The sequence below is a fragment of the Pistacia vera genome, unplaced genomic scaffold (genome assembly GCF_008641045.1).
Source record: "Pistacia vera cultivar Batoury unplaced genomic scaffold, PisVer_v2 Contig479, whole genome shotgun sequence".
Classification (NCBI taxonomy): Eukaryota; Viridiplantae; Streptophyta; class Magnoliopsida; order Sapindales; family Anacardiaceae; genus Pistacia; species Pistacia vera.
The window spans coordinates 311,923-454,397 of NW_022196311.1; the positions used below are offsets into that span (position 1 = coordinate 311,923).

At 33.1% G+C, this 142,475-nt stretch overlaps 5 protein-coding genes and 6 pseudogenes across 7 annotated transcripts; 6 read left to right on the plus strand and 5 right to left on the minus strand.

Moving 5' to 3' along the window:
• Window positions 1-6,201: 6,201 nt before the first annotated feature.
• Window positions 6,202-6,870, plus strand: LOC116146592 (protein ASYMMETRIC LEAVES 2). Its single transcript, XM_031432004.1, has 2 exons — window positions 6,202-6,553; window positions 6,587-6,870. Exons 1-2 carry the CDS (start codon window positions 6,202-6,204, stop codon window positions 6,868-6,870), a joined length of 636 nt encoding a protein of 211 aa, XP_031287864.1.
• A 14,777-nt stretch (window positions 6,871-21,647) lies between these two features.
• LOC116146567 lies at window positions 21,648-26,824 on the minus strand (annotated as a pseudogene).
• Window positions 26,825-40,199: 13,375 nt separating this feature from the next.
• Window positions 40,200-47,134, minus strand: LOC116146543 (conserved oligomeric Golgi complex subunit 1-like). 2 transcript variants are annotated; one of them, XM_031431956.1, is made up of 7 exons: window positions 44,795-47,134; window positions 44,128-44,322; window positions 42,535-42,815; window positions 42,184-42,363; window positions 41,835-42,012; window positions 40,763-40,942; window positions 40,200-40,657 (listed from the first exon to the last, which is right to left on the minus strand). In XM_031431956.1, exons 1-6 carry the CDS (start codon window positions 46,970-46,972, stop codon window positions 40,769-40,771), a joined length of 3,186 nt encoding a protein of 1,061 aa, XP_031287816.1. In that variant the 5' UTR covers window positions 46,973-47,134; the 3' UTR covers window positions 40,200-40,657; window positions 40,763-40,768. The 2 variants fall into 2 exon arrangements, with proteins under 2 accessions (XP_031287816.1, XP_031287815.1); XM_031431955.1 differs by having other exon boundaries at window positions 40,200-40,942.
• Window positions 47,135-59,643: 12,509 nt separating this feature from the next.
• LOC116146529 (endoglucanase 12) lies at window positions 59,644-63,086 on the plus strand. Its single transcript, XM_031431942.1, has 4 exons — window positions 59,644-60,161; window positions 61,189-62,094; window positions 62,331-62,503; window positions 62,622-63,086. The coding sequence occupies exons 1-4, from the start codon at window positions 59,771-59,773 to the stop codon at window positions 63,021-63,023; spliced, it is 1,872 nt and encodes a 623-aa protein (XP_031287802.1). The 5' UTR covers window positions 59,644-59,770; the 3' UTR covers window positions 63,024-63,086.
• A 76-nt stretch (window positions 63,087-63,162) lies between these two features.
• Window positions 63,163-68,593, minus strand: LOC116146532 (beta-hexosaminidase 3). The gene is made up of 14 exons (XM_031431943.1): window positions 68,083-68,593; window positions 67,699-67,773; window positions 66,771-66,806; window positions 66,559-66,670; window positions 66,234-66,304; window positions 65,810-65,940; window positions 65,661-65,726; window positions 65,000-65,100; window positions 64,775-64,834; window positions 64,651-64,684; window positions 64,417-64,515; window positions 64,277-64,336; window positions 63,857-64,107; window positions 63,163-63,758 (listed from the first exon to the last, which is right to left on the minus strand). The coding sequence occupies exons 1-14, from the start codon at window positions 68,413-68,415 to the stop codon at window positions 63,592-63,594; spliced, it is 1,596 nt and encodes a 531-aa protein (XP_031287803.1). The 5' UTR covers window positions 68,416-68,593; the 3' UTR covers window positions 63,163-63,591.
• Window positions 68,594-69,950: 1,357 nt separating this feature from the next.
• Window positions 69,951-80,362, plus strand: LOC116146575 (annotated as a pseudogene).
• A 526-nt stretch (window positions 80,363-80,888) lies between these two features.
• On the minus strand, window positions 80,889-85,540 carry LOC116146576 (annotated as a pseudogene).
• A 7,318-nt stretch (window positions 85,541-92,858) lies between these two features.
• On the plus strand, window positions 92,859-96,032 carry LOC116146530 (annotated as a pseudogene).
• Window positions 96,033-96,592: 560 nt separating this feature from the next.
• Window positions 96,593-101,625, minus strand: LOC116146577 (annotated as a pseudogene).
• A 17,590-nt stretch (window positions 101,626-119,215) lies between these two features.
• LOC116146528 (type II inositol polyphosphate 5-phosphatase 15) lies at window positions 119,216-128,285 on the plus strand. Of its 2 annotated transcripts, XM_031431941.1 has the most exons (11): window positions 119,216-120,098; window positions 121,638-121,890; window positions 122,388-123,198; window positions 123,991-124,115; window positions 124,632-124,716; window positions 125,401-125,566; window positions 125,669-125,709; window positions 125,814-126,081; window positions 126,496-126,619; window positions 126,895-127,255; window positions 127,444-128,285. In XM_031431941.1, exons 1-11 carry the CDS (start codon window positions 119,342-119,344, stop codon window positions 127,798-127,800), a joined length of 3,348 nt encoding a protein of 1,115 aa, XP_031287801.1. In that variant the 5' UTR covers window positions 119,216-119,341; the 3' UTR covers window positions 127,801-128,285. The 2 variants fall into 2 exon arrangements, with proteins under 2 accessions (XP_031287801.1, XP_031287800.1); XM_031431940.1 differs by having other exon boundaries at window positions 125,401-125,709.
• A 3,446-nt stretch (window positions 128,286-131,731) lies between these two features.
• LOC116146578 lies at window positions 131,732-136,231 on the plus strand (annotated as a pseudogene).
• The last annotated feature ends 6,244 nt before the right edge of the window (window positions 136,232-142,475 follow it).

Genomic DNA, 142,475 nt, shown 5'->3' on the forward strand with positions numbered 1-142,475 from the left:
TTCTTTCAACTTTATATTAAACAAATCAAAATAAATCATAATCTACAAGTCTTGGGACTCAATTTTTTTTTCCATGTTTAAATTAATTAAAATTTATTTGTCTTTTCATTTATTATGATATTGTTTGTTTATAAGATTACCAATTATATAATGATATTTTTGGTTGTACAGGATATTAAACGAGATCGAATTAATCCTCGTCTTATGGGCACGATCCCTTCAAAAAACTCCACCAGAGAATGAATTTGAATTATCTTCAAAGAAGAGAGTGCGAGACACAAAGCTCTTTAACCCCCAATTGGGAATTTGAAATTAATATGAAATTTTATCTCCTTTTCTGCAATAATGTTGCAAAGTTTTATATCATTAAACTAGCATTAATGCATTGAATAAAATGATGATATTCTAGGTAATTCGCTAAACTATATATGGTGGTAGAGTTGTATATGGATCCTACCAAGTTATCCATTCATTTCCATCTCATGTGCATATTATATCCTATATTTTTTAACATACAAAACCAAAAGCGATATAATTTTACATGGAAACAAAAACGAGTCACAATATTCCCAATATATCACAATGATTAAGATCGAAGCTCGTGGATGGGAATGTTCAATATATTGGTCTAATATATATTAAACCTGACCTATTAGCTTAAGTTTTTAAATAAGATGAAAATTTAAAATGGTATCAGAATCAAAAGTTTTAAGTTCGAATCTCCACACACAAATTGGATAAATAAATAAATAAAATCCAAACTGATGTAATTAAGGGTGTCTGTTGGTCTAATATATGTTTACAACTTCATCGAACTCTGAGCAAATAGAATTTGTATGTAAGAATTGGTAAGCGTAGGAAGAATGACTTGTAAATTAATTAATTGTGTAGAACCTGGCAGATGGAGCGACGGAAAGCAATAGCATTGGAGATTTAATTCTTTTCGTGATATAAACAAGATGTAATATAACATGATAGAATATATATGTTCTCAGTGGTGGGACAGATAAATCCGATTAATTAATTTATCGTTTGAATAAGCTAATTTATGTCTAACGATCGAATAAATCCTTTTAAAGGTGATTCACAAATATGCTAATTTATGTTTGACAATCGAATAAATCTTTTTAAAGGTGGTTCACGGATAAGCTAATTTATGTTTAACCACCGAATAAATCTTTTTAAAAGTTGTTGTGTGTGATTTTTCATAAAGCTCGCGGATCTCAAAAGCTCATAGAGCTGTAATTCGATCCAGCATAAGCTTGACCTAAAATTAGTACGATCCAGAGTAAATTTACGCAACGACCAATCCTAACGACTGTTCGACGGATCAAGGATAAACTTCAATCTCGAATATTTCGAAAGGGATAAGATCAACACCGTTAACAGTGCGATCTCAACGCTCAATCGCAAAGATGACGAGATTGCATGAGGAAATAGAATTCTCTATGTATGAATTCGGTAAGCGTTTGTTGAAGAAAGGTCTTGTAATCTATGGAGCCGTCATTAGGGCACTATGATCCCCCAAGAATTAAGAGGATAATAACAAAGAAAATGATATATCCACAGCTTAGTCTCACAAACTTAACTTCTCATAACCTCGATGTGGTAGTTTGTAACTGATCAGTTCATGATGGGTTCCACCTAGATCCCACCTGATAAATTATAATTGATCAATTGCGAGCTGTCACGTTAGGGTTTGGGTTGTGAGAGAACGTTTGTGAGAAGAGGTTGTGGATGTAACATTACTCTAATAACAAATAATTTACTTGGCATTATGCATCCGATTTAATAATTGTAGCTGCTCAGAATGACAATATTATTGGAATAAACAAGAATGGGAAATTAATATGATTATCGTATTTAATTACTATCAATGTCATGCATTCATTGCAAAGATAGACGAGAGAGAAAAATTTCTGAGATTGATGTCATAAATTCATTGATGGGCTAGGTATATGGTACTCAGAGGATGGGTTTGGTCCAGGTTCATAAAATATTACTTTGGTAATTCTATCTTTTTAATTTGAGAATTACTATGTTTGGTTTTAAAGTAAAAAAATATTTCGTAATCTTCAAATATCAATAATAATTACTATAAATAAATTTGGGGTAATTTAATTACCACCTAAAAGGGTGTTATATTTTTATTACCAGGATAGTCCTAATTTTGTTCCCATTTTACTCTTAATTATTAAAAATTTCTCATGGAAATGCTTTTGGAAGCATGATGTCTAGGAGTTCATTAGACATGGCTCTCAAGCATATGGTATGCAATTCTTCTACCTTTTGTCTATATAATTTTTTTACTTATTTTGCTTTTGTTATTGCACGCGCACATATATATATATATAATTACTGAATTAAAAAGTATATAGAGAAATTTTATTTTAGATCGATCAAATCTTAATATCCTCTTGAACGTATAATTTGTGCATAGTCAAGAACAAGGACGCAAAAATTATGTCTCTGTGTATTTAGTATTGTTTATTGAAGATGAATTTCTCTATTATTAATTATTAATAATTTTATGGGATTTAAATAGGTTAAGTCTAGTAACAATTCATTTAAGCCCAAATAATGTTGATTGGGTTTAAGCCCAATTAACCCATTGGGCCAAATTTCAATTAACCTGACCACATGGTGGGTCAGTTTCGGGTCGGACCGGGTTGAGCATTTGTTTGTTGTTTATTTTATCTTTGTTACTACATGAAACCTCTCACACGTCTTTCAATTTTATATTAAACAAATCAAAATAAATTATAATCTACAAGTTTTTGTAGTCAATTTTTTTTTTTCCATGTTTAAATTAATTGAAATTTATTTGTGTTCTCGTTTATTATGATATTATTCGTCTATAAAATTTTCTGTTACTGAATGATATTATTGGTTGTAAAGGATATTAAACGAGATCGAATTAATCCTCATCTTATGGGCACAATCCCTTCAAAGAACTCCACCAAAGAATAAGAAATTCTCATGTGCATATTATATCATAGATTTTTAATATATGATTTAGAAGTGAGCAATTAATTGCTACTTTTGATTTTATATTTTGTAAAGTTAACGAGTAATTGTTAACCTTTAATTAATCTACACATTAAAAACCTCAAAACATAGATATAAAAATATTTATCATATGGTATATAGTACAGTATTATTATCATAGGATAAAGGTATTCTTTCAAGGTTATGAATTTATTAGATTACAACATATATGTTTAAGCTAATTGACACTAATATCAAGGACCTTTTAAGGTGATTTTGAAATCATAGTCCAACACTAAACTAATATGAATTAATTAACATTATATTTACCTTATATCGAAATTGCAGGAATAGTCGTATGTATAATAATTCAACATTAATACACATATAAAGTTAAAATATAATTCAATATAGATATTTGAAAATTCTCAAATATGAACTTCCTTTGTGAATCAAAGATTAAAGGTGGGTATTTGATCATTAATTAGCTTTTAATTTTACGATTTAAGAACTCTCACCATTGATCCCTACATTAAAAACTACAAAACGTTTATATAGAAGAATTCATTATAAGAAAATGAATAATATTCATCATATCGTCTTATAACTAATATAGCATAACACATAGTCGCCGTTATAAGTTGAAAAATTTCTATCAATTGAAATCTAGAGTTGAGACTCGACTCTATGACATTAGAAATTACCCTTTTTTTGTATTATATACAATGAGAGCATTTGATTAATCTAAATAGAAATTGGTGGGAAAATATATAAATATGAAAATATGAACATGAGTGGGGTAGGGAGACAGATGAAAAACCTGAAAGCCTAATAAAACTCCCAAAAGGGAAGGAGAGAGAAAGGAATGGGGTACAAAGTAAATAGTAAAGCACGGAGAAAAAGGAGGAAAGGTCTTGTCACAACAACAACACAAGAACATCCTCTAAATCCCCTTCATCAGGTTTCTGCAATAATACCAACAAACAAACAAACCCCCACACCTACTACTACTACTTGTTATCAGAAATTTCACATTACAAAATTTTAAATTTCAGATATATCCCCAGAGACAAAACTGTAAGAAACCCGAAACTTTTGGCTTAAATGATTTGTCCCATAGATAGGTTGATCATCTTTGTCAACACAACAGTGTTAGCAAATTAGGTATCTAAGTTACACTTCATTTCTCATTGCTGTTGCTGTTAATGAACTAGGTATTTAAGTTATACAACAACTTTTTGTTTTTCTTCTTTTTTTTAATGACCGGAGGTGTCCAGGTTAGTTTATACATATCTCAACTAATCCTTTTGGACCTTGAAACTATCGACCGAGTAAAAGCTTCAATAGCTACTCTTATTAGCAATCGAAAAGAGACTCAAATTTAAGATTTATTGAGTAATGCATTCAAGAATCATTATTGTATTATTATACAACATTTCTTAACGCTATGAGCAAAGTGGGTATAAAATTACACAATATCTGCCAACATTGTTGCTTATAACCAGTCTTCAAAAGTTTAGTTATAATGTAAACTGTTAGCAAACTGGGTACTTAAAGTTACACATCATTTCTCATCACTGTTGAATTGATAAAATAAACTACTGATCAACAATGTCAAAAATTTAAGTTACAGTATAATTAAACTGCAAGTAAAGGGTGTCAAAATTGAAGTTACGGTATCTTGACCCGACCAACCAGTGATATTATTATTATTATTACAGAGCGATGATGAAATGATCAGAATTAAAACCCTCCATAAACTAATCAATATATCTATCACTCTATCACTCAATATTCACTCATTCCATTTTGCAGCAGCCAGCAGCTTCACCTCATCACTCTCTCTCTATCTCTCTCACTCTCTGTGTTTTTGTTTTTGCTTTTGCTTTCTCTCCGCCTCCTTAGCCTCTGCTTCTGGGCGACTTTCCCTTTCTCCGTCGCTTTTACCTCCCCCTCTCTCTCTCTCTTTTTCTCTCTCAATATTTATACAAAAAAAAAAAAAAATCCCCCTAAACCTAAGCCTTAGCTCTTATTTCGCTCCCACTCTTCGCCACCATCTTTATATGCATGTTACATGCCTTTTGTTTTCCGGCGAACAAATCGAACCCTTCTCAAGAACCCACCATTTTGCATGACCTTTTCATCCCCTTAAACTGAAAAAAGAAACAAAAATCCATCCATCTTCAAGAGTTGAAGAAGAAGAAAAGCTCCAAGAAAAAAGAAAAAAAAAGGTTTGACTTGTTTGTTTACTACAAAGTACTTTTCATTTATTTATGTATTTTTTTTTTTTATTTGATTTTGATTAAAGTTTCAAGGCTGCAAAAAGAATAAGAATAAATTGATCGAAAAAATTCTTCATCCCAAGATCTTATTTATACAGTCAAGAGTCAGAGAACTCCTATTTTTCACCATTTTTGGTTATTTTAATTTTGCTTCTTCTGCACATTATCTCTTTATTGCTTTATAATATATACATATGGTGTTGTGTTAATCCCAAGATTAATTTCTGTATGAAATTTAAGCAAGATCTACTCTCAAAAATGAACCTTTTGATCCATTGAAATAATCAAACTCTCACGAGATCCAATCCTCCATTATCAACTTTTCTTCCTTATTTTCTTCTTCCTTGCTCCCTCTCTCTCTCTCTCTCTCTCTCTCCCCCTCCATATTTAGACTCAAACAAAATCCTCTAGAATTTTATAAATAAATTTCATGTTTTATAAATATATCAACACATGCTCTATATTATTCATTTATATAACTTCCTTTTCCAGCTTTAAAATTATCTCTATCTCTATTATCTCTAAGTTTATGGAGATTTCATTTTGATTTTCAAATTCAGACAAAAAATCATAGGAGAATAATTTGATTAATATATGACAGCTCCTGTAAAGGGTAATCTTTCCAATTTTATGTCTCTTTCACAAGGCAATTTTCATTTTCTGTAAAAACAAAAATTTTCATTTTCAACCCTAGAAGCCCTAGTTAACCCCTTCATCATCATCATCTTCATCTTCATCTCCATTTTCATGTCCAGGAACACTATCATCATCATCAAGATCTCTCACCCTCATGGTAAACTTAACTTGCATAAATTAATTAAACCAAGAATTCATATATATAATATCATTTCTTTTTACATGGTGTATTTGTTTTTGTATTTTTTTTTTTTTTTTTTTTTTTGGGATTGGGTTGCAGAGAAGAAGATATAACATGGCATCATCATCGAATTCTCCATGTGCGGCGTGCAAATTTTTGAGGCGGAAGTGTCAACCGGAGTGTGTGTTTGCGCCGTATTTTCCACCGGACCAGCCTCAGAAATTTGCAAACGTGCACAAAGTTTTCGGAGCAAGTAATGTGACGAAGCTTCTCAACGAGTTGCAGCCCTCGCAGCGGGAAGATGCCGTCAATTCTCTTGCTTATGAGGCCGACATGCGTCTCCGCGACCCCGTCTATGGCTGCGTCGGAGTCATCTCCTTCCTGCAGCACCGTCTCCGCCAGCTGCAGATGGATCTCAGCTGCGCGAAGTCCGAACTATCCAAATATCAAAACCTCGGCATCACCGGCCACGCTGGACTCATCGCAGCCGCGGCTGCAGCTGCCACTACCCACAACCAACACCCCAACATGGGCATCAATCTGATTGGCGGTGGAGGCGGGGGCGGAGGAGGAGGTGGTGGTGGACGTGAGCATCACTTTCATCACCACCAGTTCTTCCCTAGAGAGCATCAGCAGCAGATGATACGGAGCTTCGACGCCGGCAACAATTACGACACTGGCCTTCTTGCCATGAATGTCTCCGCCAGTATCGGCCAGCTGAGTCAGTTCCAGCAACCGAGAGCTGCCGCCGGAGACGACCGCCGCACCATTGATCCATCTTAGGGTTAGGGTTTCTCTGTTCCCTTCCACCCATAATTATCATAGGTAATTAATTAAAAACTCTTAATTTCATATTATCTTCCTTCTGCTAATTAAAACTTCTTGTTAGTATCAATAATAATATTATTAGTAGTGAATGTTCATCATTTAATCTTATATAATTAGGGTTTCCAAATGAAAATAAAGACAATTAATTTGAGTTTCTAAGAAAAGAACGATATTACAAGATCTTGTAATGACAATTTTTATGTTAATTAATTAATTTAAAAGGAAAGTATTATTATGTTTTTCGTATTATCATGCATATATATATAATATATGTATGATAATACAATGGGGTCGATCCCATGTGATGACAGCTCTAATTATTATGACAAATTGGAGACACAATTCCCAGTGTTGACCAAAACGACTACTAAGTATTCTGCAAAAGAAAAGATTAATTAATTAATTTTAAAAAGGAAAATGGAAATAAATTTATTGAAATAAATAATATATATTGTGGGAAAGGTACAATGAGCCAACTTATTGCCCACAGTTGAAACTGTATCGATCAGTGTCCCAAATCCAGACCTTTTTTTTATGATTCAGTCTGCAATGCGCACGGTTGGTTGCGTGACTCACCCTATTCTCTTTCTCAATCTTTAAATAAATATATTCTGGACTTGAAATTCTCAGGAGTGGACGTTTACAGTTCTTCAAACTGTGATGCAGTTTGAGGAAATGTGAAAGTCTGAACGTTTACAGTTTTTCAGGCTACGAATATTTAGGGTTTAATTGGTTTTGTTTTGTGTTTGTGGATATTGCAGGGGGGGAAGGAGGATTCTAAGGATATGTATGTTATAGTAATGTTGAGAGAGAAAGAGACTTTCTATAGAGACAATTTTGTTGAGTTAATTATGTAGGAATGCATGTTTATCATTTGGGTTAATTTTTAATTTAAACAGAGATGTACTTTGCTCTTCCAGTTTCAAGACTTATTATTATTATTATTAATATTATTACAGCAACACTATTTGTTTCGCGGACTTTTTATTGTGCCTCTTAAAATGTGCCATGGCAGACAGGCAGGAGGCTCTAGTTTTGTTTCCATTCCTTTGAACTTTTCTCTTTCAACAGTTATCCAGATTGTTTGCAATTTCAAGCACTGCACCACCTTTATGTATTTAACTTGCTTATTATTATTCATATATAAAAGCAAAATTATAAATTTCAAGAATTAATATCTTATTTCCGATTGTTTCTAAACTAGGGTTTTTATTGAAGTCACATTGATGCATGCATATGTTGTCTAGAAAATGTGTGATAGAATGTCTTTAGTAGTAGATCATATGTAACGGTAGTAATATTATACTTACAACTATTAAGTGGTAACTCCCAGTTTTTTGTTAATGAATTTTTCAAAATTCAAAATTCATCCGTAAAAAACTGGGAACTGCCACTTAGGGGAACTGTCACTAAGTGGTAATTGAATGATTTAGTTGAGGTAACATTACTCTAGTAACTTAACTAAATCCCACTTAAATGTTTTACCTAGAGAAGAACACAATAACACTATCCAAGATCTAAATCATTCAATTATGGTCAAAAAGTTGATTAATAGGAACACCATAATTGAATGACTTAAATGAAGTAACATTAATTGAAAATTTAACTAATTAAATCTCACTTAAAATCATTCAAACCATATGATCTAAATGTTAATGGAAGCCATATATAACATTATCAAGCATCGATATGAATGATCGAAACATGATTCAAAGGTTGATGGAAGTCATGTATAATCCAATGGTTCAGATAATGAGATAATGTTATTTCGATAACATAATTAAATCTCGCATAAAGTTACACTTAGAGAGTCTCTAGAGAGAGAGAGAGAGAGAGAGTAGAGTGGGGGTGATGAGAAAGAGATCCTCCGTGTTATGACATGATATGAATAAGAGAAGAATGTGTGAAGTAAGCAATAAATGGTAGAGGTGATATAGTAGTTAGAAAGGAGAAGGGGAATTGAAAGGAGAAAGAAAAACAAAAAGGGATATTGATATTGATATTGGGGTGAACAAAAATGCATAAGACAACTGAGTAGGACAAAAAGGACAGAAAGTAAGAGGTGGGTGAGAATTTAAGAGAGGCAAAAGAGATTGATGAGAAAAGACTTCTCTCTCTCTCTTTCTTTCTCTCAGAATGACAGAAACCTGAAGCATGAAAGGCCGTTGCAGAGGAAATGTCAATACAGAAGGAAGCATTTAACACTCCTTTACTATTCGTATATGTATATATAAATTAAAAAAAAAACTCAAAATCCAAGGCAGAAAAACGCACAGAAATTGAAGATTCATAGCTAAAGCTAACATCAACCTAACCTAACATATATTCTTGTTTATTTATTCAATGAAATCAAAAAACGATAGTCAATTGCGATGAAATTGATATTAATATTTCCATGACAATGTCAATGATGACGTCCTGTTGCAATGATGGCTTTGCCTTTAAATGCTATCACAGTCATCCTCCTCTCTCTCTCGTGACGATTACTCGCCATTATTTATATCTCTCTCTCTCTCTCTCTCTCTCTCTCTCTCTCTCTGATAGTGCATGCTTCAATGGATGCAAGAATTTGTCTGTCTGTGTTTTTCTTTTTTTTTTCCTGTATTTATGAAGAGTCATATATAGATTAGAGTTACATTGCAAGACAAAGGAAATTAAGGTCATTGTTACGTAACTATTTCTGGGTGGCTTGATGATAAAAAAAATAAAAAAAGATTTAACGTGGTTTTCCAAATCTGAATTCATTTGATAGTATAAAAACAAAATGAAGATTTAACATGATCTTCGGAGTTCAAGTTTCCATGACTCCTAATAGGGGTGACTATTAAAACTCTTACCCGATTAATAGTTTCAAGGATTCGGGAGATTAATTGAGATATATACTAACTAGTCCGAACACCCTTGTTCATACAAAAACAGGTCATTGTCATGATCATTAAGCTTTGAATCAAGGTTTATGAGTTATTAATTGCTGCAACATAGAGATAATATCATTCTTTTCAAGATAAACATATATAATAGTTCTTTAATTGGAGGTTTTTGTTAGACTATACACAGTTTAAGAGTTGTTGATTGGCAAAACAATATTCTTTTTAAGATAAACATATAGTAGTTCTTTAATCACAGAATATGTGTTTCATAATTAACGGTATTCTTTTCATGATAAATATATGTAGTAGTTCTTTAATCAAAACATNAAGGTCATTGTCATGATCATTAAGCTTTGAATCAAGGTTTATGAGTTATTAATTGCTGCAACATAGAGATAATAGCTTTCTTTTTAAGATAAACATATATAATAGTTCTTTAATTGGAAGTTTTTGTTAGACTATACTTAAATGCTATTGGATATCTTTGAATCACAGTTTAAGAGTTGTTGATTGGCAAAACAATATTCTTTTTAAGATAAACATATAGTAGTTCTTTAATCACAGAATATGTGTTTCATAATTAACGGTATTCTTTTCATGATAAATATATGTAGTAGTTCTTTAATCAAAACGTTACGATATTAATTTTGTTAGACTATATTTAAATACTACTGAATTCATTATTTCAATCTAATAATAATGTATCCAATGGTATTTAAAAACAATTGTGACAAAATTAATATTAATTAGGACATTCTAATTAGAGAATTTTTTGAGATAAACATATTTTAGTAATTAAATATGGGAAAAACAATATTACTTTGTTGGAAAAACAATATTGTTTCAATTGGGTTGTTAAGTAAACATATTTCAAGTATAATCAAAGGTAAAAAACAACCGAAGAGAGATCTAATTGTTCTGGTATATATATAAGATAATAGTTCAAACGAATTTAACTATGTAATATCAAAGATATATCGGTTTTCCTTTTCAAGAGTAACTAAAATCATGGTTACTAGTAATCAACACAATTATTTACCAATAACCATCTTTAAGACACGTGATTTTAAAATACTACCACTTATAGATCAAATATAATAAGTTTGATCGTGGTAAGACCGTCTCATATAGATTCCGCTTAGGGTTACAACTTTGTAATTATGCCAATGTTTAGTTTTTTTTGGTTTTTGTTCGAAGGAAAAAGAGAAATGGGGATGTTGATTACCGACTTACCACAAACAAGCCTGTAAATTCCTACAATTGGACAAGGTAGCTATGTATTAATTAAGAAAACAAGGAAGGTCATTTATTATGAGATGGGATAAATCAGAAAATTCTGATAAACCCTAATCCTAATTTAAAAGGGTGATTGGCTCCATTACCAATTCAATTTCAACCTGGAAATTAAAACCTCTTTGAATTTAATGAAGAAATAGGTAATCATTACTTCTTCTGTCTCGTGCAGAAGCAGAAACCCCCTCTTTCCCACCCAATTATTTTATTTTTCTATTCTTCCCCAATCACCCATATTCTTTTAATTTTCAAAACCAACCATTCTGTTTCCTATTTTGTGTTTCACAATATTAATATCAACCCTTCTATTATAATCTTTCAATCAATACTCATTTCTCATTTTACCATATACCATTATCAAATGAATTAGGGTTTGCATTATAATAATTTATTTACATAATACATAATCATTTGATATCAAACCCGTTTACCGGTTTGATCCGAAAATAATTTTTAAAATCTAAGATATATACAGATAAAAACATGTTTATGGTTTTTAGAAAGTATTAAATACCTTTTTATACAAAGGAGATTTCAATACTCTTAAAACATATTTTGATAACTATAAAAGAGTTTAATATTAATCTATTTAACAGAAGTAAATGAAAGAAAAAAAAAACCCCAAAAAATAATATAATAAAAATGTGAATAATTAAATGGCAGAAAGTATCTTTGCACTGTTAATTGAATATTGTTTATATAGTACTCGGAAGATTCTTAAAAAACTAAAAAGGTTTAATTAGCAGCAGTGACAAGACTTACAGGGTTTCAGGTTTAGTACTTCCGGTGGTTGAGAAGTCTTAAGTTCTCAAAATATTTAATTAATTGCCTATTTAATATGAATAAAAACCCTTTTAGATTCTATGATCTTTTGGTACCAAGAAAATTCATCTAATTTACAACTTCTAAATATCTAAAATTAGATTAAATTAAGCTAATTTTTTTTTTTTTTTTTTGGATGACCAGGAGTGTTCGAACCAAATTACTTGGATCTCAACTAATCCTCCAAGACCCTAGAACTACCGGTCAGATATAGCTCCAATGATCACCTTTATTAGCAACCGAGGAATGACTCGAACTCAAGACCTCTTGAGTAATATACTTAAGAGTCTTTATCGAATCACTCGATCACCCAATAATAGGTTAATTAAGTTAACATTATGAGCTGATATTGGTTTTCCTTGTTTGTGCAATTATCAACAATTAAACCGTTTACAAACATGCATGTTTAAATGCCTTTATATATATATATTTTTTTTTTATTTTTTTTTCTACAATGTGTTATATTTAGGTGACTTAATGTTTGCTTGAACAATAAATATATATATATATATAACACCATGCATACAAAGATTAGAAAGAAATAATCAACTTTTGCTAATCTATGTTAGTTGCAACCAAATTTAAATTAAATAGTTGTTATATACGTCAAATAATTTAAAGTTTTTAACGCATGAATCAAACGTCAAATAATCGTCGGCTATGATTTTGCATTTATGATATATACAGTATATAGAACTTAACCTAATAAGTCGCTTAATAAAATAAACTTGTAAGTTTGCTAAAGAATAATTAATCGAAGTCTTAACCAAATTATATACATATATAACTCAACCTCATGGTCACCTATATGATCAACCGGATTTTTAAAGATTGTAGGGTTTGACAAAGGATCTAGTTTTGGATTCGAGTTCGTAAAACAAAATAAGGGATTTTTAGATTATCAAAATATATATTTGTAACTCAATCCATCCAACTTTATTGATCTAAATCGTTTGGTTTTGGGTTGTAGTAGCTAGAATTGTAACAAAATGGGGATAACAACAATAATGGTTTAGATGAATGTACAATTTTGTCATGTAAATGAAAATTGGAAAAGGAGAAGAAAACTTTTTCGAAGGACAATACTAAAAACAAGAACCCTAGCCACAAGTAGAATCAAACAGAGAATTAGGGTTATGGGGTTAGAGAAAAAAGAAAAAAAGATGAAAAATGAGATTGAAAATGATGGTTTTAAAAGAAGGGGGATATCCCGACAATTGCACATATTACGAAATCATAAGAAATTGGCAGGGGTCCTTCTGCATTTATTTCGGGCTGTCCCTTAGAAAGAGAAAAAGTTAGTTACAGTTTAGTCCTTTGAGGTTTGCTCTGGATCAGTAAGGTCCAATAGATTTTGAAAGTAATCCTTAGACCCTTATCAGGTAGTAACTATTTGAAAAATATTTTGTAATGACTAAAATACCCTTAATTTTTATTTTCTTGTAATTAACAACATCATTTTAATTTATAATTTTTTATTCTTTTTAATACGTATGCTAATTTTTAGGGGTTTGGACATATATAGTTAAGTTGATAATTTTAATTTAAAAAATCATGAAGGTTTTATTTAAAGGACAAATCTAACCGTAAAATTAAGTAACTTTTCAATTATACCCTTATTGAAATAACAAAAGATATATTCTCTTACATATAACGCTAAACTATGCAAGAACATACTAAATTTGATAGTCTAGTATTTAATAATATGATTTAACAGTCTAATTAAAATATATTAGACCACACTAGACAATGAACATTCCAACAATTTTTAATTCTTGCTATTTTTGTGTTGAAGACAATTAGATTAAATCACGTGATTATATGGCTATTTCTATCCTAAACACTTTATAAATCAAATCTCTGGGGTTGATGTCTTGAACTCAAAATTTGCAATAGTAAGGACCTAAATGTTACTTCTGAATCCTAATAGACCTAACAGTACTTCAACTAGACGTCAGAGACTAAAATGTATTTAACCGAGAAAGAGAGAAAGAAGACCCCACACCTCCTCGGCTCCTCCTCCCCATACCATCAATTTGGCCTACTACGACTGCTACAGTGCTACTACAACTACTGATAATAACTAATGCTTGACATTAATTGGACAGTGCCAACACCATGCAAATTCAGAAATATTGCAATCTGACCCATTTCCATAATTTCCCCATCTATTCTCTCCCATCATATAATATTTACAAAAGCATGTGCATGAGTATGACTTGACTTGACTTGACTTGACTTGACGGATCCTAGCTACTATATTACAACATACATAGCTACCTTTTTCATTCTCTTTGATTTGATTTGATTTGGGATTTGGGGATTGACCATTCCTTTCCTTGTTTCTTTGCCTTCCTTCTATTCTGTTTCTTTTCTTGGAGTTTGGCATTCTTCACAGTTTCCCAGTTTCATATAAAGTTTTTTTTTTACAAATATTAAAAGGAATAGAGAAAGAAAGAGATGAATGAATGAATGAATGAAAACAACATTTCAGCCGTATCTGTTAACATCTCTTTCTCATCTCTGACCACCGTCCCCTTAATAACTATATATGCTTTTTGTCTCCCTCTCAACCTTAATGTCAATCACAATGCCCATACCAAAACAAAACGCTACCATTCGGTTTGGGACCTTTGCTCAATATGAACTTTTTGCACACCTTCATATGGGCTTGAATAGCTTTTTTCATTGACCTCCTAGGTACCTCAGAATAGTTAGTTTTAGACGGTTAAAGGGTAATTTGGTAATCTTATTTTTATGTATGTATAATAAACCTTGAGACATACAATCGATTAGTTCGTGGGTGGGTAACGCTACGCTTGACTACTGCAAAATGGCTGGCAAGTCCGCGATCGACAGTTTTGTGGATTGGTTTAATATCTCCCTTAAAAATTTCTAATTTGTGTTAGTGTAAATAGATCATTCTAACCCCAAAATGTAATTGAATTTGCAGGATAACATTTTAATTACAAAAATAAATAGGTAAAGGTGTTGATGCTAAAACGTTGTTAAACATTTAAGTTAGAAAATAATGACTAAATTAGTGATAAGAGTTAATTAGGTGGTGCTATTGAGTTCTTTAGGTCATGGATGTGTACCAAGTGTTCCAAGTAGGGCTGTGCAAAATTATCCGAAATCCGATCCGATCCGAAAAAATTGGATATCTGAAAATTTAGATTGGATTCGGATAGTCATAATTTAAAATTTTGAATATTCGGATCGGATATGGATCAACCATTCTAAACAATCGGATATCCGTATCCGATCCGGATTTTACATTTTTAAACAAAACGAAATCGTTTTAACTTCCCTTTACATTTTGCTTTTAAGTTTTAACTTTATCCTAAAAGGCTAAAATCTCACCAAAGCCACAACTCACGATCTCTTCACTCTCTCCTCGCCAACCATCAATCCAGCACAATCTCACTCTTTCCATTTCTCAACAGTTGTGGTTGCCGCCGAATTGGACTCTCTGTACGCAGGTTTGTTGGTTAGGTGCAAGTGGTAGACAAATATAAGGTAAAATGATGAAAGACAATTTAGGGTTTTCCAATTTCTAATATTTTATGGGTAAGTCTTCAAATTGGATTCTCTATTACGATTTTTGGTCCCTGATTTTTGGACTAATTCAATTCTCTTCTCTCTCTTTTTTCACAGCAACCATTTTGGTATTTTCCTCCATTGAGCCACTCCTCTTTTTGCCATATCAGTAAAGGTTAGTATTTATTGACCATTGTGATAATGTAATATTTTTAGGGGTTTTTCCAGGATTGTCAATATAAATATATTGGTGTAGTATATGACGAATTTGTGCTGCTTTGGATCTAATTTTGACCTCTTGAACCTCTGTAGCGTTAACTATTACTAAAGCCTAAAGTTTGATTAAATTTATCCCTCTTATTTAGTGTTTTGATAGTGGAAAAGAAAGCAACATCCCCTTACTCGCCATTTAATTTTTGTTATCATTGATTGTGGTGGTGCAATGTTAATTTAATATTTTAATTATGTTGAGAAATCAAGTCTCCTCGTTTTTTCATATTGTATCTTTAGTAGTTGTATAAGATAGATTATTGTTTTGTATTTTGTATCTAGATAATTACAGATATTATTCTGGATCATAAACTTTAGGCTGCATTTTTTAGGGGACAATCATCCATCAGATTGTCATGTTTAAACAGATTCATTTTGATATAGACAATTTGCACAAAACTTGAGAATTCTCTACGCATTCAAACTCCACAACCTGCTACATGTCTTTGCTTGAAAGTAATCAATAAATAAAATACAATTTAATTATATATGTTGGATAAAGAATATTGTTATGTTAATGTTGTTGATTACCTTTTGGTTATTTGATGTTGTATTGTGTAATGTGTTGATTGTTAAAGTGGGAAAATCTAGCAAATTGGTGGGGCTGGTTTGTTTGATTGGAAAAATAGAAGTGTTTTAATTTATGAGTATGAATTTGTTGGTTGTATATTTGCTGTTTTAGATCCATTAACATTGGTTGGACATTTTAGAGGTTGCTAACATAACGTTGTCTTTATATATTAGTAGGCTGACTTAAATTTTAGGGATGAATAATTAAAAGAAGCATAAATTCTAGACTTAAAGTTTGTATTTTGTAAATTGCAGGTTGGAAGCATAAAGGCAAGCATTAACTTGAGAATAAAGAACCCCGCTCGCAATTCAGTCCTTGAAGAAAATAGAGTGAGGTTGGTGTGATGAAATTGGCATGAAGATAAAAAAATGAATTAGTATTAAGTTTGTTGTTTTGTTTGTCTTTTTATTAAATTTGTAATTGTAATTTGGGTAATAGATTTTGTGTTAAGTTGGCATTAACAACTTGTGGATTAATTTGTTGATAATCATGCATTGTAATTTCAATTTTATTAGAAGAATTATTTGATTTAAAATTTTTAATAAGCATTTTCTACAATTCGGATCGATTTCAGATATCCAGTTATCTGATCCGAAAAATCAGATATCCACATATTTCGGATCGGATTTGGATTAGGATATTTCCTAATCCGAAAATCCGGATCGGATATCCGGATTTGAACTGCCCTAGTTCCAAGGAGGTTTTCATTCGGGTTTTTCAGATCGAACGAACGAACGCTTACAAATACCAATTACTCAAAAGTAGGGGTAAGCAGTTTTGGGTACCCTGCATTTTTCGGGGGAACAGGAACCGAAACCGAAATCGAAACCGAAACCGCACAATGCAAGTTCTTAAATTAAAGGAACCGGAACCTAAAATGCAGGTTTCGATTCCTTTCCCGAGCACCCTGTAAAAAATAAATTACCCCCTATTAGTTTAAAAAATGACAAAAGTACCTTAAAAGTTTACAAATACACCCCTAACAAATTTTGATTACTCATTCATTTGTGTCCAATGTGGCTGATAACTCCTCTAATCTCTAGGTAACACTTGAATTCAATCAATTCATCACAATTGACATAAAATTCCTCAATCAAAACCAAAACATAAACAATTAATTAAACAATCATACGTTAAATCTATAATTTAATATTACAATTAATTAAATTTCTAATCATTTAAATAAGTATTGTACTAATGTTTATAATGGAATATTATAATTAATTAAGTAATCATATTATAAATCTATAATGTAATGTTATAATTAATTAAATTTTTAATTATTTAATTAAATAATGTACTAATGTAATAAATTACTAATGTTTATAATGTAATGTTATAAATTTATAATTAATTAAATAATCATTTAACTATGTAATGTTATAATTAATTAATTAAGTAATTATTTAATTATAATGTAATGTTTTAATTAATTAAATTTCTAATCAGTTAATTAAGTATTGTACTAATGTTTATAATAAAATGTTATAATTAATTAAATAATTATACTATAAATTTATAGTTTAATATTATATTAATTAAATTTTTAATAATTTAATTAAATATTGTGAAAATTACTAATGTTTACAATATAATGTCATAATTAATCAAGTAATCATTTAATTATATAATATTATAATTAATTATGTGATCATACTATAATGTAATGTTATAATGAATTAAGTAATCATACTATAAATCTTTAATGTAATATTATAATTAATTAAATTTCTAATCATTTAATTAAGTGTTGTACTAATGTTTATAATGAAATGTTATAATTAACTAAGTAATCATTTGTTTTTAATATAATATTATAATTAATTAAGTAATTATATTATAATCTATAATGTAATATTATAATTAATTAAATTTCTAATTATTTAATTAAGTAATGTACAAAATTACTAATGTTATGTTATAAACTTATAATTAATTAAGTAATCATTTAACTATAATATAAATATGTAATAATATACTTAGAACTTGATAATTGAAGTAAATAACTAAGTATTATATTATTATTCAATCAAATATACTATTTTATTTAAAAATAATTCTTTTAATAACATTAAAATACTTTAAAATGTTTTTAATTCCAATTATCATTGTTTTAAAAACCGGATCGGAGGGCAAACCGCTCTGATGACCGGGTCACGGTTCAACCGGTTGGACCGATGGTTTGACAGGTTTAAAATCTAACAAAAACACCCCTAATAATTACCATCAGACCCTAAAGGTTTGAAATCTACCAAACACAACCCTGGCCAAATGCAAATCGATGATCGATTGGGAGAGCAGCGGCAACACACCAGGGAGGGTAGATCGGATGATGGGGAGGGCGAATTGACAACTAGCAAGTAGAGGCATCACCGGAAAATGGCAGATTGGTGGTAAAGTCATTGGTCGCGATTGCTTTTTTTGGTGAGATGACTGGATCTTCGTGAACGACGGCAAGGGAGCTTGGGAGAAGGTAGATCGGTGGCTGAGGAAGCCTGTCGATGCAGGAGAAGGCTGATCGACGCCGGGAAATGGAAGAAAAATCTCGCAGCGAAGGTGGACGACGAAACGTCATGTGGCAGCTGGACTGCTGGAGATGAAGCGTGACAGCGCCGGAGAAAGTCAGAACTTAGAAGGTGGTTTCTGACAGTAAGAGAAGGTGGAAGGTCGCCAAAAAAGGGGAGGTCATTGTCGATTTGCATTTGGCCAGAGGGTGTGTTTGCTAGATTTGAAACCTTCAGGGACTAATGGTGATAATCAGGGGTGTGTTTGTTATATTTTAAACTTTAAATAGTTAAAAAGAGTGAACCGACCCGGAGAAGGCCCCAGGTCCCTGTCCAACCGGTTGGATCGGCCGGTCCGGTCCGAATTTTAAAACAAAGTCAATTATACACTTAATTAATCAAAACTTTAATATTCATATATTATAATATATCAAAGTTTTTTATATGGTGTAATTTATATGTAATAAGTATAATTGTATATTTATTTAATTAGGTTATTGTAAAAATTTAACTTTTTCTATTTAAAATTTGTTTATATGTAAAATTACAATGAATCCCCTATTTTTCACAGATATTTCATTTCAGCCAAGTTTCTAAAACAGGGTATTCGCTATAGGTTCCAAGCAGGATAACAAGTTCTTTTTCTAGATTTCGATTTCGGTTTTGGCTCCTCCACATGTAGGAACCGGAACCGAAACTGCACAGTATCGATTCCCAAAAAAAAGAACCAAAACCTACCCACACAGTATCAATTCCAAGTAGATTCTGGTTCTACCCGTGCTCACCCCTCTACTCAAAAGAATACCCTATTAATTAATATTATTTGTTGTCCTTATAATCAAACTCTAATTGCCTCATGCTTTATTATTATTATTATTATATCAAATTAATTGTAAATTAAAGCATATATAGCTTTTGATTTCGATCAAATTATGCCATACGTTTGAAGTTGTACATTCACTGTTCTTATTTGCATCACTAAGACAAGGTTTTTTATAATACCCATTAAAAGTAGACAAAAATCATATAGGAAAACAATCATAATCTTAAAAATAAATAAATAATAAAAAAGTCTAGTTTGCCAAAAAGAAGTAATTTTTAGTTTTTCTAACATGGTCAAATCTGTAATTTCACACAATATATATTCAGATATAACAGTCCCACAGGGGATTTCATCAGCTCCAGTTTAGACTCTAATACAATAATGGTCTTGTTTCTCTCCCTCTCTCCCTCTCTTTCTTTTCTGTTCTTTTATATTGAAAATTTTATGCAACCAAAAGGAAATAAAAAAAAAAAAAAAGAAAAGGAAGGGTGAAATTCCCAATAGAAAATCTATTATTAGGGATTTGATTTGACCAATGAATTTTCCCCACCAAACACCTTCCTGCCTCTTTGAATTCTTACGTGATAAAACCCTAAACCTCCCTCTCAGACATCAACATCACACACACCTCCTCTTTCAAGGTCTCTAATTCACAACTCAAATTGGTCTATAGAGAACACAGAGATTGCAAATGTTACCTTTTCTTTGGTCCGACTTCCTCGAATCACAATCTTCTGCGGTCTTTGTTTCCTTGCGTGCGGGAGATGAACATTTTTCCAACACCCAGTTCCGTGTTCCATTGCAACTGAAAATGAAAATGACGATGAATTTTGCTTCGTCTGTAACATGTACTATCTCGAAAGCATCCTGTGACCTGTGTGTACACGCAAAGCATCAGTGTGTTTGGAAGTTTCGAAGTGTTCTTCCACCGAAATAGTATGTCTAAGAAAAAATGAGACTGACGGACTACTACAGGCGATCAAGAACTGTTCTGGTTGCAGTGAAAGAAGAAAGAAGTCCTGCAGCCTGTGCAGGTAGAATGTCGCCGAATGTCGACATGGCAGATGATGATCTATCCTTGAATTGCCGTCGACCATCTGTTAAGATGGATCCTAATTCAAGTGCTCTCTCCAAATCTGCTGCCAACCTGGTCATAACAAAGGAAACAGATATCAGAATAACGGTTTTCAAATGGACAACAAAACATCATACCATTTAGAGAAAGTTTTAGTAATTATCTCCCCAAGCTACTCTTTAGAACATTTGAGTTCTAAATCGTACAACAATCATAACCAATAGAAAATGACTCAAATCAACCACCTAAATGATTAATGCAATAAAATTTTCCTTATAACACATTATATAAATGACATAAAAAATTCTTAGCATAAACCCATGATGACCCTTGATTCCTTATAATTTTCAGCGTTAGGACTGCAGGACCATTCGAGTAAAAGATAATTACTAAATCTTATATCTGTGCTCAATAAGTTTTACTAAGTTGTCATCCAAATAATCTATAAACTAATACAAATTGAAACATAACAACTAGAAGTTGCCAGCGATTACATCAATCAATTGACCTTTCAAGACATCCTAGAAACAAGTAGCCGTGAAAGCTATCCCCAATTTTTGTGATTAAAATTTGACCATAGTAGACAAAATGCTTATTCCATACTAACCACAAAAGGCATGAACTCGCTGTTCAAATTCTAGATTAAGACAAGTTGGAAATTCCTCAATTCTTAGGCAGGAAACACAGCTTCAAAGGCATATTTAATAGCACATTCATCAGGGGAATGAAACCTGAACATCCTAGACACTGAAGAATCAGAAACCCAGCACTGAATCTTATTTTCCGTAAATGAATATTTTAATTGTATAAATTGTTTTCCCAATCATGCCATTATATCATGTAAGTTTTACCTCACTGAGCAGTGACCACAGATCCACAACTATAGATTGAAATGCTATTTGAACAAGAAAAATAAAATAGGTAGAAAGACTTGCCTGCATGAAAGACTTTAAGAATGGTGCTGCTACCCAAAACTTGAGTTGTCATCCAAATCAAGATTTTGAGAAAGCTCTCCATTTGTATAGCTTAAGGAAGCCTCTGAAGAGATATCATCTGAAACAGCTGGAATGGAGTTCTAGTGTCGTCTTGAAGAGAGAGCTGGAGCACTGCACACCAAAGAAAACAAAGACCTATATTAAAGGACAGATAATGAAGGCAGAAAATTTATTTTGTTGGGGAAAACAGAAGGGGGGTGGATTGTGCTTTTGTGAAGATGCAATAAACGTAATCATAACTGAATGGTAGAATCAAATAAAGAAATGAAGACACTAACCTTATTGGGAGATATTTGAAGCGAGGAACTGTAGGACTCATAATATTTGACTCAGAATTAGTCGGCAGTTTCTGCACAGGGTCTGTATACAACCGATTAAGTTGCACAAAGAAACCAAAGAGGACAGCATGCCGCAGGATGCTTGCCTTCATTCTCCTGAGATATGGCTCGTACCTTGAATGATATAAAGTTAGAAATCAAAGTTATAAATACTCACACTCAAACTAGTACATAATAATTTCTTAGTCAATCATTCAAAAGTAATATCACCCCACCCCCAAAAAAAAAGGAAATTAATGAGCTGAAATCATTATAATTATTGTACATATGGAAAGAAATTCTTACGTAAGCCAGTCAATAGGACTCAATCTTGTGAAAAAACGATTAATTAATCCATTAACACGCTCCCCAATAGCAGATTTTGTTTGGCTTTGATCCTGCTTTCGCCGAAAGAAAACTTTGACTTCGGATTTTTGGAGATACTCCTCACTCATATTAGAATCACAACAGAAGAACGAGCAGCAAATCTTAAGTCTAAAAGAACTGCAAACTTTCTCCTGACACTTGTGATCCATTTGCCTCTATAGCAGAAAGGAAGTTCATATAAATGCTTATGACCTGCATTATCATTATATAAGCAAAAAGTTTAGAAGAAGCTTGTGGAATTGGTGTATAACCAGAGATACTCTTAACTTATGAGCCCGACAGTAAACAATGACGGAAATAAATCAACAAGAAACTACAAAATGTAAAGGTTAGAGGATTCTATGTTCAAATAAAGATAACAACCAGTCATGTAATTCAGCAAAATACACAATACTTTTTGGAGAAGCCAATACTTCAAATTGAAATAATATAGTGCTACTAAACAAAGAGGAGCCCTAATTCTAAATAGCAATGTGTTGAGAAAAAGAGAAATACACTAGTGGATCAGGGATCCACTGAAGGGTCAGATCAACCTTAAAAGGGGAAGGAAAAAAAAATACAGAGAAAAAAAAAAATTTCATTTACAACGACGAAGAAAAAATGATGAATGCAGTAGAGCTATAAGTGAAAAACCGAAAAAACTAGAATTTCCTGCTTTTACATCTTACAAAAGATTATCTTTCGAGCCAAATGACCCAAAAAAACAGCTATGTAGAAATCTGCTGGTATTTTAGAAACAAAAAACTGAGAAGTAAGAATTAACTTTAAGGTTTCTGCGCCTACTTGGTTTGTTGAGCAAAATCCTACCATACTAAGAAACAAAGTGTAAACATTCAAACCAAACAAGGATTCTGTTAGGATCCCACATGGAAGGAAAAGGGTGGGCATTGGGGTTATAAGGGCTTGGGCACCCTCCCTTGGCAAGCGGTTTTCCAAGGAGAGTTCTACTAAGCCAAAAGGCCACTGCCCAGCCCAATGTTTGAGTGTTAGAGGGTGTTCTATCAGATTCATAATAATTAAAGACTCTACTACAATCTAAACACAGAAACTGAAATATCTAGACAGACCAACAACAAGCAGTTAAGCAGGTCAAATAGTTCAAGTAATTTTTATAATAACTGGTTAGTTTTGTTTCTATCATCCTTAAGCTGATGTGTGCTTCAAGAATATAGAACAATTTTATAATGTTGAAAACTTGGTTAGATGCTAGTAAAACACCAACCCCCATTTAACCCCACATGTGACTTGCGAATCAAAATTTTCTAGAGTTTCTTATCGGAAAAAATAAACTATAAATGCAAATTTCTTGTGTAGCAAACCAAAAGATTATTGATAGAATAATAAATAAAAACAAGTGGTAACAATTCATTAGATGTATATATTAATTATAGCAAGAATCATGGAGGAAAGATATATGACATAAGCAAGCTGCATACCTTTTCCATAGTTGTGATGCAATTTTGCAGAATTGACTTTCAAGTACATGCCCTCCAATTCTATGAATCTCTTCACATGCTCGGCACAAGAATGAGATGATATAGAGGGAAGGCATGGATGGGAGTGAAATTTCATCTCTGACTGGTTCTCTCAGACTGTCTTGCTTGCCACGGTCTCTCCCAACCTGCACAATACCAGAAGATGAGAAATCTGAACAAGAGGCGTTCTTGCGTAACATAAAACCGAATATAATTGTAAGCTGATTCTAACAGATTAAGTCATCTGAGTAGAAAATTGACATTTGCATAAAAAGTATCACGTTTAGGTTTGCCATTATGTGACTTTTAAAAAGTGCAAGCCCAAATTGTGCCAAAAATTTTAGTTTGCACATTTGTTGTATTTTAATGGAAAAAAATATTAGCAAACCTCACGCGTGAAGGACAGCGCCAAACGGGTCCAAATCTCTCTTCGCCACACATGTGGTCCTATGGAAGATGATTGTAGCAACATGTACTGCGGAAGGAGTCAGTCAAAACTTGGAGGGTCAAGAAAGTGTCCACGCTCTTGTCGAAGAGCAAAGAATGCTTCCCGTCCGTCAAAACGTGGCATGTCACTGCCTCTACCAGCGACGGTAGTAGTTCACCGAGGCTCTAACGTCGCCCCACAGCTGCTCCAAGCGCTAGCTAGTGCTTGAGAGAGAAGAAACCATAAAACTGCAAGTACTTACCCACAAGGAGTTGTTGCCTGGCCAATCACAGACATCTTGTGTCAAGATCTCCGTGAGACCAGAGACAAAAGTCACAGATTACTTATTTTACTATGTATGTCCACAGGCTGTTGGGCTCTAATGCAGAGATCTCTTGTGTTCATCGCAGAAAAGCTTTCAGATTCGCGGAGACGTGGCACTTTCTTGCTCCAACAATGCAGCAGTAGCAGCTGAATTTGTCTTCTGTGGCCCAGTGGAGTGTTTGCTTCCTCGACGACATGCCGTGGTATTTCGTCCAGCGCAGTGCACACTCAGTCATGCTGGATAGCAATCCAGATTGCCTCAATAGAGACGGTGACAATTATCAAAAACAGCAGCCATAGTTTCTTTCCCCAAAACCTTGGAGAACCGAGTATTACTGGAATGTGCTTGAGTGGTTGTGGAAAGCAAACAAAAGTCGCCCAATAAATAGGGATTTTTCAACAATGATAGGTGAAGCCAAAGACTGACATCCTGTGTGCCTTTCCATGGCAGCATATAGATCATCAAGTCCCTCTTGAGTTCTGTCCCAAGATGGTGACATGCTTTCAGAACATTTGTGGTAGATACGGTGCAAGATCTCTTCAACCTAGAGATGTGGAGACTCATAAGAAACTCAGCAGGTCCTCAAGGCCCAGCCTGGGTAACATTGTCAATGCATCGCTGAGGCCGACTAACTTCAGGACCAAAATAGGCATTGAGACAACTCTGAAAATCATTCTCTTCGTGTGATGCTTTATGCCCCAACGCTAAACCAGCCTTCTTAACATTATTATTAGGTTCAATAAACCAAACCCCACCACCAGTAGAAGGTCTGTTCAAGTATGTGCGGAAATCAATCACTCCACCAGAAGTATCCCCTCCTATTGCACGAATGGACTCCACAACATTCACAACTCTGGACAAGTCCTCGAATCCTGAATCAATAATCCTTTTCATCCTCCTAACAAAGGCATCTTCAAAAATCTCATCCCAGAGATCAGAATCATCTTCCAAAATGAGCTCACGAATCCTACTCCAAGGCAATTCAATCTCTGATCCAAATACACTCTTAAGCCACTCCAAACTACCCTCCAACACTTGCTTACTATCCATGGTCTCACGTATCAACTTCTCAGCTGATCCAAGTTCTTTGCCAGAGCTGATTGAATCAATTAAAAACTTGCCATTAATCTTACTAACAATCTCCCCACCACAGTCCCTCAACCAACTAAAACACGTCTTGGCAATATAATCTTTTTCAAGTGTCACCATTATAGCCTCTAATTTATCCCTAGATAACTTCCACAACCTAACCTCCTCATCGGGATTTGGAATCCCACCGAATAATTGAGAAGCGGGAGGCGAACCCAAAATAACTTTATAAAACAAAGGCATATCATTAAGTACGTGCAAAAACAACTCCCCTACTTGAGCTACACTGACCTGAATAACAGTCAAAACATTACAAAACACAGAAACAACATCAGAAGAAGCAAAAGTACTCCCCAATGTTTGCAGAATCCAAGCTTTTCTTGTTTCCAAAAACAACCCCAGAACCTGCTTGGGCTCAAGCTCATCAATCACCGCAACTGCAGCTAAAGCATCAGCATAAGCATTAACTCCCAGCCCTTTGTCTAACAAACGCTCTCGACTCCTCTGCGAAATCTGCGCCTTGAAACTATCCACAATTTGACACTGATGTTGTAACAGCGGAAAATTCAACTGATCCATATCTTTATTAACATCAATCAAAATGTACTGCACGTGCTTGGCTCGCACATACCTCGCCGCCGCCTCCAAAAACATAAATTCATCCAAACAACCCCAAATATTCTCCGGTGTATCAACCAAGTACTTAACACGACACGCAATGCCGTAAATTTTAAGTCGATTTGGGTTAGGGCTGACCAATTTGGGGGTTTCGGCGGACAAAGAGAGAATGTGCGAATGAATTGAAGAAATGTTAGAAGAAATGGACTCACATGACGATTTCATAAGCATAATCGAATCGGCCGAGTCGATTAGGTCTCGGTACCGAGTTCCAACCAATTGGCGCAACTCCTCCTGCTTTTCCTGGATCTGTTTCTTGGTGGTGAGTTCAACATTTCGGATTTCCGATATCGGCTTGGTCCGGAAGAGTGACTCGGCGTCTCGGTAGCCTCCGCCGCTGAGTGTGGCGATCCGGTCTTCGGCGGAGGCAGTGGAAGCAGAGGATACTCTCATGATTGTACAATGATAATTATGGAATTACTCACTCGTTCATCAGATTTGAAATGTGAGGAAGACAACAGCTCAGCTCTGCTTCAGATCTGCAGAGAGAAATCGTCTTTGTAATCTTCTTCGTCGTCTTGGTCTTGGTCTTCAGATCTGAAATGCTTTTGTTGGTTCTGATTTAAACTGAAACTTCAAATCAAAGTTTTGAATTTTGTTTGCTTTTTGGGTTTTGTTTTGGGGGGGTTTTGCAAAATAATTATATATTGGGTACTACAAAGTAGCTTATAAGAGGGTAAGGTAATGAGGAAAATATAAAGTTTATATTTATGAAATACCCGACGATTTTTTTTAAATTGTACATGTACACTACAAGGTTTAAAAAGAGTCAAAATCACGCTCGTGTTTTCATTCTCTATATATGTTTCCAAACGTGTGTCGGTATTTTGTCACTTATTTGCAGCCTAAAATATTAACTTGTCCTTTGATGTGAAGTCTTTAATGAGTTTAAAGATCATTCACCTATGTATGTTCACTTACCAAAATGGGTGCGTTGTTTAGTTGCGGTTTATATAGGATTATCGGGTTAATTTTATCTTATATTACTTGATTATCATATTTGATTGTTAAGTAATATAAGATTCTGATAATTTTTTAATACCAGTAGTATTTATTATTGGTAATATTGGAGGTAATCTAATTATCTCTATTTTCTTAGGTAATGTAAGATTTCTTAGTAATCTTACTTTTGTTACACTTTTATCTCTTATACATAATTGTTTTAGACAATAATGCCCTTTTTTAAAATCAATTTACATTAATCTACCATTACAATTTTATCCTTGTTTGATTAAGTTTTTTAACAATAATGTCCTTATATTTAAAACAAATTGCAGATCACCACCGTTGGTAGCTGGCTGACCACCGTCGAAAGTCGTCAAGAGGCTCCGATATGACCGTTTTCGTCCATATTGATGGCCAAAACTAACTAGATGATCGTAGATCTGACCTTTTTTTGCCATCTCCGACCAAATCTACAACCATCTTGTCCTTTTCGATAGAGGTGGAACAAATGGTCAATCCTAACCTAGCCCGCCTCAACCCAGGTTTAACCTAGCTTGGGTATACCCTACCGGGTGGGTTGGGCCTTCATAGGCCAACCCGGTGAGCCAGTGGGTTATATTTAAAAAAAAAAAAAAAAAAAAACCCATCCAACCCACCAGGTTGGGGGTTTTCAACTCGGCAGGTTGGACAAAAAAAATTAAATTAACATTTTTTTTTTCAAAAACCTATTTTACCCTTAAAATATAGTCATTTTATAGCTGTTAGAGGGATCTTTTTGGTCATTTTCTTTTCCCATTTTTTTTCTATAAATAGGGCTTAAATTCTCATATTTCCTCACATCCCAAATTCTCTCATTTTCTCTATTGAAATCTCTCAATCTCTTTGTTGTTAATTTGCTCTCATTTTAATTTTTATTTGTTTTTGCAATTTTCAGTTCATATTTCCAAATTTCAATTCTCCTTCTTTAGTTCTTTATTTCTTCCATATCCAAATTTTTTTTTTTTAAGCTAGAATTGATAGATATTTTCATCCTATCAATTTCGATGATAAAGAAAATTATCCTAGTCCCCCTGAATTTACTAACGTAAATGTAGTATATTCAAATAGTTTCGCTTTCCCATTCTCAAAATCCGATACACCTCATAATATTCCTCCCTTCATCCCCATGCTACTACAACTCTTAGTGGTTCTAAAAGTCGTCCTCGTCCAACTCCATCTCAAGCAGAAGTGCCATCAACTGCAGTCAGAACCGACAATAGGTACACATCAGACATTTGAGTGCATTTCGAAAAGTTTTACAAGACAAAATAGAGTTCAAGTAAAGAAAGCAAGATGCAAGTATTGTGGAAATATTTATAAAGCTGATGCAGATAATGGTACTAGTACTTTAAAAAGGCATGCTAGTAAACATATGAATCAACATGGAAATAAAGAAACCAATCAAACTCAAATAACTAATATGGGTACTACTTGGCAATATAATTCTAATGTATATCGGGAACAATTAGCTTTATATATTGTTGCAATTTATTAACATATTAATATGACTGAAGATAAATATTTTGAAAGATTTATTAAAAATTCATTTTTTTTCCAGGATTTAAAAGTTATTCTAAAACTAAAACTAGAAATGATTTAATAAAATTGTTTGGGAAGATGAAATTAGAATTAAGAAATAAAATACATAGTTGTCATGTTAGTATGGCTCTTGTTAGTGTATGTCCTAGGAACCAATCGTATCGTCAGTTCCAAGGTATTATGTTTTGTATATATATGTTAATGCATATATTTTGTATATACATTTCTATCTTATCAATAGAAAAAAGTGTTCTTATTTCATATGTGATTTATTGCTTCATTTATATATATGTATTACATATGAAATGTCCGGATGATACAAATCTTTAGAAGATCAAAATCATCAAAGTATTCCTTACATAGGTAATATTAATTGGGCAATAATATTACACAGGAGGCATGTTGAATGCCTCCGTAGAATATCATGTGATGGTATTAGTGTGGATAATTATAAAAGTTATATCACTAGGGCATTAGCATGGATAAACGGTTAGTGAACTGTTTATCGAATATGACAATTTATGATTAATCACATAGACATTTAAAATGTAGTTAATGATTCATCATAAGATCGTACTAGTGTATTATTAATCCTTAGACCTGAGATATCACGGTTGGATTCTGCATAAACGCATATGGTTTATATGGTGTATAAAGAGGAGGCTAATCATGTCATGTGTTAATAAGCCGATTTGACTATGTGTTGTTTATGTGTGAGGATAAGTGATAGTCAAAATGGGATCCGTTGACTTGGTATAAATTGATATCAAGTTCCTAGACAAATGGCAAGATACATTGGAAAAGGGAAATCTCCGGTTGGGGTATATAAAATGTTACCTAAAAGGTTGTTTCATGGTAATACGTTCCATATATATTGATTGCCAATTTGATATAAAATTAAGATAAGGATTTTGACATACCATGAATCCATTCTTAGTTGGGATTAGACAACAGAAGGATTTGATTATACAGTGTGTATGATTATAAAAGGGTTCGTTGGAGTATATCTTCATTATGACTTAGGGGTTATAGAGCATTGCTAGATACCTACCATAATCGGTGGAAGTTTTGTTCATAAAGAGTTATGACAAAACATATCGGAACAAATTATGATATTGGACCCATGGCTAGGCTACAGTGAACCTAAGAGGTCACACATAAAAACTAAGAAGAATTGACAAATAGCCAAAGAGAGTTGATTATCCAAGGTTGGCTAGCACCTACCAAGTTATTTATATTATTATCATTGAATTAGATTCAATTGAGGGTTATATTAGTTATTATGAATAATTTAAGAGTTAAATTGCTAATCGGAATTAAATGGAATTCCAATTCATAATTAATCATTTTCTTTATTTAAGTTGAATTTAACAATAGGTTGTAGTTGTAAACATATGAACAATTTAAGGGTTAAATTGTTATGTAAACAATTTAAGAGTGGAATTGTTAATTATGATTAAATGTTTATCCAATGTTATTATTTAAAGAAGTTTAACAACTTCAAAATAATTATGGAATTATTTACAACTCCAAAACAATTATGAAATTGTTTAAGGAAGTTCAAAACAATTATTGAATTGTTTACAAGGCTACATATATAAAGAAAATGATATATCATTTTTGAGATAGAGATCAAAATTTCTAAGAAACCTAAATGTCTTTCTTGGCCTAATTCTTCTTTTACCATAGTGTGGATACTCTTTTGTTTAATTTCTCTTGAAATTAAAAGTCTCCAAGGTTGCTAAGGACTTAAGGTAACAAGTTATACCTTACTTGTTTTCAATTTGAATGAAAATTTTTGCAAAATATGAATATACATGTTATAGTATCAGATGCATCATTCTTCATGCATTCCATCTTTCAGCTCTAACCATCGATATTTGGAATAGTAGAGCTAAACAATATTATATTTGTGTGACTAGTCATTATTTTGATAACGAATGTAAATTAAATAAATCTTTATTGGGATTTAAATTAATGGATATGGATCATAATGGTCAACAAATTTAAAATAAAATTGTTGAAGTTTTAGAAGATTATGATATTGTTCACAAAGTGATAAGTCTAAATTTAGATAATGCAAGTGTTGATAGTAGAGCTTGATTTTTTTAAAATAATTTTTTTTTTTTTTTTATGACAATGTGAAGTTTTTTCACCAACCTTGTACATATCAAATTATTGATTTAATTGTAAAAAATGATATTAAAAAAATTAGAAATAATATTGATAGAATTAGAGATTCTTTAGCTTGAATTACTAGTAGTAATAAAAGAAATATTGAATTTCAAGATACTAGTATAAAATCAAATATGTCTCCTAGAACTTTTGCATTAGACATGCCTGTTAGATATAATAGTACTTATTTAATGCTTGATTCATGTTTACTTTATACAAATTTAATTAGTTATTTTGTAGCAAATAATAGGAGTCATTATTTGGTAGACAGTGACTGACATATAGCTTAAAAATTTAATTCTTTTCTTAAAATTTTTTGTCAATCCACTTTAAAACTTTCTGACGTGTATTATCCTACTAGTCTATTGGTAATACATACAATTATAAAAATTTCAGATTTATTTAAAAAAACAGAAACAATGAAATTTTAACAGGACCAATAGAGGCAATGAAATTAAAATTTAAAAATATTGGAAACCCCTTTCTTTTCTTTTTTGTTTAGCTATCATATTTGATCCTAAAATTAAATTAGTGGGTTTAGAAAATGGTTTAGACACGTTAAGTAAAAATTTATGAGACGAAGCATATGTCAATCAACTAGGAGAGATAAGACAGTGTCTTGCAGAGGTATATTTGCAATATGAAAACAGGTATGGGAACCAACGAATAGGAGAAATACCCAAGGAAGTAGCATCAGAAGACACAAATGAAGACTTCGACTCCTAGAATGCACTTAATAGGCCGAAGAGGACCCGAACCAGAAGCATAGCCTGTTCTTTAGAAGCATCAACAACAAATATACTATCCTCCATGCAGCTACAAAGTAATGAGCTTCACCAATATTTGGGAGCCCCCGACGTGTAACCAACAGATCTACAACAAAAAGCCAACTTTGATGTCTTAGAATATTGGAAAACCAGAAAATGTATTTTTCCGATATTATCAATACTTGTCCTAGATGTTTTCTTTATTACTTTCTCAACTGTTTCATCCGAAAAAATATTTATTGCAAGTGAAAGAATTTTAAATGACAGGAGGACTAAACTTTCACCAAAATTGATTGAAGTCCTCACAGTCTTCGAGATTGGGAACAGTCGCACCATCAGGATCAATACGAGGTTGTCGACGATACTTTAATAGAATCATTTCAATTTTGTAATTTAGATGATACAAATGAGGAAGGTTCTAGTCAACCCTCAAATTAGTTGTTTTATAAATTATAACTTTATAATTTGAAAATTAACTATCAATTACTACACTCTTTTTTCTTTATCAAGTTTTTATCCCAATTGGGTTTTTCTTGGTAAGGTTTTTAACGAGGTAATAATTTTTGTAATTTCTTATTTGTTATTTTATTTTTTGATAAATGAATAAATCTATTTTTTCTTATATTACAATTTAATTGTATTAAAATTGAATTAATATTTGAAATGTTAACAAAAAAAATTAATTTAATTGAAGTATTGATATTTGAAAAGTTAACTAAAAAAAATTACACAAAAGAAAAAAATTGAAAAAAACAAAATTACGGGTTGGCCCGCACAAAAACCTGCCGAGCTGGGCCAACCCTTCTGGCCAAAGAGGCAGGCCTTTGTAACTCGACTCGCATTTTTGCTTAACCCACCACGGGCTGGGCCGAGTGGGTTATTTTTCTACCTTTAGTTTTCGGCCATCAATATGGCTTGAAACAGCCATATTGGCAACTCTCGACGATTTCCACCAACTTTCAACGACTTCCAATAGTGGAAGGCAGTGGTGACTGGCAGCCGACAGTGGCTTGGGGTGGGTGGGGGTGATTTTGTTATAAATTAAAGTTTTATATAAGTTATAGTGTTTTAGCTAAATCTTAAATGTTTGGAGGTTAAAATAAATTATTCAAAAAATAATAATAAATATTATATTATATTAATATTTAAAAATGAGGGCAATTTAGTGATTTAAATAACTTACCCATCAATTTATTCCTCCAAACCAAATACGTTAATATAACATATCCATCAATTTATTCTAACAAACCAATCACATTTCCCTAAATATTCCCAGTAATCTTCAAGATAATCTAATTTTCGATTAATATAATATTCCCAGTAATTCAACATTCCCTGAATCAAACGCACCTATTATTTGAATAAACTTCATATATAAACGCTTATATACAATTTATCATGTCAACAAATAAAGAAAACATAAATATAAAACATTGAATCGATAATACTAGATAAATAGGAATCCATAATGTACCAAAAAAGAGTAAAACTATATTGGAATATAGTTTGAGTTTGAGTGTTTAATATTAATTTTAAGTTGTATACGGAAGGTTAGCTGAATGGTTAGATGTGGTTTTGTGTTTGAAATCCCTTAGAGCATCTTTAATGGTGCTTTTTATTTTAGAGATCATCTTTCATATAAATAAAAAGCATCTTCATTATTTTCTAAATATAAAGAATAAATTTTTTGTTCAAATGCAATGGATTCTTTAAATTTTATGAGAGAGAATACGTTTTTTCAAGAAAGAGACTTAATAGAAGAGATAATTAATAAATAAAATGCATAGAAATTAGTAATTTATTAATTAAAATTAGGATAGAAAGTAAAATTTAACTCTCTAGATGTGGAGAGACAGAGAGTCAAACTCACTCTTTAATTTATATTTAAAAAATAAATAATCTATTGGACTCTTATTTTTATGGACAAACTCTGTGTAATAAAAAGTTTAGGTCATATAAAGAGTCTTTTGGAGATGCTCTTAGGGTGTGTTTGGTTTAAGGAATGTTGTATTACTAGGAATGTTTTATTAATGGAAAGATAAATTACCTTGAAGATTACTGGGAATGTTTAGAAAAATGTGTTTGGTTAGTTAGAATAAATTGGTGGGTATATTATATTAATATGTTTGGTTGGGAGGAATAAATTGGTGGGTATGTTATATAATTTACTAAATTGTCCTCATTTTTAAATATTAATATAGTATTATTTTTTTTTTAACCCCCTACGTTTGAGATATTGCTAAAACACCCCAGCAACAAAAAAGTTTAAAACTTAACAAAAACACCCCCACCCACCCCAAGTCACTGTCGGTCGCCTACTACCACCGCTGCTGCCGTCTACAGTGGCCGTAACAGAGCACAACCGGCTTAATCTGATTGGTCGTGCACAGACTTGGCCATTTCCAATTAGATCCATCATGGATTTGGCCAGAATGGCCAGATCTACGGCCAGAGTTCTGGCCGTTGACCGCCATAGATCTGGTTGTCGTTAACGGCACTACTGGCCAAAGATATGATCGAAAACGGCCAGATCAATGCACAACTAGCTAGATCCGACCGGTTACGCGTTGTTTCGATAGCCAACGGTGGTTGCCTATTATCGGCTGTTGACGATGGTGGCCAAATCCGGTCACTACCCTTGGGTAAATTTTTTAAAGTCCAATAGGGTATTTATGTCCTAAAAATTTTGCACATAAGGTTAAAATAGTCCATTAGTTTTTTTGTAAATTGTTTTTAAAACAAGAGCATTATTGTTCAAAAATTTTAATAGTTAGAGGTAAAATTGTAAGAAAAATAACATTACCAAGTAATCTTAAAATACCTAAGAAAATATATGTAATTAGATTACCTCATATATTACCAACAATAATTATTATTGCTTTTGGAAGATTACCAGAATCTTATATTACTTAACAACCAAATGTCGTAATCAAGTAATATAAGATGACATTACATTAGTAATCATATATAACCCCCAACCAAAAACACTCTTACAGTTATCTATGTAAGGCCAAAGACTATCATTTCTTGTTTCCATAAGATTGTAAAGTTCGACGGGGTAAAACCCCTTATGATACTCAAATTTGCAATTGAAACCCTTATGATTTGGTCTAATAGGGGTTTATGTAGGGTTCAATTGGGGACCCTTATGATTTAGCCTGATAGGGGTTAATTCTCAAAGATTGTAGGATTCAGTAGGGCTCCAATTTCTAACTCAAATTCATTTTGTGTTCGATGAGGAACCCTTTGTGTGATTTGGTTTGGTAGGAGTCAATTCTCAAAGATTGTAGAATACGATAACAACTTCACTTCGGAAGTCAAATTTGCAAAATGAGTTTGGAGGTTCTCTCTATTATCAAAGTGTGTACACACACACACACACACACACACACAAATATATATATATATATATAATTTGAGTTATGAAAATAGTTTTACTCTTTAAAGAAAGTGAAGTGATTTTTAGCCCCATATAATTGATCATAGCCCCATTATTAAGTACACCATCTTTATATTAAAGAAATTAAGTATACCGTCTTTATATTCAATTTCTTTAAAGAGTAAATCTATTTTCACAACTCAAATTATGGAGCCCATTTGATTCAATAAGGAGGTGATCATCTACTTAAGTTGGTATAAGTGTTATGGCCTCAATAAATGGGCTTGNCTATGAACTTTTTGCACACCTTCATATGGGCTTGAATAGCATTTGTCATTGACCTCCTAAGTACCTCGATTACGATTTTTGGTCTCTGATTTTTGGACTAATTCTATTCTCTTCTCTCTCTTTTTTCACAGCAACCATTTTGGCATTTTCCTCGGTTGAGCCACTCCTCTTTTTGACATATCAATAAATGTTAGTATTCATTGACCATTGTAATGATGTAATATTTTTTGGGGTTTTTCCAGAATTGTCAATATAAATATATTGGTGTAGTATATGACGAATTTGTGCTGATTTGGACCTAATTTTGACCTCTTGAACCTCTGTAGCGTTAACTATTACTAAAGCCTAAAGTTTGATTAAATTTAACCCTCTTATTTAGTGTTTTGATAGTGGAAAAGAAAGCAACATCCCCTTACTCGCCATTTAATTTTTGTTATTGATTGTGACTGTGCAATGTTAATTTAATATTTTAATTATATTGAGAAATCAAGTCTCCTAGTTTTCTCATATTGTATCTTTAGTAGCTGTATAAGATAGACTATTGTTTTGTATTTTGTATCTAGATAATTACAGCTATTATTCTAGATCATAAACTTTAGGCTGCATTTTTTAGGGGACAATCATCCATCAGATTGTCATGTTTAAACAGATTCATTCTGATATAGACAATCTGCACAAAACTTTAGAATTCTCTACGTATTCAAACTTCACAAGCTACTACATGTATTTGCTTGAAAGTAATCAATAAATCAAATACAATTTAATTATATATGTTGGATAAATGATAGGAACTCACTCTAATAACTCCACAATTTGGGTTGGGTCATGAGTCTTTCATGGGCTTGAGTAGAACTCTCCTTGGAAAACCGGCTTGCCAAGGGAGGGTGCCCAAGCCTTTATAACCCACATGCCCATCCTTTTCTCTTTCAATGTGGGATCTTAACATTCCACCACGCTTCCGCAACCGACATCCACGTCGGCCTCTTTACCCCTTGGGTGACTACGCAGATCCCCTTTCGCTCGGGCCTCCATGCCCTTTCTCAGAGTAGCAGCCCGGGCCCAAGGTCAGCCTGCCACGCATGCGCTGCCACATAGGCGCAGGATCATGCTCTGATACCAATTGATAGGAACTCACTCTAATAACTCCACAATTTGGGCTGGGTCATGAGTCTTTCATGAGCTTGGGTAGAACTCTCCTTAGAAAACCGGCTTGCCAAGGGAGGGTGCCCAAGCCTTTATAACCCGCATGCCCACCCTTTTCCCTTTCAATGTGGGATCCTAACAATAAATAATATTGTTATGTAAATGTTGTTGATTGCCTTCTGGTTATTTGATGTTGTATTGTGTAATGTGTTGATTGCTGAAGTGGAAAAATCTAGCCAATTGGTGGGGCTGGTTTGTTTGCTCGGAAAAATATAAGTGTTTTAATTTATGAGTATGAATTTGTTGGTTGTATACTTGCTGTTTTGGATCCATTAACATTGGTTGGACATTTTAGAGGTTGCTAACATAATGTTGTCTTTATATATTAGTAAGCTGAATTAAATTTTAGGGATGAGTAATTAAAGAAGCATAAATTATAGACTTAAAAGTTTGTATTTTGTAAATTGCATGCTCGAAACATAAAGACAAGCTTTAACTTGAGAATGAAGAACCCTGCTCGCAATTCAGTCCAGGAAGGAAATATACTGAAGTTGGTGTGGTGAAGTTGACATGAAGATAAAAAAATGTATTAGTATTAAGTTGGTTGTTTTGTTGGTCTATTTATTAAATTTGTAATTGTAATTTGGGTAATAGATTTTGTGTTAAGTTGGCATTAAATAACTTGTGGATTAATTTGTTGATAATCATGCATTGTAATTTCAATTTTATTAGAAGAATTATTTGATTTTAAATTTTTAATAAGCATTTTCTAAAATTCGGATCGATTTCGAATATCCAGTTATCCGATCAGGAAAATCAGATATCCGAAAAACCAAATATCCACATATTTCGGATTAGGATATTTCCTAATTCGAAAATCCGGGATCGGATTAGAAATAGGGCCATTCAAATCGGATATCTTGATTTGAACTGCCCTAGTTCCAAGGAGGTTTTCATTCGAGTTTTTCAAATCGAGCGAACGAACGCTAACAAATACCAATTACTCAAAAGTAGGGGTGAGCAGTTTCAGGTACCCTATATTTTTCAGGGGAACCGAAACCAGAGTCGTACAGTGCAGGTTCCCAAAAAAATGAACCGAAACCGAAACTAAAACCGCACAATGCAAGTTCTTAAATTCAAGGAACCGAAACCTAAAATGCAGGTTCCGGTTCCTTTCCCGGGTACCCTGTAAAAAATAAATTACCTCCTTTTAGTTTAAAAAATGACAAAAGTATCTTAAAGGTTTACAAATATACCCCTAACAAATTTTGATTACTTATTCATTTGTGTCCAATATGGCTCATAAATCCTCTAATCTCTAGGCAACATTTGAATTCAATCAATTCATCACAATTGACATAAAATTCCTCAATCAAAACCAAAACACAAACTATTAATTAAACAGTCATACATTAAATCTATAATTTAATATTACAATTAATTAAATTTCTAATCATTTAAATAAATATTACACTAATATTTATAATGGAATATTATAATTAATTAAGTAATCATACTATAAATCTATAACAGAATATTATAATTAATTAAAATTTTAATTATTTAATTAAATAATGTACTAATGTAATAAATTACTAATGTTTATAATGTAATGTTATAAATTTATAATTAATTAAATAATCATTTAACAATTTAATGTTATAATTAATTAACTAATTATAATATAATGTAATATTATAATTAATTAATTAAGTAATTATTTAATTATAATGTAATATTTTAATTAATTAAATTTCTAATTATTTAATTAAGTATTGTACTAATGTTTATAATAGAATGTTATAATTAATTAAGTAATCATACTATAAATTTATAATTTAATGTTATATTAATTAAATTTATAATCATTTAATTAAGTATTGTAAAAATTACTAATGTTTATAATATAATGTCATAATTAATCAAGTAATCATTTAATTATGTAATATTATAATTAATTATGTTATCATATTATAATGTAACGTTATAATGAATTAAGTAATCATACTATAAATATTTAATGTAATATTATAATTAATTAAATTTTTAATAATTTAATTAAATGTTGTACTAATATTTATAATGGAATGTTATAATTAACTAAGTAATCATTTGTCTATAATGTAATGTTATAATTAATTAAGTACTTATACTATAAATATATAATGTAATATTATAATTAATTAAATTTCTAATTATTTAATTAAGTAATATACTAAATTACTAATATTATGTTATAAACTTATAATTAATTAAGTAATCATTTAACTATATTATAAATATGTAATAATATACTTAGAACTTGATAATTGAAGTAAATAACTAAGTATTATATTATTATTCAAAAATAATTCTTTTAATAACATTAAAACATTTTAAAATGTTCCTAATTCCAATTATACATTTAATTAATCAAAACTTTAATATTCATATATTATAATATATTAAAGTTTTTTATATGATGTAATTTATATGTAATAAGTATAATTGTATATTTATTTAATTAGGTTACTGTAAAAATTTAATTTTTTCCATTTAAAATTTTTTTATATGTAAAATTACAATAGATCCCTTATTTTTCACAGATATTTCATTTTAGTCCAAGTTCTAAAACAAGGTACCCGCTACAGGTTCCAAACAGGGTACCTACTACAAGTTCTTTTTTCCAGGTGCTGGTTCTGGTTCCAATTCCGACTCCTCTACATGTAGGAACGGGAATGGAACCGCACAATGTCGATTCCAAAAAAATAGAACTAAAACCTACCCACACAGTGTCGATTCCAGATGGGTTCCGGTTCTACCCGTGCTCACCCGTTATTATTTGGAATTAGGAACATTTTAAAGTGTTTTAATGTTATTAAAAGAATTATTTTTGCGATGATTGAGTGCGAGATTTAGGGAGCTTCACATTCAGTTTCCTTCCCTGTTGGTTCAGGCCATCGAGTGGTAGTTCCATGCTGAAGTGCCATTTTCCGAAAGAGTATAAATAGGATAGGAGCAGGCGAGGGATAAAAATAAAATTACTCAACTTCAAGTAGAGGGATTTCGGATATTTACATTCTAAGCGTCAAAAGAATACCCTATTAATTAATATTATTTGTTGTCCTTATAATCAAACTCTAATTGCCTCATGCTTTATTATTATTATTATTATTATATCAAATTAATTGTAAATTAAAGCATATTCAGCTTTTGATTTCGATCAAATTATGCTATAGGTTTGAAGTTGTACATTCACTGTTCTTATTTGCATCACTAAGACAAGGCTTTTTATAATACCCATTAAAAGTAGACAAAAATCATATAGGAAAACAATCATAATCTTAAAAATAAATAAATAATAAAAAAGTCTAGTTTGCCAAAAAGAAGTAATTTTTAGTTTTTCTAACATGGTCAAATCTGTAATTTCACACAATATATATTCAGATATAACAGTCCCACAGGGGATTTCATCAGCTCCAGTTTAGACTCTAATACAATAATGGTCTTGTTTCTCTCCCTCTCTCCCTCTCTTTCTTTTCTGTTCTTTTATATTGAAAATTTTATGTAACCAAAAGGAAATTAAAAAAAAAAAAAAAAAAAAAGGAAGGGTGAAATTCCCAATAGAAAATCTATTATTAGGGATTTGATTTTGACCAATGAATTTTCCCTTCCACCAAACACCTTCCTGCCTCTTTGAATTCTTTACGTGATAAAACCCTAAACCTCCCCTCTCAGACATCACATCACATCACATCACATCACATCACATCCTCCTCTTTTAAGGTATCTATATTCACAACAACTCAAATTGGTCTATACAGAATACAGATTGCAAATGTTACCTTTTCTTTGGTCCGACTTCCTCGATTCACAATCTTCTGCGTCTTTGTTTCTCCTTTCGGTGCGGGGAGATGAACATTTTTCCAACACCTCAGTTCCTGTGTTCCATTGCAACTGAAAATGAAAATGACGATGAATTTTGCTTCGTCTGTAACGTGTACTATCTCGCAAAGCATCCTGTGACCTGTGTGTACACGCAAAGCATCCAGTGTGTTTTGGAAGTTTCGAAGTGTTCCTCTCCACCGAAATAAGTATGTCTAAGAAAAAAATGAGACTGACGGACTACTACAGGCGATCAAGAATCTGTTCTGGTTGCAGTGAAAGAAGAAAGAAGTCCTGCAGCCTGTGCAGGTAGAATGTCGCCGAATGTCGACATGGCAGATGATGATCTATCCTTGAATATGCCGACTTGACCATCTGTTAAGATGGATCCTAATTTCATAGTGCTCTCTCCAAATCTGCTGCCAACCTGGTCATAACAAAGGAAACAGATATCAGAATAATGGTTTTCAAATGGACAACAAAACATCATACCATTTAGAGAAAGTTTTAGCAATTATCTCCCCAAGCTACTCTTTAGAACATTTGAGTTCTAAATCCGTACAACAATCATAACCAATAGAATAATGACTCAAATCAACCACCTAAATTGATTAATGCAATAAAATTTTCCTTATTAACACATTATATAAATGACATAAAAAATTCTTAGCATAAACCCAGTATGACCCTTGATTCCTTATAATTTTCAGCGTTAGGACTGCAGGACCATTCGAGTAAAATGATAATTACTAAATCTTATAATCTGTGTCTCACTAAAGTTTTACTAAGTTGCTCATCCAAATAATCTATATAAACTAATACAATATTGAAACATAATAACTAGAAGTTGCCGGCAGACTCCATCAAATCAATCGACCTTTCAAGACATTCCTAGAAACAAGTAGCCGTGAAAGCTATCCCCAATTTTTGTGATTAAAATTTGACCATAGTAGACAAAATGCTTATTCCATACTAACCACAAAAAGCATGTAACTCGCTGTTCAAATTCTAGATTAAGACAAGTTATGGAAATTCCGCAATTCTTAGGCAGGAACAACACAGCTTCAAAGGCATATTTAATAGCACATTCATCAGGGGAATGAAACCTGAACATCCTATGACACTGAAAGAATCAGAAACCCCAGACACTGAATCTCTATTTTCCCTGTAAATGAATATTTTAATTGTATAAATTGTTTTCCCAAATCATGCCATTATATCATGTAAGTTTTACCTCACTGAGCAGTGACCACAGATCCACAACTATAAGATTGAAATGCTCTATGAACAAGAAAAATAAAATAGGTAGAAAGACTTGCCTGCATGAAAGACTTTAAGAATGGTGTTGCTACCCCGAAACTTGAGTTGTCATCCAAATCAAGATTTTGAGAAAGCTCTCCATTTGTATATGCTTTAAGGAAGCCTCTTGAAGAGATATCATCTGAAACAGCTGGAATGGATGTTCTAGTTGTCGCTCTTGAAGAGAGAGCTGGAGCACTGCACACCAAAAGAAAACAAAGACCTTATTAAAGGACAGATAATGAAGGCAGAAAATTTATTTTGTTGGGGAAAACAGAAGGGTGGGTGGATTGTGCTTTTGAGAAGATGCAATAAACGTAAATCATAACTGAATGGTAAGAATCAAATAAAAGAAATGAAGACACTAACCTTATTGGGAGATATTTGAAGCGAGGAACTGTAGAGCATCTCATAATATTTGACTCAGAATTAGTCGGCAGTTTCTGCACAGTGTCTGTATACAACCGATTAAGTTGCACAAAGAAACCAAAGAGGACAGCATGCCGCAGGTATGCTTGCCTTTCATTCTCCCTGAGATATGGCTCGTACCTTGAATGATATAAAGTTAGAAATACTCAACTCAAACTCAAGTACATAATAATTTCTTAGTCAGATTCAATCATTCAAAAGTAAATTATCTTACCCCACCCCCCCAAAAAAAAGGCAAATTAATGAGCTGAAATCATTATAATTATTGTACATATGGAAAGAAATTCTTACGTAAGCCAGTCAATAGGATCCAATCTTTGTGAAAAACGATTAATTAATCCATTAACACGCTCCCCAATAGCAGATTTTGTTTGGCTTTGATCCTGCTTTCGCCTGAAAGAAAACTTTGACTTCGGATTTTTGGATAACTCCTCACTCATATTAGAATCACAACCAGAAAGAACGTCAGCAGCAAATCTTAAGTCTAAAAGAACTTGCAAAACTCCTTTCTCTGACACTTGTGATCCATTTGCCTCTATAGCAGAAAGGAAGTTCATATAAATGCTTATGACCTGCATTATCATTATATAAGCAAAAAGTTTAGAAAGAAGCTTGTGGAATGTTGTTGTATAACCAGAGATACTCTTAACTTAATGAGCCACGACAGTAAACAAATGACGGAAATAAAATCAACAAGAAACTACAAAATGTAAATAGCTTAGAGGATTCTATGTCTCAAATTAAAGATAACAACCAGTTCATGTAATTCAGCAAAATACACAATTACTTTTTGGAGAAGCCAATACTTTACAAATTGAAATAATATAGTGCTTACTAAACAAAGAGGAGCCCTAATTCTCCAATAGATGCAATGTGTTGAGAAAAAGAGAAATACACAAGTGGATCAGGTATCCACTAAAGAGGTCAGATCACCCCTTAAAAAGGGGAAAAAAAAATACAGAGAAAACATAAAAAAATTTCATTTACACGACGAAGAAAAAATGATGAATGCAGTAGAGCTATAAAGTGAAAACAACCGAAAAAACTAGAATTTCCTGCTTTTACATCTTCAAAAAGATTATCTTTCGAGCCAAATGACCCAAAAAAACAGCTATGTAGAAATCTGTGGTATTTTAGAAACAAAAAACTGAGAAGTAAGAATTAACTCTTAAGGTTTCTGCGCCTACTTGGTTTGTTGAGCAAAATCCTACCATACTAAGGAAACAAAGTATAAACAATTCAAACCAAACAAGAGATTCTGTTAGGATCCCACATTGAGAAGGAAAAGGGTGGGCATGTGGGTTATAAAGGGCTTGGGCACCCTCCCTTGGCAAGCCGGTTTTCCAAGGAGAGTTCTACTCAAGCCCATAAAAGGCCACTGCCCAGCCCAATTGTTTGAGATGTTAGATGGGTTTCTATCAGATTCATAATAATTAAAGACTCATAATACATATCTAAACATAGAAACTGAAATATCTTAGACAGAACAACAACAAGCAGTTAAAGCAGGTCAAATAGTTCAAGTAATTTTTTATAATAACTGGTTAGTTTTGTCTTCTATAAATCCTTTAAGCTTGATTGTGCTTCAAGAATATAAGAACAAATTTTATACATGTTGAAACTTGGTTCAGATGCTTAGTAAACCAACCCAACCCTCCTATTTAACCCCACATGTGAACTTGCGAATCAATAAATTTTCTAGAGTTTCTTATCGGAAAAAATAAACTATAAATGCAAAATTTCTGGTGTAGCAATCCAAAAGTAATTATTGATAAGATTAATAAATAAAAAACAAGATGGTAACAATTCATTAGAGTATATATTAAATTATAGCAAGAATTCATGGAGGAAAGAATATATCTGACATCAATGCAAGCTGCATACCTTTTCCAATAGTTGTGATGCAAATTTTTGCAGAATTGACTTGTCAAGTACATGCCCTCCAATTCTATGAATCTCTTCACAAGCTCGGCACAAGAATGAGATGATATAGAGGGAAGGCATGGATGGGAGTGAAATTTTCATCTCTGACTGGTTCTCATCAGACTGTTCTTGCTTGACCACGGTCTCTTCCCAACCCTGCACAATACCAGAAGATGAGAATCATGAACAAGAGGCGTTCTTGCATAACATAAAAACCGAATATAATTGTAAGCTGATTCTAACATAGATTAAAAGTCATCTGAGTAGAAAATTGACATTTGCATAAAAAGTATCAAGTTTAAGTTTGCACATTTATGTGTACTTTTAATGAAAGTGCAAGCCCAAAACTTGTGCCAAACAAAATTTTAGTTTGCACATTTATGTGTACTTTTAATGGAAAAAAAATATCTTAGCAAACAGCTCCACGCGATGAAGGAAGCAGCAAAACGAGGTCCCAGAAATGCACTCTTTCGAAAAAATAGCTCGTGCCTCACAAAATGCAGTCGTACTGGCCCTAACTCAGGAGAAAGACCAGGCTCACAGTGACAACCACTGCTCCATGCGTATAGGTATGTCTAATGAGATAGAAGAAAACAATAAAAAAACCTCTTGAACAAATGCTACTTACCCTCAAGGGAGTTGTTGCCGACAATCCATCATCTTGCTCAAGATCCCGTGAGAGAATGACAGAAAGCTCATCAGATAACCATGATGTCCACAGGCTGTGAGCTCTAATGCAGAGATCTCTTGTGAGTTTAGAAAGCTCTTCAAGTTTCGGGCTTGCACTTTCATTTGCTCCAAGCAATGCAGCAGTAGCAGCTGAACTTTGTCTTCTGGAGCCAGTGGGTGTTTGCCTTCCAGGGGTATCAGGAGCATCGGTAGCAACTCCAGATTGCCTCAATAGAGGTGACAATTTATCAAAAACAGCAGCCATAGTTTCTTTTCCCCAAAACCTTGGAGAACCGAGTATTACTGGAATGTGCTTTGAGTGGTTGTGGAAAGCAAACAAAAGTCGCCCAATAAATAGGGATTTTTCAACAATGATAGGTGAAGCCAAAGACTGACCATCCTGTGTGCCTTTTTCCATGGCAGCATATAGATCATCAAGCTCCCTCTTGAGTTCTGTCAAGATGGTTGACATGCTTTCATAACATTTGTTTTGTAGATACGGTGCAAGATCTTTCAACCGTAGAGATGCCTTTGGAGACTCTAAGAAACTCAGCAGGTCCTCAAGGACAGTCTGGTAACAATTGTCAACTGCATCTCTGATCCGACTAACTTCAGGACCAAAATAGGCATTGAGACAACTCTGAAAATCATTCTCTTCGTGTGATGCTTTATGCCCCAACGCTAAACCAGCCTTCTTAACATTATTATTAGGTTCAATAAACCAAACCCCACCACCAGTAGAAGGTCTGTTCAAGTATGTGCGGAAATCAATCACTCCACCAGAAGTATCCCCTCCTATTGCACGAATGGACTCCACAACATTCACAACTCTGGACAAGTCCTTGAATCCTGAATCAATAATCCTTTTCATCCTCCTAACAAAGGCATCTTCAAAAATCTCATCCCAGAGATCAGAATCATCTTCCAAAATGAGCTCACGAATCCTACTCCAAGGCAATTCAATCTCTGATCCAAATACACTCTTAAGCCACTCCAAACTACCCTCCAACACTTGCTTACTATCCATGGTCTCACGTATCAACTTCTCAGCTGATCCAAGTTCTTTGCCAGAGCTGATTGAATCAATTAAAAACTTGCCATTAATCTTACTAACAATCTCCCCACCACAGTCCCTCAACCAACTAAAACACGTCTTGGCAATATAATCTTTTTCAAGTGTCACCATTATAGCCTCTAATTTATCCCTAGATAACTTCCACAACCTAACCTCCTCATCGGGATTTGGAATCCCACCGAATAATTGAGAAGCGGGAGGCGAACCCAAAATAACTTTATAAAACAAAGGCATATCATTAAGTACATGCAAAAACAACTCCCCTACTTGAGCTACACTGACCTGAATAACAGTCAAAACATTACAAAACACAGAAACAACATCAGAAGAAGCAAAAGTACTCCCCAATGTTTGCAGAATCCAAGCTTTTCTTGTTTCCAAAAACAACCCCAGAACCTGCTTGGGCTCAAGCTCATCAATCACCGCAACTGCAGCTAAAGCATCAGCATAAGCATTAACTCCCAGCCCTTTGTCTAACAAACGCTCTCGACTCCTCTGCGAAATCTGCGCCTTGAAACTATCCACAATTTGACACTGATGTTGTAACAGCGGAAAATTCAACTGATCCATATCTTTATTAACATCAATCAAAATGTACTGCACGTGCTTGGCACGCACATACCTCGCCGCCGCCTCCAAAAACATAAATTCATCCAAACAACCCCAAATATTCTCCGGTGTATCAACCAAGTACTTAACACGACACGCAATGCCGTAAATTTTAAGTCGATTTGGGTTAGGGCTAACCAATTTGGGGGTTTCGGCGGACAAAGAGAGAATGTGTGAATGAATTGAAGAAATGTTAGAAGAAATGGACTCACATGACGATTTCATAAGCATAATCGAATCGGCCGAGTCGATTAGGTCTCGGTACCGAGTTCCGACCAATTGGCGCAACTCCTCCTGCTTTTCCTGGATCTGTTTCTTGGTGGTGAGTTCAACATTTCGGATTTCCGATATCGGCTTGGTCCGGAAGAGTGACTCGGCGTCTCGGTAGCCTCCGCCGCTGAGTGTGGCGATCCTGTCTTCGGCGGAGGCAGTGGAAGCAGAGGATACTCTCATGATTGTACAATGATAATTATGGAATTACTCGCTCGTTCATCAGATTTGAAATGTGAGGAAGACAACAGCTCAGCTCTGCTTCAGATCTGCAGAGAGAAATCGTTTTTGTAATCTTCTTCGTCGTCTTGGTCTTGGTCTTCAGATCTGAAATGCTTTTGTTGGTTCTGATTTAAACTGAAACTTCAAATCAAAGTTTTGAATTTTGTTTGCTTTTTGGGTTTTGTTTTGGGGGGGTTTTGCAAAATAATCATATATTGGGTACTACAAAGTAGCTTATAAGAGGGTAAGGTAATGAGGAAAATATAAAGTTTATATTTATGAAATACCCGACGATTTTTTTTAAATTGTACATGTACACTACAAGGTTTAAAAATAATCAAAATCACGCTCGTGTTTTCATTCTCTATAAGTCTATATATGTTTCCAAACGTGTGTCGGTATTTTGTCACTTATTTGCAGCCTAAAATATTAACTGATCCTTTGATGTGAAGTCATTAATGAGTTTAAAGATCATTTACCTGTGTATTTTCACTTACCACAATGGGTGCGTTGTTTAGTTGCGGTTTATTGGTAATTTCATCTTATATTACTTAATTACCATATTTGATTGTTAAGTAATATAAGATTTTGATAATCTTTTAATACCAGTAGTACTTATTATTGGTAATATTAGAGGTAATCTGATTACCTCTATTTTCTTAAGTAATGTAAGCTTACTAAGTAATCTTACTTTTATTACAATTTTATCCCTTTTACATAATTCTTTTAGACAATAATGCCTTTTTTTTTTTTTTTAAATCAATTTACATTAATCTACCATTATAATTTTACCCTTATCTAATTCAGTTTTTTTGATAATAATGTCATTATATTTAAAACAAATTGCAGATCACCGCCGTTGGTAGTTGGCCGACCACAGTTGACCACCGCCGGAAGTCACCAATATGGCCATTTTCGGCCATATTGATGCCGAAACTGATCAGATGGTCGTATATCTGGTTGAAAATGGCCAGATCTATTCTGGCCATTAACAACCAAATCTCGCCTAGATCTAGCCGTTTCTGGCCATCTTCGACCAAATCTACAACCATCTTGTCGTTTTCGGTAGAGGTGGAACAAATGGGCCCGCCTCAACCCGGGTTTAACCTGGCCTAGGTATACCCCGTTGGGCGGGCTAGGCCTTCATAGACCAACCCAACGACCCGATGTGTTATATTAAAAAAAAAAAAAAACGTCCAACCCACCAGGTTAGGGGTTTTGAACATCGCGGGTTGGACAAAAAAAAAATTAAAATTTTTTTTGGCAAAAACCCATTTTACCCTTGAAATATAGTCGTTTTATAATAGTTAGAGAGATCTTTTGGTCATTTTCTTTTCCTTTTTTTTTTTTTTCTATAAATAGAGCCTAAACTCTTATATTTCCTCACATCTCAAATTTTTCAATCTCTTTGTTGTCAATTTGTTCTCATTTTAATTTTTATTAGTTTTTGCAATTTTCAATTCATATTTCCAAATTTCAATTCTCCTTCTTTAGCTCTTTAATTCTTCTCTATCCAGTTTTTTTTTTTTTTTTTTTTTTGAGCAAGAGTGGATAGATATTTCTATCTCATCAATTCCGATGATGAAGAAAATTATCCTAGTCCCCCTGAATTTCCTAACGTAAATGTAGTATATTCAAATAGTCATGCTTTCCAATTCTCAAAATCCGATACACCTCATAATATTTCCCCTTCCTCCCCATGTTGCTACAGCTCCTAGTGGTTCTAGAAGTCGTCCTCATAATCGTCGTCCTCATCTAACTCCATCTCAAGTAGAAGCGGGTTCATCAACTGCATTCACAACCGACGACAGGTACACATCAGAAGTTTGGATGCATTTCGAAAAGTTTTTTAAGTGAAGAATGCAAGATGCAAGTATTGTGAAAATATTTATAAAGCTGATGCTGGTAATGGTACTAATATTTTAAAAAGGCATGCTAGTAAACATATGAATCAACATGAAAATAGAGAAATCAATCAAACTCAAATAACTAATATAAGTACTACTTAGCGTTATAATTCTAATGTATATAGGAAACAATTAGCTTTATATATTGTTGCAACTGATCAACCTATTAATATGGATGAAGATAAATATTTTGAAAGATTTATTAAAAATTCATTTTTTCTAGGATTTAAAAGTTATTCTAAAACTACAACTAGAAATAATTTAATAAAATTGTTTGGGAAAATGAAATTAGAATTAAGAAATAAAATACATAGTTGTCATGTTAGTGTGACTCTTGTTAGTGTATACCCTAGGAACCAATCGTGTCATCGGTTCCAAGGTATTATGTTTTGTATATATATGTTAATGTATATAATTTGTATATACATTTTTATCTTATCGGTAGAAGAAAGTATTTTTATTTCACATGTGGTTTATTACTTCATTTATATATATGGATGATACAAATATTTAGAAGATCAAAATTATCAAAGTATTCGCTACATAGGTAATATTATTTGGGCAATAATATTATATAGTATGCATGCTAAATGCCTCCGTAGAATATCATGTGATGGTATTAGTGTGGGTGATTATAAAAGTTATATCACTAGGGCCTTAGCATGGATAAGCGGTTAGTGAACTATTTATTTAATATGACCATTTGTGATGAATCACATGGACATTTAAAATATAGTCAATGATTCATCATAAGATCGTACTAGTGTATTATTAATCCTTAGAGCTGAGATATCACAGTTGGATTTTGCATAAACACATATGGTTCATATGGTGTATAAACACGACACTAATTATGTCATGTGTCAATAAGCCAATTTGGCAATATATTGTTTATGTGTGATGACAAGTGATAGTCCAGATGAGATCCGTTGACTTGGTATAGATTAATATCAAGTTCCTAAACAAATGTCAAGATACATTGGAAAAGGGAAATCTCCGACCGGGTTATATAAAATGTTACCTAAAAGGTTGTTTCATGGTGACACGTTTCATATGTATTGATTGTCAATTTGATATAAAATTAAGATAAAAATATTGACATACCATGAATCAATTCTTAATTGGGATTAGACAACGGAAAGATTTGATTATATAGCGCGTATGATTATAAAAGGGTTTGTTGGAGTATATCTTCATTCTGACTTAGGGGTTATGGAGCATTGCTAGATGTCTACCATAATCGGTGGGAGTTTTGTTCATAAGAAGTTATGACAAAACATATCGGAATAGACTATGATATTGGCCCATGGCTAAGCCACAGTGAACCTAAGAGGTCACACATAAAAACTAAGGAGAATAGAGAAATAGCCAAAGAGAGTTGATTATCCAAGGTTGGCTAACACCTACCAAGGGTAATAAAGTTATTTATATTATTATCATTGAATTAAATTCAATGGAGAGTTATATTAGTTATTATGAATAATTTAAGAGTTAAATTGCTAATTGGAATTAAATGGAATTCCAATTTATAATTAATCATTTTCTTTATATTAAGTTGAATTTAACAATGAGTTGTAATTGTAAACATATGAACAGGGTTGTCAACAATTTAAGAGTTAAATTGTTAATTGTGATTAAATGTTAATCCAATGTTATTATTTAAAGAAGTTTAACAACTTTATAATAATTATGGAATTATTTACAACTCCAAAACAATTATAGAATTGTTTAAAAAAGTCCAAAACAATTATTGAATTGTTTACAAGGCTACATATATAAAGAAAATGATATATCAATTTTGAGATAGAGATCAAAATTTCTAAGAACCCTAAATATCTCTCTTGGCCTAAATCTTGTTTTACTTTAGTGTGGATACTCTTTTGTTTAATTTCTCTTGAAATTAAAAGTCTTCAAGGTTGCTGAGGACTTAAGTTAATAAGTTATACCTTATTTGTTTTCAATTTGATTGAATTTTTTTTGCAAAATATGAATATACATGTTATAGTATCACATGCATCATTCTCCATGCATTCCATCTTTTAGCTCTAACAGCTGATATTTGGAGTGATAGAGCTAAACAAAATTATATTTATGTGACTAGTCATTATTTTGATAATAAATGTAAATTAAATAAATCTTTATTGGAATTTAGATTAATGGATGCGGATCATAGTGGTTAACAAATTTAAAATAAAATTGTTGAAGTTTCAGAAGATTATGGTATTGTTCACAAAGTGATAAGTTTAATATTAGATAATGCAAGTGCTAATAGTAGAGTTTGATTTTTTTAAAATAAATATTCCTTTTTATGACAATTTGAAGTTTTTTTACCTACGTTGTGCATGTCACATTATTGATTTAATTGTGAAAAGTGGTATGAAAAAAATTAGAAATAATATTGATAGAATTATGGGTTTTTTAACTTGAATTACTAGTAGTAATATAAGAAATACTGAATTTCAAAATGCTAGTATAAAATCAAATATGTCTCTTAGAACTTTTGCATTAGACATGCATGTTAGATGAAATAATACTTATTTAATATTTGATTCATGTTTACCTTATGCAATTTTAATTAGTTATTTTGTAGCAAATAATAAGAGTCATCATTAATTGGTAGACAGTGATTGGCATATAGTTCAAAAATTTTATTCTTTTCTTAATTTTTTTATCAATCCACTGTAAAAATTTCTGGCATGTATTATCCTACTTGTCTATTGTTAATACATACAATTATAAAAAATTTATATTTATTTAAAAAAACAGAAACAATGAAATTTTAACGGGACCAATAGAAGCAATGGAATTAAAATTTTAAAAATATTGGAAACTTTTTTCTTTTCTTTTTTGTTTAACTGTCATATTTGATCCTAAAATTAAATTAGCGGATTTAGAAAATGGTTTAGACACGTTAAGTGAAAATTTATGAGACGAAGCATATGCCAATCAACTTGGAGAGACAAGACAATGTCTTGCAGAGGTATATTTGTAATATGAAAATAAGTATGGGAACCAACGAAGAGGAGAAATACCTGAGGAAGTAGCATCAGAAGACATAAATGAAGACTTCGACTCCTAGAATGCACTTAATAGGCTGAAGAGGACTCGAACCCGAAGCATAGCCTCCTCTTCAGAAGCATCAACAACAAATATATTATCCTCCATACAGCTACAAAGTAATGAACTTCACCAATATTTGGGAACCCCCGACGTACTACAAACAGATCCATAATAAAGAGTCAACTTTGATGTCTTAGAATATTGGAAAACCATAAAATGTATTTTTCCGGTATTATCAAGACTTGCCCTAGATATTTTCTCTATTCCCGTCTCAACCGTCTTATCTGAACAAACATTTATTGCAAGTGGAAGAATTTTAAAGGACAGGAGGACTAAACTTTCACCAAAATTAATTGAAGTCCTCACATGTCTTCGAGATTGGGAACAGTAGCGCCTTCAAGATCAATACGAAGTTATCAACGATACTTCAATAATTTAGATGATACAGATGAGAGGGGTCCTAGTCAACTCTCAAATTAGTTATTTTATAAATTGTAACTTTATAATTTGTAAATTAACTATTAATTATTGCACTCTTTTTTCCTTAACAAGTTTTTGTCCTAATTAGGTTTTTCTTGGTAAGGTTTTTAACGAGGCAATAATTGTTGTAATTTCTTATTTCTTATTTTATTTTTTGATAAATGAATAAGTCTAATTTTTCTTATATTACAATTTAATTGTATTAAAATTGAATTAATATTTGCAATGTTAACAAAAAAAATAATTGAATTGAATTATTGATATTTGAAAAGTTAACTGAAAAAATTGAAAAAAAAAATTGTGGGTCGGCCCACACAAAAACCTGTCGAGTTAGGGTTGGTAGGCCGGGCTGGGCCAACCCTTCTAGCCAAAGAGACAGGCCTAACTTGACTGGCCACGGGCCGGGCCGAGTGGGTTATTTTTCCACCTTTAGTTTTCGGCCATCAATATGGCTGGAAACAGCCATATCGACAACTCCCGGCGATTTCCACCAACTTTCAATGACTTTCGACAGCAAAAGGTGATGGCGACTGGTAGCAACAATGGCTTGGGGTGGGTGGAGGTGATTTTGTTACAAATTAAAGTTTTATATAAGCTGTGATGTTTTAGCTAAATCTTAAATGTTGGGGGTTAAAAGAAATTATTCAAAAATTAATAATAAAAATAATATTATATTAATATTTAAAAATGAGGGCAAATTAGTAATTTAAATAACATATCCATCAGTTTATTTCTTCAAACCAAACATGTTAATATAACATATCCATAAATTTATTCTAACGAACTAAACACGTTTCCTTAAAGATTCCTAGTAATCTTCAAGGTATCCTAATTTTCCATTAATATAACATTCCCTTAATCAAATGCACCTATTATATGAATAAACTTCATATATAAACGCTTATATGCAATTTATCATGTCAACAAATAAAGAAAACATAAATATAAAACATTGAATCGATAATACTAGATAAATAGGAATCCATAATGTACCAAAAAATAGTAAAACTATATTGGAATATAGATTGAGTTTGAGTGTTTAATATTAATTTTAAGTTGTATACAGAAGGTTAGTTGAATGGTTAGATGTGGTTTTGTGTTTGAAATCCCTTAGAGCATCTTTCATATAAATAAAGAGCATCTTCATTAATTTCTAAATATAAAGAACAAAATTTTTAATCAAATGCAATGGATTCTTTAAATTTTAGGAGAGAGAATACGTTTTTTCAAGAAAGTGACTTAATAGGAGAGAGAATTAATAAATAAAATGCATAGAGAGTTGTAATTTATTAATTAAAATTAAGATAGAGAGTGAATCTGACTCTCTAGATGTAGAAAGTCAAACTCACTCTTTAATTTATATTTAAAAAATAAATAGTCTATTTGACTCTTATTTTTATAGATAAACTCTTTATAATAAAAAGTTTGGGTCATATAAAAAGTCTCTTGGAGATGCTTTTAGGGTGTGTTTGGTTCAAGGAATGTTGTATTACTGGGAATGTTTTATTAATGAAAAGATAAATTACCTTAAAGATTACCGGGAATGTTTAGGAAAATGTGATTGGTTAATTGGAATAAATTGGTGGGTATGTTATATAATTTACTAAATTGCCTTCATTTTTAAATATTAATATAATATTATTTTTATTTTTTTTAACCCCCTACGTTTGAGATATTGCTAAAACACCCTAGCAATAAAAAAGTTTAAAACTTAACAAAAAACCCCCACCTGCCACTATCGGTCGCCTGCTACCACCGTTGTCGTTGTCGGCAGTGGCCGTAACAACGCACAATCGACCTGATTTGGTTGGTCGTGCATCGACTTGACCATTTCCAGCTAGATCCATCATGAATCTGACCAAAATGGCCAAATCTATTGCTAGAGTTCTGACTGTTGACCGCCATAGAACTGGCCAAAGATATGGTCAGAAACAGCCAGATCAATGCACGACTGGCTAGATCCGGCCGATCGCACGCTGTTCCAATGGCCAACGGTGGTTGCCTACCATCAGCTGCCAACGGTGGTGGCCAAATCCGGCCACTACCCTTGGGTAAAATTTTAAAGTCCAAGGATATTTATGTCCTAAAAATTTTGCACATAAGGATGAAGTAGTCCATTAGTATTTTTGTAAATTGTTTTTAAAACAAGAGCATTATTGTTCAAAAATTTTAATAGTTAAAGGTAAAATTGTAAGAAAAATAAGATTACCAAGTAATCTTAAAATACTTAAGAAAATAGAGGCAATCAGATTACCTCCTATATTACCAACAATAATTACTATTGGTTTTGGAAGATTACCAGAATCTTATATTAGTTAACAACCAAATGTGGTAATCAAGTATTATAAGATGACATTACCTTAGTAATCATATATAACCCTTAACCAAAAACACCCTCAGGGGGCATTTGGTTCAGAGACTGTTGGATTACTAAAAAGTTAGATTACCTTGAAGATTACTAGGAATCTTTAGGAACATATGTTTGGTTAATTGATGGGTATATTATATTAATATGTTTGGTTTGGAGGAATAAATTGGTGAGTATGTTATTTAAATTATTGAACTGTCCTCTAATTAAATATTAATTATATTATTTGGAATATTATAACCCCCCTGCATTTAAAAACTTAGCAAAAACAACCCTATAATAAAAGTTTGGAAAATCAACAAAGTACCCCCACCAACCCAGCCACTGCCGGCCGCCTGCAGCCGGCAATCTAACAGCGCACAGAAGGCAGGAAATGATCTCCGTGCGCCGTATGGCCATTTCTGGCTAGAGATCTAGCCAGAAATGGCTAGACATGATAGATCTGGCTGTCGACAACTAGATCTAATATGGCCGTTAACAGCCATATCGATGATGGATCTGGTCGAAAATGGTCATATCGGCTCACGATGGCCATTTTTGGCCTTCTGTATGCCATTTTGGCCGTGGCGGTGGTTGTCGGCGGCATGCCACGATAGGTGGGTGGGGGTGGTGGCTTGGGTGGGCTACAATTTATTTTGAATTCAAGGGTAATTTTGTCCAAAAAGTTAATTAATTGAGGTGAAATAGTAAAAGTCATATTCATGTAAATAAATTTAAAAATAAGGGCATTATTGTCCTAAAATTTTATTAATAAGAGATAAAAGTGTAATAAAAAAAGATAACATTGGTAATCTTAGAATACCTAAGAAAATAGAGGTAATCAGATTACCTCTAATATTACCAATAGTAACCACTATTGGTATTTGAAGATTACCGGTATCTTATATTACTTGATAACCAAACATGATAATCAAGTAATATAAAATAACTTAACTCTAGTAATCCCCAATAACCCCCAACCAAACGCCCCCTTACAGTTATCTATGTAAGGCCAAAGACTATCATTTCTTGTTTCTCTAAGATTGTAAAGTTCGACAGGGCAAAACCCCTTCCGATACTCAAATTTGTAATTGAAACCCTTATAATTTGGTCTAGTAAGGGTTAATGTAGGGTTCAATTGGGGACCCCTTATGATTTAGCCTGATAGGGGTTAATTCTCAAAGATTGTAGGATTAAGTAGGGCTCCAATTTCTAACTCAAATTCATTTTGTTTTCGATGAGGAACCCTTTGTGTGATTTGGTTTGGTAGGAGTCAATTCTCAAAGATTGTAGAATACGATAACAACTTCACTTCGGAAGTCAAATTTGCAAAATGAGTTTGGAGGTTCTCTCTATTATCAAAGTGTGTACACACACACACACACACACACACACAAATATATATATATATATATAATTTGAGTTATGAAAATAGTTTTACTCTTTAAAGAAAGTGAAGTGATTTTTAGCCCCATATAATTGATCATAGCCCCATTATTAAGTACACCATCTTTATATTAAAGAAATTAATTATTAAGTACACCATCTTTATATTAAAGAAATTAAGTATACCGTCTTTATATTCAATTTCTTTAAAGAGTAAATCTATTTTCACAACTCAAATTATGGAGCCCATTTGATTCAATAAGGAGGTGATCATCTACTTAAGTTGGTATAAGTGTTATGGCCTCAATAAATGGGCTTGTGGGCTTTATTAAGCCCACCTATGTAATGTGACTTTAAGAAAATAGGCCCATTAACATAATCAACTCTTTAAAGTGGAAAATTACATTTCAGAAATTAAATTAATTAATTACTAATTTTATTGTTTGTGTCTAGCTTTATATTGCATCTTATTCCGATTTCAAGGTCCAGAAAACAAAAACATTGGTTTAGAATTGGTAAACAAAAATGCGTCACTCATTTCATCATCTCTTGTTAGAACCGACACCTTATAAGCCTATTGAAAGGAGAGAAAAAATTCTTGCTGACTTTAATTATTTAATTAAATTATATATGAACATCAGATTCATGTTTCTAATTAGTTAATTAATTAAATTTATTCTTCATATAATTTGACTCCACATTAGCTAACTAATATACACTGACTTGTTAACTCCCTAACCTTATATTATAATTCAATTAATCACTTTCATGAATGGGACATTCCTCCTTCTCGTATAGTCAAAATGACAGAATTAGCCTTAACAACTTTTATCAATCTGGGGACAATTTTTTCAAAATTTATGAGAAAAAGTATACAAATTTTTAAAATATACTTAAAATCTATAAAAAAAATCCTTTAATTACTGTTACATTTAACGAAAAAATTATTAAATAACAAACCCGTTTGATATATAATTTAAATACATTTTTTTTTTTTTACCTTTCTCCGTTTTATATTCAAATAGCAAGAGAGATAATTACTAGGTTTACCAATAAAAAAAAATACAGTTTAACAAAATAAATAAATTTTTTGATTCCATAAAATGAAAATTTAAATGTACTGTTAATGCCAGGTGCATACAGTTGTTCAAAATTGACTTAGTCTTAGTTTTAATTTAATTTCTCCATGCATTACGCAAATGGTAATTTTAAATACATTTTATATTTTATTTTTATTGATTTAAAAGTAATGTGAACATGACATTAATGATTTAATTCCCAACACAAATTATAAAAATTCAACGTGCATTATAATTGCTGCCTGGGAATATCTTTTGGCAGATATCGATGCATCGATTAAGGTAAGTGATTTTCATTGACTTAGCTGAACATTTATTTATTTATTTTATAATAATCTTATTTACTTAGAGGATATTTAAAATTAATTTATGGATTAGGTATTTATATTCTTTTACAAATTATTATTAAATATGATCAAAACAATATATGTAAACATTTAAAATTCGTGGTTTTTCACCGTCACAAGTTAATTATTTGATGTTACAAGTCTATTGTTTATGTTATGAATTCATCATAAAATTGATCAGTGTAGCATTAATTACTGTTATGTCATATATATATTTGAAGAACCTCGACAAAAATATTAATTATAACTTCAAATGTGATAAAGTCTTCTTATCTTTCTTCACCATTCTTTGCAGCATCTAGAATTATTAAAAATTTGTAACTCCACTTTTCTAACAAAGCATATAGAAATGAGATTTTAATAATTTTTTTTTATGAGTGCTTAAAATTATTTTATATTTAATATGATTGAAAACGTGCATAACATTGTTATTTTTTATTTTATTTAGATATAATTGAGATAGTTTTATAGCGGATAAAGTATTTATGGAATAAAATTTTAAAACCAACCAAAACCAGTTTTATAAACCCCTCAAAAATATACTATACTGGTTCTGGGAGGTTTTTAAACTAGTCAAAACCAGTACATAAAAAATTTAACAAATAATAAAACACTTTAAAACCAGTCTAATTAAAAACCGCTCAAAACCAGTAAAAAAAAAGCCTCTGACGCATACCCTTAACAGAAAATTAATAAGATGGATATATTACACTTGTAATATATTGTTTAGTTGGTGTAACGTGGGAAATATAAATAATTAAATATGGAGTAATTATAATTAGGAAATTAATTAAAGTCAAATATAGAAAGAGGAACGTGTTGAGAAAGCAGAAGCACGTGGTTTGAGAAAAATCAGAGAAATCAAGCTGGCTCTAGCTTTATATTACCTATTAAGCCAAACACGACCTAAATGCCCTTATTTTATTAATTCTGTTTGGTTTGTGGAGTGGATTAGAAGTGGATGAAATGAAAGTATTATAAATAGAAATCATGGAATGGAATAAATAGAATAAGATTACTTTATTCGCTTTTAGTAAAAAATATGGATGGAATGGAAAACAATTTGTTGCTTTTGGACTAAAATGCCCTTAATTTATTTTATTAAATAAATATTTTTTATTTTCTATTTAAATATAAATTTCAAAAAATTAAAAGTTAAAAAATCAGAAAAATAAAAAATATTTTAAAAATTTTAAACTAGTCAACGCTGGTCAAACTCATCAATCGGCGAATTTGTACCATGCTCCCAACATCACTGCTGGTGCGTGAGCAATCTTGGCCGACGAATTTGGTCCGTGTTTAACAATTTGAAGATTTTCTAATATTTTGAAAATTTAGAAATTTCTTAAAATTTCTTAAAATTTCTAAATATTAAATTAATAGTACATTATAATATATTTATAAAATAATTTAGATTTAAATAAATTGATTTAGAGGTAAAATGGGAAATCAAATTTAAATTCATTGCAAAAATTGAACATTGATCAAAGTATATCCTTAAGCTCTAACGTCGTCAAAGTTCGTTAAAGGGTAATGGGCATTTTCGTCATTCCACTTTAATAAGTTTTTAATTAATCTTGATTAAGCTTTAATCCCATCCAAGTAAAAACTATTGTAAATTACATTTCAAAATTTAGAACCCTATAACTATTTTCATCTTTTTATCTTCTTACCTATTTCCTTTTATCTCTCATCAAAATATAGAAGGTAATGAAATAAATAGTTTAAGATTTATATAAAAATATGATATTTTCATTTCTCATTATTGGCCCCTCATATTTTTATTTCTATATTGGCCCCTCTCATCCGCTAAACTTGACAGTTTAACCCCTAAAACACAGAGTTAATACATTTTGGTCCTTGAGGCTTGCCCTATAAGATTCCAAGAGTTCAATTCGGTGGAGACTTTTCCATCCTTTCTCCATCTGCAAACAGCTGTTTACTGTCATATTCAAACCTTCCATTCACATCAAAACCAATCAACTTGATATTTTAATTCCAGACAAAATTTAATTATTTAATTCAATTTCAAAATCATTACAGTAATTAATCTAGTCAACGTACTCTTCTTCTTCAAATATTTATACAGGGGCGTTCAAGCTAATAATCTCAGAGAGGGAGAGCGTGAAGAAGGATATATAATAAAAAAAAAAATGCACGGCGGCAACCACTGGGGAGGCTCGTTGGAGATCGTAGACCAGAACGATAACCAAAAGAGTCGTGAATTAAGCGAGTGGGACAAAGCGTCGTTGCATTCGCAGCAACATCTACATCATCATCATCATCATCTCGATGAGACGCAGCAGAGCTGGCTACTTGGACCTCCAGAAAAGAAGAAGAAGAAGTACGTAGACTTGGGATGCATTTTGTTAAGCCGCAAGGCGTTTAAATGGACGCTCTTGTCTATCGCCATCGCCTTTGTGGTTATCGCTCTCCCGATCATCATCGTTAAAACGATTCCCAAACACAAAGCCAAACCTCCTCCTCCGGATAATTATACCGTCGCCCTCCAGAAGGCTCTCCTCTTCTTCAATGCTCAGAAGTGTAAGTCTATCTCGTCGATTTCGCCATTTTTGTTCTTGATTTTGATTGTTTATAACATTCTGCATGCTCTCTTAGAACTCAGAAGAACAGGCGTGTAGTTTTTTTTTTTTTTTTTGGCTAATTACGACGGTGCCGGTACCTTTAAAATTATTGTTTTTCTTTTTTATTTATTAATTACGCTAACGTTACCTTTAAAAATATCGTTTTCCTTTTCTAACTTATTGATTATGGTAACATTACCTCTAAAATTATCGTTTTTTTTTTTTATTTAGCTTTTAAATTACCATCGAAATGATGATAACGTTAGTCAATATTAAGATCATAACTTAAAGGTTAAAAATAAGACAATAATATCTATTACATCATATTAAATTACGCCGAATAAAGTTTTTAGACCATCATCGAAAAGTGAAGAGGTGTTACCTTTTTTAATTATGATCGAATCGGATAAAGTTATCGTCATACCTTTTGAATTATGGTCGAGTAAGTTTTTACATAGTAAAACAAAGATCGAGAAAGGGATAGCATTAGTCGTACCACTTTTTGAATTCGGATTGATTAAGTTTTGTCACTATAATTCGAAAGTCGAGAAAGAAATAGCGTAACCCTAACATATTTTATTTTTTAAAAGTAATTTGGACCGTCCGATTATATTTTCGGGTTGATCGATTGAGTCTTGCTCTATAAGGTTCAAAAAATAATCCCTTGATCATAGTATGAATTGGTTGATTAATTTACACGGCTTACTTGACTAAGAGGGAATAGCCTAAAGAATAAAACTCCGTGTGGGTCCAATTTATAAGAAGAAATTAATAATAAATTTTCAATTATTTAATTATAATAATTTCTTACCTCATAATATGGGAATAATAGTGATATAAGCGAGGTTTAATTTTTTTCTTAATTTTAAAATAATTAAAATGAAGTATTATTCTGGATCCCATGTGCTTCAACTGAGATCTTCTTCTTCCATGGTTGATTAATGCATGATTTTAAAGGTGTAGTTAATTTGTGTTTGTGGGTGCAGCTGGGAAATTGCCGAAGAGCAATGGGATATCATGGAGGGGGAATTCAGGGCTGAATGATGGGAGTAATTTGAGTGATGTTAAAGGAGGTCTTGTTGGAGGATATTATGATGCTGGTGATAACACAAAGTTTCATTTTCCAATGTCATATGCCATGACAATGCTGAGTTGGAGTTTGATTGAATACAGTCACAAATATGAAACCATTGGAGAGTACGACCATGTCAGAGATCTCATCAAATGGGGCACTGACTATTTGCTTCTTACCTTCAATTCTACTGCCACCAAGATTAACCAAATCCATGCCCAGGTTGGTGGATCTCAGAATGGCACTTCAGAACCAGATGATCACTACTGTTGGACGAGACCAGAAGACATGGACTATCGAAGACCAGTACAAACAATCCAGGCAGGCCCTGATCTCGCCGGGGAAATGGCGGCGGCTCTCGCGGCAGCCTCCATTGTTTTCCGTGACAATTCTGCATACTCCAAGAAGCTGATCAAAGGTGCCAAAACAGTGTTTGATTTCGCCCGAGACGGCGGCAAACGAAGAACGTATTCAAGAGGGAACCCTTACATCGAGCCATATTATAACTCTACTGGCTATTATGATGAATATATGTGGGGAGCTGCATGGCTGTATTATGCCACTGGGAATAATTCCTATATTTCCCTGGCAACAAATTCTGGATTGCCGAAGCATTCCAGGGCATTTTTTATGACGCCTGATAATATTGTTCTCAATTGGGATAATAAACTGCCTGCTGCCATGCTCCTGTTGACAAGGTTCAGGATTTTCCTGAATCCTGGATATCCTTATGAGGACATGTTGAGGATGTATCACAACACAACAACTCTTACTATGTGCTCTTATCTTCAGCAATTCCATGTCTTCAACTGGACTAAAGGTATGCGCTTCTGTTCGTTTATGAACTCATTTCCTTTTCCCTTTTTTTTTTTTTTTTTTCATTTTCTAATCATTTTTAATATTTTAGAAAATAGAAGATGAATTCACAAAATTTATAACAGAATACTCGTAGTTTTCTCTTTTATCTATCTTCTAAGACGAACGTCTGCAAGAAAGAATGACTTTAGATAGATAATGAGTTGTTGATTGATAGAGATGGATTGATGTTTTAATCAGGGGGAATGATCGAACTGAACCATGGAAAAGCACAGCCTCTGCAGTATATGGCTAATGCTGCTTTCTTGGCATCTCTGTTTGTTGATTACCTGAATGCTACTGATGTTCCTGGTTTCACCTGTGGTCCTTCTTTCATTTCATTAGATCAGCTAAGGAATTTCTCAACCTCTCAGGTAATCGATCAATCTATCCGTTTCACATACGATTTCATAATTGACTGCTTGTATGTGCAGCGAATGCACGGAAGCCTCTTGAATGATCACTAATTGGTCATTTTTATATTTTGCACAGGTGGATTACATTCTGGGTAAGAACCCCTTGAAGATGAGCTATGTGGTGGGGTTCGGCAACAAGTTTCCCAGGCATGTACATCACCGGGGTGCTTCAATACCCAAAGACAACAAGAAGTACTCATGCACTGGAGGATTCAAGTGGCGCGACACCAAGAATCCCAACCCTCACAACATTACGGGAGCCATGGTTGGAGGGCCTGATAAGTTTGACAAGTTTCGCGACGTGCGTGGCAATTATAGCTACACCGAGCCAACATTAGCTGGGAACGCTGGCCTGGTTGCTGCACTTGCATCCTTGACAACAACCGCTGGTTATGGCATTGACAAAAACACCATGTTTACAGCTGTTCCACCACTGTATCCACAGAGCCCTCCCCCTCCAGCTCCTTGGAAGCCTTGAACTGCTATGTATAATAAACTTCGTACATGCTAATGTCCCTCAAGTTTTGGTTTTACTTTTACATTCTTGCTTGTACAAAAACGTCAGATATGTTTATTCATACAATGATATCAGAGAGTGACATTGACATATCTTCTCATACGTGCATACATTTACGTAACATATCATGAAACCGTTCAAACTAATCGAGCAAAATATGCCTGTGGAAAGTATGAACCTGTCAACCACCAACCTTTACTTGCTAAATGAAGTAAAAATTATATGTACTTTCCGATTTTGCTGAGTCGTAGACATTGAAGATTGATTCCTCAAAAAGAAAAGCAAGACGAAAGACACAACCAAACCACTTTTCAAATTTCTGGGAATGTACAGTTATGATCACTAACATCCTGCATTGAATCAATGGTCTAAGTTCAAGATAACTGTTTACGATGCAAGCAGAAAATGGCGCAGAAGGACAGCATTGATTTTTAAGCGGTTTCATTATTTCAAGGACATTAAGAATGGGTGTAATTTTGAAGCACAGTTGCATTTTAACCAGCAAAAGTTGGGACTGTGTTTCAGCTTATTATTGCTTATAGCAGGAATCAGGTTCATAGGGAGTACCACGACCGCCTGCAGCAAGTGGAGCAGCTGCAATTCCTCTTTGATTTAGCAAACACCTGAAGTGAGCCAGCCTTCCAGTAACTAGTGTTGTATCCTTTGCCAGCTTACCATACGGTGTCCATAATCGCTCTTCAGCGCGAGAGGGAGCAAAAGGAAGAACATCAATATTGTTAGAAGTTTATACGGTGCAAACGACTAAATATTGAGCCAATATAAAAGGGAAGTACCAGCAGCTGCTGCAGCACGTGGCCATATCGTTTGCTGAATATCTGAGGCATCGACTGTTTCACCCCACATGCAAACCTCACCACCGATAACTAATTTCTGTTGGCTAGATTCTTTGATATTTGTTAGTGGTTCATTCAAATAGAACTGCTGCCATGGAGTATCCAAGTGGTCCAAATACCACTTGTCCTGGTTGCTTACAATGCACCTTAGTCCAGCCTTAACAACATTTTCAGCAACACCACTTCCAAGCCTGCAAGGAAGATTTTAAGAATAAATCAAATTTTATCAATCATATACATAGATAATTATGAATGAATCTTTACAAATAAAATTTTCAATGACCAGCTTATTCTATGACATTCTGATATAACGAATCTTAGGGACCAATTGTCTAGGTTGGATTCGAGTGTAGATCATACCAGTTGTGAACCACAGTTTTTGGACTCAATTTTTTCCCAAAGTTGTTGAATGTCTCCTCCCTGTCATGTATCATCTTTATGAGTGATAAAACGTGACAACGATGTCATTGATCATAGACTTCTATTCATAAGATTCATACCAGTTAACTAGTTCATATCCATGGGAGAGAGCTATTTTCTGAGCTTTCAAGACAAAGTACTGATACGCTTCGGATTCATTCATCCCCTGCTGTTTTAACCTGCATATTGAATAGTCAACAATCTAATAGACCGTCTACTGGTTTTCGTGGTTTATGAAAAAGTTCTAAGGAAGAAAAGCATCGGTCACAATAACTAATGTTTATTTTTAAAGGACTAGATTTTGATATTGTTACCATTTCGATATGTGAGAAGTCGTTCTCCAGCAACCTGAAAAATAGTAATGTATTCTTAATGAGTTATCATGATTGCATTGCCATACTTCATCTATGAGTGCAAGTTTAAAATTATTGAACTTACTTGTATTGACTTCATCACCTCCCAAGTGAACAAATTTAAATTTAAAGACTTTACTGAAATCTGAAACATTAAAAGTTTCAATAGTATTAGACAGTTTTCATAACTTTTTCTTCTTCGATGTAAAGCATACTTATTTACAGAAGAAAAAATGCGATGCCAGGTCTTTTGTAAACACATTATCTTTATGACATGAAGCTACTGTTTTGACAGATATGTTGACATTACCTGAAAGTATCCCATCTATCACTTTGAATGTAAAATCATTGCTGACATCAAGTGGCTGCTGACAGTCCTTTGATGGCCACAAAGAAGGATAGCCAACGCCCCTAAAAATTAAAACTATAAATTACTCCAAAACCTGAATGAAAGGACGTTGTAAAAGCTTCTTTACATACCATGATGAGCGATACCAAAGAATGAAAATGTAGATATTATAGGTGTTCATTTTTGCTAAAAATTTAAACAGAGCTAATTATAGTCGCAAAAACAACATAGAGACTTGTTCTCCTTTTGCTTGTTTGCAAACCCAAGTGTGTTGAATGCCCGCAACTATCTCTGATACTTCAACTGATATGTTCTTTACAGTGTCAGCACTTAAACAATTTGCAAGTTTAGGCAGATTTCTGGGTTTTTCTTACATTGCATTAGAGCTTAAATATTAATGTTGGGTACTTTCCTATTAGCTTAAATAGTTGGATCAAGTAAAAACTAAACAGATTTAAAACGGAAATATAATGATATATCTCCAATATGATAATTACCATCAATTCTAAAAATTACAAGCTCACTGTTTAATCTACTGTATAAATGAAATCGATGTTTGAATGAAATGTATGTTTTCTACGACAAGAAAAACACTGTAGTGAGAATTGCATGTCATAATTACCAAGAGAAAGCATGTCCCGGAACATCTATCTCAGCCAATACATTGATTCCTCGTTTTTGAGCGTAACTGCAAAATTTTGATGATCAATATGTTAGAGATAACTAAACAAGAATAATATAAAGGGTGCAAACAAGACTGAGATCACTTGCCTCACAATTTCAGCAGCATCAGTCATTGTATATCTTTCAGAAACTGAATATGCACCATCCCAAAGTTTTGGATATGAAGGTATCTCCAAAGGAAAAGATTGCGTATCTACAATGTGCCAGTGCAACACATTCTGGATGAAAGCAAGAAGTAATAGTTCATATAGATTAATTTGCAAAGGTGCCATCTTTAAAACAATTGAACTACTAGTTTAAACCAATGACATGAGTTATGCCAGCTTTATCACTTCATATAATTATTAGCACGACAAATATATGCATTCTTATTAGAGCTTTTAGGGGCTTAGCAGCTTAAATACTATCATTGTGTCCCTAGCTATCGACTAATGATCTTGAATCAAGCAGTAATGAAATAAAAATATCAACCAATTCACAATAGTAGCTTCGACAGTGCCGAATTACATACCAGCTTTGCATAGGCCATAGAGTCAATAACACTCTTAATCACTGGAACTGGTTGATAATGTCGAGATGTATCTGCAGAGATTTTACTTAATCAGATAAACATATTCATGTTGGAAAACAAAATTTCCAAGTCAAATAACCTTTATTAATTCCTAACAAATTGAATGCAGCTATGTTAATTATTTGCAGAAGTAGTTATATGTGTAGGACTCATCAATTACTGCAAACGATTTTCAAATAGTTTTTAATATACAAATTGAACCAGAGCTGAAAACGACAACAATCACTCGAACATGTCATAAAGCAAGCATAGAAAAGCTTCTCACCAATTAAGAGCCCTCGGAAAGGGAACCTTGGCTTATCAGAAATGGTCCATGGTGTCATTGGAACATCAATTATCCTGGACTTGAAGTTGAATTGACATATTTGGCTCAAGGTCTGCAACATTTCATGCAAATACAAGTATTTTAAGAACTACGTATTCTATTTAAACCTGCAAAGCATCAATGACAATGTACCGTGAATGACAGCAACTAACCTGAAGAGCATGTAAAGCCCCGTAAACTGTCTGCGCCTGCATTGTTTCATAATAAATTTGAAATGATCAGAGAGTTGAAAATTAATATTATCTCTGTATTTTACATCATGCCAAGTACACAAACAAATGATACATGCTCATCATCCATCAGGCACTGCCAACTATGCATCATGGACATACCTTCTTAAGGTTGCCTGCAGCAATAGTTTCTCATTTAAAGTTCATATGCAATCATAAATTAATTCAATAGACAAATGTCTTATTCATCCATAATGAACAAAGATGGTACAAACTGTACTGTTTCAGCTAAAATACCACATAAAAGAAGGTGAAAACCATGACAATATAACTCATTTGTTCATGCCAAATAAGCAAAGTTGAAGAATTTTACCAGGTTAAGGGCCATCCAAAACGAAATGACCAAATCTGATCTCTAATGTTCCATTCATAACAAACTTCACTTAAGCATTCACAAAGAGAATCAACCATGGAGTTGGCGAAGACCAAACAATTTAGATTAATTTTTTCTTTTTTATGGTCATCTATCCTATGTTTCTATCATCAAAATGCTTAGGAAGTTTTATAATGTATTTTGTGACGGTCCACTGACCTCATGAATTGGTTAAGAAATATAAACATTATTCTTTAAAAATAAATGCCCTGAAGATTTACATCCCAAAAAGCAGAGAATTATTTTCGATTCTTTTTTTGTGGTACAGACTTAATGCCAGCATTCAAAGACAATTATTTTCACTTTTCACATTCTTGTCAATGTTCTTGCTACATTCATGGTTAATATAAGTCACAATCGTATCGGTCCAACAAATTTCCGCCAACTAATTTCCAACATCTCAAATGTCAACAACTAATCCAAAACATAACTTCATAGTTGAAAGTAAGAATTAGAAAAAGGATCAGTTGCGCCCACCTCAATTTGCGCATAAGCCGGCATCTCAGGAGATGGAACCAATAACTTATAAGACTCATCAACCCCATATTGTAACTGCAAATTTCAATAACAATCTTATGCGTAAAAATGTTTATTTCTGTTTCTTAAAGTACATAAAAAAACATTAATCCTCCAGCTTTCAAGCCACAATTGAATTAAAGCTATAACCTCTAGAAATCTTATTGAAGAATCAAACAATCAAACAAAAGAAGAGCATTGATCCTTTAGCTTTCAAGCCAAAATTGAATTAAAGCCATAAATTTGGCCAAGCAAAAGCCACCACAAACTACAAACTACAAACATCTCATATTCGGAATCAAATTGCTAATAAAAGTAAACAAAAAAGAAATGAACAAAATATACCTCATCATGTTGAGTTAAAATGACCACATTCAAACCCACAAAAATGGAGGAATTATCATACTTGGAAACATTACCATCAACAGCATGAGCCAACTTCAAAAGATCAACAAACCGAGCGAACCCATCTTTCAAAATCCCAGAAGCGTCGCTGAACTTGCTTCCATGGCTCAACAACTTGAAATCTCCACTCATGTACATTTTTTTCTGGCCATGGCACACAGAATACGGCAAAGGCCAAACCTTTACATCTTCTGCATTTCCACCTCTTGTTGCCACCACCATTTTAACAAAAACCAACACAAAAACAAGAACCCACAAAGGAAATCTCCCCATCTTCACCACAAACTTGAAGCAAAATCAGTTGAACAAATGCACGAAGATATAATTAGTTAATGGCTATATATGTATAAAAAAATATGTGAGAAAAAAAGAATCTTGAAAGCTATATATAAATAAAGACGAAAGAATCGGGATTGATGTCATTTGTGAGTGTTTAGTATCTGTATGTGCACTTGTGAGTTAGACAGACAAGACAGGTTTTTCTCTTTACCTGTTTTATCTTCAAATTTAGTGAGGAGGTAAATTCATTATGGCCCCTGATATTTTTATTTTGTAATGAAATACCCTTGTTGTTTCCGAAGTAGAATTTTCATTGACTTAGAGGAGCAATGGGTCGTGTTGGAACAAGTTCATGTTGGGTTATATTTGTATCGTGTTAATTCTTTTAGTCAAAACTTGTCTTTTTGATTCATCAGGATGCAAGTTTAAATATGAAAATTTGAACTAGTTCGTTTTCAGAAGTATAACCTGAACTTGACTTATTATGAGTATTAATAAAAATAACCTGAGAGTATTTATTGTTTATACTTCAAAAAGAGTAAGTGAATCATAAGAGGTTTTCTATTATTAATTACCCTATTTTAAATATTTCATATAAATTTACTAATATGCCCTTTTTGAGTCAAAAGCATTTTTTTTTTTGGGGGAGCAAACGACATGTTCCCACCCAAAGATTAGTGAATGGCAAGTTTCTACCTCTCGTTTCATTTATTCCATATTCTCATTCTTAAATGACACTATTAGTGACTCTGGAGCTCTGACAAGTGCTATTACCAAACTGCTCTTGTACCATCCCATTCCAAACCATCACCACCATAGCCCTTTCCAAACCGAGTGATGCTATGGGTACTAATGGATGAGTACTAATATGTGTACTAACTAAAGCATAGTACCCGTACTATGCGCATAGTACGGGTACTATGCTTTAGTTAGTACACATATTAGTACTCATCTATTAGTACCCAAAGTATTATTCTTCCAAACCACCCCTTTCCCAGTTGGGTTTTTGCGTTTTTTGCCCAATTTCTCAGCCTTTTTCTATCCGCCCTCTCCACCGGAAATCATCCCCCACCAAGCCATTCAACTCATGGGGCCAACCTCTCTAAAACCCCCATATTTCCTGACCCTATTCACCCTCTTTTCACGGTTAATTGAAGGCCCTCTCCCTAGGGTTTGGTTGAGTTAAATGAGGATTGAGGTTTAAAATTGTTGGAGGTTTGTGTTGTTTGGGAGCCGATTGGGGTTACTTTAGAAGTGTTTGAGGCTTGTTAGTTTTTTCCCGGTCGCCGGTGCGACGACGCTCCTCAAGTATCCCTCTTTTGACGCTTTCCAACACGCACACAACGTGTTTAATAAAACGGCACAGTTAGCGACCTCTATCCCTAGTGCACGCCAACACCCCCACACAGCGTGAGCGCGATTGTGGCGTGGTGCTAGGGTTATGGTGTGGGTGGCAGGGTGTGTTGGCAGGTTGGCATCGAAGGTTGGCCAAAAAGTCGTGCGGCTGTGGAAGACGAAAAGTCGCTCAGATGTGGCCGACGGGATATGGTGAGGTTTTGCAGCGGCTTGGAGTTGGTGTGGGTTTTGCGGCGGCTGGGAGATGGTGTTTGAGGCGGCAAAGGGATGGTGGTGGAGTTGAGGCTAGGCTAGGTTGGGTTGTGAAAATTTTTTGGTAGAAAGACATAAATACCCTTTAACTATTACATTAAATGATTTTTTGTTAATTTAAGGGTGAGAATGTGGAATTTATGAAATCAGGGGTGGGAATTTGTCTTTTCAATAAACCTTGGGTCGGATCATTCGTTTACTCTTTTTTGGGAGGTTAAATAGAATTGTGTAGGATATCTTTACTTTAGGACTAAAATGATAAGTTTCAAACTACAAAGAGATTATTAGAGATTCCATAAAACATCAAGGATATAAAAAATTTTGCCGCGCAATATAATATTATATATCTGCCATTTGTAGTTCGATCTTCTCCGTTAATTTCGGCATGACCGTGGGACCCACTGAAATTGGAGGGTTGATATTCATAATTAATGTGGCTCAACTGTTTTGATCCGTACAAGATTCGTTTCTGATTTCTTAATGGTTTTAGATATATGTGGTTATACTTATCTCCCGCCAACTTTCTCTCCTGTGTGGGTCCCATTGAAATGCATGTGAGCAACTGACGATCTTGTCCATTGATTAAAATGTTTCTTGATGGGTAAATTAAATTAAAATTTGTGTAAAATAATAAATAAATATTATAAAAATAAAAAAAGCCAAAAACAGGTGGCGCCGAAACACGGTTCAACTAACTTCCACCAAAAAATGTCGCTAACTTCCCAGGCCCGACGTTGAATTCTTTTAGTGGAAAGGGAAATGGATTTGGTATTGATTCCCACTCCAAAATGGTTAGAGATATCAAATGAGTCAAGTCAAAGATCATGACACAAAACAAGAAGTATATTGAGATAATAAATTGCTGAAAAATGATACAATTGCTGAAAAACGTGTTATGAATTCACACATCCACAAACGTGTTATGAATTTTTTTTTTTAATAAAAAAAAATGGTATCATATTTATCGTTACGTAAATTCAGTATATATTTTTCAGTAACTATAGTATTGACGTAATAAAATATGTTTCACATGATAAAGAAATCTAATATAATGATTTGTCAGGATTATTAGAGATGTCATATGAATCATTTTATATAGAATTAATGGTATTAATCATCTAAAATTTGATTAATTAACCAAAAAAAAAAAAAAAAAAAAGAATTGTATGAAGTTTCTAAAATAACATAAATCTTTTTTTTTTTTTTTTATGACCGGGAGTGTCTACACCAGTTTATATATATCTCAACTAATTACAAGCCGGGTAAGAGCTTTGATAACTACCCTTATTATAAACCGAGAAGGGATTTGAACTCAGGGCTTCTTGAGTAATACACTCAAGAGATCATATCGAACTACTCGACCACGTAGAGGTAGTTCATAAATCCTTAAATTTTTTAAGTTCTAGTTTTTAAACTAAATGATAGGAGGGTAATTTGATAAAATATTCGTTACTTCATAATAGTGCAAGTTTTATGGGTTTACTAAAGTTCTTGAGCTTCCTACTAACTTTGCAGCACTTACTCTAAGAGCGGCAACAGCAAGTGCCCTTACTCAACATCTTTTAACAGGATGGATCAACTACTTATTTAGTTACGTTACGATAGAACCAACGGATGAAAGAACAACAATTCTCTGTTCATGGTTTCATGGGAAAAGAGTGAACAGTCGATTCGGCAAGGAGAGGTGTTACGAACACCAGGGCAATCGACATATTTTTTGTTATTGTAAAAATTTTAGAGAGGGTTTTGTCATTACATCAAACTTCAACGATAAATAGTTTTAACTCTTTATATAATAAAAAGTATGTTGTGAGAATAATAATAATATAGTTGTTTTATGGTATATTGTAAAGATATTATAAGATAAAATTTATAATTTCGATACATTGAAAATTGTAAATTAATAATATGCATCGAAATAAATATAAATCTTCTATCTAATTGTGTCCTTGTTTTAAGGGCAAAAATTAAGTTAACCTATAATATAATTTCTAGCATGATAAAAAATCTATGGTGTGAATTTTTATTTGAGATTAATAGAGATGTTAAATGAGTCAACTCAATGTCCCAACGTGTTTTCCACAACAAAAGAAAAAAACGTTTTGCTTAAGAAGAAATCTTCGGCGGATTGACTCAAATTGAGATCTCAAGCAAGAAAAATCCACCGAAAGGTTTAAAATAAGAGATATGCCACTAACTTCACGTTCAAGTTGATAATTTTTAATTTAAAAGACTTTTATTAATTATTGTTGATGCGTGATTTTGACACCAACAACCTTATACGTGTAAAATACTAAATAAGTCTTATAAATTACACATGATTGATTATGAAAGTTGTATATAGAGTTGAGATTATATATATTTGTAAAAACATAAATAAAAGACTGACAAAGAAGATTTTTATAGTGGTTCGGATGGTTAAAATGAATCTTATATCCACTGTTATTTTATTATTCTCTTATTATTTTTCTAATATTGCTTGTAAGGCGTGCAAAAATGGAGAAATATTTTGTTTACAGAGAAAAAATAATAAGACTCAAACGCATGCCTAGCTCTCATATGCCCAGCCAATCTCTTGTTCACGAAGAGAGGTGTCCATTTATACACTTTTGAGCTCAACGTAATGAGTGTTTTTTTAAGTTGCCTTGATACATAGAGAACTCATTCATCCTGATCCTTTACTTTGATAAAGGTGGGATAGGTGTTATAATATCTTTTGAGGCGATTTGGGTTTTGACAGTTAATACACTTTGTCTTTTAGGCAATGCTAACATTAGTGTGTATTTTTTAGGCATAACAATTATTATCCGTATTTTTTGTGGATGTATTATTTAATTTAATCAATCAACTCTTTGTGTTTCAAATATTATCATAATTTTTTTTTTTTTTTTGGTTAAAATCGTTAAATATTTATATTCGAACTGTAAAATAAGTCAATCACTAAGTATTGTTCAATTTTTATTTTTATTTTTTTTAATTTGTGTTATTTATTTATGAATAAGAGAAGAAAAAGGTGAGTCATTTAACCTTAATTTTATGGGTCAATTTGGTATGACAATACACGTTTATCACCTTTAACATTTGTATATATGCATATTCAGACAAGCTAGTTATAACTGTGGAATCAAACTAATTTATTGTTATAGCCTATAAGAAGGTTATAACTTAATAGAGGTTTAGTTACAAAGATTACTGTTTTGATTTTTGATTTTATAATTCACTTTTTAGTAGTATTTATTAGAGTTTCAATTCATTTTTTCAGTAGTCATTGCTGCAATTAGACAAGAAGAGAAATGAAATAATCCTAAGGATGATAGTATGGAAATACAAAAAGTTTTGTGCCGAAAAGTTCTAAATATGCTTGAGAAGCTAGAAATATTTTGGCTTCAACAAGAAAGTATCTATGCTAACGAGTTATTAAATACCCCGCAAGTTAAAAGATACGGTAACAACTCTAAAACGTAAATTATTTTCCCAAACAATTTTAAATAAATATTTTTATTTTATATTAAATATTTAATATAACATAACATATTTTTTTTTTAATATACATATAATTATTACTATGTGAAGGTAACTTTCTTAAGACAGGAATTAGAAAATTATAACTTATTACAATGCGGAATTTATTATTGTTTATAACTATCCCAAATTGAGATTATAATTTTTTATGATTATATAGAGGCTATTTTTATATAGTATATTACTATAGAGATGTTTTACTGTATACTTATATATGAGAATAGTGCAAAGATAGGACCATCATATAGTACGTTTAGGATGCGTTTGGTTCAGGTCATATAAGATTATTTTAGTAATCTTCGTTTAATTTTCAAGATTCTCTTGTTTGGTTTGCAAGTAATAAAATATTACGGTAATCCTTTATTGTAAATAGTGTTTACTGTTGGTGATATAAGGGGTAATCAAATTATCTTTCTAGGGGGTGTTATTAAAAGATTACCGAAGTAATATGATTTTTATACCTATTTTGTCATTAATTAAATACCATTTCGGACACAATTGCCCTCAAATGTCTACCAAATAACCATTAACCTAGACCCCCTACATATGAGAATTCAGCTAAAACACCCTAGCCACAAAAAAGTTTAAAAGTTAATAAAATACTCCTAGCCACCCAAGACAACCGCTGGTCGCCAACGACAGTCGTCATATCGGCGCATGACTGGCGGGATCTAGTTGGCCAGCACATTCGACAAGTTGTGCGCCATTCCAACAATTGCTGGCGGTGGTGGCTGGATGCCAGCAGTGGCTTAGGGTGGGTGGGGGTGATTTTGCTATAAATTAAAGTTTTATATTGCTGAGCTGTTTTAGCAAAATTTTAAATATAGGGGTTTAAAAGAAATGATTCAAAAAAAAAAAAAAAACATTATATTAATATTTTAAAAGGAAGGATAATTTAGTAATTTATATAACATACTCACTCATTTATCTCTCAACCAAACATATCATTATAACATATCCACCAATTTATTCAAACCTAATCAAACATATTTCCCTAAACATTCTTAATAATCTTCAAAATAATCTATCTTTCCATTAATATAATATACCCTGAACCAACACACACCCTTGATGCTAAAGACGTATCGACCACCAGATGTGTCGTTTCAATGTAAAAAGTTGGAAAAAGATTCAACTAATAATGTTTTTTCATCTTTCTAGGATGAAATGTCCTGTCTTATAAGTGACATATAGACACCGTTGGATGGATAACCCAATGATATTAATCATATTGGTTGTTAGAATTGTTTATTTAAAATTAGACTTGACACAAACCTGAAAGATGAATGGTTTAACCTAATTTTTATGGGTCAATTTGATATGACAATACGCGTGTAACACATTTAACTATTATTTTAACTTTTATTCATATGTATACACATATATTTTTAACTTTAGCAACGTGTTTCGAGGGATTGAATAGGAATGAGAATAAAGGGTTCAGGGTTTAAGGTTATGTAAAAATTTGAAAAAAAAGATTTGACGAATGTTTTTTCAACTTTCTACGATAAAATGTTACGTCTTTCAATTGACATGTAAACAAGATTGGATAGAGAACGTAACGGTTATTCTAATGAGACCCACAATGTCTTCAAACATGCCAAGTCAATTTCTTTCATCTTAATTTTAAAATTAATATTAAATCAATTTACAATTTAACATATTTATTGATTATAAAAAAATAATAATAAATCCGAACTAGGCCTTAACTTTTAATTTTAAATAAATTTGATTTTTTAATTATATAATAAATTATTTGTATCTACTTATTAAAATTTTAAATATATAAAGACAAAGACATAATGAAATTTTGTTTTCTTATTCAAGGAATAAGAATCAATTATATAATGACAAAGACAAAGCACATACTTGCATCCATAATATAAACAATCACAAAATTGGCGAATATATTTTCATTCTTCATGAGAACAAACAAATAATTAGGGATTATATGAGACAAAACACATATTTGTATCTATCATGAAAACAACTTAACAATGATGGATGACTATGGGTCGATTATGGTATGCGTTTGCATAATTCCCGCGAAAGGACAATTTTAAATTATGCGACAATTATACTTTGTTGTATACATATTTATAAATAACTTTAGGACGAAAGGTGGGAATTTATCAAACGCTGACTCTTAACAATTATCCGTGTGAGAACATCTATGATACACAAAAATATTTCGTCACTTTATTACTACAAATTTTCTTAATAAACTATCAATCATATACATAATAAAGATTTTTAATGAGAGAGAAAAAAGTAATACTCATAGATGGTGCAAATGTATTGGTTGGTTGTATGAATGGCATGGTTGATTTTAGTAATAGCCTTATCGTAACAAATTATTGATATGGTTAACCAACCTACAATCCAGTTAGCCACAAGTCCGATATTTCACACAACCAACTTCTTATTAAAAAAAAAAAAAAAAAAAAAAAACATCAACTGCTTGGCGTTTGTGTCCTTGTGAGGAATCATTGGCCGACGAATTTGATCAGTGTTAACAATTTGAAGATTTTCTAGTATTTTGAAAATTGTGTCGTAACGCAATTTTTCGGTCAGAATTCGACGGTGGTGGTCGGAATCTGACATGCGGATGGTGGGGTGTTTTATTGTTTTATAAAATTTTATATATGGGGGTATTATAAAATTAGCAAACCTAGGGGGTTTTTTTATAAATTTTCAAATTATTAAAAAACTAAAATATCAAACTTCAAGGGCTTTTAGTCTTTTCACTATTATCAAACGAAAATCACTACGGAACATAACGGAAGAGGGTACCTATTTGTCGTTTCAAAACCTTTGGATACCAACTGCGTTTCGACAAACCTTGGTATGCGTAAGTCGTTCAGCCTTTAAATATTTTCTATTTTGAAAATTAGAAATTTCTTAAAATTATAATATTAAAAATAACTTATACTATAATTATAAAATAATTTAGATTTAAATAAATGATTTAGGGTAAAATGGGAACAAATTTAAATTCACGGCCAAATTGAACATTGATCAAGTATATCCTTAAGCTCTAACGTCGTCAAAGTTCGTTAAAGGGTAATGGGCATTTTCGTCATTCCACTTTAATAAGTTTTTAATTAATCTTGATTAAGCTTTAATCCCATCCAAGTAAAAACTATTCTAAATTACATTTCACAATTTAGAACCCTATAACTAATTTCATCTTTTTATCTTCTTACCTATTTCCTTTATCTCTCACAAAAATAAGAACGGTAATGAAATAAATAGTTTAAGATTTATAAAAAAAATATATATTTCATTTCTAATTTGTTGGCCCTCTCATCCGCTAAACTTGACAGTTTAACCCCTTAACACCCAGAGTAATTACATTTGGTCCTTGAGGCTTGCCCTATAAGATTCCAGAGTTCAATTCGGTGGAGACTTTCCATCCTTTCTCCATCTGCAACAGCTGTTTACTGTCATTCAAACTTCCTTCCATCAAAACCAATCAACTTGATATTTTAATTCCAGAAAAATTTAATATTTAAGTTCAATTTCAAATCATTACAGTAATTAATTAGTCAACGTACTCTTTTTCTTCAAATATTATACAGGGGCGTTCAAGCTAATATCTCAGAGAGGAGAGCGTGAAGAAGGATATATAATAAAAAAAAAAATGCACGGCGGCAACCACTGGGGAGGCCGTTGGAGATCGAGACCAGAACGATAACCAAAAGAGTCGTGAATTAAGCGAGTGGGACAAAGCGTCGTTGCATTCGCAGCAACATCTACATCATCATCATCATCATCTCGATGAGACGAGCAGAGCTGGCTACTTGGACCTCCAGAAAGAAGAAGAAGAAGTACGTAGACTTGGGATGCATTTGTTAAGCCGCAAGGCGTTTTAAATGGACGCTCTTGTCTATCGCCATCGCCTTTGTGGTACGCTCTCCCGATCATCATCGTTAAACGATCCAAACACAAAGCCAAACCTCCTCCGGATAATTATACCGTCGCCCTCCAGAAGGCTCTCTCTTCTTCAATGCTCAGAAGTGTAAGTCTATCTCTTCGAATTCGCCATTTTGTTCTTGATTTGATGTTTATAACATTCTGCATGCTCTCTTAGAACTCAGAAGAACAGGCGTGTAGTTTTTTTTTTTTTTTGGCTAATTACGACGGCGCCTGTTCCTTTAAAATTATTTTTTTCTTTTTTATTTATTAATTACGCTAACGTTACCTTTAAAAATATCGTTTTCCTTTTCTAACTTATTGATTATGGTAACATTACCTCTAAAATTATCGGTTTTTTTTTTTTTTTTTTTTTTTTTAAATTTAGCTTGATGATAACATTAGTCAATATTAAGATCATAAATTAAAGGTTAAAAATAAGATAAAATATATTATTACATCATATTAAATTACGGCCCGAAATAAGTTTTTAGATCATAATCGAAAGTAAAAAGGTGTTACCTTTTTGAATTATGGTCGAATGGTAATAGCTATCTTATACCTTTTGAATTATGGCGAGTAAGTTTATAGTTAAAAACAAAGACGAGAAAGGGATAGCATTAGTTACCACTTTTGAATTCGGATTGATTAAGTTTGTCACTATAATTCGAAAGTCGAGAAAGAATAGCGTTAACCTAACATATTTTATTTTTTAAAGTAATTTGGACCATCCGATTATATTTGGTTGATCGATTGAGTCTTGCTCTATAAGGTTCAAAAAATACTCCTGATCATAGTATGAAGGTTGATTAATTACACGCTTACTTGACTAAGAGGAATAGCCTAAAGAAATAAAACCGTGGGGTCAATTTATAAGCAAGAAATAATATAAATTTTCAATTATTTATTATAATAATGTTCTTACCTCATAATATGGAATAATAGTGATATAAGCGAGGTTTAATTTTTTTCTATTTTATTATTATATACAAGAACTAATTAAAATGAAGTATTATTCTGGATCCCATGGCTTCAAACTGAGATCTTTCTTCCATGGTTGTTAATGCATGATTTAAAGGTGTAGTTAATTTGTGTTTGTGGTGCAGCTGGGAAATTGCCGAAGCGAACATGGGATATCATGGAGGGGGAATTCAGGGCTGAATGAGAGAGTGAGTGATTGAGTGATGTTAAAGGAGGTCTTGTTGGAGGATATTATGATGCTGGTGATAACACAAAGTTCATTTCCAATGTCATATGCCATGACAATGCTGAGTTGGAGTTTGATTGAATACAGTCACAATATAAGCCATTGGAGAGTACGACATGTCAGAGATCTCATCAAATGGGGCATGACTATTTGCTTCACCTCAATCTACTGCCACCGAGATTAACCAAATCATGCCAGGTTGGTGGATCTCAGAGAATGGCACTTCAAACCAGATGATCACACTGTTGGACGAGACCAGAAGACATGGACTAGCAGACCAGTACAACCACCAGCAGGCCCTGATCTCGCGGGAAATGGCGGCGGCTCTCGCGGCGCCTCCATTGTTTTCCGTGCAATTCTGCTACTCCAAGAAGCCTGATCAAAGGTGCCAAAACAGTGTTGATTTCGCGAGACGGCGGCAAACGAAGAACGTATTCAGAGGGAACCCTATCGAGCATTTATAACTACTACTGGCTATTATGAGAATATATGTGGGGAGCTGCATGGCTGTATATGCCACTGGGAATAATTCCTATATTTCCCTGGCAACAAATCCTGGATTGCCCAAGAATTCCAAGGCATTTTTTATGAAGCCTGATAATATTGTTCTCAATTGGGATAATAAATGCCTGCTGCCATGCTCCTGTTGACTAGGTCCGGATTCCTGAATCCTGGATATCTCTGAGGACATGTTGAGGAGTATCACAACACAACAACTCTTACTATTGCTCTTATCTTCTCAGCAATTCCATGTCTTCAACTGGACAAGGTATGCGCTTGTTCGTTATGAATCATTTCCTTTTCCCTTTTTTTTTTTTTTTTTATTTTCTAATCATTTTAATATTTTAGAAAATAGAAGATGAATTCACAAAATTTATAACAGAATACTCGTAGTTTTCTCTTTTATCTATCTTCAAGACGAATGTCTGCAAGAAAGAATGACTTCAGATAGATAATGAGTTGTTGAATGATGAGATGGATTGATGTTTTAATCAGGGGAATGATCGAACTGAACATGGAAAAGCAAGCCTCTGCAGTATAGGCTAATGCTGCTCTTGGCATCTCGTTTGTTGATACCTGAATGCTACTGATGTTCCTGGTTTCACCTGTGGCCTTCCTTTCATTTCATTAGATCAGCTAAGGAATTCTCCGCCCTCAGGTAATGATCAATCATCCGTTTCATATCGATTTCATAATTGGACGGTTGTATGTGCAACGAATGCACGGAAGCTTGAATGATCACTAATTGGTCATTTTTATGTTTTGCACAGGTGGATTACATTCTGGGTAAGAACCCCTTGAAGATGAGCTATGTGGTGGGGTTCGGCAACAAGTTTCCCGCATGTACATCACGGGGTGCTTCAATACCCAAAGACAACAAGAAGTACTCATGCACTGGAGGCTTCAAGTGGCGCGACACCAAGAATCCCAACCCTCACAACATTAAGGGAGCCATGGTTGGAGGGCCTGATAAGTTTGAAAAGTTTCGCGACGTGCGTGGCAATTATAGCTACACCAGCCAACTACTGGGAACGCTGGCCTGTTGCTGCACTGCATCCTTGACAACAACCGCTGGTTATGGCATTGACAAAACACCATGTTTACAGCTGTTCCACCACTGTATCCACAGAGCCTCCCCCTCCAGCTCCTTGGAGCCTTGAATGCATGTATATAAACTGTACATGCTAATGTCCCTCAAGGTTGTTTTACTTTTACATTCTTGTTGTACAAAAACGTCAGATATGTTATCATACAATGATATCAGAGAGTGACATTGACATATCTTCTCATACGTGCATACATTTACGTAACATATCATGAAACCGTTCAAACTAATCGAGAAAATATGCCTGTGGAAAGTATGAACCTGTCAACCACCAACCTTTACTTGCTAAATGAAGTAAAAATTTAGTGTACTTTCGATTTTGCTGAGTCGTAGACATTGAAGATGATCTCAAAAAGAAAAGCAGACGAAGACACAACCAAGCCACTTTTCAAATTTCTGGGAATGTACAGTTATGATCACTAACATCCTGCATTGAATCGATGGTCTAGTTCAGATAACTGTTTACATGCAAGCAAGAAAATGGTGCAGAAGGACAGCATCGATTTTTAAGCGGCTATTATTTCAAGGACATTAAGAATGGGTGTAATTTTGAAGCAAAGTGCATTTTAACCAGCAAAAGTTGGGACTGTGTTTCAGCTTAGTATTGCTTTAGCAGGAATCAGGTTCATAGGGAGTACCGACACCGCCTGCAGCAAGTGGAGCAGCTGCAATTCCTTTGATTTAGCAAACACCTGAAGTGAGCCAGCCTTCCAGTAACTGTGTTGTATCTTGCAGCTACCATACGGTGTCCATAATCGCTCTTCAGCGCGAGAGGGAGCAAAAGGAAGAAAATCAATATTGTTAGAGTTTATCGGTGCAAACGACTAAATATTGAGCCAATATAAAAGGGAAGTACCAGCAGCTGCCAGCACGGCCATATCGTTTGCTGAATATCTGAGGCATCGACTGTTTCACCCACATGCAAACCTCACCACCGATAACTAATTTCTGTTGGCTAGATTCTTTGATATTTGTTAGTGGTTCATTCAAATAGAACTGCTGCCATGGAGTATCCAAGTGGTCCAAGACCCCTTGTCCTGGTTGCTTACAATGCACCTTAGTCACCTTAACAACATTTTCAGCAACACCACTTCCAAGCCTGCAAGGAAGATTTTAAGAATAAATCAAATTATATCAATCATATACATAGTAATTATGAATGAATCTTACAAATAAAATTTCAATGACCAGCTTATTCTATGACATTCTGATATAACGAATCTTAGGGACCGATTGTCTAGGTTGGATTCGAGTGTAGATATACCAGTTGTGAACCACATTTTGAGATCAATTTTTTCCCGAAGTTGTTGAATGTCTCCTCCCTGCATGTATCATCTTTATGAGTGATAAGAAGTGACAACGATGTCATTGATCATAGACTTCTATTCATAAGATCATACCAGTTAACTAGTTCATATCCATGGGAGGAGCTATTTCGAGCTTTCAAGACAAAGTACTGAACGCTTCGGATTCATTCATCCCCTGCTGTTAACCTGCATATGGAATAGTCAACAATCTAATAGACCGTCTACTGGTTTTCTTGGGTTTATGAAAAAGTTCTAAGGAAGAAAAGCATCGGTCACAATAACTAATGTTATTTTAAAGGACTAGATTTTGATATTGTTACCATTTCGATATGTGAGAAGTCGTTCTCCAGCAACCTGAAAAATAGTAATGATTCTTAATGAGTATCATGATGCATTGCCATACTTATCTATGAGTGCAAGTTTAAAATATTGAACTTATTGTATTGACTTCATCACCTCCCAAGTGACAACTAATTAAATTAAGACTTTACTGAAATCTGAACATTAAAAGTTTCAATAGTATTAGTCGTTTTCATAACTTTTTCTTCTTCGATGTAAAGCATATTATTTACAGAAGAAAAAATGCGATGCCAGGTCTTTTGTAAACGCATTATTTTATGACATGAAGCTACTGTTTTGACAGATATGTTGACATTACCTGAAAGTATCCATCTATCACTGTGAATGTAAAATCATTGCTGACATCAAGTGGCTGCGACAGTCTTTGATGGCCACAAAGAAGGATAGCCGATACCCCTAAAAATTAAAACTATAAATTACTCCAAACCTGAATGAAAGGACGTGGTAAAAGCTTCTTTACATACCATGATGAGCGATACCAAAGAATGAAATGTAGAATTATGGTGTTCATTTGCTAAAATTTAAACAGAGCTAAATAGTCGCAAAAACAACTAGAGACTTGTTCTCTTTTGCTTGTTTGCAAACCCAAGTGTGTTGAATGCCGCAACTATCTTGATACTTCAACTAATTGTCTTTACAGTGTCAGCACTTAAACAATTTGCAAGTTTAGGCAGATTTCTGGGTTTTCTACATTGCATTAGAGCTTAAATATTAAGTTGGGTACTTCCTATTAGCTTAAATAGTTGGATCAAGTAAAAACTAAACAGATTTAAAACGGAAATATAATGATATATCTCCAATTGATAATTACCATCAATTCTAAAAATTACAAGCTCACTGTTTAATCTACTGTATATGAAATCGATGTTTGAATGAAATGTATGTTTTCTACGACAAGAAAAACACTGTAGTGAGAATTGCAGTCATAATTACCAAGAGAAAGCATGTCCCGGAACATCTATTCAGCCAATACATTGATCCCGTTTTTGAGCGTAACTGCAAAATTTTGATGATCAATATGTTAGAGATACACAAACAAGAAATAATATAAAGGGTGCAAACAAGACTGAGATCACTTGCCTCACAATTCAGCAGCATCAGTCATTGTAATCTTTCAGAAACTGAATATGCACCATCCCAAAGTTTTGGATATGAAGGTATCTCCAAAGGAAAAGATTGCGTATCTACAATGTGCCAGTGCAACACATTCTGGATGAAAGCAAGAAGTAATAGTTCATATAGATTAATTTGCAAAGGTGCCATCTTTAAAACAATTGAACTACTAGCTAAACCAATGACATGAGTTATGCCAGCTTTATCACTTCATATAATTTTAGCACGACAATATATGCATTCTTATAGAGCTTTTAGGGGCTTGGAGCTTAAATACTATCATTGTGTCCCTAGCTATCAACTTATGATCATGATCAAGCGGTAATGAAATAAAAATATCAACCAATCACAGTAGTAGCTTGACAGTGCCGAATTACATACCAGCTTGCATAGGCCATAGAGTCAATAACATCTAATCACTGGAACTGGTTGATAAGTCGAGATGTATCTGCAGAGATTTTACTAATCCGATAACATATTCTGTTGGAAAACAAAATTTCCAAGTCAAATAACCTTTATTAATTCCTAACAAGTTGAATGTGCTATGTTAATTATTTGCAGAGTAGTTATATTGTAGGACTCATCAATAACTGCAAGATTTTTCAATAGCTTTTAATATACAAATTGAACCAGAGCTGAAAACGACAACAATCACTCGAATGTCATAAAGCAAGCATAGAAAAGCTTCTCACCAATTAAGAGCCCTCGGAAAGGGACCTTGGCTTATCGAAATGGTCCATGGTGTCTTGGACATCAAGTATCCTGGACTTGAAGTTGAATTGACATATTTGGCTCAAGGTCTGCAACATTTCATGCAAATACAGTATTTAAGAACTACGTATTCTATTTAAACCTGCAAAGCATCAAGACTATGTACCATGATGATAGCACTAACTGAAGAGCATGTAAAGCCCGTAAACTGTCTGCGCCTGCATTGTTTCATAATAAATTTGAAATGATCAGAGATGAGAATTAATATATCTCTGTATTTTACATCATGCCAAGTACACAAACAAATGATACATGCTCATCATCCATCAGGCAGCCAACTATGCATCATGGACATACCTTCTTAAGGTTGCCTGCAGCAATAGTTTCTCATTTAAAGTTCATTAGCAATCATAAAATAATTCAATAGACAAATGTCTTATTCATCCATAATGAACAAAGATGGTACAAACTGTACTGTTTCAGCTAAAATACCACATAAAGAAGTGAAAACCATGACAATATAACCATTGTTCATGCCAAATAAGCTAAGTTGAAGAATTTTCCTAGGTTAAGGGCCATCCCAAACGAAATGACCAAATCCGATCTCTAATGCTCTATCTAACAAAACTTCATAAGCATTGACAAAGAGAATCAACCATGGAGTTGGCGAAGACCAAACAATTTAGATAATTTTTTCTTTTTTATGGTATCTATCCTATGTTTCTATCATCAAAATGCTTAGGAAGTTTTATAATGTATTTTGTGACGGTCCACTGACCTCATGATTGGTTAAGAAATATAAAACTTATCTTAAAAATAAATGCCCTGAAGATTACATCCCAAAAAGCGGAGAATTATTTCGATTCTTTTTTTGTGGTACAGACTTAATGCCAGCATTCAAAGACATTATTTTCATTTTCACATTCTTGTCATGTTCTTGCTACATTCAGGTTAATATAAGTCACTATCGATCGGTCCAACAAATTTCCGCAACTAATTTCAACATCTCAACTGTCAACAACTAATCCAAAAACATAACTTCATATTTAAAAGTAAGAATTGAAAAAGGATCAGTGGGCCTACCTCAATTTGCGCATAAGCCGGCATCTCAGGAGATGGAACCAATAACTTATAAGACTCATCAACCCCATATTGTAACTGCAAATTTCAATAACAATTTATGCGTAAAAATGTTTATTTCGTGTTAAAGTACTAAAAAAACATAATCCTCCAGCTTTCAAGCCACAATTGAATTAAAGCTATAACGCTAGAAATCTTATTGAAGAATCAAACAAAAAGAAGAGCATTGATCCTTTAGCTTTCAAGCCAAAATTGAATTAAAGCCATAAATTTGGCCAAGCAAAAGCCACCACAAACAAAAACAAAAACATCATATTCGGAATCAAATTGCTAATAAAAGTAACAAAAAGAAATGAACAAAATATACCTCATCATGTTGAGTTAAAATGACCACATTCAAACCCACAGAATGAGAGGAATTATCATACTTGGAAACATTACCATCAACAGCATGAGCCAACTTCAAGATCAACAAACGAGCGAACCCATCTTTCAAAATCCCAGAAGCGTCGCTGAACTTGCTTCATGGCTCAACAACTTGAAATCTCACTCATGTACTTTTTTTCTGGCCATGGCCCACAGAATACGGCAAAGCCCAACCTTTACATCTTCTGCATTCCACCTCTGTTGCCACCACTATTTTAACAAAAACCAACACAAAAACAAGAACCCACAAAGGAAATCTCCCATCTTCACCACAAACTTGAAGCAAAATCAATTGAACAAATGCATGAAGATATATAAGTTAATGGCTATAATGTATAAAAAAATATGTGATAAAAAAAGAATCTTGAAAGCTATATATGAAGAAAGACCAAAGAATTTGTATGTGCACTTGTGAGTAAGACAGACAAGACAGGTTTTTCTTTTACTGTTTTATCTTCAAATTAATGAAGAGGTAAATTCATTATGGCCCCTGATATTTTATTTGTTTCTGAAATACCCTTGTGTTTCTGAAGTAGAATTTTCATGACTTAGGGAGCGATGGGTCGTGTTGGAACAAGTTCATGTTGGGTTATATTTGTATCGTGTTAATTCTTTTAGTCAAAACTTGTCTTTTTGATTCCAGGATGCAAGTTTAAATATGAAAATTTGAAGCAGTTCGTTTTCAGAAGTAAACCTGAACTGACATTATGAGTATTAATAAAATAACCTGAGAGGATTTATGGTTAATACTTCAAAAAGAGTAAGTGAATCATAAGAGGTTTTCTATTATTAATTACCCTATTTTAAATATTTCATATAAATTTACTAATATGCCCTTGAGTCAAAGCATTTTTTTTTTGGGGGAGCAAACGACATGTCCCACCCAAAGATTAGTGAATGGCAAGTTTCTACCTCTCGTTTCATTTATTCCATATTCTCATTCTTAAATGACACTATTAGGACTCTGGAGTCTGACAGTGCTATTACCAAACTGCTCTTGTACCATCCCATTCCAAACCATCACCACCATAGCCCTTTCAAACGAGTGATGCTAGGTACTAATGGATGAGTACTAATATGTGTACTAACTAAAGCATAGTCCCGTACTATGCGATAGTAGGGTATCTGCTTTAGTTAGTACACATTTAGTACATCTATTAGTACCAAAGTATTATTCTTCAAAACCACCCCTTTCCAGTTGGGTTTTGCGTTTTTTGCCCAATTTCTCAGCCTTTTTCTATCCGCCCTCTCCACCGGAATCATCCCCACCAAGCCATTCAACTCATGGGGCCAACCTCTCTAAAACCCCCATATTTCTGACCCTATTCACCTCTTTTCACGGTTAATTGAAGGCCCTTCCCTAGGGTTTGGTTGAGTTAAATGAGGATTGAGGTTTAAATTGTTGGAGGTTTGTGTTGTTGGGAGCCGATTGGGGTTACTTTAGAAGTGTTTGAGGTTGTTAGTTTTTTCCCGGTCGCCGGTGCGACGACGTCCTCAAGTATCCCTTTTTGACGCTTCAACACGCACACAATGTTTATAAAACGGCACAGTTAGCGACCTCTATCCCTAGTGCACGCCAACACCCCCACACAGCGTGAGCGCGATTGTGGCGTGGTGCTAGGTTATGGTGTGGGTGGCAGGGTGTGTTGGCAGGTTGGCATCGAAGGTTGGCCAAAAAGTCGTGCGGCTGTGGAAGACGAAAAGTCGCTCAGATGTGGCGACGGGATATGGTGAGGTTTTGCAGCGGTTGGAGGGTTGGGGTGTTGCGGCGGCTGGGAGATGGTGTTTGAGGCGGCGGCAGGATGTGGTGGAGTTGAGGCTAGGCTAGGTTGGGTTGTGAAATTTTTTGGTAGAAAGACATAAATACCCTTTAACTATTACATTAAATGATTTTTTGTTAATTTAAGGGTGAGATGTGGAATTTATGAAATCAGGGGTGGGAATTTGTCTTTACTAAACTTGGGTCGGATCATTCGTTTACTCTTTTTTGGGAGGTTAAATAGAATTGTGTAGGAATCTTTACTTTAGGACAAAATGTAAGTTTCAAACTACAAAGAGATTATTAGAGATTCCATAAAACATCAAGGATATAAAAAAATTTTGCCGCGAATATAAATTATATATTGCCATTTGTAGTTCGATCTTCTCCGTTAATTTCGGCATGACCGTGGGACCCACTGAAATTGGAGGGTTGATTATCATAATTAATGTGGCTCAACTGTTTTGATCGTACAAGATTCGTTTCTGATTTCTTAATGGTTTTAGATATATGTGGTCTATTTATCTCCGCCAACTTTCTCTCCTGTGTGGGTCCCATTGAAATGCATGTGAGCAACTGACGATCTTGTTCCATGATTAAATGTTTTGATGGGTAAATTAAATTAAATTTGTGTAAAAATAAATAAATATTTAAAAATAAAAAAAGCCAAAAACAGGTGGCGCCGAAACACGGTTCAACTAACTTCCACCAAAAATGTCGCTAACTTCCCAGGCCCGACGTGAATTCTTTTAGTGGAAAGGAAATGGATTGGTATTGATTCCCACTCCAAAATGGTTAGAGATATCAAATGATCAAGTCAAAGTCATGACACAAAACAAGAAGTTATTGAGATAATAAATTGCTGAAAAATGATAATTGCTGAAAAACGTGTTATGAATTCACACTCCACAAAGTGTTATGAATTTTTTTTTTTAATAAAAAAAAAAAAGGTTATCAATTTATGTTACGTAATTCAGTATATATTTTCAGTAACTATAGTATTGACGTAATAAAATATGTTTCACCTGATAAAGAAATCTAATATAATGATTTGTCAGGATTATTAGAGATGTCATATGAATCATTTTATATAGAATTAATGGTATTAATCTCAAAATTTGATTAATTAACAAAAAAAAAAAAAAAAAAAAGAATTGTATGAAAGTTTCTAAAATAACATAAATCTTTTTTTTTTTTTTTATGACCGGGAGTGTCACACCAGTTTATATATATCTCAATAATTACAAGCCGGGTAAGAGCTTTGATAACTACCCTTATATAAACCGAGAAGGGATTTGAACTCCGGGCTTCTTGAGTAATACACTCAAGAGATCATACGAAAGATCGACCACGTAGAGGTAGTTCATAAATCCTTAAATTTTTTAAGTTCTAGTTTTTTAACTAAATGATAGGAGGGTATTTGATAAAATATTCGTTACTTCATAATAGTGCCAGTTTTATGGGTTTACTAAAGTTCTTGAGCTTCCTATAACTTTGCAGACTTACTCTAAGAGCGGCAACAGCAAGTGCCCTTACTCAACATCTTTTAACAGGATGGATAACTACTTATTTAGTACGTTACGATAGAACCAACGGATGAAAGAACAACAATTCTCTGTTCAGGTTTCATGGGAAAAGAGTGAACAGTCGATTGGCAAGGAGAGGTGTTACGAAACCCGGCAATCGACATATTTTTGTTATTGTAAAATTTTAGAGAGGGTTTTGTCATTACATCAAACTTCAACGATAATAGTTAACTCTTTATATAATAAAAAGTAGTTGTGAGAATAATAATAATATAGTTGTTTTATGGGATATTGTAAAGATATATAAGATAAAATTTATAATTTCGATACATTGAAAATTGTAAATTAATATGCATCGAAATAAATATAAATCTCTATCTAATGTGTCCTGTTTTAAGGGCAAAAATTAAGTTAACCTATATATAATTTCTAGCATGATAAAAACTCTAGGTGTGAATTTTTATTTGAGATAATAGAGATGTTAAATGAGTCAAACTCAATGTCCCAACGTGTTTTCCACAACAAAAGAAAAAAACGTTTTGCTTAAGAAGAAATCTTCGGCGGATTGACTCAAATTGAGATCTCAAGCAAGGAAAATCCACCGAAAGGTTTAAAATAAGAGATATGCCACTAACTTCACGTTCAAGTTGATAATTTTTAATTTAAAAGACTTAAATTATTGTTGATGCGTGATTTTGACACCAACAACCTTATACGTGTAAAATACTAAATAAGTCTTAAAATTACACATGATTGATTATGAAAGTTGTATATAGAGTTGAGATTATATATATTTGTAAAAACATAAATAAAAGCTGACAAAGAAGATTTTTATAGTGGTTCGGATGGTTAAATGAATTATATCCACTGTATTTTATTATTCTCTTATTATTTTTTAATATTGCTTGTAAGGCGTGCAAAAATGGAGAAATATTTTGTTTACAGAGAAAAAATAATAAGACTCAAACGCATGCCTAGCTCTCATATGCCCAGCCAATCTCTGTTCACGAAGAGAGGTGTCCATTTATACACTTTTGAGCTCACACGTAAGAGTTGTTTTTTAAGTTGCCTTGATACATAGAGAACTCATTCATCCGATCCTTTACTTGATAAAGGTGGGATAGGTGTTATAATATCTTTGAGGCGATTTGGGTTTTGACAGTTAAACACTTTGTCTTTTAGGCAATGCTAACATTAGTGGTATTTTTAGGCATAACAATATATCCGTTATTTTGTGGATGTATTATTTAATTTATCAATCAACTCTTGTGTTTCAAATATTATCATAATTTTTTTTTTTTTTGGTTAAAATCGAAATATTTATATTCGAACTGTAAAATAAGTCAATCACTAAGTATTGTTCAATTTTTATTTTATTTTTTTTAATTGTGTGTATTTATTTATGAATAAGAGAAGAAAAAGGTGAGTCATTAACCTTAATTTTATGGGTCAATTTGGTATGACAATACACGTTTATCACCTTTAACATTTGTATATGCATATTCAGACAAGCTAGTTATAACTGTGGAATCAAACTAATTTTTGTTAAGCCTATAAGAAGGTTATAACTTAATAGAGGTTTAGTTACAAAGATTACTGTTTTGATTTGATTTTATAATTCACTTTTTAGTAGTTTTATTAGAGTTTCAATATTTTTTCAGTAGTCATTGCTGCAATTAGAAAGAAGAGAAATGAAATAATCCTAAGGATGATAGTATGGAAATACAAAAAGTTTTGTGCCGAAAAGTTCTAAATATGCTTGAGAAGCTAGAAATATTTTGGCTTCAACAAGAAAGTATCTATGCTAACGAGTTATTAAATACCCCGCAAGTTAAAAGATACGGTAACACTCTAAAACGTAAATTATTTTCCCAAAAATTTTAAAAAAAAAATACAGTTTAACAAAATAAATAAATTTTTTGATTCCATAAAATGAAAATTTAAATGTAATGTTAATGCCAGGTGCATACAGTTGTGCAAAACTGACTTAGTCTTAGTTTTAATTTAATTTCTCCATGCATTACGCAAATGGTAATTTTAAATGCATTTTATATTTTATTTTTATTTATTTAAAAGTAATGTGAACATGACATTAATGATTTAATTCCCAACACAAATTATAAAAATTCAACGTGCATTATAATTGCTGCCTGGGAATATCTTTTGTCGGATATCGATGCATCCATTAAGCTAATTGATTTTCATTGACTTAGCTGAACATTTATTTATTTATTTTATAATAATCTTATTTACTTTTTAATAACGGTTTTTAAAACAGCCAATAGAAGTTTATTTTCTAACTACTCTAATAGTTTTTTAAATGATAAATTTATAAATATGTCCATAAAAATATCTAAACTCTAACCAATACTTGAAAATTTTGTTTTTTCAATTATGAAATAAGAGTTATTTATTTATTTTTTACTTATTAGTATTTTATAACTGTGATAAAGTCTTCTTATCCTTCTTCGTTATTCTTTGCAGAATCTATAATGATTGAAAAATTATAACTCCAATTCTCCAAGAAAACATCTAGAAATGAGATTTTAATAATTTTTTTTTTTATGATTGCTTAAAATTACTTTATATTTAATATATTAAAGACGTGCATAATATGATTAATTTTTTTTTTTTAAGATATAATTGAGATAGTTTTATAGTGGATAAAGTATTTGTGGAATAAAATTTTAAAATCAACCAAAATACCTTGATTTAGAGTGTTTTATAAACCTCTCAAAAATATACTACACTAGTTTTGAGGGGTTTTTGAACTGGTCAAAACCAGTACATACAAAATTTGATAAGTGATAGTTTTAAAACACTTTAAATTCAGTTTAATTAAAAACCTTTCAAAATCAGTGGAAAAAAAACTCTCAGGATAAAATTAATATGATGGATATGCTACACTTGTAATATGTTGTTTAGTTGGTGTAACGTGGGAAATATAAATGATTAAATATGGAGTAATTATAATTAGGAAATTAATTAAAGTCAAATATAGAAAGAGGAACGTGTTGAGAAAGCAGAAGCACGTGGTTTGAGAAAAATCAGAGAAATCAAGCTGGCTCTAGCTTTATATTACCTATTAAGCCAAACACGACCTAAATGCCCTTATTTTATTAATTCTGTTTGGTTTGTGGAGTGGATTAGAAGTGGATGAAATGAAAGTATTATAAATAGAAATCATGGAATGGAATAAATAGAATAAGATTACTTTATTCGCTTTTAGTAAAAAATATGGATGGAATGGAAAACAATTTGTTGCTTTTGGACTAAAATGCCCTTAATTTATTTTATTAAATAAATATTTTTTATTTTCTATTTAAATATAAATTTCAAAAAATTAAAAGTTAAAAAATCAGAAAAATAAAAAATATTTTAAAAATTTTAAACTAGTCAACGCTGGGTCAACTCATCAATCGGCGAAATTTGGTACCAGCTCCCAACATCACTGCTGGTGCGTGAGCAATCTGGGCCGAGAATCTGTCCGTTTACCATTTGAAATTTTCTAATCATTTGAAAATTAGAAAATTCTTAAAATTTGCTTAAATTCTAAATATAAACGTATAGTAATTATAATATATTATAAAATAATTTAGATTTAAATAAATGATTTTAGAGGTAAAATGGGAAATCAAATTTAAATTCATTGCAAAAATGAACATTGATCAAAGTATATCTTAAGCTCTAACGTGGTCAAAGTTCGATTAAGGGTCATGGGCATTTTCGTCATTCCACTTATTAAGTTTTTAATTAATCTGATTAAGCTTAACCCATCAAGTAAAAACTATTGTAAATTACATTTCAAAATTTAGAACCCTATAACTATTTTCATCTTTTATCTTCTACTATTCCTTTTATATCTCACAAACATATAGAAGGTAATGAATAAATAGTTTAAGGATTATAAAAAATATGATATTTCATTTCATTATTGGCCCTCATATTTTATTCTATTGGCCCTCTCATCCGCTAAAACTTGACAGTTTAACCCAAAACACAGAGTTAATACATTTTGGTCCTTGAGGCTTGCCCATAAGATTCCAAGAGTCAATTCGGTGGAGACTTTCATCCTTTCTCCATCTGCAAACAGCTGTTTATGGTCATATTCAAACCTTCCATTCACATTCAAAACCAATCAACTTGAATTTTAAGTCCAGACCAAATTTAATTATTTCAAAATCAGTACAGTAATAATCTAGTCAAGTACTCTTCTTCCTTAAATATTTATACAGGGGCGTTCAAGCTGATAATCTCAGGAGGGAGAGCATGAAGAAGGATATATAGTAAAAAAAAAATGCACGGCGGCAACAGGGGAGGCTCGTGGAGATCGTAGACCAGAACGATAACCAAAAGAGTCGTGAATTAAGCGAGTGGGACAAAGCGTCGTTGCATTCGCAGCAACATCTTCATCATCTCATCTCGATGAGGACGCAGCAGGCTGGACTGGACCTCCAGAAAAGAAGAAGAAGAGTACGTAGACTTGGGAGCATTTTGTAAGCCGCAAGGCGTTTTAAATGGACGCTTTTGTCTATCGCATCGACCTTTGGGTTATCGCTCCCCGATCATCATCGTTAAAACGATTCCCAAACACAAGGCCAAACCTCTCCCGGATAATTATACCGGTCGCCCTCCAGAAGGCTCTCTCTTCCAATGCTCAGAAGTGTAAGTCTATCTCGTCGATTCGCCATTTTGTTCTTGATTTGATTGTATTATATATAAGTTATAACATTCTGCATGTCTCTCTTACAAACTCAGAAGAACAAGGCGGTAGTTTTTTTTTTTTTTTTTTGGCTAATTACGACGGTGCCGGTACTTTAAAATATGTTTTTCTTTTTTTTATTAATTACGGTAACGTTACCTTAAAAATATAGTTTCCTTTTATACTTATGATTATGGTAACATTACTCTAAAATTATCGTTTTTTTTTTTTTTTATTTAGCTTTTAAATTACATCCGAAATGAGATAACGTAGTCAATATTAAGAATCATAACGAAAGGTTAAAAAATAAGACAATAATATTCGATTACTCATATAAATAGCCGAATAAGTTTTTAGACCCCATCATCGAAAAGTGAGAGGTGTTACCTTTTTCTAATATGATCGAATAGGATATAAAGTTATCGTCATACTTTTGAATTATGGTCGAGTAAGTTTTACATATAAAACAAAGATCGAGAAAGGATAAATTGTCGTACCCCTTTGAATTCGGATTGATTAAGTTTTGTCACTATAATTCGAAAGTCGAGAAAGAAATAGCGTAAACCCTAAACATATTTATTTTTTAAAAGTAATTGGACCGTCGATTATTTTCGGTGTTGATCGATGATAATCCAGGGTTGACAAGGTTCAAAAATATATCCCTTGATCATAGTATGAATTGGTTGATAATTTACACGGCTTACTTGACAAGAGGGAATAGCCACCAAGAATTAAAATCCGTGTGGGTCCAATTTATAGAAGAAATTAATAATAAATTTTCAATTAATTAATTATAATAATTTCTTACCTATCATAATATGGGAATAATAGTGTATAAGCGAGGTTTAATTTTTTTCTTAATTTTAAAATAATTAAAATGAAGTATTATTTGGATCCCTGTGCTTCAATGAGATCTCTTCTTCCATGGTTGATTAATGCATGATTTTAAGGTGTAGTTAATTTGTGTTTGTGGGTGCAGCTGGGAAATTGCCGAAGAGCAATGGGATATCATGGAGGGGGAATTCAGGGGCTGAATGGGGAGTAATTTGAGTGATGTTAAAGGAGGTCTGGGTGGAGGATATTATGATGCTGGATAACACAAAGTTTCATTTTCCAATGTCATATGCCATGACATGCTGAGTTGAGTTTGATTGAATACAGTCACAAAAATGAAACCATTGGAGAGTACGACCATGTCAGAGATCTCATCAAAATGGGGCACGACTATTTGCTTTTACCTTCAATTCTACTGCCACAAGATTAACACAAATCCATGCCCAGGTTGGTGGATCTCAGAATGGCACTTCAGAAACCAGATGATCACTACTGTTGGACGAGACCAGAAGACATGGACTATCGAAGACCAGTACAAACAATCCAGGCAGGCCCTGATCTCGCCGGGGAAATGGCGGCGGCTCTCGCGGCAGCCTCCATTGTTTTCCGTGACAATTCTGCATACCCAAGAAGCTGATCAAAGGTGCCAAAACAAGTGTTGATTTCGCCGAGACGGTGGCAAACGAGGAGCGTATTCAAGAGGGAACCCTTACATCGAGCCATATTATAACTCTACTGGCTATATGATGAATATATGTGGGGAGCTGCATGGCTGTATTATGCCACTGGGAATAATTCCTATATTTCCCTGGCAACAAATTCTGGATGCCGAAGCATTCAGGCATTTTTTATGACGCCTGATAATATTGTTCTCAATTGGGATAATAAACTGCCTGCTGCCATGTCCTGTTGACAAGGTTCAGGATTTTCCTGAATCCTGGATATCCTTATGAGGACATGTTGAGGATGTATCACAACACAACAATCTTACTTAGTGCTCTATCTCAGCAATTCCATGTCTTCAACTGGACTAAAGGTATGCGCTTCTGGTTCGTTCCTCGTTTCCCTTTTTTTTTTTTTTTTTCATTTTCTAATCATTTTAATATTATAGAAAAATGAAGATGAATTCACAAAAATTTAAACAGAATACTCGTAGTTTCTCTTTATCTATCTTCTAAGACGAACGTCTGCAAGAAAAATGACTTTAGATAGATAATGAGTGTTGATTGAGAGAGGGATTGATGTTTTAATCAGGGGGAAATGATCGAACTGAACCATGGAAAAGCACAGCCTCTGCAGTATATGGCTAATGTGCGTTCTGGCATCTCTGTTTGTTGAGTACTGAATGCTACTGATGTTCCGTATCACCTGTGGTCTACTTTCATTCATTGAGATCAGCTAAGGAATTTCTCAACCTCTCAGGTAATCGATCAATCTATCCGTTTCACATACGATTTCATAATTGACGCTTGTATGTGCAGCGAATGCACGGAAGCCTCTTGAATGATCATAATTGGTCATTTTTATATTTTGCACAGGTGGATTACATTCTGGGTAAGAACCCCTTGAAGATGAGCTATGTGGTGGGGTTCGGCAACAAGTTTCCCAGGCATGTACATCACCGGGGTGCTTCAATACCCAAAGACAACAAGAAGTACTCATGCACTGGAGGTTCAAAGTGCGCGACACCAAGAATCCCAACCCTCACAACATTACGGGGAGCATGGTTGGAGGGCCTGATAAGTTGACAAGTTTCGCGACGTCGTGGCAATTATAGCTACACCGAGCCACGTTAGCTGGGAACGCTGGCCTGGTTGCTGCACTTGCATCCTTGACAACAACGCTGGTTATGGCATTGACAAAAACACCATGTTTACAGCTGTTCCACCACTGTATCCACAGAGCCCTCCCCCTCCAGCTCCTTGGAAGCCTTGAACTGATGTATAATAAACTTCGTAATGCTAATGTCCCTCAAGTTTTGGTTTTACTTTTACATTCTTGCTTGTACAAAAACGTCAGATAGTTTTTTATGTCGTGATGATATCAGACAGTAAATTGACATATCTTTCATACGTGATACATATAAGTAACTATCATGAAACCGTTCAAAACTAATCGAGCAAAATCGTGCCTGTGAAAGTATGAACCTGTCAACCAACACTTTACTTGCTAAATAGAAGTAACAATTCTATGTACTTTCCAAATTTTGCTGAGTCATAGACATTGAAGATTGATTCTTCAAAAAGAAAAGCAAGACGAAAGACAAACCAAAACACTTTTCAAAATTTTGGGAATGTACAGTTATGATAACTAACATCCTGCATGAATCAATGGTCTAAGTTCAAGATAAATGTTTACGATGCAAGCAGAAAATGGCGCAGAGAGGACAGCATTGATTTTTAAGCGGTTCATATTTCAAGGACATTAAGAATGGGTGTAATTTTGAAGCACAGTTGCATTTTAACCAGCAAAAGTTGGGACTGTGTTTCAGCTTATTATTGCTTATAGCAGGAATCAGGTTCATAGGGAGTACCACGAACGCCTGCCAGCAAGTGGAGCAGCTGCAATTTCTTGATTAGCAAACACCTGAAGTGAGCCAGCCTTCCAGTAATAGTGTTGTATCCTTTGCCAGCTTACCATATGGTTGTCCATAATCGCTCTTCAGCGCGAGAGGGAGCAAAAGGAAAAAAAAATCAAGATTTAGAAGTTTATACAGTGGCAAACGACTAAATATTGACAATATAAAAGGGAAGTACCAGCAGCTGCTGCAGCACGTGGCCATATCGTTTCTGAATTTGAGGGCATCGACTGTTTCCACCCACATGCAAACCTCACCACCGATAACTAATTTCTGGTGCTAGTTCTTTGATATTTGTTAGTGGTTCATTAAATGAACTGCTGCCATGGAGTATCCAAGTGGTCCAAATACCACTTGTCTGGTTGCTACAATGCACCTTAGTCCAGCCTTAACACTTTTCAGCGACACCACTTCCAAGCCTGCAAGGAAGATTTTAAGAATAAATCAAATTTTATCAATCATATACATAGATAATTAGAATGAATCTTATAAATAATTTTTCAATGACCATTATTCTATGACATTCTGATATACGAATCTTAGGGACCAATTGTTCTAGGTTGGATTCGAGTGTAGATCATACCAGTTGGGAACCACAGTTTTTGGACTCAATTTTTCCCAAAGTTGTTGAATGTCTCCTCCTGTCATGTATCATCTTTATGAGTGATAAAAGTGACAGATGTCATTGATCATAGACTTCTATTCATAAGATTCATACCAGTTAACTAGTTCTATCCATGGAGAGAGAGCTATTTTCTGAGCTTTCAAGACAAAGTACTGATACGCTTCGGATTCATTCATCCCTGCTGTTTAACCTGCATATTGAATAGTCAACACATCTAATAGACGTCTACGGTTTTTGTGTTTATGAAAAATTTAAGGAAGAAAAGGATTGGTCACAATAACTAATGTTTGTTTTTAAAGGACTAGATCTGATATTGTTACCATTTCGATATGTGAGAAGTCATTCTCAGCAACCTGAAAAATAGTAATGTATTCTTAATGAGTTATCATGATTGCATTGCCATACTTATCTATGAGTGCAAGTTTAAAATTATTGAAAACTTACTGTATTGACTTCAATCACCTACCCAAGTGAACAATTTAAATTTAAAGACTTACTGAAATCTGAAACATTAAAAGTTTCAATAGTATTAGACAGTTTTCATAACTTTTTCTTCTTTGATATAAGCATACGTATTTACAGAAGAAAAAATGCGATGCCAGGTCTTTTGTAACACATTATCTGTTATGACATGAAGACTATGTTTTGACAGATATGTTGACATTAACGACAGTATCCATCGATCACTTTGAATGTAAAATCATTGCTGACATCAAGTGGCTGCTGACAGTCCTTTGATGGCCACAAAGAAGGATAGCCAACGCCCCTAAAAATTTAAAACTATAAATTACTCCAGAACTGAATGAAAGGAAGTGTAAAACTTCTTTAATACATGATGAGCGATCGAAAGATACCAAAGAATGAAATGTAGATATATAGGTGTTCATTTTGCTAAAAAATTTAAACAGAGCTATATTATAGTTGCAAAAACCCAAGTGTGTTGACATGCCCGCAACTATCTCTGATACTTCAACTGATATGTTCTTTACAGTGTCAGCACTTAAACAATTTGAAATTTAGGCAGATTTCTGGGTTTTTCTTACATTGCATTAGAGCTTAAATATTAATGTTGGGTACTTTCCTATTAGCTTAAGTAGTTGGATCAAGTAAAAACTAAACAGATTTAAAACGGAAATATAATGATATATCTCCAATATGATAATTACCATCAATTCTAAAAACTACAAGCTCACTGTTTAATCTACTGTATAAATGAAATCGTGTTTGAATGAATTGTATGTCTTCTATGACAAGGAAAAACACTGTAGTGAGAATTGCATGTCATTATTACAAGAGAAAGCATGTCCCGGAACATCTATCTCAGCCAATACATTGATTCCTCGTTTTGAGCGTAACTGCAAAATTTGTAATAATTGTTAGATATAACTAAACTAGAATAATATAAGAGGGTGCAAACAAGACTCAGATCACTTGCCTCACAATTTCAGCAGCATCAGTCAATGTATACTTTCAGAAACTGAATATGCACCATCCCAAGTTTTGGATATGAAGGTATCTCCAAAGGAAAAGATTGCGTATCTACAATGTGCCGTGCAACACATTCTGGATGAAAGCAAGAAGTAATAGTCATATAGATTAATTTGCAAAGGTGCCATCTTTAAAACAATGAAACTATAGTTTAAACCAATGACATGAGTTATGCCAGCTTATCACTTCATATAGTTATTAGCACGACAAAATATGCATTCTTATTAGAGCTTTTAGGGGCTTAGCAGCTTAAATACTATCATTGTGTCCTAGCTATCGAATAATGATTTGAATCAAGCAGTAATGAAATAAAAATATCAACCATTCCCAATAGTAGCTTCGACAGTCCGAATTACGTACCGCTTTGCATAGGCCATAGAGTCAATAACAATCTTAATCACTGGAACTGGTTGATAATGTCGAGAGGATCTGCAGCGATTTTACTTAATCAGATTAAGCAATTCATGTTGAAAACAAATTTCCAAGTCAAATAACCTTTATTAATTCCTAACAAATTGAATGCAGCTATGTTAATTATTGCAGAAGTAGTTATAGTGTAGGACTCATCAATACTGCAAACGATTTCAAATAGTTTTAATATACAAATTGAACAGAGCTGAAAATGACAACAATCACTGAACATGTCCTAAAGCAAGCATAGAAAAGCTTCTCACCAATTAAGAGCCCTCGGAAAGGGAACCTTGGCTTATCAGAAATGGTCCATGGTGTCATTGGAACATCAATTATCCTGGACTTGAAGTGAATTGACATATTTGGCTCAAGGTCTGCGACATTTCATGCAAATACAAGTATTTTAAGAACTACGTATTCATTTAAACTGCAAAGCATCAATGACAATGTACGTGAATGACAGCAACTAACCTGAAGAGCATGTAAAGCCCCGTAAACTGTCTGCGCCTGCATTGTTTCATAATAAATTTGAAATGATCAGAGAGTTGAAAATTAATATTATCTCTGTATTTTACATCATGCCAAGTGCACAAACAAATGATACATGCTCATCATCCATCAGGCACTGCCAACTATGCATCATGGACATACCTTCTAAGGTTGCCTGCAGCAATAGTTTCTCATTTTAAGTTCATAGCAATCATAAATTAATTCAATAGACAAATGTCTTATTCATCCATAATGAACAAAGATGGTACAAAGTACTGTTTCAGCTAAAAATACCACATAAAAGAAGGTGAAAACATGACCATATAACTCATTTGTTCATGCCAAATAAGCAAAGTTGAAGAATTTTACCAGGTTAAGGGCCATCCAAAACGAAATGACCAAATCTGATCTCTAATTTCCATTCATAACAAACTTCACTTAAGCATTCACAAAGAGAATCAACCATGGAGTTGGAGAAGACCAAACAATTTAGATTAATTTTTTTCTTTTTTTGGACATCTATCCTATGTTTCTATCATCAAAATGCTTAGGAAGTTTATAATGTATTTTGTGACGGTCCACTGACCTCATGAATTGGTTAAGAAATATAAACATTATCTTTAAACATAAATGCCCTGAAGATTTACATCCCAAAAAGGAGAGAATTTTTCGATTCTTTTTTGTGATAAAGACTTAATGTCAGCATTCAAAGACAATTATTTTCACTTTTCACATTCTTGTCAATGTTCTTGCTACATTCATGGTTAATATAAGTCACAATCGTATCGGTCCAACAAATTTCCGCCAACTAATTTCAACATCTCAATGTCAACAACTAATCCAAAACATAACTTCATAGTTGAAAGTAAGAATTAGAAAAAGGATCAGTTGCGCCACCTCAATTTGCGCATAAGCCGGCATCTCAGGAGATGGAACACAATAAATTGTAAGACTCATCAACCCCATATTGTAACTGCAAATTTCAATCACAATCTTATGCATAAAAATGTTAAGGTCATAAAAGAACAAATCCTCCAGCTTTCAAGCCACAATTGAATTAAAGCTATAACCTCTAGAAATCTATTGAAGAATCAAACAATCAAACAAAAGAAGAGCATTGATCCTTTAGCTTTCAAGCCAAAATTGAATTAAAGCCATAAATTTGGCCAAGCAAAAGCCACACAAACTACAAAACACAAAACATCTCATATCGGAATCAAATGAATAAAAGTAAACAAAAAAGAAATGAACAAAATATACTCATCATGTTGAGTTAAAATGACCACATTCAAACCCACAAAAATGGAGGAATTATCATACTTGGAAACATTACCATCAACAGCATGAGCCAACTTCAAAAGATCAAACAAACCGAGCGAACCCATCTTTCAAAATCCCAGAAGCGTCACTGAACTTGCTTCCATGGCACAACAACTTGAAATCTCCATCATGTACATTTTTTTCTGGCCATGGCTACAGAATACGGCAAAGGCCAAACCTTACATCTTCTGCATTTCCACTCTTGTTGCCACCACCATTTAACAAAAAACCAACACAAAAACAAGAACCCACAAAGGAAATCTCCCCATTTCACCACAAACTTGAAGCAAAATCAGTGAACAAATGCACGAAGATATAATTAGTTAATGGCTATATATGATAAAAAAATATGTGAGAAAAAAGAATCTTGAAAGCTATATATAATAAAGACGAAAGAATCGGGATTGATGTCATTGTGAGTGTTAGTATCTGTATGTGGCACTGTGAGTTAGACAGACAAGACAGGTTTTTCTCTTTACCTGTTTATCTTCAAATTTAGTGAGGAGGTAAATTCATTATGGGCCCCGATATTTTTTTTTGTATGAAATACCCTTGTTGTTTCGAAGTAGAATTTCATGACTTAGAGGAGCAATGGGTCGTGTTGGAACAAGTGTCATGTTGGGTATATTTGTATCGTGTTAATTCTTTTAGTCAAAACTTGTCTTTTGGATTCATCAGGGGTGCAAGTTTAAATATGAAAATTGAACTAGTTCGTTTCAGAAGTATAACCTGAACTTGACTTATTATGAGTATATAAAAATAACCTGAGAGTATTTCGGTTAATACTTAAAAAGAGTAAGTGAATCATAAGAGGTTTTCTATTATTAATTACCCTATTTTAAATATTTCATATAAAATTACTAATATGCCCTTATTGAGTCAAAAGCATTTTTTTTGGGGGGAGTAAACGACATGTTCCCACCCAAAGATTAGTGAATGACAAGTTTCCACCTCTCATTTCATTTATTCCAGATTCTCATTCTTAAGTGAAGTGATACTATTAGTGACTTTGGAGCTCTAACAAGTGCTATTATCAAACTGCCCTTGTACCATCCCATTCCAAACCATCACCCCCGCAACCCTTTCCAAACCACCCCTTTCCTATTTGGGTTTTTGTGTTTTTTTCCCAACTTCTCAGCCTTTTTCCGTCTGCCTCTCCACCGGAAATCATCCCCCACCAAGCAATTCAACTCACCAGCCCACCCTCTCCAAAACCTTCATATTTCCCGACCCTATTCACCCTGTTTTCACGGTTAATTGAACGCCCTCTCCCTAGGGTTTGGTTGAGTTAAATGATGATTGAGGTTTAAAATTGTTGGAGGTTTGTGTTGTTTGGAAGCCGATTGGGGTTACTTTAGAAGTGTTTGGGGCTTGTTAGTTTTTTCCCGGTCATCGGCACGGTGATGCTCCTCAAATATCCCTCCTTCGATGTTTTCTAGCACACACACAACGTGTTCAACAAAATGTCGCAGTTAGCGACCTCCATCCCCAGTGCACACCAACTCTCCTACACAGCGCGAGCACGACTACCGCATGGTGCTAGGGTTATGGTGTGGGTGGCGGGGTGTGTCGATAGGTTGGCACCGAAGGGTGGCCGAAAAGTCGTGCAGCTATGAAAGATGAAAAGTCGTGCGGCTATGAAAGATGAAAAGTCGCTCAGATGGGGTTTTGCAGCCGGTGGGAGATGGTATGGTTTTGCGGCGGATGGGAGATGGTGTTTGAGGCGGCAAAGGGATGGTGGTGGAGTTGAGGATGGGTTGGGTTGTGAGAAAATTTTGCTAGAAAGACATAAATAACCTTTAACCATTAAATTAAATGATTTTTTGTTATTTTAAGGGTGGGAATGTGGAATTTATGAAACCAGAGGTGGGAATTGTCGTTTCAATAAACCTTGGGTCGGATTCGTTTACTCTTTTTTGGGAGGTTAAATAGATTTGTGTAGGATCTCTTTACTTTAGGACTAAAATGATAATTTTCAAACTACAAAGGGATTGTAGAGATCCAAGAAAACATCAAGGATATAAAAAATTTTGCCGCGCAATATAATATTATATATCTGCCATTTGTAGTTCGATCATCTCCGTTAATTTCGGCTTGACCGTGGGACCCACTGAAATTGGAGGGTTGATATTCATAATTAATGTGGCTCAACTGTTTTGATCCGTACATGATTCGTTTCTGATTTCTTAATGGTTTTAGATATTTGTGGTTATCTCCCGCCAACTTTCTCTCCTGTGTGGGTCCCATTGAAATGCATGTGAACAACTGACGATCTTGTCCGTTGATCAAAATGTTTCTTGATGGGTAAATTAAATTAAAATTTGTGTAAAATAATAAATAATAATATATTAATAATAATATTAAAAAAAGAAAGCCAAAAACAGGTGGCGCCGAAACACGGTTAAACTAACATCCACCAAAAAATGTCGCTAACTTAGCACGCCCGACGTTGAATTCTTTTAGTGGAAAGGGAAATGGATTTGGTATTTCAAATGAGTCAAGTCAAAAACCATGACACACAACAAGAAGTATATTCAGATAATATCAAGAAAAATGATACAAGTATGGGAGAATATATACCAAATTTACACATCGACAAACTTGACATTATCATAATCCTCTATTAATTATGAATTTTTTTTTAAGAAAAAAAGATTGTGTCATATCTATCAATTCATGAATTCAGTATATAGTGATTTGTCAGGATTATTAGAGATGTCAAATGAATCATTTTATATATAATTAATGGTATTAATCATCTAAAATTTGATTAATTAACAAAAAAAAAAAAAAAAAGTTGTATGAAGTTTCTAAAATAACATAAATCCTTTTTCTTTTTCTTTTTTATGATTGGGAGTGTCCAGAGGAATTTATGTACACCTCAACTAATTCCGTGAAACCCTAAAACTACAAGTCAGATAAGAGCTCTAATAACTACCCTTATTATCAACCGAGGAGAGATTTGAACTTAGGACCTCTTGAGTAATACACCTAAGAGTCTATATCAAACCACTCGATCATCTAGAGGTAATTCATAAATACTTATATTGTTAAGTTTTAGTTTTTAAACTAAATGATAGGAGGGTAATTTGATAAAATATTCATTACTTCATAATAGTGCAAGTTTTATGGGTTTACTAAAGTTCTTGAGCGACATAATTTTTGTTAAAAATCTTAGATAGGGTTTGGTCATTACATCAAACTTCAACGGTAAATAGTATTAACTCTTTATATAATAAAAAATACATTGTGAGAATAATAATAATATGGTTGTTTTATGTATATCCTAAAGATATTATAAGATAAAATTTAGAATTTTGATACATTAAAAATTATGAATTAATAATATGCATCGAAATAAATATAAATCTTCTATCTTATTGTGTCTTTGTCTTAAGGGCACAAATTAAGTTAACTTATAATATAATATCTAGCATGATAAAAAATCTATGGTGGGAATTTTTATTTGGGATTAATAGAGATGTTAAATGAGTCAACTCAATGTCCCAACGTGTTTTACACAACAAAAGAAAAAATGTTTTGCTTGAGAAGAAATCTATGGCGGATTGACTCAAATTCAGATCTCAAGCAAGAAAAATCCACCGAAAGGTGTAAAATAAGAGATATGCCACTGACTTCACGTTCAAGTTGATAATTTTTAATTTAAAGGACTTTTATTAATTATTGTTGATTTGTGATTTTGATATCAACGATCTTGTACGTGTAAAATGTTAAATAGGTCTTATAAATTACATGTGATTGATTATGAGAGTTGTATATAGAGCTGAGATGATATATGTTTGTAAAAACATAAATAAAAGACTGACAAACGATATTTTTATAGTAGTTCGGATGTTTAAAGCGAATCATACATTCACTGTTATTTTATTATTTTATGTTTATTTTTCTGATATTACCTATAAAGCGTGCAAAAAAAGGAGAAATGTTTTGTCTACGGAGAAAAAATAATAAGGCTCAAACGTATGTCTAGCTCTCATATGCCTAGCCAGTCCCTTGTTCATGAAGAGAGGTGTCTATTTATACACCTTTGAGCTCAACGTAATGAGTACTTTTGCAAATTATCTTGACACATAGAGAGCTCTCATTCATCCCGATCTTTTACTTTGATAAAGGTGGGACATGTGTTATATAATATCTCTTTGAAGCAATTTGGATTTTGACAGCTAATACACTTTGTCTTTTAGGCAGTGCTAACATCAGTGTGTATTTTTTAGGCATAACAATTATTATCCATATTTTTGTGGATGTATTATTTAATTTAATCAATCAACCCTTGGTGTTTCAAATATTATCATAAACTATTTTTTTTTTTTTTGTTAAAATCGTTAAATATTTATATTCGAACGTGTAAAATAAGTCAATCACTAAGTATTGTTCAATTTTTATTTTTATTTTTTTTAATTTGTGTTATTTATTTATGAATAAGAGAAGAAAAAGGTAAAAAATAACAAGAAATGAATATTATGGTTGTTAGAATAGTTTATTTTAAATGAGACTTGACACAAACAAACATGGTGAGTCGTTTAACCTTAATTTTATGGGTCAATTTGGTATGACAATACACGTTTATCACCTTTAGCATTTGTATATATACATATTCTGACAAGCTAGTTATAACGATGGAATCAAACTAATTTATTACTATAAGGAGGTTATAACTTAACAGAGATGTAGTTACAAATATTATTATTTTGATCTTTTATTTTATAATTCACTTTTTAGTAGTATATATTAGAGTTTCAATTTATTGTTTCAGTAGTCATTGCTGCAATTAGACAAGAAGAGAAATGAAATAATCCTAAGGATGATAGTATGGAAATACAAAAAGTTTCATGCCAAGAAGCTCTAAACATGCTTGAGAAGCTAGAAATATTTTGGTTTCAACAAGAAAGTATCTATGCTAACGAGTTATTAAATGCCCGCAAGTTAAAAGATACGGTAACAACTCTAAAACGTAAATTATTTTCCCAAACAAATTTAAATAAATATTTTTATTTTATGTTAAACATTTAATATAACATAACATTTTTTTTTTTAATATACATATAATTATTACTATGTGAAGTAACTTTCTTAAGACAGGAATTAGAAAATTATAATTTATTACAACGCGGAATTTATTATTGTTTATAACTATCCCAAATTGGGATTATTTTTTTTTATGATTATATAAAAGCTATTTTTATATAGAGTATCGCTATAGAGATGTTTTACTGTATACTTATATATGAGAATAGTGCAAAGATAGGACCATCATATAGTACGTTTAGGATGCGTTTCGTTCGGGGTCATATAAGATTATTTCGGTAATCTTCGTTTAATTTTCAAGATTCCCTTGCTTGGTTTGCAAGTAATAAAATATTACGGTAATCCTTTGTTGTAAATAGTGTTTATTGTTGGTGATATGAGGGGTAATCAAATTATCTTTCTAGGGGGTGTCATTAAAAGATTACCGAAGTAATATGATTTTTATACCTATTTTGTCCTTAATTAAATACCATTTCGGATACAATTGCCTTCAAATATCTACCAAACAACCATTAACCTAGACCCCCCACATATGAGAATTCAGCTAAAACACCCTAGCCACAAAAAGTTTAAAAGTTAATAAAATACTCCTAGTCACCTAAGACAACCGTTGGTCGCCAACGACAGTCGTCATATCGGCGCACGACTGGCAGGATCTAGTTGGCCAGCAGATTCGACAGGTTGTGCGCCATTCCAACAATTGCTGGCGGTGGTGGCTGGCTGCCAGCATGGGCTTGGGGTGGGTGTGGGTGATTTTGCTACAAATTAAAGTTTTATATTGTTGAGTTGTTTTAGCAAAATTTTAAATGTAGGGGTTTAAAAGAAATGATTCAAAAAAACAAAAAAAACATTATATTAATATTTTAAAAGAAATGATAATTTAATAATCTATGTAACATATCCACTCATTTATCTCTCAACCAGACATATCATTTTATTCCAACCTAATCAAACACATTTCCCTAAATATTCTTAATAATCTTCAAGATAATCTATATTTCCATTAATATAACATTACCAATAATATAACATAGCCTGAACCGACACACACCCTTGATGCTAAAGACGTATCGACCACTGGATGTGTCGTTTCAATGTAAAAAGTTGGAAAAAGATTCAACTAATAATGTTTTTTCATCTTTCTAGGATGAAATGTCCTATCTTATAAGTGACATATAGACACCGTTGGATGGATAACCTAATGATATTAATCATAGTGGTTGTTAGAATTGTTTATTTAAAATTAGACTTTGACACAAACCTGAAAGATGAATGGTTTAACCTTATTTTATGGGTCAATTTGATATGACAATACGCGTGTAACACATCTAACTATTATTTTAACTTTTATTCATATGTATACGCATATATTTTTTAACTTGAGCAACGTGTTTGGAGGGATTGAATGGAATGAGAATATGAATAGGAATGGGAATATATGAGAATGGTGCAAGTGATACGACCATTAGACGGTACGTTTAGTGTTAAAGATGTATCGACTACTAGATGTGTCGTTTCAGTGTAAAAATTTGAAAAAAAAGATTTGACGAATGTTTTTTCAACTTTCTACGATAAAATGTTACGTCTTTCAATTAATATATGGAAAATGATAGAGTTACCGAAAATTACACACCGAATCTATGCACCGAATGACGTAACAAAATCCTGACCGTTGATTAATATTAACTTATAATGAATCAACAGTCATGATTGTGTCATGTCATTCGGTACACATCCTTTGATAACTGTAGCATTACTCTTGATATATAGACAAGATTGGACAAATAACCTAATTGTTATTCTAATGAAACCCACAATGTCTTCAAACATGCCAAGTCAATTTCTTTCATCTTAATTTTAAAATTAATATTAAATCAATTTACAATTTAACATATTTAATGATTATAAAAAAAAAAAATCCGAACATTTTACTATCAACATTTTTTAATTATATAATAAATTATTTGTATCTACTTATTAAAAATTTAAATCTATAAAGACAAAGACATAATGAAATTTTGTTTTCTTATTCAAGGAATAAGAATCAATTATATAATGACAAATACAAAGCACATATTTGCATCTATAATATAAACAATCACACAATTAGCGAATATATTTGCATTCTTCATGAGAACAAACAAATAATTAGGGATTATACGAGACAAAACACATATTTGTATCTATCATGAAAACAACTTAACAATGAGGGATGACGATGGGTCGATTATGATATGCGTTCGCATAATTCCTGCTAAAGGAAAATTTTAAATTATGCGACAATTTTACTTTGTTGTATACATATTTATAAATAACTTTTTTATGACGAAAGGTGGGAATTTATCAAACGCTGACTCTTAACAATTATCTGTGTGAGAATATCTATGATACACAAAAATATTTCGTCACTTTAGTTCTACAATTTTTCTTCATAAACTATCAATCATATACATAATAAAGATTTTTAATGAGAGAGAAAATAGTAATACTCATAGATGGTGCAAATGTATTGGTTGGTTGTATGAATGGCATGGTTGATTTTAGTAATAGCCTTATCGTAACAAATTATTGATATGGTTAACCAACCCACAATCCAGTTAGCCAAAATCCGATATTTTACACAACCAAATTCTTATAAAAAATAAAAATAAAAGAGAGAGAGAGAGAGAGAGAGAGAGAGAGAGAGAAGAATTCTCGGCTGCGTTTGTTTCGTTATTTCACCAATATCTTGTCCTTATTCCAAATACAGATACGCGTTGTTTCCCTATTTTTAAAATCATATTCTAAATTAAGAAACTTTTTAAACCCTTTAGGTTTGTTAATTGATAAAAAACACCCCCAATAAAAAAATATACAAATAGACAAAACACTCTCACTCACCCATAGTTGCCAGATTCCGACAACCACCATCGGTAGTGGCCAAAATCTGTCACAACGGCGCATTACCAGTTGAAAATGGCCGGTAATGCGCCGATCTGGCCATATCAACCATGGATATGGTCGAAAAATGCCAGATCTGGTCGTCAATGACGGCCAAGAGATGACCATCATTGATTGTCAACGATGGCCATATCTTTGGCCATCGCTGACGACCAGATATGGTCGTAGATCTGGCATTTTCTAGTTAGATCTGCAGTAAATCTAGCCAAAAAATGCTAGATCGGTGAACGACTATGATGGATCTGGTCAGAAAAGGCTAGATTGGCGAACGACTAGCCGGTCCTGAGCCGTAACGCCATATTCTGGCGGTGGTGGTCGGAATCTGGCCACTGTGGGTGGGTGGGGGTGTTTTTATCATTTTACATAATTTTTATATATTGCGGTTCTTAGTTAAATTAACAAATCTAAGGGTTTTATTTGTTAATTTTTAAATTCTACCTTGTAATATTCACTCAACTCTACTTACCAATAATATTTCAAAAATACTACTCAAAATAATAAAACAAACACACCGAGGTTTTTCTTTTTCTTTTTTTCTTTCTTTCACACAGATCAAGTATTTTGGCTATTTTGGGAAGATTCAATAATTGTCTCTCCCGTGACTCAAACACAAAACCCCTAAGTATTTTGGGTATTTTAGAATCATATAAAATGATTTTTTTTTTCCATATATGAACTAAAATGAAAGCTATTGAAAGAAAAAAGTTTTTATTTACACCTAACTTCAACAAAAGAAAGTTCACTTTTCCCCACCGCCCTTTATTGGCATCTGAAACGCCAACACCACAAAGTCACAAACCTTCTCTGCCACATGCCATGCCCTTTTCAAATTTTCCGGTCCCGACTTTTCCGAAAATTAAACTTTAGTCCTGAAAATGTAATAGATGTTATTCAATCAAATGATCAATCCTTAATATAGTTGATAGGTTTGTGTAAAAAGACATAAATACCCTTATATTAAAATATATGCCCAATAGAAAGCAATTAAAAAAATCAATTATTTACATCAAATAATTCATTATGAATTAAAACACAATGAAATTTCGTTTTCTTAATATTCAAAGTCAAGAAGGAATAAAAAATCAATTATATAAAGACAAAGACAAGCACATATTTGCATTCTTCATGAGAACAAACAAATAACTAGGGATTATATGAGATGTGGAAACAATTTTTAACAATTAGGGATGACGATGGGTCGATTATGGTATGAGTTCACATAATTCCCGCTAAAGGAAAATTTTAAATTATGCGACAATTCTACTTTCTATACATATATAAAAATAATTTTTTATGATGAAAGGTCGGAATTTATCAAATGCTGACTCTTTAACAATTATCAGTGTGAGAACATCTATGATATGTAAAAATATTTCGTCACTTTATTACTACATTATTTTTTTAATAAACTATCAAACATATTCATAATAAAGATTAATGAGAGAGAAAATACTCATAGATTGTGTGAATGTATTAGTTGGTTATATGAATAGCACGGTTGCTTATGATATTTTAGATTTATTCATATTAGCATCCTCATAATAAATTATTGATATGGTTAACCAACCCACGATCCAATTAGCCACAAGTCGGTATTTCACACAACCAACTTCTTATAAAAAAAAATTAAAAAAAAAAAAAAGAGAAGAATTCTCGCTTTTCTTTTTCTTTATTTCATGAATTAAGTCATTGCGTGATCTCAGCCTCAATCTCATTTTCCACAAATCAAATAGCCAAAATATTTAGGGAAAATCCGGTAATTGTCTCTCCCCTGTCTTGAACACAAAACCCTTAGGTATTTTGGGTATTTTAGGATTATATAAAATGATTTTTTCCATACATGAACTAAAATAAAAGCTATTAAAAGAAAAAGTTTTTATTTACACCAAACTTCAACAAAAGAAAGTTCACTTTTCCCCACCACCTTTATGACCTTTATTGGCATGTGAAACACCAACACCACAAAGTCACAAACCTTTTCTCTCACATGCCATGGGCTTTTCACATTTTGGTCACTCACATTTGGGGTTTGTAATTCGCGGTCCCAACCTTTCGGAAAATGAAACTTCAGTCCTGGAAATGTAATAGATGTTATGCAATCAATCCTTAATATAGTTGAGAGGTTTGTGTAAAAAAAAAACATAAATACCCTTATAGTAAAATACATGCCTAATAGAAAGCAATAAAATAACAAAAAAAATTAATTAGTTTTGGAATCATATTACATGAAATGATAAATATCAATTTAAATATACATTTAGTTATAGATATTAAGACATTAATTACGATAGCCTATAATTGAATGATGAAGGAAAAAGATTTTAAATATAAATGATATTTTATTAAACTAACATATCATTTGAAAATAAAGATGATGAAAATAAAACTATTAAAATTGTTAGTAATCTTTAAAATTTACAACACAAGTATCATACGACACGAATACGGTAACAACACGAACAAGAGCATGATACCGGAGTCGGACCAGGTTAGGCTTCAAACTTCAGCCCACTAGAAATGCAAGCACAAAGCAAGAAACCTATTTGGGCTTTTTGCTGGCATGAACCCAATGGATTGTTTTGCAACAGTCCTTTTTGGATTTCTATTTGTTTAATTATAAATTTAAATATTTGTGAACAATTCACCATTTAATGTTTGATAAGTGAGGACATTTTTTTCTTTTTTTTTGAGAAGTAGGTTAATAGGAATATTAAATCCACAAGCATATTCGTGCCAACCCATTTGTGTCGAGCCCCCTCATGCCATGCCCACTAAACACATTCATGCTGTCTTTCGCATCAACGTATTCATGATAGATTCGATTTTGGCATAACTCATTCGTGTTGTGCCTATTAGGTCATACGAGGTAGTAAATTTAAGAATTATATCTAGGCTGGCTCGACACAATTTTGGATGTGTTTGGTTTATTATTTTGGATATGAATTTGGAGATAGTATTGGATAATTGAATATGGGAGTATTACGAGGTAAAAGTTAAAAATTTATAAAAAAACCCCCTAAGTTTGCTAATTTAATAAATACCCCAACATGTAAAATGACAAAAATACCCCCACCACCTGCAATACTAGATTCTAGCCACCACCGTCGGAATCTGACCGAAAAATCGCGTTACGACACAGACCGGTCGGATTTGTGTCGTAACACGTTATTATGGCCTTTTCCGGCCAGATCCACCTGACGTCCAAAGATATAGTCGTCGTTTTCGGTCAACGATGGCTAAGATTTGACCGTCGTTGACCATCAACGACGACGGCCATTTCTTTGGCTGTCGCTGACGGCCAAAGATATGGCCGTCGTTTTCGGTCAACGATGGCCATTTCGGCCAGATCTGGCCTTTTCTGGTTAGATCCACTATGGATATGGTTGTAAAAGGCTAGATCGGTGAATTACCGTCCAGTTCTGGTCGGTAATTCACCGTTGTGAGAGATTCCAGCTACCACCGACAGTGGTTGCCGGAATCTGGCAAGTATGGGTCACGGGGGTGTTTTTGTTAATTTTTAAATTTTTTTCAGGGGGTATTAAATGAAATTAATAACCTTTTAAAAGTAATAAAAAAATAAGGTAATATTTTTGAAATAATGTGCCAAACATTATTTGGAAAATAGGATTGAGAATATGGATAATAATAATGAGCCAAACATGCCTTTTGTTATTCTACTCGGGCCAGCCCAACATGATAAGTTGAATGTTAACATGACCTGTTTTACGTGCCTACATGGGAGTGAGGAATCTCGTTGTCATTCTCTTTCCAACAAACCAAACACCCCTCAATGTTTAATACCGTGGAAAGCCGAAGATATAATGGGTATTACTACTTATACAAAGTCATCTTATAGATTTATAGACAAAATGATGTGTAAAAAATGAATGGAAAAGTAAATATAAAAAAGTTAAACTCATTTTATTCACTCTTTCGTTTATTAACTTTTCCGTCATTTTATATACATATGTTTATGAGAGGTTTTTATATGTGGAGTATTATTGAAGATACAATAACGTTGGAGAATATAATTTTGTTTTCTTATTTAAAGTAAGACAAGAAGAAAGAGCAATCAATCATAAAAACAAACCAAACAATTAGGGATGACCAAGGATGGCTCATCCATTGCCTAGGGCCCATGAGCCCATGTAATATGAAAGCCTAAAAAAAATTTAAATTTACCAATATTTATGGCAAGTGATTTTTAATTCCTATTAAATTGGTTAGTATCCTTCACTTTTAAATGTTTATATATTTTTTTTATAATTTTAAATTTAATAAAATTACTAAAATGGCATAAGAATTTCTAAATAAACACATATTCTGTTTTTATATTCTTGTTTTAACTTTTAACTTTTAATTCTAAACCCTAATCCTAAGTCTTCTAAATCATTGAAACACTTTTTTTATTTCAAATTATTTATTTTTTTGATGAAAATATATTACTAAAGCTATGGAAAAAAATAATTATACAACGGGATAAATCTGAATCCGAAGAAGACAAAGTAAGTTTCTAATTTGAAATTGGGAAAAAAAAAAGGTATATAGAAAAACCTAATTGAAAAATTGGGAAAAAGTAGTGTAAGCAAAAACCCTAATTAAGTTTGAAATTGGGGAAAAGTTATGTAAACAAAAAGCCTAATTTAATTTGAAATTGGGGAGAAGTATAAACAAAAACATTAATAAAGTTTGCATTGGGGAAAGTGGGTGCTAACAAAAGCCCTAATTAAACCTAATTTGGAAAGGCTATTTTCGGTATTAAATGTGGTTTATGATATTTTTTCTAAATATAATAGAGGTTTATTTAACAATGAGGATACTGTCAATTTGATGGGGGTAGAAATCACTTCATTATATTTATTCTTATTAGAAAATAATTAAGGGCTTGTTTTATATAGAAATTAAAAAAAAAAAAAATCGTTTTTGAAAGAAAGGGATACAAATTTTTTTAGGAAAATGTGTTTTTAGCATAAATGAATTGAAATATTTTCGAAAACAGTTTTTGGATACAATATTAAAAATTAGCGTAAAATTAGAAAACACTTTAAAAGTCCATTTTATCTTTTGACCTACTCAAAATAAAAAATTGATACACACAACCCAAATCAACCCATGACCTAATTAGTCCAAAAGGGTATTCCACATTCAACTTCTTATAAGAAAGAAGAAGAAATCTCCTTTTAAATGAATAAAGTGATTGAATGAACCAAACCAACCCTCAACTCCTTTCTCACAAATCTAGTATTTTGACCATTGTAGAAAGCTTAACTTTCTCAATTTGAGATAGACAAGTGGATAGATTTGAAAGATTCCTCCATTGATGGACTAAAATGAAAGCAAGTCAAAGAAAGAGTTTTGATGGGTCACTCTTAAAACCTAACTTCAACTACAAGTGAGTTCAAAACCAATCAAAACAAGCCACATTCTCTCTTCCCTCACCAACCTTTATTTCCCCCACCAACCTTTATTTTGCATGAACAAGACTAAACATCAAAAAGTCACAAACCCTTTTCTCCCACAAAGGGAATAATAGTGACACTTTGTGTTCCCTAAGGTTTAGAATGAGTAACATTATAATCCATTAGAATAGAAAAAGTGACACTTTAATCTCTATCTAGTATCTATGGAGCACTATGTTTTAATTTGAAATTCATAGGGACTACATGTTAGTTATCTTAAATATTAGGGGTCTATGGTAATTATCCCTCTCACACATTTCATAAAAGTAACCCCTCTTATTATTGCATAGGATATCTCATATGATGATGATGATAGCTTTAATTAATTACAAAGTGATTGTGAAAATTGATTTTAGAGAATAAATATTCATATAAAAACTTATTTTTTGTTAAGGGACTTTGAACTTAAAAAAAAAATACAGATTTTGGAGTTGGTCATGCTCCAATTTTTTTTTTTTTTTAATTGAATAGGATCTACCAAATTTAATAGGTTGGGTTTATTTTTATTTATTTGGTTCAATATATTGAGTGATATTAGATTAGGGATTCTCATTATTTTCTTTTAGAAATTTTATATTACTATGTTATGATAACATTGATGTATACACTGTTGAACTTAAAGATTCTTCGAATTACAGTAGAACAAAAAACCCTAAGTTTCTAATTAAGTAATCTTCATAAAATCAAGTTAAAAGAATGATAAGAGCATAAGAGAAAGTAAAGAACACATAGAAATTATAGTGGTTCGGTAATCAATGATTACGTACATCCACTCTTCAGACAAGTAGAAAATATTCAATAATAGAAAGATGCTTCAGAGTTTATAGCTCCTATTTACATGAAGAACCAAGGAAAATTAAATTTACCAATATATTTATGGGAAGTGATTTTTAGTTCCTATTAAGTTGGTTAGTACCTTCACTTTTAAATGTTTACATATATATATTATATATATATATATAATAATATATAATATATATCTATATATAGATATTATATATATATATATATTTTGATAATTTTAAATTTAATAAAAATTACTAAAAATGGCATAAGAATTTCTAAATACACATATTTTGCTTTATATTTTTGTTTAAACTTTAAACTTTAAACCTTTAATTCTAAACCCTAATCCTAAATCTTCTAAATCATTGAAACATTTTTTTCATTTCAAATTATTTATTTTTATTTCAATTTTTTTATTTGTTTAAATTGGGGAAAATAGGTACTAATAAAAGCTCTAATTAAACCTAATTTGGAAAGGCTATTTTTGGTATTAAATGGGGCCGCGCATAAAAGTCACTTCCCTATATTTAATTATTTATTCTTATTAGAAAATAATTAAGGGCTTGTTTAATGTAGAATTTAAATATATTTTTTTGTTTTTGAAAAGAAGGGATACAAGAAATTTTAGGAAATGCATTTAGTAGAGCTGAATTGAAATATTTTCGAAAACAGTTTTTGGATACAATCCTAAAAATTAGAATAAAATTAAAAAAACACTTAAAAGCCTATTTTATAGTTTTCTATAGTTTTTATTAAACAATTTATAAATATTATATCAAGAACAATTTCAAATATTAAAAATATTAAGATATGATTCAAAATTTTGAATCGTAAATTTGTTTTTAAAAATTATTTTCATATCACAAATCAAACGAACCTTGTAAGTATTTATTAAGACTTTGTTTATACTATGACATATAATTTTAAAAATAATTTGTATTAGAATGCCTTCAATGGGTGTGATATTTATGATGAAATGGTCAAAAATTTCTCCAAGGATGAGACTTCTTCATAATTGACCTTCTCAAAATAACAAAACCAACCCATGACCCAATTAGCCCACATAAGGGTATCCCACATTCAACTTCCTACAAAAGGGAAGAAATCTCCTTTTCAATGAATTAAGTGATTGAATGAACCAAACCAAACCAACCCTCAACTCCTTTCTCACAAATCTAGTATTTTGACCATTGTAGAAAGCTCAACTTTTTCAATTTGAGATACACAAGTGGATAGATTTGAAAGATTCCTCCATTGATGGACTAAAATGAAAGCAAGTCAAAGAAAGAGTTTTGATGGGTCACTCTTAAAACCTAACTTCNTTTGGATACAATCTTAAAAATTAGCGTAAAATTAGAAAACACTTAAAAAGTCGATTTTATAATTTTGACCTACTCAAAATAAAAAATTGATACACACAACCCAAACCAACCCATGACCTAATTAGCCCAAAAGGGTATTCCACATTCAACTTCTTATAAGAAAGAAGAAGAAATCTCCTTTTAAATGAATAAAGTGATTGAATGAACCAAACCAACCCTCAACTCCTTTTTCACAAATCTAGTATTTTGACCATTGTAGAAAGCTCAACTTTCTCAATTTGAGATAGACAAGTGGATAGATTTGAAAGATTCCTCCATTGATGGACTAAAATAAAAGCAAGTCAAAGAAAGAGTTTTCATGGGTCACTCTTAAAACCTAACTTCAACTACAAGTGAGTTCAAAACCAATCAAAACAAGCCACATTCAAACATCAAACATCAAAAAGTCACAAACCCTTTTCTCCCACAAAGGGAATAGTAGTGACATTTGTGGTCCCTAAGGTTTAGAATAAGTAACATTATAATCCATTAGAATAGAAAAAGTGACACTTTGATCTCTATCTAGTATCTATGGAGCAATATGTTTTAATTTGAAATTCATAGGGACTAAATGGTATTTATCCTAAATATTTGGGGTCTAGGGAATTATCCTTCACACATTTCATAAAAGTAACCCCTCTTATTATTACATAGGATATCTCATCATATGATGATAGCTTTAATTAATTACAAAGTGATTGTGAAAATTGATTTTAGAGAATAAATATTCATGTAAAAACTTATCTTTTTGTTAAGGGACTTTGAACTTTAACAAAAATACAGATTTTAGAGTTGGTCATGCTCCAATTTTTTTTTTAATTGAATAGGATCTACCAAATTTAATAGGTTGGGTTTATTTTTATTTATTTGGTTCAATATATTGAGTGATATTAGATTAGGGATTCTCATTATTTTCTTTTAGAAATTTTATATTAGTATTATGATAACATTGATGTATACACTGTTGAACTTAAAGATTCTTCGAATTACAGTAGAACAAAAAACCTTAAGTTTCTAATTAAGTAATCTTCACAACAATTAAGTTATAAGAATAATAAGAGCATAAGAGAAAGTAAAGAACACATAGAATTTATAGTGGTTCGGTAATCAATTGATTACCTTCATCCACTCTTCACAGCAGTAAGAAATATTCACTATAATAGAAAGATGTTTACAGAGTTTATAGCTTCCTGTTTACATGAAAAACCCAAGGAAAACCCCTCTGCAAATCACCTAAATTAACCCCATGTGCGTCACCTCTCATACATTCAAATACAATGAATTAATTGACAATTTATACACATAAAAAGTAACAACCAGGCTCACCATCACCGTTTGATTTCATCCTGCGACCTTTAAAGCTCCACCTCAACCATTTTTGCAACAACCTTTCTCTCTCCATAACAAAGAGAGAATAATCAAGAAGAAAATAGAAAAGTGTCGACTTGAAGCCAAGTTAGGTCGCTTAACAAAAATCCCAATTGGGAAATCCCAATAATGTCCCTCTCTTTCTTTAAATTGTCCCTGACCACACATATTAAAAGTTGACTCTACATGGGCACAAATCAAGTGTCACATCAGCACATACACGATGAAATAATTTGATAAAAATTAAGTAATGTCACATAAGATGATGTAACCTTAAAATGAAAATTTTAAGATATTACTCGAAATGTTATTATTTCTCTTTCATAAAAGGGGAAATTCGAATTAATGAGCTCCATATGTCTAGGAACAGGGAAATCACACAATCGTTTATGAAAACCGATTCTATATATTTCACTATCTTAATATATTTGAATTGCAAAAAAGACAAATTTATTATTTATTTTACCATTATAACCCTAAAAAAGTTGACTAGTAATAAGCTTAATGCAATGCTAGTTCATGTAGTTTAGTGTAGACTATGCGATTAAATGCTAAATTATGGTCTTGCATGATATCGCGTATCTAAGTTTTATATTTCAAAGATGGGTAATATGATTAATAAAATTACTTGTCGACAATTACAATTATGCCCATGAAGTCAGTAAGAGAAGTGGAAATGTTTTAAGAAAGCATTTTATGTTAAAATGTATATTAAATGAGCAATAGAAGTGAACATGAGGGGAAATGGGCATTTTTGAAATGAACATGACCTCCACTTCTTAGTTATTTAATTATAAATACAATTACATGTTTATCCCCATGGTTTTGGTTACTCTTAGTAAGGATACTTATTTCAAATATTAGCATTTTGGCCCTTTAACTTAAAACGCTCTTAATTGACTGTTACTTGACTTCAAAATTATACTAGAACGATGAAAAAGCCCTTCTAGAGTTAACAAAATATTCATTACACGATAAAACTAGTATGAATTATGTTTGTTTAAAAACTTTTAAGGGGTATAGTTCGGAATTACATTAGTGTTGTTGGTGTGATGTGATGCATTTTTTGTCATTTGTAAGAAGGGTATTTTCGTCATTTCAATGTAAATTAACAGTCAAACAAACTTCCAAAATGCTTGTGTGAGGAGACATAAATTACAGGGACCAAAGTGTAATTTTATTTTAATTATGTTCATAAAAACGTAATAAAAAACAGATAAATTAATTAAACAAAATAAAAACAGTTGTTAGTTCTGGTAAGCTCTGAAACTTGTCTGAAAATCCCAAAGAAATCGATTATCTTTCTCTCTCTTTCAATCTGAATTCAACAAGACCGCAGCTGACCCACCCGTCCTCCTGCCTGCCTGCCCATGGATCCCCCGCCTCTCATCGACTTAAACGACGACGTCGTGGACGTCGTTTCCTCAGCCACTTCCCACTCTTACACTGACCCCTTCGGCACCAAAATCTTCGACCGCTACTTCTCCTCCTCCTCTTCTCCGACAAAATCAAGATCCTCCTACTCCTCAGACGACGACGATTCATCTCAGCCGTCCAATTCCACCATCAAACGCCTCGACTACACGATGCAATTCTTAGACCGGAAGCTCCACCTCAACGAAGGCGGCGGCAATAACAACAAACATTCTTCTTCGTCATCGACTTATCTTCCGGAGTTCATCGCCAAAGGCGGCGAAATTCCCATGTTTAAACCGCCGCTGCGGGCGGCGGTGCATCCTGGGCGGCCGCCGAGTTTAGAGGTGCGGCCGCATCCGCTGCGGGAGAGTCAGGTGGGGTGTTTCTTGAGGACGATTGTGGGGACGGAGAGGCAGCTGTGGGCCGGGGGAGAGAATGGGGTGAGAGTGTGGGAGTTTGGGCAGCTGTATGAGGAGAGTGAGAGTGAGTGTGAGAGTGGGACAGCGCCGTTTAGGGAGTCAGTGAAGGGATTGCCCGGGGTGACGTGTATGGTTGGGGATGAAGGGAGTGGAGCTGTGTGGAGCGGGCATAAGGATGGGAAAGTTCGGTGTTGGAAGATGAAGATGAATGGGTTTGATGATGGGTTTCGAGAGGCATTCGCGTGGCAGGCCCATCGGGGGCCCGTTCTTTCTCTTTGCATTTCTTCTTATGGTATGATCTTTTCAAGCTCTCATATTTCATTTTTCTAAGTTCAACAACATTTCTTTAACTTAACAAGATGATACATTTTTGTGAAGAGTTAGTATCTCAATTCGACGTGGCTGCCTATGTGTCAGTACCATTGATTGTAGGAAACTAAAACACTCATTATCCTATAATTAACATGGTGCTATAGCGCCAACAATGTTGAGATCCAACTTTGATAAGTATAGCGTTACTCATAGATGGATTAGAACTTTGTGAAAAATATAAATGAATAGATTAGTTAGTTCTTAGTTATTAAATAATAGAAGGGTTAGCAGGAAGAGGTTTGAATAGGAAGGGAAATTGAGGTTCTGGGAAAGAGAAATGCATAGATCATTGTAGAGAATACAAGTTTATTTAGGGTATTGCTACCCAATTTTGTGTCCCAGCTCATGTGGTTATCATTATGAGCAACCATAATAGTTGGCATCCAAATTTGGGGTTCCTGACTGTGTAAGTGGAGAAATATTATTTACTAATGCAAAAGTGGTTTCAGGGTAAATTCAGTATTTAAGAAATTCAAGTTTAGGGAAATAAATAGACGAATGGGAAAAAATACAAATATTTTGATCAATTATAACCTTAATAAATTACTAGAATTCATTTAGTCTCAAGATTGTCCATTGATAGAGGTTTTACTATACGAATAATGTTGTACATTCTAAGTGTTATTTCAATTTTTCTTATCTCAAGCGATGTTTCATTCTCAATGGCATTACCTAATCATTTTAATATTAGCTCATTTTTTACATTAGTGTCAAATAGGATTGCACATAATTTGCGATAGAAAATTTGGGATAAGGCTTGGAATGTGTGACATTTTTCTTACTATACTTTCACGACTAAAAGCTGATGTGGTCATGCTATGTTGGAGGTATAAGTCAAAAGCGCTAAGGAGAGATTTTTATAAAAATTTAAAAAAGAAAAATAATCTTGTATTTTTGTGTTGTAGAATTGTAAAAGTGACCAAACTGTTCTCATAAACCATCAATAGCCTGGAGAAAAAATATTATTTCAGTTGTTACTAGATGGCTACTGTCCTGCCCTATGCCATGTCTATCAGAAACTGGTATTTGCATCAATCGAATATAAAATGTCCTCAAGTAGAATTTGCGGAGGATGTCCTAAAATTAATGTGCCTGGGGTCATCTTCTTCTTACAAACAATGACTTGTTATCTACTTAACACATTTTAAGCAAATTGCAAAGATTTCATGCCTTTTCTTTTTGGTCTTCTTCATTTGGAAGAATAAGAACATGCAATCTTGTGTAATTGTTCTCCACTGACAAACAAATCCTGATAGTTATGCTAAATGTCAGCAGCTAGCATTGTGTTAATTTAGATACTTGAAAATGTAAGTACAATTAATTAACTAAACTCACTTGGTCAAGAATTATTTAGGGCAAATTCCATTGCTGGTTCTTTCTAGAGATGATCTGGCTGTCATGTTTGCCATAAGTTGTTATCATGCTTTATTTTTCCCTCACTTTATTTCTCTTGGTTCAGGGGATCTGTGGTCAGGTTCTGAGAACGGTAGTATAAAGGTATGGATGTGGGAAGTAATTGAAAGAGCTCTATTTCTACCAGAAGAGAAAAGGCACATAGCTGCTTCAACAGTGGCGAGGTCATTTATTGACCTCAGGAGCCAAGTTGCTGTAAATGGATTCAATAGTATATTAACTTCAGATATTAAGAACTTGTTATCTGATAAGTGTAGAGCAAAAGTGTGGAGTGCTGGATTTCTGTCATTCGCTCTGTGGTATGTCTAAGTTCTTTATAGTTATGAAGTTCAATAGTGAGCTCTTCTGCATTGTTCTTCATCGGAATATGTTTTACTCTTTATAAACTACATTGTTTTTGAAGCAACATGTTTATTGAGTTGAGATAGTTCTACCTTGGATTTGTCAACCATACAACATTGTTAAGGGTACAATTAAGGGCAATAGCAATCATATTGTATGAATGCATTTGATGTAATTTTCTGAAAGAAAATGGTTTCCTTTTGAAAGTAGGTCATGTTTTGGGCACAGAAGGAATAGTTTATCAGGCAGCTTATAGATTATACATGTATTTCACCTTTTGAAAGCATATATTTGTGATTATTTTGAGTTCATGAAGTCTTTTCTTTTCTTTTTTTTTTTTTTTTTTTTTTTTTTTTTTTTTTAATATGTGATAAAGATTTTTTTTTCATGAAAATCTTATTGTTTATGTTTCGGTAGTGTTGATTGTTTTATGCTAAGAGTTTGCAAACCACAGGGATGCTCGTACAAGGGAGTTACTGAAAGTATTCAATGTAGATGGTCAGATTGAGAATCGAGTGGATATGTCATTAGTACCGGATTTTGCAATGGAAGATGAGGTCAAGATGAAGGTTGTCACTAGTTCAAAGAAAGATAAAATGCAGGGTTCCTTTGGTTTTTTCCAACGTTCACGTAATGCCATAATGGGAGCAGCTGATGCTGTTCGTCGCGTAGCAGCAAAGGGTGGCTTTGGAGATGATACTCGAAAAACTGAGGCAATGGTCTTGACGATTGATGGAATGATTTGGACTGGATGTGCAAATGGCTTAATTGTGCAATGGGATGCAAATGGAATTCGCTTGCAAGATTTTCAGTATTGTTCTTCTGCTGTTCAATGTTTATGTACCTTTGGGTCAAAGATATGGGTAGGTTATGTGAGTGGAGTTGTCCAGGTATTGGACCTTGAGGGTAAACTGATTGGAGGATGGGTAGCTCACAGCAGTCCTGTGATAAAAATGGCTATAGGCGCTGGTTATGTTTTCACCTTGGCTAATCATGGTGGTATACGGGGTTGGAATGTCACATCCCCTGGATGTCTTGATAATACATTGTCTTCAGAGTTGGCTGGAAAGGAGTTTTTATATACACGGATAGAAAATTTGAAAATATTGGCTGGTACATGGAATGTTGGACAAGGGAGAGCTACTACTGACTCACTTATATCATGGCTGGGTTCTGCAGCTTCAGATGTTGGCATTGTTGTTGTTGGATTGCAAGAAGTTGAAATGGGTGCTGGTTTTCTTGCTATGTCTGCTGCAAAAGAAACTGTAAGATATCGTCTTCGCCAAAATTTCTTATCAAGTATGTTGACATATTACATCTATGATCCTTAAAATTTTTAAATCCTTTGAAGAATGTGAAAGGCTTTTCAAGCTTACTGTAAAATCTGATATTCTTCAAGCTACATAGGGTTATATGGGTTCTGTTAGAGTTAGAGGAATATGTCTCGTAAATTCCTTTTTCTGTCAAAGACATGGAAGTCTCTTAGTTCACTTGGTGTTATGCTGTGGTGTGCGAGCATGGGTCATTGTAACTTTTCTTTTCTTTCTTTCTTTCTTCCTTTTTTCCCTTTTTGGCAAACCTATGGGTCAAAGATACTGATGTGGAACAAGTTTTAAAAATTTTGAACCATTATCTGCTGATCTGGGAAATGATGCCTTTAATGTCTATGTATGAAACTGCAAATCTCTACTGTGTAGAGAGTACTCCTTACTAACTGGGAAATGCCTTTTATTTTAACTAAAGAAATTTGTTGGTAGTGGGACTTTGAATATTCACACAGTGGCGGATCCAGCCACTTTTTGGCCCACCCTCAAATTTTTTTTTTTAATATTAATATGTAAATTTATATATTTTGGCCCACCCTAAAAAAAATATTAATGGACAAAAATAGTAATGTATAATAAATTTTTATTTTGGCCCACCCTAAAAGAAATTCCTGGATCCGCTACTGTATTCACATGTATTCTTTCTTTGATAATTTTTGAAGGAAATGCTGCTTACTGTTCTTTAGTACATATATATTTTTCTTTTATTTTTTAAATCCCTTAAATCTATAGGTAGGACTTGAGGGGAGTGCTGTTGGACAGTGGTGGCTGGATGTGATTGGAAAAACATTGGATGAAGGGTCAACTTTTCAACGTGTTGGTTCTAGACAGCTGGCAGGATTACTTATTGCTGTGTGGTGAGTTGTCTATTATAAGAAGACTTGGATGAGCTTTATTTATTTTTTGACAGCTTGGAGAATACCCTTTATTTTTATGTGTTTCTTTACAATGACATGTGGATAGTGGATTCTATTATTATGAGTAGCTCAAACAATTGCATTATATTTATGTTATACAAGGCTGTTCATTTCCTTTTTTTTTTTTTTTTCCCTTTTTCAAATCAATGTTCAGTATGACTGCAACTTAACTTTATTATTTTTTATTTCTTGTTTTTCTATTCTGTTCTTACTGCTGGAAATTTTTCTTATCGGGGTAAAGAAAAGGGGTGGGGTGTTATATATGGTGATGATGCTTAATGCTGTCCTAAAATACATGTAAAACAATGGCTGATTCAATGTCCATGTGATATCAAAACTCCCTATTATGCATATGAACTCACCAATTTCTTTTTTAGCTTAACCAATTTCCCTTTTTTTAGATTCTGTTATCAATTCTGGTTGAGTTACTCTAATGAGTTAATACTTTTCTTTTAGGGTTAGAAATGATCTTAGAGCTTATGTTGGAGATGTTGATGTTGCAGCAGTTCCATGTGGGTTTGGGCGTGCTATTGGTAATAAGGTATGCCAACCATGGCATATTCTACTGATTTGCTCTTTCTGATGGTTGGAAATTGTATCGCTTTCCTGTCATGGTTGTTTAAGAATTACTAAAGAGAAAAACTATGATTTTTGATTCTGTTAAATTTTATGGTGAGACACTTGAATGCAATACATAAGGTGACTGCTTTGCCATTTTTCAAAAAGGAAATTGATGATGAGGGGAGAATGAAATTAGTTAATAAGAGTTTTGAATTATAAACTTTTTTGTCTTCCTTTATCAGAAAAATTTCTGTAGCATTCACTAATTGAAGCATTCTCTATTTCATATACTTCTTAACTGAAAAGCTGCCTTAAAAAGTAACAATCATTGAAGTATGGTATTACAAGCCTTACCTGTATTACTTTCATAAACATAATTAAAAAATGTCGCCATGTGATAATGATATAAAAAAATGAATTTGATTGTTCAATTGCATTGTAAAATTACCTTTTTGTCTTCTTGGACGCAAAATTCATTAATATTATCCAAAATACATAATATTGACATAATTTACTGTCAAAGAAGTAGCCAGAGTATTATCATATTCTGGCATGCGAATTATATGGTTTAGTTTTTGTAGTTCCATCTGAACAATACTTATTATCTATGGTTATTTCCTTTTTTCATTGTTTTTGTTGTTAACATGGCTGAAGTTTGTTCCAGGGTGCTGTTGGCTTAAGAGTTAGAGTGTATGATCGGGTCATGTGCTTTGTCAATTGTCACTTTGCTGCGCATTTAGAAGCCGTTAATCGTCGTAATGCTGACTTTGATCATGTTTACCGGACAATGAACTTTTCCCGACCATCTAACCTTTCCAGTGCCTCAGCTGGTATGGTGCCATACCTGTTATTTTTGTGCACGCTTGCCTGCTCAATGTATTTATTATGGCTTGTTTATAGATCTGGCTTGCCATTGGTCCTTTCTGTTGCAGCTGGGGCTTCGTCTGCTGTTCAGATGCTTCGCAGTTCAAATGTACGTATATAATTTGATTGGTATAGTTGCTACGTTAATCTTAAAGTGCTTTTTATTTCACATTTTCTTTCACTTAGTGCAATCAAGAGATTATGATTTCACAGGCTATGAGTGGCCAATCTGTAGAAGGAATGCCTGAGTTATCTGAGGCAGACATGTTCATTTTTCTTGGCGACTTTAATTACCGGCTTGATGGAATATCTTATGATGAAGCAAGGGATTTTGTTTCCCAAAGATGCTTTGATTGGCTTAGAGAAAGGGATCAACTCCGAGCAGAAATGGAAGCTGGGAATGTCTTCCAGGGAATGAGAGAAGCTGATATTAGATTTCCTCCCACGTACAAGTTTGAAAGACACCAAAATGGTTTAGCAGGTACTCTTTCCCATAAAATGTTTGAGTTGATCACGGATTGTGTAACGAACTTTCTGGAGTTTGAACATTAAATGATTTCTGCTGGATAGTTCATGCCCCATTAATAAAAGTCCCATGGAGTCATGGTGATGAGACTTTTTTTGTTGGCCCAAAAACACACATGTAATTAGACCCATTAGTAATTTTTTTCCTTGACTGTGAGAGTCTAATTATTATAAATGAAAACTGAAAATCGATAAATAATTTGAGATCAGTGTTGTAAAAAAACATTTGAGAGATTAGTAAGATGACTGCTGGGAGTAATTGATTGTTATGTTGATGGAAGTGATAGGTAATGCACTATTTTGTTGAGAGTTTTTTCTGTAATTAGCTTTGCTAAACCTTTCTGGTCTTGTGTTAACTGTCTTTTTACAGGGTACGATTCTGGTGAAAAGAAGCGCATTCCTGCCTGGTGTGACAGAATTTTATACCGTGATAGCCGCTCAACTTTGGGATCTGAATGCAGTTTAGACTGTCCTGCTGTCTCTTCAATTCTACAGTAAGTTTTCACAGTAGTGTTGTTTTCTTCCTATGCATATGATCAACTGATGTCTAGAGGATATGCATATTGCCTTGAATAATTCTTGCGACCTATGTTTTTTGTTTATATTTTTTTGGACAGGGCCCATTGTGGATCACATTTTCAGCACTACAATAGCACAATGAACACACTCTTTATACGTGCATATTTTGCAGTGCACACATTCATCTTGTCCCTTTATTTTTTATTTTTTTTTAAATTTTGTGGAAAGACTAACATCTCTACTTTAATAGGTATGAGGCTTGCATGGATGTAACGGACAGTGATCACAAGCCAGTCCGTTGCATATTCAGTGTTGATGTTGCTCGAGTTGATGAGTCAGTAAGGAGACAAGAGCTTGGTGAGATAATGGAGTTGAATGAGAAAATTAAATTCATTCTTGAAGATTTATGCCAGATTCCGGAAACTATTGTCAGTACAAACAACATTATCATTCAAAACCAGGACACTTCCATTCTGCGTGTAACAAATAAATGCGGGGAAAATGATGCTTTCTACGAAATAATATGTGAAGGTCAGTCCACCGTAAAGGAGGATGGACAAGCATCAGATCGTTATCCAAGAGGGTCGTTTGGCTTTCCTAGATGGCTTGAGGTATGTTCTTTGCTTCCAAAAAACGTGAATATTTCCATTCACCTCTTAGAGCTCCGGTTTACTTACCTATAACTATTTAGATATCTTTAAGAGAACAAAGTTACTCTTGCCATTTAACCCTTGCCTTTTGCTGTTTTATTGAATCTGATTTTAAAGTTTATTTGTATATTTACCTCCATTACGACCAGGTCATACCAGCAACAGGCGTTATCAAACCAGATCATACAGTGGAATTGTCAGTTCACCATGAGGACTTCCAGACCCTTGAAGAGTTTGTTGATGGAGTGCCACAAAATTGGTGGTGCGAAGACATGAGAGACCAGGAAATTATTCTGATAGTTAAGGTTCGTGGCAGATACTCACCTGACACAAAAAATCATCGTGTCCGTGTGTGCCACTGTTATTCAGCAAAGACGAAAAAGGTTGATGATAAACCTAATGAATCTGGACAAGTTCAAGGAAATGTCCTTCCCCGGTCTGACTACCAACGTCTTAGCAGTTCCTTCGAATTTGTTGATCAGATGCGAAATTTGCATAGTCTTTAGAAGCAACAATGACATTTATCTGCACAAGATTGCCTGCAACTGTTGATTACTCTATTATGAATATTAGCATGCTTTACTGAAGCGATTGACTCCATGTCAACGAGTATCGTCATTGTACATAGCGAGGATTTGGGTTGCGTCTTACGCCTTTCAGATGTTTCATTCAGCCTTCCTGGTGCCAATTTTTGAACGTCTATCGATTCTTCAGCTAAGTATGAGCCGTTCTTGTAGTAATTTCTTGGGATTGAATCGGACTCGGATGCGCAAATGTACAGAAATAGCAAACACATCAAGCAGCTGGGAGGTGTGAATTTTGTTTTTTTCTTCAAATTTTCAAATCCTAATTGTTGGAGTAAATTATACGATTAACAGAGTAAAGAAGAAAAATATGTAAAAAGAACACTTAAAAGTTCTGTGCTTGTGTTTATGTTGTTGTTAGTTATTACTGTTATAATACTGTAATCTTGGGTTTGTTAAATGAAATTATTCATTAAGAAATTAATTAATTAATTATGTCTGTAATATTACATCATTTTGTCAAAATCATTATTTTCTTTATTTATTATATCACATTCTGTTGTGAAAGGCAAAATATAATTAATACAATTAAAAAAAAAAAAAATTAAATGGCCAAGGCCTTGACCATGTTCGACGAAAAGCTCAGGGTGGATTAAGAGTCTGTTTGGTTGGGTTTATTTTCTAGTCAAAAGAGCTTATTTAAGGGAAGTGATTTTAACCTGCATCGAATTGATCGATATTCCCTTTTCTTAAAATTATTTTTGTTTCGGCAAGTTTAGCCTTAATGACATGATAATTTTTAAATACACTAATTCTCTATTTCAGATTTTAATCATTGTTTTAAAAACCGGACCGGAGGATAACCCGTTCTGCTGGTCGGATCACGGTTCAACCGGTTCAATCGGTTAGACCGCTGGTTGGACTGGTGACGTCATCACACATCATGATGACGTTAACACGTTTTAAAATCATACTGTTATATACTAAGTGCTAATCTAACATTTCAAATTCCTCTTCCAGCAAGTTGAGTAATTAGCAGCTGGCCTCCTAACCATTACAACTGACTTATTGAAACTTTATTTGTATTACAACAACTACAAGATTAAAATATTTACAGCACCCACGTAAATAGGTTGTGTAATGGCAACAAACTGGGATTGTACATTGTCCCCAATTCTTTACACTAAAGCATGAACAGTTTATGGTTTCCAAATGATAAAAGGGATGAGTAAAATTTCAAAATCTGGATTCACACTATTTCAAAACAAAAGCAAAAATGATAAAATAAACATAAAGTAGATCTTTTTATTTGCATATAAAAGTTATACAGTGGCTTGAATTCTAGTTTTGAAAATGCCTCTTATTAATACAAATAAAATTATATGACAGCCAAGGCATAAATAATTCATAAGTTTGGAAATCACAGAGCTTGAAGGACATCCAAAGACACACCTTCAAATGATTGAATCCATATGGCAAAATGTTACCAAAATTCACAAACAATCCACTATCTGCAACGCATCATTCAGAAAGGGTAATATGAGAGTACTAAGATTGTAATATATACTTCCCATACATCACTTCCACCCAAACACCAACAGCACCAAACAAAGTCAGAAACAATTCCATGCCAAAAATAATCTCCATACATCACTTCCACCCAAACAGCAACATCACCAAACAAACAGTTGCTTAAAAATTGTACAATAAAATATCCAGTACTGCCCGGATAATGGGGTGCGATTTCTGTTAATAAATTGTAGCTCAAACAGTCAAACTTACTCTCTATTAAAAAAGGACAAAGAGAAAGCACACATTTTAGATTTCACAGCAAAGGTCCCGAAGATTACAACTCACCTTGAATCAAGTTGGATTGTCAAGACATGCATGCCAATCAGCCTTCATGCATCGATTTTCGGCGAGGTAGGAATGGGTTGTTGATTTCCGGCGAGGGAGGAACGCGTCATCGCGATTTCCGGGGAGGGAGGAACGCGTCGTTGCGATTTCAGAGACTGGAGTTGCGATCGATTTCAACAACGAATGGTAGTGATTTCAACAAGGGATGGTTGCGATTCGTGATATTTTTCTGATTTTCGCGATTTCATTCAAATTTTTTTAAAGATTTTTGCGCGTAGAGGAACTGAGGAAGAAGAAATGCGCAGCGCAAAGGGAGAAAGTGAGAAATTTAGGGTTTTTTCATTTTTTAGATTGGGTCGGTTTTTCTTATGGTCCGGTTGGACCAACGATCCAGCACTGTTTACACGGTCCAATGACGGGTTAAAGCAGTTTATTACGCAATAACGGGTTTTATGCTGACTCGAACCGGAAACGTGACCGGTTCACGGTCCAATTGGTTGGACCGGCCAGTCCGGTCCGGCTTTTAAAACAGTGATTTTAATTTTAATTTTTAACCCTTAATTCTTACATAAACCTAAATCTTAGTTTTCTGAAGCATTGAAACATTCTTTTAAACCCTAAATAACATGGACATGTATTACTATAAGCCAGGGGCAGAGCCAGGGAATTTATACTGGGGGAGAGCCGGAGAGGGGGCCAAAATGGCATGTTGAATGAATTAAGGGCTGAGTGAGGAATTAGGAAGTTATGCCATGGGGGCCAAAGTGTGAAATCCAGAAACTGGGGTAGCCAGAGAAAACTTAATATAAAGGGACGAAAATGATACCTTTCTATATAAAATTAAAAAAAAAAAAATTTTGGGAGTTGGCCAACCCCAGCTTTCATGCAGCTTCTTCCTGACTAAATTATGGAAAAAGTAATCACATATCTAGATGTATGTGAATCTGAAGAAGAAAAAAAGGTAGTTTTAAATTTGAAATTGGGAAAAAAAAGATATAACTAAATAAAAAAATATAATTAAGAAATTGAGAAAAAATAGTGTTAACAAAAATCCTAATTAAGTTTGAAATTAAGGAAAAACGGCGTAAATAAAAACCTTAATTAAACTTAGATTTATTTTCGGTATTAAAAAGAATTTTTTAAAATATAATAGAGGTGTATTTAGCAATAAGGGATAATGATCAATTTGATGGGGGCTAGGGATAGCAATGGGGCGGCGGGGCCGAGGATCCCATTCCCCGTCCCTGCCCCATCCAACGGGAAAAATCGCCATTGGGATTATCTAATGGGGGCTAAAGATCACTTTACTTTATTAAAGCTTTAAGCACTTTTGAAAATTTTTAGATTATTTGATTGCATTTTAAATGTGTTTATAGAATTTTAAATAAGCTATTTTACGGTTTATTAGAGAAGCTCACATTTTGATTTTATTTAGAGTGTTGAAATTTAAAAAATATCCTTAATCAATTTTATAAATTTATTCTTGTCTATTAAAACCCTTTATGGTAAATTAATATTGGAAAACTCTTTTACATTTTTCTTAATCAAAGAACTATCAAAATTTTCTTAAAAGCTTCACTCATATAAACTCTATTGTAATAAAGTCTTATTCCATAAGCTTTACTCGAAGAAACCATACCAAATAGATCCTAAATCCTTTTCTAGATTAGTCTATAGAGGTCTTATTGAAAACAAAGAAATCTAGTAAATTATTTCTACAATAAACTATATTAATAAATCATAAAATAATTGTAAAATTGCAAAGATGACGATGTAACTTTTAAAGTGGAAACACGACAATGCAAAAAAAATTAATGATTTCTTTTTGGTCCATCCCTGTCAACAGACAGTTGAACTTGGAACCATTAATAATCGTAAGTCCAATTTAATTGATGAGTTAGCTGCTGCTACAGCATATATATATATATATAAGAACATTCGTTAGACTTTGATAGTTAGCTGGAGTAAGATTTTATATAAATTATGAAGGTTCATTTCGATTTCAATTATCTAATCTGAATAATTTTCTCACTGTTGTTGTTGCTTGGTGAGATCGATGGACATGGCAGTTGTAGAGAACAAGCAAGTGATATTCAGGGATTATATAGACAAAGAGAGAGTTCCCAGAGAGACAGACATGGAAATCAGAATTGGTGAAATTAAGCTCAAGGCACCAAAAGGGTCTGGATTGTTTTTGGTCAAGAATTTGTATCTTTCTTGTGACCCTTACATGAGAGGCCTCATGACCAAGTTCCAGGGCTCTCCTCATCCTCCTTTTGTCCCCGGAAAGGTAATAATCTACTATGAATTTTGTCAGGTCCATGCTTAAACACCATTGAGGCCTATGCCCCTTAAAATGGTAAAACCAGTACCGGAAAACACAACTTCTGCTATGTGCAGGTCGTTCTCGCCACAAAATTGGACACCCGCAGTTTGCCAGCGGGCTACCCTTGTTTAACCTGATTTTTTTTTTCTTTTTTTAAACGAATCCAGTAGTATTTAAGTGACAAATTTAATGTCAAAATATCCTGACAACGGAATATTGTTATATATGTTTGTTGAACTGGAAAACGTTATGAAGACGACAGCATATCTACGAATGATATTTAATAACATATGGTGTACATTTTGATGAACAGGTGATTCAAGTATTCGGTGTGGCGAAGGTGGTGGATTCTGATAACCCTAATGTCAAGCCAGGAGATATGATTTCAGGGTTCACTGGTTGGGAAGAATACAGCTTGATAAAGAGACCTGAGCAGCTTACAAAAATTGAACCAGATGACGAAATTCCTCTCTCCTATCATGTTGGTCTTCTCGGTACGTTTTGATATTTAATTTTTGACGTTCGAAATATATTCATCAAGTCATTGAACAATAATATTTTCACGGATATCACAGGCATGCCTGGTTTTACGGCTTATGCTGGATTTTAAGAGGTTTGTAAACCTTAAAAAGGCGATTAGGTTCTTGTCTCCGCCGCTGCCGGAGCTGTTGGGCAACTTGTTGGCCAGCTTGCTAAGTTGCACGGTTGCTATGTAGTTGGAAGCGCTGGAAGTAACGAAAAAGTAATAATCTGCATGCATGCCGTGGTTGAAATATTTTTGAGAACTATTTTGAAATACAATTCTAAAAATTACTTTAATTTAAAAAATTAAAAATAAAAATACATTTTCTCATTGTTAAAATGATTTAAAAAGAGAGGATATTTTTACTGCAATACAAAAGTTTAATCCCAAGGGATTGGCTTAAACGGTTAAGGAGGTTTACTTCATTTCTTGAGTTTTTGGGTTCAAATTTTGGGACCACCTACCACAAATGGTTTATCTGGTCCTTTGTGTTTATAGGGTATTTAATAAACCTCGGAGATTAGTTCACTTTTTTTCAAACACCTCGATTACCAAAAAAAAATTTAAAAGTTTATGAAATTCTATTAACTTCACTTGTTTTTTTTTTTTTTTTGGTTTCATGTGATCATAATATATTTGGGTTATTTCTTCTACTCTTCTGATGAGTAATTATATATATGCCATAGGCTCCACTGAAAGCTAATATTAATCTTAATTTGTCTTTTATTTAGGTTGATGTCCTAAGAAATAAGCTTAGTTTTGACGAAGCTTTTAACTACAAGGAAGAACCAGACCTGTATGCAGCTTTAAAAAAGTCAGTGATAACTGACATCCATAGGATTTGGTTTGGATTTTTGGAGATTTTCAATCCTAAAGCCATCATAAGGTAAGATTCTAGCAAAAAGAGTGTGATTAAACTCTCAAGTTTTAAATTCTTATGGTTTTTATATGATTTAGGTCCAAGAGGAAAAGATTTAGAGCAAAAAGGGAAGTGATCTCACATATTCAAGATAAGTAAACCTAGTTTGAACCTTAATTTGAGCAAGACTTGTGTTGAATGAAATATTGCATGTTTTTATGTGATGATATGAGAGAATTATTGGCTATTTTTGATGTTTAATGATGTATAAATTATAGCAATGAGAAGTAGTATATGGTTATGTGATAATTTGGTGAAGTTGTAGAAGATTTTGTGTTGAAATTTTTGGAGTGTAGAGAAGTGAGAAATTCGACCAGGTTTGATACTAAATTTAGTGAGTTTTTTCCTCACAATTTGGTTGAATTAGAGAGTTGTGGAAGTGTAGCCAACATGGTAGTTGCATTTGCATATGAAGTGTTTGATAAAAATCTAAAGAGAAATTGCATGCATGAGTTGGTTAAACCCTAATGAAGAAAGGGTTAGAGAAAGGCAAGAATTGAAGTTTAATGATAATCAATGGAATTAGTTGTATCATGGGTTTTTAACATATTACATGTTTTCACAGGGGAGAATGATTAGGAAAGGTTAGGGAGTAAGTGGAGGTAAATAGGTAGGGAAAAACCTTAAAGTAGGCATGTTACCATGGTTGCCCTATCAAATCCGTGGCCTTCTGAGTGATTTTTGGGCATCTTACCTATCTAACTGGGTTGAGACCTAAACATAAAAGTTGTAGCCCTTTCTCTAAGCTTTAAAAAGAGACTAAGACCATAGTAATCCGATTTGTATAACTCAAGATATGTCTTTTTGAATATAACATGTGCAGAATGACTACCTCAAAAGTGCTTCCACTTTATTAGTTTATTTTTAGTCCAATAATCTATGATTGATTCCAAGTATGAAAATGATGCTTAAAGGGTTGTGAAGCATATTTTAATGAGTGGTCTTTGTGATTATTTAATGATTGTATGAACATATACATTTGATGTAATGAATGACCATGGAGGCTATATGTAATATGTTATATATTACCCAAGTATGAGCTTGTGTATGTATAAACAAACCTAAGGATGATATGTTTCTATGAGTTTGTTATGCATTTAAGAAATGGTCATGATGAAATGATATGTTCATATATGGAAAGTGTATGTTTTTAAAGAATGCAAGTGTAGAATTTCCATAGCTTGGAAATTCATGTTGAAATACGTATAGTATCTCTTTCTATTCTCTTTCTCTAGCATGCTATAATATAGGGTTTTTGCGATGGGGAACTCGTGAGTGACAGAGATGCCCACATACAAGCCGCCACGAGCGAGCGGCATCAACAGAGAGATACAATATTTGTACAGTTTGTGAGTAGTGTATGTGGATGAGGATTATACCCAGTAGAGCATACCTACATGCACGCCGCCACGAGCGAGCGGCCATAGCAGAGAGATACAGTACTTGTACAATCTGTGAGTAGTGCATGTAAATGAGGACTGTACCCACTCACATGGCCAGGGTTCCAAATCCATGCATCAACCTAGTCTGATCGGCAAACCAGAATAGAAGAAAGAAAAGAAAGAGAAGCAGAGAAGAAAAGAAAGAGATACAACATAAAAGAAAGAGAAACAGAAGAGAATGAAGAATATTATCAAAGAATAAAGTGAGAAAAAGAAAAATTAGAATATGAGTAACGGAGGAAACACAGTAGTGCAGTTTGGGTTACTTACTGAGTAATTAATGCTCACTCCATTATTTTACTGTTTTGTAGGTACTAGATGATTTACGACCGGTTGGGACGTCAAGAAGCGGAGGAGTTTTGGCGGCACTATTCAAGATTACCTTATACTTACTAAAGTATATCAGTATTTTGTGTATATATTTATATGAATTAAAAATTAGAATTTTTGGATTTACATTATGTATATATGTTTGTAAAAGTTATTTAGTGGATTTTATCTTATATTTCTTAAAAAATTACTAGCTATACAGTATATAACATTTTTGGTATTAGAACAGCGTCTGGATGATACAAAACCTTCATGAACTCTGATTGACTCTTGCTGGCGTGAGCTTACATCAGCCCTGATATTTTAGGCATAACACGTCTTAAAGTTTTTAATGTTAAGATTGACGATAAATAACAGATAGCTGACGAAACAAATATAATAACAATAGAAGTGATTGCTTACCGTTAGTTTACACATTAAGAATTTCTGCCGAATGTGGCCTATATATATATATAACTTTCATTTTCAGAAGTTTCTGCATGTATAAATAATCTGCATGGAACTTCTCATCATGCATGTTTAGCATTAATTAGTTATTTAATTATAATATTTGTGGAATTTTCGTAAACTTCTAATACTATATATAATTATGATTACAATATATATAATTAAACAGATGCTTTCCCCAAGGGATCGACATCTACTTCGACAATGTGGGGGGAGCCATGCTTGATGCAGTGCTGCTGAACATGAGGGTTCATGGGCGAATCGCAGTTCGCGGGATGGTGTCTTTTCACAGCTACGACGATCATGAAGGCATCCATAACTTGTTCAATCTCACTCCGAGGCGCATCACCATGAGAGGATTTCTACAGTCTGATTACTTGCATTTGTATCCGCAGTTCCAGGAACATATTGTTGCCAATTACAAGCAGGGAAAAATTTCTTATCTTGAAGCTGTGAGTGAGGGTTTGGAAAGTGGCCCTGCTGCTTTTGTTGGATTGGTTTCCGGCAACAATTTTGGTAAGCAGGTCGTCCGAGTAGCTCTGAATGATTCTCCATTACTGGGTTTATAGAGTTTCTTGTTTTAGCAAGAGTTTTTTAGAATAAATTTGTCAAGGAAGAGTTTTATTTTTTTTAGCTATGGTAATTGGTCACCCCTTAGTACAATTCGAACTCAAGACTAGAGGCGTTTTTAACCATGCGTCCCTCTATCCATGCTGCCGCAAACGGGTGGTTGAAGAGTTTTATTATATCTCCCATATCACACACCAATGAATTTATGTTACGTTTGAATTTTTTCACATTCATCTCTCTTTTCATCGAATATAATTGATAATTATTTAATTTAACATGTATGCATTTTCTTTTGATATCAGATCATAAATAACTCTCCAAGTTTGGAAATATGAATTGATGGATCTACTAAAATATATTCGGGAGACTATAAAATCACTACTACTCAATTATATTCCTTCTGTTTTCATACTTTGTTGGTGCTTTGATAAATAAAGCAATAGAGGCAATGGTGGACCATAATTAACTTTGTATTCAAGAATATTATATTTGACTTCAAAATTATAAGTTTTATGGGCAATACTACACTTAAAAAGCATCTCTAAAGGATACGATCAGGGGTGGACCTGACAATAAAACTTAGGAGGTCAAAAGTTAAAGTAACAATTAACATAAATATGAATAAAAATAAACACAAATATTTGTATTAATAAAATTGTCATTAACTAATACATTTATAATTGTGGGATTTTATCTTTTGAAAATATTGTACGACTTCATTATCAATACAATCAAATATATTTTTCTATATATACACAACTAAACTATTATTCAACTATTAATTACTCATTTTGTTTTACAAATGATTATTCACAACATTCATTGTTGAAAATGCTCTCTCTACACTAATAGTGGCAATCGATAAAATCAATTCTAATTTTATCAACAAATAAACTAATGTAAATACTCTATCTTTCTTAGTTTCAATCGTCACTCTTGCAAGATCTCTAATCTCATTCAATTCCATAAATTTGACGTTAGAGTGTACATCCAAAATGTAAATATCAAATTGAGAATCAAGTGCTATGAGTTTTAAATTATAAAAATCTTTTGAATAAAGTTCAACAAGGCGTATCAATTTTTGCTTATCAAAAGCAACCAAATTTTTATTTGGACATAAGCATGCCAAACAAATAAGTAATTCAGTGTTTACCTCATTGAAACGATTATTAAACTCTTGAAACTGCATATCTAGGACACTATAAAATACTTCAATATGGTAATGATGCACGTTTGTGATACCTTTAGTCTTCCGTTGTGATCATCCTTGAATAAAAAAATTGTCATCCATATTTGGAATATCAATGCAAGTTTGGCACAAAAGGAACAAACTTTGCTAAGTAAATTCTCCCATCCACCATCCCTCATTAATTATAAAGCTTGCTTACACACTTTAACTAAATTCATAATATATATTTACAATATCTTGATCTTTTCTTTGTAGTGCTTGAGAAAATTCATTTGTAAAACTAAGTAAATCTTTCATCATAAATAGACTAAACACAATTAAATGATTGCATAAATTTCAATATATTATTAGAGAAAAATAGGGATTGGAGAGATGGAGTGAAGCAAGTTGGACAAGAGAAAAAGTTGGGATTGGGGGAAAAAAAGGGAAATGATATTATTAGAGAAAGTTAAAATTTTTAATTAATTTAATTTACTGTAATTTTGTAATTTAGTTTCTTTATGAGGCAAAATTGAAAAAAAAAACCCAAGTGGGGTTACTTGACCCCACGTGACCCCATGTGGGTCCGCCCCTGGATACGACATCAACAATACGATAAGTTAATACGTGCATGTTATATAAAAATTTAATATATACCTTGTTTATTAATTATTAAGATAAAGAAAAGAGAAAAAACAAAAAACAAAAAAACAAAACCATCATTGAGTGGCTTGATGGTAAAAGAGAAAAGGAGAATCTAAGTTTATATGGTCTCCCAAGTAATTTTAGTCCTTACGGCTGCTAAAAGGAGTGACCACTGTCCATTGGAGCTTGTACTTTTTATTTATATAAAATATGCTCATTGGAGATGCTCTTACAACCTAATTTCACAAATTTTCTCTCATAACCCCGACGTGATAGCTCGCAATTAGTCAACTTGCAATGAGTCCCGTTTACCCAGGGGCGAATCCAACCCTTTTGAGGCTAGGCCTAGGCCTACCCTCAAGTTTTAAAAAAAAAGAATTATTAATATATAGACCCACAAAAATTACTATTAATGTATATACCCAGGCTTACCTTCAGATTTAAAAAAAATGAGAATTATTATACATATATCTAGGCTTGCAAAAAACTTGCTATGTGTGTATATATATATATATATAGCCCACATTATATTAAAAATTTAATACTCTCTCCACTCTTCTTCTTCACGGCTCTACTTGTTTTTTATGATTTTATCCTCAAAATTCTTTACTCTCTCATTCTCTTTTTCTCTTCCTCATGCTATTCGATCTTAAAACTTTTGAAGATTGAAATGGTTGAAGCTTTCACTACTCAAGGTGTCACAATTAGCTTTGTTTTTTTGTTTTATCAGTATTAGGTATGCGTATTGCTCAATTCAATTTAGTTTATTTTATGGTTGAATCATTTTTTTTTTTTTTTTTTTTTTTGGTTTGTAGAGGTTTTTTATTTTAATTTGAGGGGAAAAAATATGGATCTTGTGAGTTTATTTTGTGTTTTGTGTCTAAAAATGAATTTGCTTTCCCAAATTAAAACCTTAAATATAGTTTAAAGGACGTTATTCTTTACCCTTCACCGACCACTTTCCTACATTTCAAAAGTCACCATTCTGCTCCTCAAAATAATTAAAGAAATTTGAGTTATTATTTATATTTATATCAAGAAAATTCTTTTTTTATTTTTTATTAATTCATATTAAAAATCAACACAAGTTGACTTGATTTAAGTTTTGGTTGACTTTGGCTTAAGTTAGGTTTGATCAAAGTCATTACATTAATATTATAATCTTTGGAAGCCAACAAAAAAAAAAAAAAAAAAAAAAAATTAAAATTAAATGAAGGTTTTGCTCAAGGTTTACTTAACACATTTATTCAAAATTTTGCTTCTCATAGATTTATTCAAATAGGAAAGTATTGTGTTATTGCAATCTTTTCTCTCAGGTTTTTGATATTGTATTATTTTATTTGCTTAAGGTTTGATGATTTTTTAAATTTTTCACTAGTTGTTTAACAAACAATGATGAAGCTGCGGAGGCCCCCCTCGACAAAAATCTTGGATCCGCTACTGCGCTTGCCCAATTGCAACTATCACATCGGGATTACGAGATTTGTGAGATTGAATTGTGAGTCAATCTTTATTGAAGTTTTATTTTTGCCTATTACAAAAAAAAATTATGGTATCACAATGGTACGACATCAACAATACGATAAGTTAATACGTGCATGTCATATAAAAATTTAATATATACCTTGTTTATTAATTATTAAGATAAAGAAAAGAGAAAAAAGAAAAAAGAAAAACAAAACTATTACTGGGTGACCTGATGGGAAAAGAGCAAAAGAGGATCTAAGTTTATATGGTCTCCCGAGTAATTCAAGTCCCCACGGTTGTTAATAAGAGTGACCATTGTCCACTGGAGCTTATACCCAACTGGTAGTTCCAGGGGCGGGGGGAATGATCAGCAACATAAAAACATGGACTTGTGCTATGGTTGGTGCGATATTGCCATTATATTCTATATTTTTGACACCTAAATGAACTTAACCGTTGTCATCAGCAAACCCAGTATTGTGAGAATACTTAAAAGTAAATATTCGATCAATTTATTGCTTAATAGTGTCAAATCTGTAATTAGAATCCTCTAAGTAGACCTGATTCAAAGAAGTATTTTTACTTTAATAATTAAGTATTATCTTACAGTCCACCAAAATTGTCTCATAATATGGCTTGGAACCACCAATCTTCAAGAGAAGATATTTGAGTACACTTCTTGTCAAATTAACCTTTATCACATAATAGAAGGCTTCTTGGACTGATTTCAGTTTTCTTGTTAGGCCTAGAGATGGGCGTTTTCCCTGGAAAAACTGGGGACGGGGACGAGGATGGGGACAAGAAAATTTGAGGGTACGTTTGTTTTAGTATTTTGGATAGTATTTTTGAAAAAGTAAGAGTTGAATAGTAATAACGAGGTAGGATTTAAAAATTAACGAAAACACTTCTTAGGTTTGTTAATTTACTAAACATACCTGTAATAAAAATATTAAAAATTATAAAAATATCCCCACCCACCCATTAAATACCAGCAGCCGGCCACCACTGCCAGAGGGTGGTCGGAGGAGTCGTATCGACGCACGACTGGTTGGATGTAGTCGATTGTGCGTCGAGATGACCTTTTCCAACTAGATCCATTGTGGATCTGGTCGAAAAAGCTATATCGGTATATTACCAGTAAGATCCAGTTGGTAGTGCGTCATTATATAAGATTTCGGCCATCTTTCGGTGGTGATGGAAGTATTTTTGTTAATTTTTAATTTTTTTTTAGGATGGTTTTGTTAATTTTTAAACTTTTTTAAGGGGGTGTTTAATTAAATTAAAAGACTTACGGGGTTTAATTAATTAAATAAAATATAATAGTATTTTGATAATAGGAAAACAAACGTGAATTTTGGAAATGATAGAAATAGGAAAGTAAAAAAGGGAAACAAACGCACCCGAGACATCTTTCCCTGTCCTGTACCTGCCCCGCGTTGACATGAAATGATAAATCAAACACAGCTGTTGTAAATCCTAAATCTGAAAACACCCATAGCTGTCACCATTAGAAACATAACTCAACTCCAACTCAGGCGACGGAACCTCTGCCGGGATTCAAGAGTCCTCTCACAACTGTCACTGTTGTCTTATCGAATCTCTTAAATTTATTGTTGGAATCACAAGTTGCCGCCGCCACTATATCAAGCTTGTTCTCTGATATAAGTTCCTCTTTTTTCTTTTTCATGTTTCATCACCTCGTTTGCTTATATCAATAGGAAAATCCGTACGCGGGGAAAAATTTCCGCGGGGATATTCCCCGCAAATTCCCTGTAGTCCGAGGCGGGGACGGGGAATGAGATCCCCGCCCTGCGCCCATCTCTGGTTACGCCTACTTTAGAAAATATTTATGGATAAATAAATTGAAAAAGTAAAATAGATACACAATTAAAATCAAATATTAAAAATTTATAATCAATTAAAAGATAATATGTGGAAATACTAGAATTTTCACCAATGAAATGTTGATTAGTGAAGTCAAAATTATTACTAGTATTATAAACTCTTACAACTTTTTTTTTGTTTTTTTTGTAAATAATTGGTAACTAATAAAGACAAAAGTATTACTTTTAGATTCTACTAAACCTAACTATCAGGGCGTTTGGTTGACGATAATATCATCTTATATTACTTAATTACCATGTTTGGTTGTCAAGTAATATAAGATTTTGGTAATCTTCAAATACCAATAGTAGTTACTATTGGTAATATTGGAGATAATCTGATTACTTCCATTTTCTTAGGTATTCTGAGATTACTAGGGTTATCTTTTTTTGTTACAATTTTATCTCTTATTAATGAAAATTTTGGACAATAATGTCCTTATATTTAAAACAATTTACAGATCACTGCCACTCAGTCACCACCACCACTGCCACTTAGCCACCACCACCACTGCCACCCAGCCACCACCGCCGACAGTGGCCAACCACCACAGACTGCCGTCGAAAACTCGTCGGAGTCCCTAAAAAAGAATGAGTTTCGGTGGGAGGCTCCGGGAGGCATCGAGATGGCCGTTTCCGGCCATATTGATGGCCGAAAAGGCCATATTAGGCTAGATCTGGCCGAAAATGGCCAGATCTATTCTGGCCATTTTCGGCCAGATTGATGGATTTGTCCGTGGCATTTAACGGCCAGATCTCGCCCAGATCTGGCCGATAATGGCTAGGGATCTGGCCATTAACGACCAAGTCCACCAATCTGGCCGGAGCCATTTCCGACCATATCGAAGCCTCTTGGTCACGGTGAGTTGCTGATGCTTTCGGAGACTTCCGGCGGTGGTCTGCGGTGGCGGCAGGAGGTGGGGGTGATTTCGTAATAAATTAAAGTTTTATATAAGTGGGGGTGTTTTAACTAAATCTAAAATATTGGGGATTAAAAGAAATTATTCAAAAATTAATAATAAAAATAATATTATATTAATATTTGTAAAGGAGACAATTTAATAATTTAAATAACATACT

What these genes read in the sequence shown, in the direction of transcription:
- LOC116146592 (XM_031432004.1), top strand. Translation starts at nt 6,202, where the DNA reads ATGGCATCATCATCGAATTCTCCATGTGCGGCGTGCAAATTTTTGAGG. An exon ending in TCAAAACCTCGGCATCACCG is followed by an intron (nt 6,554 to 6,586) that starts GCCACGCTGGAC and finishes CCGCGGCTGCAG; the next exon opens with CTGCCACTACCCACAACCAA.
- LOC116146529 (XM_031431942.1), top strand. Translation starts at nt 59,771, where the DNA reads ATGCACGGCGGCAACCACTGGGGAGGCTCGTTGGAGATCGTAGACCAG. An exon ending in TGTCTTCAACTGGACTAAAG is followed by an intron (nt 62,095 to 62,330) that starts GTATGCGCTTCT and finishes TGTTTTAATCAG; the next exon opens with GGGGAATGATCGAACTGAAC. An exon ending in GGAATTTCTCAACCTCTCAG is followed by an intron (nt 62,504 to 62,621) that starts GTAATCGATCAA and finishes TATTTTGCACAG; the next exon opens with GTGGATTACATTCTGGGTAA.
- LOC116146528 (XM_031431940.1), top strand. Translation starts at nt 119,342, where the DNA reads ATGGATCCCCCGCCTCTCATCGACTTAAACGACGACGTCGTGGACGTC. An exon ending in GGATTACTTATTGCTGTGTG is followed by an intron (nt 124,116 to 124,631) that starts GTGAGTTGTCTA and finishes CTTTTCTTTTAG; the next exon opens with GGTTAGAAATGATCTTAGAG. An exon ending in AGATGCTTCGCAGTTCAAAT is followed by an intron (nt 125,710 to 125,813) that starts GTACGTATATAA and finishes ATGATTTCACAG; the next exon opens with GCTATGAGTGGCCAATCTGT.
- LOC116146532 (XM_031431943.1), bottom strand. Translation starts at nt 68,415, where the DNA reads ATGGGGAGATTTCCTTTGTGGGTTCTTGTTTTTGTGTTGGTTTTTGTT. An exon ending in CTATGGCCTATGCAAAGCTG is followed by an intron (nt 65,941 to 66,233) that starts GTATGTAATTCG and finishes GCTTTCATCCAG; the next exon opens with AATGTGTTGCACTGGCACAT. An exon ending in ACTTCTCACATATCGAAATG is followed by an intron (nt 64,516 to 64,650) that starts GTAACAATATCA and finishes TTCAATATGCAG; the next exon opens with GTTAAAACAGCAGGGGATGA.
- LOC116146543 (XM_031431956.1), bottom strand. Translation starts at nt 46,972, where the DNA reads ATGAGAGTATCCTCTGCTTCCACTGCCTCCGCCGAAGACAGGATCGCC. An exon ending in CATCACAACTATTGGAAAAG is followed by an intron (nt 42,816 to 44,127) that starts GTATGCAGCTTG and finishes ATGATAATGCAG; the next exon opens with GTCATAAGCATTTATATGAA. An exon ending in GATCCTATTGACTGGCTTAC is followed by an intron (nt 42,364 to 42,534) that starts GTAAGAATTTCT and finishes ATATCATTCAAG; the next exon opens with GTACGAGCCATATCTCAGGG.